Raw genomic sequence first — 144,179 nt, forward strand, 5'->3', positions numbered from 1 at the left:
CGGTAACGTTTGGAAAAATATCAATGTTTTGGTTCGCTAAAAAGTAATTTTCGAATTGAGCGACATGACAATTTTTTGACTATTATTTCAATGTCAACTCCTGGCTACAATACTCAAAGCGCGTGTTCAGTATTGACTTCTTTTGTGATATACAAAACGCTTCGAGAGGTCAAAACGCATCGAGAGTTTTTTTTTGGCATATTGCACTCATCTTTTATACGTCAATCAAACTAGCGTGATATGCTACAACATTCGCTTACATGCTGACCTACCAGTGAGTTCTATTTTTGATGCTCTGCCATTCGCGTGGTTAATGGTCTGCAAGTTTGCCCGACTTATGTGCAATTGCATCCACTACTTATTTTTTTGGTATACTACGTGCGATTTTAGATGCTGTTCAAGACAAGACTTTATTGATGGTAAACAGGTTCCTGTTATCCGAGTTGTGTAGATCACTTTAAGATCCGTTATCTGTAGCAAGTTTTAGTTTTCCTTAAGTCTAATGGTAAATTGTCCTCTATCCTGTAAGAAGAGTTGATATGTCCTTCTGCTTTAGATTATCGTTTGAATGGCATTCCGCTGCCGTTTTTTGGCGGTCTTCTTCTTAGAGACACATAAATTTATTCAAAATGTCTGATTAAAAAGCCTGATGACGAATTTTCCGCATTTTGTTTTTTTTTCGCCATATATTTTCATTGATCTTTCAGACTTTGTTTGTCAAAATATTGCCAGTTTCTTGTATATCGAAAAAGCTTCTGGATAGTGCCCTCTACAATATTTTTTACGCTTGAGGGGAGCGCAGTTATGGTAGTTTAAATATGTTCCAATGTCTGTTGGCTTCTGGTACCATTTACAAGAGACCTTTCTGTTTTTGTCAACGTAAACTGCCGTATCCAGGAAGTCTAGTTCATGTTTTTCATCCATTTTTCTTTGTGAATTTCAAACTTTTATGAAAATTGCTTCCCAATTGAAGCAAATGATTAGGGTTGTCTTTTACTGTGCAAGTTATGTCATCTACATATCTTTCAAAATTTTTTTTCAAAGATTTTCAAGTTTTTAAATTGGTTTACGAAGATACGTATTATGCTTGATATTCTGTTAAATTTTGAAACGACTAGCCCCATTCTTTTTTTTATTATTCTATAAATGCAGAATTCTTTGGTCCTAGTTCCCTATAATATTTGTATTAAGAAACCTCGTAGTCAGTTATTTTATCGTAATGAAGCACAATTTAATCACCAAAGTTGCACAGTTTTTCTTTGCGCTCAAACGAAGATTGTAGCAATTATATAATTCCTGTCGATTTTTTATGCGATTTTTCTTTTGACCAAATTGACATTCCTCTCAACCCATTTGACTTCTCGTCCTCAAAAACAAAATAAACAGCCGGTATTAGTGCCCAGCGTTAAATGCTGTTAGAGCTTTTACTCTCTGTTTAATCTCAAACTGTTTTGGAGACTTATACTTTTGGTGTGAAGGGCGGTTCTTAGTCCTTGAAGAACTACCCCTACTGTTGCCCCCGCTGTTTTTTTAACCAAACCCCGGTGCAACCCCCCATGGCTATCTTCTGGCTAGACGGTCGTTTGAGAGCAATTGGCCAATGTTAATCGGTTATTTTTACAGATTTTAACAGGTAGTAAACAATAATTTTACTATCACTATGACTTAAAGGATCTTTTACGTTTGTCCTCCACTCACCAATTACCCCTTTTTCCCGCAGTTAGAGAACTCGTGCCATTACATAGTAAATTATGTGAAATATCGCTTTGCGTCTGGGTGTTGCACGCAGTAAGCTGGGGGGGGGGGCATGTACAATACTACTGTCGCTATCTAATATACCATTCATAAGGAATTTTTGAAGCTGGTTTGTTGTGATTGCAGACCATGTACTCTGCAGTATCGTTGTACAGAGGGCTGCTTGGGCTGACTCTATGTACTTCTTTTTCATAAAATTTAGTGAGCTTACAATCTTTAACTATTTTCTTTTATAATAAAGATTTCTTGCTTCTAATAAAGCAACTCTCGGGTGAAACCAATTTCCGTTGTTCTCAATGGTTATATAATCAGAAACTAAAATATAACCACATCTTTTTCGCTTAATAATATTATTAAACAATATTACTGCGTTAATAATATGACGTAACTTTCAGTGACGTCACACTACCCTGCTTTTTGAGAAGCACTGATTTCCAGTTACACGAATAACAAAACATATTTAGCTTCAGTTACTAGTTTTTACTATTTGAGAATAGAAAATTTAGGCACAATAAGTTCAAGCTTTGTTGGTGCATAGTAATATTAACTAATTAAGACTAAAATTCCAGATATAAGCATCAATAATTACAGATAGAAATTGATTTGTCATTTTGTATTATTCAAAATGAAATACACACTTTATGTACCAAACAATCTTTGAGGTTGATTAAATATTTCAATATGAATTCTTGGCAAAATTATGATTTCCTGTTTTTTCCGATTGCTTCAAATTTAGTGTCAAAGATTGTAGCGTGTGCTGCAAATTTTGGGATCGGACCTTTTATTATCCCGAGTGGTCTTATGGTAGTCGGATCCAATTCTAAGTCTCCGCGGAAAATTCGGCGGCGGGAGTGTAAACTGGCAACAGAATCGCGTCTAACTAGGTCGGTTCGTTTCAGGGGTTCTTCTGTGTCATCTTCCCATTTTTGTATCGTTGTTTCTGGTTGCTTTTCTATCTGGTCCTTCCATTCGTTACATGATTCATCGATGATGTCAATTTTGTCCGGACTCCCACTTAATACCAGTTTTAATTGAAGATGCCGTGCTGGGTTTTTAGAAACTTTGTTGTAAGGTCTCAAATATCTTTGAATCTGTTATAAAGAAACGTAGACAAGATATGACGTAAATTATTTCAACAAAAGACTATTACTGTAAGCATGAGTGAGAGTTTCAACGGCACATAAGTTTCCAGTTTCGATGTTAGAGTTGGATTATGAAGACGCATATCGTGCCTTAAAGGCTTAGCAATTTTGGTTGTCCTTAAACAAAAACAAATTTAAGAGGAGGCTGAGGAATAAATCCACCAAATTTTGCCCGCTTATCAAGGGCACAGCCAATGGTCCATCTGGTGGACAGACCGAAGCCTAGAATATCAATTCTGAAACCGAGCACTCCTAAGTTTGGGCCCAAAAACGAGCGTCCAACTGTTTGTATAAGAATAGTCTGAAAAGCTCTATTATGATCTGATTGGGTTTGAATTCAATGATGGTTTTATTGTGCTGTAAATTTTCTGAGAACTGACGTTGCAGTTTTTGATTGCACCTTTCTGCTAATGGAGTGTACATACTCACACATAGGAGAAAAAAACTACATTGATTTCTCGCTTATTTGCTCAACCAGAAGTGAGCTGATGTCACGATTGAGCCGATAAATAAATGAAAAATCAAATAGTAAACAAAACAGTGAAATAAGAGCCTATCGGAATATTCTTGCTCAATAAAAACAAAAAATTTTGAAGATTTGTTCTGCAATTTGTTCTTCGTATTTTATTCAAGATCGTTGAATTTGGATTTTTGAAAATTCTTAGTGAATTTCTATCTTCCGGTAACGTTTTGAAACATATCAATGTTTGGATTGGCTAAAATGTATTTTTTGAATTGAGCTACATGACAAATTTTAACAAGTATTCCAATGTCAACTCTTGGCTACGGTACTCAACGCGCGTGTTCAGTAATGGCTTCTTTTGTGATATACAAAACGCTTCGAGAGGTCAAAACGCATCGAGAGTTTTTTCCATTGCACTCATCTTTTATACGTCAATCAAACTAGCGTTATTGGCTACAACATTCGCCTACTTGCTGACCTACCATTGAGTTCTATTTTTGTTGTTCTGCTATTTGCGTGGTTAAATGCCGCAAGTTTGCCCCACATGTGTGCACTTGGAACCACTACTTATTATATCGTATACCGCCTGCGATTTTAGATATTGTTCGAGACTAGATTTTAATGATGGCAAACAGGTTCTTAGTTTCCGAGTTGTGTAGATCACTTTAAGATGCGTTATCTCTTGCAAATTTTCCTTAAGTCTAATGTTTAATTGTCTTCTATCTTGTTAGAAGAGTGTTGATATGTCCTTCAGCTTTAGATTATCGTTTCAATTGCATTCCCCTGCTGTTTTTGCGGTAAACCTAGAGTCACATAATTTTATTCAAATTGTCTGATTAACAATGCCTGATGACGAAATTTTGGATTCTGCTTTTTTTCCATATATTTTTTTATTGATTTTGATGGCTTCGTCAAAATATTACCAGTTCCTTGTAGATCGAAAAAACCTCTGGGTAACGCCCTTTACAATATTTTTCTATGCTTGAGGGCAGCGCAGTTAAGGAAGTTTAGATATATTCCAATGTCTGTTGGGTTCTTGTTCCATTTACAAGAGACCTTTTTTCTCAACGTAGACTGCCGTATCCAGGAAGGCTTGTTCATGTTTTTTATCCATTTTTTCCTTTGTGAATTCCAAATTTTTATGCAAATTGCTTCCCAATTGAAGCAAATGATTAGGGTTGTCAGTTATTTCATAAAGTAGTAATCAGTTATTTCATAAAGACAGCAACCCGTAATCAGTTATTTCTTTTTAATGAAGCACAATTTAATAACCAAAGATGCACAGGTTTTTTTTTGCTCTCAAACGAAGATTGTAGCAATTATATTAGTCCTGTCGAACATTTTTATGCGATTTTTCTCTTGATCGATTTGACTTTTCTCTCAACCCATTTGATATTGCGTCCTCAAAAACCGGATAAACAACCGGAATTAGAGATCAGCATTAAGTGATTTTAGAGCTTCTACGCTCTGTTCAATCTCAAACTGTTTTGGAGATTTATAGTTTTGGTGTGAGGGGCGGATCTTAGTTGTTGAAGAACTAACCCTAATATTGCCCCCTCTCCCGCTGTTTTTTTTACCCAAAACCCGGTGCACTCCCCCATGACAAAACTCTGGCTAGACCAACCGCTCGCCGGTCGTTTGAGAGCAATTGGCCCAACGTTAATCGGTTGTGTTTACAGTTTTTAATCTGTAGTAAACAATTTTTTCACTATCACTATGACTTAAAGGATCTTTTACGTTTGTCCTCCAGCCACCAATTACCCTATTTTCCCGCAAGTAGAGAACTCGTGCCATTACATAGTAAATTATGTGAAATATGGCTTTGGGTCTGGGTGTTGCACGCAGTAAGCTTGGGGGGGGCATGTACAATACTACTGTCGCTATCTAATATACCATTCATATGGAATTTTTGAAGCTGGTTTGTTTAATGGCAGAGGATGTGCTCTGCAGTATTTTTGTACAGAGGGATGCTTGGGCTGACTCTATGTACTTCTTTTTCTTAAAATTTAGTGAGCTTACAATCTTTAACTATTTTCTTTTATAACAATAATTTCTTGTTTCTAATAAAGCAACTCTCGTGTGAAAGCAATTTCCGTTGTTCTCAATGGTTATATAATTAGAAACTAAAATGTAACAAGATTTTTGTTTAAAAATATTATAACAATATTACTGCGTTAATAATATGACGTCACTCTACCCTACTTTTTGAAATTCTTTCACACGGGAGAGAAACCAAAGGTAAGCACTGATTTCTAATTTCACGAATAATGAAACTTATATAGCTCCAGTTACTAGTTTTTTTACTATTTGAGAATAGAAAATTTAGGCACTCTGTTTTGGTACATAGGATTAATAACTCATTAAGAATAAAATTCCAGATATAAGCATCAATAATTATAGACAGATAAGGATTTGTCTTCTTGCATTAATCAAATTGAAATAGCCACTTTATGTATCAAACAATCAATGATGTTGATTAGTGATTTCAATATGAATTTTTGGCAAAATAATGATTTCCTGTTTTTTCCGAGTGCGTTAAACTTTAGTGTCACTGATGGTAGCGTGTGTCACTGATTGCATTTTTAGGCATGTTGTAAAGCTCAGCTGGCTTACGCCTCCAAAGAGTTCTAGGTTCTCTTTGCCCGAGAGATTCAGGTGTCTGTTGCGGAACACTGGGTTAGCAAACGTTTTTTTTGCTCAAGTTTTTACAATTTAGGCTTTGATTTTTTCAAGTGCATAATTTTGACAACAGCCGGCTTCAGTTTTCACTCTGAGAGTCACAAGTTAGCGTTTTCATGTTCAACAGTGCTCCATGTTTGACAATTTTTGCTTTCATTTCAGTATTTCGGCCTCGCTTGTCTACTCAGGTTGGAAATTCACGTGTTTTATAAACATTCTCTCATTTCGGGCTGGACTGTGTATCGATGTGGGGACACTCAGACCAATAATTCTTATTCCACACTCTTGCTGTGCAGTGTGGAGAGGTTTTGGAAATGTGAACCATGTTTCCACTGCCTGCCAATCACCGAGTATCTTGACTGGTATGTAAAACCTGGACAGCTTTTTTTAAACTTTTTCCGTTTTTGACACAGACTAAGCAATTGACTTGTTTCTAGCACACCAGTTTCAAATGATAATGAAACTGTGGGCGATCAGGTGTAAGAGCCTTTTTCAAAAACTCAAAAACTCTATCGTTTGTAATCGGATGAACTGCAGTTTTCATGGCTGTAGTCATTTTTCTTCCAATTATTTAAGCAATTTTGTAAATTTAAGTTGTTTCTCTAACGTTGTAAATTTTGGTGCCTGCAACAATTTTCCAAGGATTGTTGAGCAGGTGCATACGGCTACTAAGGTGCAGTTATTTCCAAGAAAACGTAACCGAAACATCAAATTTTGAGTGATTTTTGAAATTTTCGCCTACGCGTTCAGGGCAAATTTTTTTGTCGGAATTTGGCCGAACCAACGGTTCCATGGTATAATTCGTCCATTTAAGCGTCGAAACCCCCCATTCCTATGTTGGTATCTCCGACTTCACATTCAAGGTCAATTTCCATTTTGAAAATTCGGTTTTTCGATATTTTCAATATTTGCTTTTTTTCTTCATTTTCCGTGTCAATGGGAGCTGCCAATGTAACCTGATGCAAATCCGCAAACGTAAAACGCTGTTGAGTGCACGTTGTTTTAGGTTTCAATTTCCGCAAAATTTTAAAATAATAAAAACGTTTAAATTTTTGCGCGGTAAGTATTCCAATTTTTCCCAATTTTAAGTTTTGTCACAGATGGAAGTTTATAGCTGATGCACTGACCCCGTGAGGGTTGAGCATAGGCTTGAGTGTGATAATGATACTATGGGATTCTCATCAAACATTACAGCTGATTCATCATCATCATCATCATTGAAATTATCATTATCTGTAATAATAGATGTTTTCAAATCAAACAAATTGAGAAATATTGTTGACTTCATTTGCAAATTCCTTCAGTGATTGACTGTGTGGAGCGAGGCGACCCCATCTTTATTCATCAAATATAGATGATAACGTTGACACTTGAATTAGCAAATTTGCGCTCGATCAAGCGAAATCGATCAAACGAAAAACTGTATCGCGATTTAGTCCGTTGAATCCACAGCTAAGTTTTGTTAACGCTTTTTATTTTATCCCTTTCTCTGCAATTTGTTTTGCTAATGAACTGAGACTGCGCGATAGTGAGTAATATGACTTTTTGTTGTAGACTTTTTCTTTTCTGACTAAGACAAAAATATGTTTGTTTTTGTGTGGTACAGAGTAAGAAACTGAAAATCCAATTGGTTCAAAATTGTGTAATTTCCAGGCTTGTTTCATATGGTAATAGGCTCCGTTAAGGTTAAGCGCTAATCTTTTTCGCATTCTCATGTCGTTGAACACGCATTGAATGACATTTCCAGCATATTGCAAGATAATGTTATGAACCTAAAATATTTCTTGTCGGTCAATTACCTTAACTCCGTCGTCCGTTCTTTTTTTTTCGTTGTTTTGCTTCCACTCTGAAGGCTATCGTGCCGACTGTCATCGAACATTGCTGGCTCACTTCTGTTATTTTGTGAGGCTTGGTTCTTTATCGTATTTCTGTGGGTCATCAATCTGCTCTAAGTCATCGGGTTTTTCGTTTGGTTTGATTGAGCGGAGACGAATTCTGTGTATGTATTGGGTAAAGTTTGTTCCAATTTTGAGGATGATGTAATTCGAGTTTGTTAGAACTTTTTCAACTCGATACTATGGTAACATAGTTTTCACTGGCTTTCTGGCAATATCCGACTGTGTTGTGGGTTTAGGATTGAGAAGCAGGCAGTCTTCGTGAAGTTTAAATGCGGTAACTTTTTGATAGTAATATTTTCGGTAACGATGTGATTAACTTGCCTTTGATATGTTCGAAATTTTCAACATGGCATCTTGTAAAGCTGATACATAATCGGAGTTGGCTTTTGCTGTTTGCGATGACTTGGCCACAATTCGTAGATCCAACGGCTTTGTAGATGCAAAGCTCAAACTAGATGCAAAGCTCCTTCCAAGGTATGAAACAATTGTTTTCGGGGCCTAAATATGACTGAAGAAAATTTTCACCAACTCCTTTTTTGCTACTGTATCTGCTGGCACGTTCAGGAGGGGTACCGCAAAGAGGTATTTTGAAAATTGTTGATTCCAGATAATGCACACTTATGAATTGGCGATTTTACTGGTCCTATCAAATCAATTTGCCTTATTTTTCCTGGAAAAGATTGCTCCGATGATACAGTTTGTAAGTTTGGACGTTGATGTTCTTCATTTGCTTTTTTTAGTTGCATACAGATCAAACAATCTTTAATTGTTTCAATGAGATATTCACTGAAACCTGGAAAATAGATTCGTTTCCGGAATTCTTTTGCTGTTTGTGAAATTACAGAATGTCCGGCTGCTTTTGAGTTGTGAATGCAATACACTAACTCTTTCCAAAACTTTTGTGGTACACAAAGTTGTTTATGTTTAACTGTTCCATCATCGTCGAAGAATTTGCGGTGCCAAATTGCAGCCATTGTTTGACTTTTCACATATATTGATCTTGAACTTGTTCTTTTTTATGTGAAGTTGTTCAATTCGCCAGTTCAATTATTGTCCGCCAGGAAATCTGCTGGGTCTGGGAAAATTGTTGCTGAAATTCTGTTCTTTGTTTCTTCAAATTAATTTTGCACACCCCAAGTTTTTTTTCAGTTTTTCTACCATTGACAAGTCAATTTTGTCCTCCTCTTTGAATGCATCGAGAATTTTCTCAATTGTCTTTAAAGACACATCTGGTGTTTCTGCTTCCGGTTCTATTTCGATATCGCTGACTGGTACTTTTTCTGTAAGTAGAAGTGAAAATTGTGCTTCTGGCACTGTCTGGATTTGTAAAAAAAAACCCACCGCCTGATTTAACTTTCCTGGAATATGTGCGATTACATTTTTGAACCCCAAAACTCTGTCAAGAAAAATCCACAAAGATGATGGTATTGATTTTGCCTGGAGAAATTGCGTTAAGCCTCTGTTATCTGTGAGAATGATGACTGGTTTGTATTATCCCAGATACAGTTTGCAAAATGATCCAATGCAAAACACAATGCAAGAAATCCCTTGTAATAATCAGAGAATTTGAGTTGCGGGCTTTTGAACGAATTGAAACCGGCCCATAGGTCTTCTTTTATCCTGAATTATTTTCATTAATGAAGTCATCTATCATTAGTACGAAACCAGTTCGGTAGTAGCTAGCAACGCAGATTATGACATATTGTAGACCGGGTTTTGGTAGTCTAAGCGTTATTTCTGTTGCTCTTAACAAATCTTGTTTAATTGCCCTAAACTCTTTCGCTGTTCTTCATTGATTTCAAGTTCTCTGTCTTTTGAGGGAGATGATGAATTGGCATCAATTTTGTTCAAAGGTATGGCAAATATTTTTGAAAGAATTGTGCGAATCCAATCAATCGTTTAAACTATTTTTTATGTCTTTGGCATATGAATTTTTTTGAGAAACCCATTGATTGTTTATTTTTTTCCGTTGACATTCCCTTTGGTGTTACTACCATTGCCAGAATCTTTATCGTCTGCGTTCCAATCCCATATTTTTCCGGTGAAAGATTGAGACCAGATCTTTGAATACAGTGAAGATTTTTTCAAGCATAGGAACCAATTCATCAAAATGTTTGACTGCACTACCTATGCCATCCAAGAATTGAGTGCACAATTCAAATTCTCTTTGACTGCACTACCTATGCCATTCAAGAATTGAGTGCACAATTCTAATGATAGATGACTTCATTAATGAAAATAATTCAGGATAAAAGAAGACCTATGGGCCGGTTTCAATTCGTTCACAAGCCCGCAACTCAAATTCTCTGATTATTACAAGGGATTTCTTGCATTGTGTTTTGCATTGGATCATTTTGCAAACTGTATCTGGGATAATACAAACCAGTCATCATTCTCACAGATAACAGAGGCTAAACGCAATTTCTCCAGGCAAAATCAATACCATAATCGTTTCGTAAAAATTCCGCAGCTAGGCATGGATCCAAGTAATGTCGAAAAGGAACTGAATCCAGTTACTGATTTACTCAATTCCTGAGCTAAACATTTGTAGGCATGTGTACGTGAACTGCAATTAAAATGAGTAGATAAATTATATGCCATCTGCACACAATGATAAACTTGTGAACAGTCAAGTTTGATGAACTGAACTTTTCCAGCAAAATTGTTTGATGCGTCGGCCATGTTCGACATTGCTTTTTATATAATCGTTTCGTAGAAGTTGATTAATTTTTCATAGATCTAAGAGGATTCTGAGTTTCCCCGATTGTTTTCGATGAGCAACCAAAGGGCTAATGTACTTTGACTGTGGTTGTCGCGAAGGTATATTAGATTTCGTGCTATTTATGTATATGTGGGCAAATTGTGCTAGGGCCTTAGATTTATACTTAGCTCAGTGCTGTAAGCAACGTCGAATTGGTATTTTACAAACACGTCACTAAATTCTATCAGTAATGTTTGAACTTTTGATTTTTGGTTGTCAGTCAGGACGGATTTTTCCCAATCAAATTGCCTCAAAAATGTCTCTCTGTCTTTCACTGATCTGGGAGAGTCAATGTTTTTGAGTTGTTGGAGATTTAAGATTTGGTCATGGATTTCCCGCTGCCAAAGTGATAAAGCATTAACGTCAGTACAGGTTTGGGGCGTTGTAAACCTCATTTTTTGGTATTAGGGTGGAAGTTTTGTAGTTTGGCGTTCAAGATTTGCAACTGTTTTGGATCAACTAATTGATTTAAGCTTCAACGTCCTCTGAGCTCTGCATTCTTGCTATTGATATAATTTTAGGATCAATTGGAAACCAGTTTTTGGCTTAATCAGACGTTAGAATGTCAAAGCGTCCAATTTCTGTCTTGTTTGGTAATATGCAAGATTGTCAGCAAATTTCAAAACAGATTTATACAAATTATTTTCAGATGAGATTGTACATAATGATGATGTGAAACTTGTTTGCGTTGGTTCCTCGAGTGACTCATTTGGGACTACGACTTCTGTAACATTTTCCAAATTTTGTCTCTCTGAAGTTGACTTTCAAGTAACGTTAATTTTCCTGGTTTGAGATTTTAATTTTTGAAAATAGAACTGGATTTTTGTCGATTTCTTAGTTTTGGTTGTTGTGCATCTCAAAGAATGGGTTTTCAAGGATCAAAGAGTTTGCAGATTTGAGGACCAGAAACTTCTCATTAAAACATTGGTTTCCCAATTTAAACGGATATATGTTGACCGCTGGTCATCTTAACTGTAGAGAATGTTGTATTCTCAATCTGAAGTAATCTTTCGATATCTCTGGTTTGACGCTATTCGTAAAAGTCTTGTTTTGGAAATAAAATCTTAGTTTAAGGTGTAGAGTTAATCCATTCATTGGTATTACTGCGTACAGATTAAATTTTTTGTCAGATGATTGCGATGATTGTGATTTTTCGGGCTGAAGTGGCTACTTCCGTTTTTTTAATTGTTGTAGGGAAAAAACTGGATTCCTTCTGTTTTCCTATGATTTGCTGCGCATTGTGATGCTTTATCACTTAGATATCTACACACTTCGCAAAAAATTGTTGCCGCACGGAATGACTGGCATTTAGGGTCCAGTTGGTGTTTGTATGTCTGTATCATGCATCATTATTTGAGTTTTACGAGAATTTGGAATTTGGGAAAACCGGTTGTAGTAGCTTCGTTGAAATTTGTTGGATTGCTCATTGTAATTCCAATTGGGAAATCTATTGAGTCAATTGTAATTGTTCCCTGGTCACTGGCTTATGAATCTAGGCGTTTGATTCCGAAATCTGTGAGGTCTGTAGTTTGAATTGTAGATTGATTGGTAAATTAGTTTGTTGTATCCTCCTTTCTGACTGTTATCAGGGCAAAAATTTGCTCTGAAGTTTCTTCTTGAATTTCCTCGATAATTTCGATTACAATTTCTCGACGTTTGTGAAGTTTGCTGGTTTTGGAAGTTTTGATTCACATTTGACTTTGCTGATTTTTGCATCGCTGCGACTGTCAGATGGTCTTTTGTCGTAATTCTAGTCTTTGATTGAGATCCCGGAATCGCTTTTCAGGGGCCTGTTGTGCTGTTGTGATCTTTGACAAAGCATCGATGAGATTTTCAGGTACAGGTTCTTTTAATTCATTAAATCCATCCTCTGGATACTCATGTTTCCTGCATAACTCTCGAGTTGTTATCAGGCGTGTCGAGAAATTACACAAATCAACAATTGGTGTAGCTGTAGGTTACTCCATCCATTTTGATCGGAGTCGACCTGGCATGGCTTTTTTGAACAAACGTTTCAATTGTTCACTTCTATGGTCGGTAACAGCATCGATTCTTTCTTGTCTGTGGGCTGTCTCTTTTGCCACATGAGCTCCTTCTTTTGCTGCATCTAGAGCTTCTGGATCAAGTGGCTCAACCGCTGCTAAATTTGGCGTTGAGTACGCACGAAATGCTTTTTGCTTTAGGTTCACAAGGAAATTTTCTGGTGTGTCTTTCTTTGGATCAAATTTTTCTGGTTCGAATATAGGCACTAATACATTCTGAACCTGTAGATTGCAGAAATGGTTTCATAAAGCATCAAGACTGAGATCTACATTTTTCGAGTTGCTTCCTCTAAGTTTTGATGAAACCGTAGAGCGTTATTGCCAAAAGGCAATAGTAGAAAGTTTGCTTGTTGTGCATGGTTGACTGCTGTGACCGCTACGTAATTTCGAAATAGTTTCTCAAATTGATGAAAGTCTTATTTTTTACTTCCGCCAAATGTTTCGACTGTTTATCTGAGCGTGCGACATTCATGATTACGATTGATGAAAAAAGTTTTGTTTTATTTGGGCTATAGGAATTCATAACACTATCTAAATATTCACTTCTTGCACTCCAATGGGTTTGAATATCAGTTTAGAATTGTTTCAGAAGCCTGATTATCAGATGTCACTTAATGATTGATTGCCTATCAATTCATTGCTCTTATTAATTACTGCAATAGGTAAAAGAATGACTAACTGTGTTTGAAGAGTCAATGAAATTTCTCAAGACCTGCTATGATAGTTTTTATCATAAAAACCAAATAGCAGTAGGCGGTAGAAACACTGATGAGCCGACGAGGCGTCTTGCTAGAGAGGCTGACTTGTTACTTATGGCTTAATTGTCCGTAGTTCTTGTTAGAATCCTGAACAAGTCGCTGAGCAGTTGTCCAATTTGGCTCCTAGATCGGTTCAGTTACTTCTAGTGCTGATTTGGAAAAACATTGCGTGGTAGATATGTTTTGCTGTTATCGATTTTTGATGCTGCCCCAAATTCTTCTTTGTAGTGAAGCTGCTGGACTTCTGAGTATGTTCTTGTATCAATCATCAAGTTGTGCACTTCCTTCAAAGCTGATAAATCAGTGGTAAATAACTCATGAAGTAGTGGTGCAGAGTCTTCAATCTGTCACCATGTACTATACTCCTGTCGCTATGTAATATACCATTGGTAAGGTATATTTTTAAGCTGATTTGTTTAATGCCAGAGGACGTGCTCTGCAGTATCTTCGTACAGAGGGATGCTTGGGCTAACTCCATCTACTTCTGGTTCATAAAATTTTAGTGAGCTTGCAATCTTTAAATTTTTCTCTTATAAAAATGATTTCACGCTTCTAATAAATCAATTCTCGGGTACAAGCAATTTCCGTTGATCTCAAGGGACATATAATTACTAATTTCTTGTTTACATAATTAATGTAAATAAAAGAGCATTCCCTCATATTATATAAAAGGATAGAATTCCTTCACACTATATAAAGGGTAACAATTACCATGATTCGACTAAAGGAAATTTAGGGCGAATAAATTTTATATAACAAATATTTTATGGTTAACAAATGTTATATAACAATATTACTGCGTTAGTGATATGACGTAATTTTAAGGGACGTCACAGGGCTGAAAAGGAACAGATCCGAGTTTTAATAAATTTTCTGACAAGGCAATTTTTTCATTCAACCAAATAGAGCTAGTATTTTTTCAAAATAATTCTTTTATGATAAGTGAATTCAAATCGAGTGCTATTCTGATAATTACAGCTCATTTTGAATTTATCAAACTTGATTATTTGGATGTATTCTGTTTCACCCCTCCCCCCGTTTATTGTGCTTACATTTTTTACGCCCCCAGGCGCTTGTGCTATTTTGCTTTAAATAATGTTCTATTAACAGCATAAAATTTGGAACTGGGGCGTAAAAACACTGGGGGCCGAAACAGAATAGATTCGATTATTTTGTTAATGATAACTGGTGTTAAATTGCTCGCACAAGTTTAGCAATTATGTTCGTCCTGTGACATCTTTAAAACTCTATGAGCATTATTAGTATTACACAGGTCCTTTTTTGACTCTACGAAGAGTGATGGCATCCAACAGGTTATTAGCATATGCGAGTTTTTTCATGACTTAAAATTTGACTTTTGTTTTCGACCTTTAACATCTGTTTTAGCGGACTGAGTTTTGTTTGCGAAAATATGACTTCAACAGTAGCATATTTAAAGCTATATCGTAATTAGTCGCTGCTGGTAGAGTTCAAAGTCGACATGTTGTTTTGAGAAGTTTTTTGCCCATGATAGTCCATCCTCCCTATCCAAATTAATGCAACCGTCAACCCCACTTTCCCTCATCACCCACTTATGCCCTCTTTTACCTACCAACATCCCCCACCAAAACCAAAATGATAATCGAAACTGCTTCTTCACTTATTCAAAACACATTAAATCAAATTTTTTTTTCATTCGCTTCGATTTCCGCCTATGGCAAAATAACTGCTTTTTCTTTGATATTTTTGATATAGGGGTTATATTTCACAACACTGTCGTTCTGGTTTTCTACCATTTTTGGTTTTTTAGCCAGAAAAAAATGGTTCATGAAAAGATTTTTGACTTTCCTTTTCCCGGTCTTATACCTCTGTTTCTGAACTGTAAATTCTGTTCTCTAATATTGGACTTCAACAAGGGGCTTAGTTTTTTATAATAATTAGGAACTGCTGGTAAATTAACTCCTTTACCTATCCAACACATCTACGCTACCAAACCAGGAGAGCTGTTTATCATCAAGAAGCCAATAGATTACGAAACTGAGTACGCAGCTTCGCTGACCGCATGCGCTCGTTTTGAAGATGCAGATTGACCAAATGCTCATCTCACCCAAGAAAACACAGCACACTACCAACGAACCGCACGCCTGAACCTAATTCGGTCGCGTAAGAAGGATCTTATCGAAAGCCTTCAGAATGAGCAACGCCACGTAAGAGAGATGGCTTCAGAAAAAGGAGCCTCGAACTTGCTCACGGCTCTACCCTTTAAGCGTTTCGGTTTAACACTAACGAAGTCCGAATTTAGAGACAGGCTTTGCATTAGATATAACATTGTGGCGGAAAATGCATCCATTAATTGTCCATGTGGTGAAAAGTTTAACCTATCACATGCTCTCCACTGTCCGCAGGTGGTTATACATACATGAGAGACAACGAGGTCCAAGGCACCTTTTCAAAAAGCATTCATGCAAACAGCAATTGCTATGATGTCGAAGTTGAGCCGATTCTTCAGTTGCTTCAAGGCGAGTCATTTAAACACAAAACAACTAGCACCGATGAAAACGCGCGACAAGACATTAAAGCGAATGGCTTATGGGGTTCGAGGTTCAGCCGTTATTTCTTCGACGTGAAGATCTTTAACCCAATTGCAAAGTCTTGCCCGAAAAACTCAGTAGAAGCGTACAAGTATCATGACTCGTTGAAGTGCCTGAAGTATGAGCAACGAATACTCGACGTCGAGAAAAGTGACTTCGTTCTGCTCGTGTTTTCGTGCATGGGGGCAGGACCGTCCGCAACGCGCGCTATTACATAACTAGCTAGCAAAATTGCTGATAAGAAAGAGGAATCATACTCAAACGCAATAACGTACATACGCACGAAAATATGTTTTGCTTTTTGGGCAGCGCTTTCATAGGGTGCGGGGGTTCCAAATGGCCGACCGACATTGATGGTTCTTGCAGTGCGGGAGGGGAGACTAGATTCTTAACAAATTAGCTTATGTTGAAATTCAATTCTTTTGACGGAGCTCTAAAAGAGTTATAGAGCCTTGTCATTAAAATTATATACGATGCAGTGATGTTTATGTTTATATTTCTCATGACGCTGCTCTAAAACAGCTATAGTTCCGCCCAAATCAGCCCCCTTTACACCCCGAATCTGCACATCATTGCAACTGTAACCCAGCGCGATTAACCTCCCCTTACCCCTACGCCACGTTCCTTCAATTAAGCTCACTAACCCGTATCTAGATTCTGACGAAGCCAACCGCTCGCCAGTCGTTTGAAATCAATTCGCCCGACGTTAGTCGGTTATGTTTAATATTATAAGCCCCTTTATGACGTGTTTAAGGGCAATAGGGTATATACGTCATATGAAATTAATATTTATACTGATAATTTTTTGGGCTAAAGACTTCGCCTATGGGGAATTAATTATCTTGCAGTCATGAAAAACAGACAGAGGTGTCGAAAACCGAATAGAACCCAAAAGTTATTTTCTTTGCTTTGACAAAATTTAGTAGTCCTTCATATTTTTGTATGGGTTGAGGCATAGGGAAGAAATTACGCTGTTATCTGAGAGGCATTTATGCTGCGTCTGCACGCCTTTTTGTGCGGCTAAGCAATGTGTTGAAAATTTATCTTTGACATAAGAGGAGTGGAATGGAATGTGAGGAAAAGGAGTGGAATGTGAGTCATGCAAAAACTGGTTTCATGCAAGATGCCAAAAAATATCGAATGAGGAATACCCCAACATGCAGGATGTGGTTTGGATTTGTACTTATTGCAGCAACCAACAGACAGTGGGACACGATAAGGAGATGAAATTGTTTAAAAGGTATGTGGATGATATTATCTGCACGGTTCGTGGTGACCCGGATGAGTATTTAAAATTTGCAAATTCATTACACAACAACCTGCAATTTACCTTAGAAAAAGTGAACATGGATGGGGGTTTGGCTTTTCTTGACATTAACGTAAATGTGAGCAGCAAAAATAATATCACCTGTCATTGGTATCAAAAACCAACTGACACTGGAATAATACTGAATTTTCGCAGCTGTGCACCGCTTCAACATAAGAAAAATGTGATTCAAGGGACGGTTCACAGGGTTTTTAATGCAACCTCTAATTGGTTGGCCTTCAATCAGGCTCTTGAAAAGAACAAATCTTGCTGGACCAAAAATCAATATCCAGAGGAATGGTCTTCAAAAATTGTGAAAAAATAATAAGTGGCGGTAAAGACCAATTAAGAACAACACCAAAAGAGCATCAAAAAACAAGACTAAATCTAATGATAAGCCAAATATTTTTCTACAATACAGAGGCAACCTCACTCAAAACTTCGCAAGCAAATTGAAGAAACTATGCGAATTGCAAGTAGTTTTTACAACGCGAAAATTAAGATCGTGCCTCCCCACCCTGAAATCATCCTTTGATAGAGATCTGAAATCCCACGTGGTATATGAAATTAAATGTAATGGATGCGGATCCATCTATGTTGGGCAAACAAGCCGGCATGTTACCACAAGGATAACAGAACATCAAAAGACGGATTCACAGGTGGGTCAACATCTAGTTGAATGTCGTGGCGCCACGAATGACATTGAATGGAGAATTCTGGACGCCTGTCGGTCAGTAGAAAAACTAATGATCATCGAAGCTATATATATCAGCAAGCTGAAGCCGGCACTAAACACACGCGACGAATATAGGGGGAGGGAACTCACGCTAAAATATTAGTTCAAATCATAATTTTGACTAAATGTGAATGCATAGGGCAAAAAACATTTTGTGCATGACAAAACGAAATTTGCAAAACCTCCACAAGAGGGATACTTATGGTTAGGGCAAATTCGGAATAACCCTAAAAATACAAGAACATGGACAAAATCGAAAAATCCGGAATAGGAATGTTTTTAAGTAAATTGATAACAGATGTAAATATGTGTTGTAAATAGGCTAAATATTGTACATAAGGAAAAATTTTCGATTGAATTTTTTAGAATGTTTCCTAGAATTGTTTTAATTGTCATCTCAGACAAATGTAAATACATATTCATTTTATCTTTTAACAATTTGTAAAACAGTTTTAACCTGACGATGAACGTAAAGTTCGAAAACGTTTGTTTTAAGTATTGGAAGTAATTTTAATTTGACAAATCGGTTTCTTTTACATTTGACATAAGATTCATTGACGATGTTACGATGTCATCCGATCGTAACGTAGTCTTTAGTGGCTACTATGATGTACAAACTAACGATTAGAATCAAGGGACTTATGAAACCCCTGGGACTGAATCCCTAAAGCCTTTATTATTATTATTATTATAGATAAAATATATGTTTTAGTATAGTTAATTTTTCGAAGCTGTATATTCTGCACTTACTCTATGGTTTGAGTGAAAATGTAATATTATTTGATAACAATGCTGTTTTGATTAATGGCAGTTTTAATGTTTTCTGTATGCAAATGAAATTTGGAAGTCATCATTTTGTGGTATATTTCATCGAGGTATTTTTTTTTTACCTTTCGTGCGTTGTGAATTGCATTTAATGCTTGGTTTGTATCCTGTTTCTGCATTTTGTTCCTTATGAAGTTGAAATTAGAATAGCGTCAGCAGCATTTTACATTGGTTTTATATTTTACTTGTTAATTCAGTCTTATCCTTAGCTGTAATAGTCCGAATGTTGCTTTTGTGATTTGTTTCTCAAATTCTGACAGCTCTACGGCAACGAAAAATTGGGCTGATGAGCCTGTTTTTCTGATAGACTCCGGCAACAGGTAAACTTGTGCTGACGATTTTGGCAGTGATAGAAATAAATTATTTGCATTTGACATTTTCAAGATTTAAACTGGCAAATTTTGTTCTGTGGCCTAAGTTCCTTTCATTGTCGAGCTAATCAAAGGTCGCCAGTTAGTCAAAAATGTGATGAGTTGGTTTTTAGTCTTTATATTTGGACATTTTATTACGAATAGTTATTAAGCCCGATATCCAGTGAAGTAAATGATCAGTGAAATTGAACTAATACTCAAAAATCAACACAAGACGTGTCAAATTATGCCTACAATTGGACACGTCTTGTTTGTCTCGACCTTCAAAGATGATCAGCCTGCTTTAAACCCCTTTTAGAATTGCTTGAGAAGTTGATAACACCACCGCTGATTATATTGAAACAATCGCTCAACCACAACAAATCTATTTGAATATCTACTTGAAATTTATAGTTTTTTGAGTCCTCTGTGTGCTGCTGCCTCATCACGTTTTACAAACTTATAGAAAGCAATTGACAAAGTTTCACGTGAAGTTCTAGAAAAGCGGGCGGGCAACTGCTGGAATTGGGCGTAGGCTGCTTGGATCTGTTTGTAAAAAGAGGTCTCCAGAGGTAAACCTCAAATCTGTATTTTATGTTTCATCATAAGCGATTTACCCAAGTCATGTTAAAAACATTTGGTTATGCAGATGATTTAAATTTTGGAAAATAATAATGTCAGTGAACGTAACCATTAGGCACAGCTGCAATTGAACTGCACAACTAAAACTTACACAAATTTGAAGTCATCAAAGATCACGGACTCATTATTAGTGGATAACTTTTGGTTTCTACGTGCAAAAGGAAATGAAGGCTATTAATGCTTTTGCATGCATGTTCATTGAGCTTCTTAGGTCTACAACTCTAGAGACATAAAGAATCCAACTAAATTACGAACTGTAAACATTTAATAACTGCGAAATCGGGTTCTTTTGAAAATTTTAGCCCAAATTCATTGGTTTTTTCACAATTAGTATTTTAATGCTAGGAAAGACATCATAAATGCAAAAATACAGTTCTGTCGGAGATCAAGAAAAATTAAGTTTTGTTTACTGTAGAGAGACAACCTGTTCACAATGATACCCCTGAAGTATCGGTGATAAACATTTTTAATTGCTTTGAAACAAAAGTTTGTAGCAATTATATTAATTTAATCCTTTGCTGTGGTCTTTTTTATGCAATTTTTCGCTGGATGATTTTTCGTCTGAAGCATTTAAATTTTCATTTTCAAAAACGGTATAAACAAGTTGCGCTCGGAGGCCATTAAGTTCTCTTAGAGCCCTAAGCCTTGCTATACTTTAAGAATGCGATTCACGAAAACTGTTTTGACGAGAAAGTTTCATGGTGTGAAGGGCGGTTCTGTTTGACCCCCCTCAGTCACCCCCGCCATCAGCCCACCATTACCCCCACCCCTCAATACTTTCATTATCCACCCTCCTCCACCTGTCGATTTGAACCCTCCTCTCAACTAGCCTTTGCAGCCCTACGCCCCATGGCTTGAGCCCCCCCCCCCCCCAGCACACACTGGCCACCCCCCTAATACTAGCATCACTAGCTAAGCCCCAGCTGGCTACTTCGGAAGCCAACAGCTCGACGGTCGTTTGGGAGCAATTCGCCCGACGTTAGTTGGTTATGTTTTGTATGTTTCCCCGCGTGGGAGAAATTGGAATTTATTGTTCTCTTGTTAATTAGCACCGATTCCTCTACAGCGGATGTTTTCCAGGAAGATATATATACTGAAGATGTTCTTAGCGGTTTTGTATCCTTACATTTACTGCTTGAAGCAAAGCAATAAATGGCTGCAAAAATTGAGTTTCACCATAACGTTTTTTAACGGAAACACAATTTTTAATTGCTCTCAGACGAAGTCGATTTTTTTTCTTAGTTCTTTTTCCTGTCGTTCGTAATGTGATTTTTGAACTTCGCACCTTTTTTTCTTATTTTGTCGACTTGTTGCCTAGTGTCGTTAAGAACAGGTCACATTTGCTTTCTAGTGAAGGACAAGTGAGTTTATGGAGTTTAAAAATTTTACCTTGATGGTTTTCTTGTTTTGTTACTAAGTGTTTTTAAAAACAGATATCGAGTTTTCGGCATTACTATTGTTTTGTTTATTTTAATGTTTTGTGTCACGTGATCTTTTCAATGACAGGTCTCATCGGACCTCTAATACGGCATGGCGTTATTTAGTTCATCAAGTAGTTTGGGTTTGTTTCATTTTTTTTACTCAACAGTAATTTTCCAGTCTCATTTGGTAGACAACTAAATTAAATGTATGAGCGGGGCCGTAACATTCTGTCCAAACGCATATTACTGAGCCTCCTTGTTCGTGTTTACTTTGCAACATTACATCTTGAAGCAAAGTTTAAGAGACTCTGCTTGAATTCCCTGAGATTATATTGCGTTTACCGAGAACCACGCAGAGGTTCGGCAGGTTGATCTAAAACTTCAAAGCGACTTTTCCAGAGTTACCTAACTGTGATTAACGTACATTTTACAAATTTTAAAAGCCGAAATTCCTGGGCAAGTTAACTTCTGGCCAATGTTGGCTGGGACTTCTTGCTCATTAGACTTTCGACATTAGAATTTGCATGTGCGTGGTTTTAACGGACTGCTTGACTTTCAAAAATGTCGTTAAAGCGGAGGAGTTAAGTGTTGTTGCTGATGGTAGGAAAAAATTAATGGTTACTTTAATTTAACTGGTTACCGAGAGATAGAAACATGAACCTTGTAAGGAGTTGAGAACATCCTTTAAACTAACTCTATTTGAGCACTTGAAGTGCGCTGATTATTTCACATGCTTACAGCTTCGCCTGACTTTTGTCGAATCTTTTCCGTTTGTGAACCCCCCCCCCCCCCCGTTACCGAGCACGTGTCATAACACCGTAAATCATTTTGTAAAAATATGGCACGTGTGTATGGGGGTGCAAATAATATGCACCCACTAAGCTTGTGGGGGGGGGGGGCACAAACAGAAAAGATCCCTTTTGTCATTAACATAATTTTTCTACGTTTTGTACATTTAATTACAATCAAAGGGCATAGCCAAACGCGCTAAATGCGCAGTTCGTTAAAAGTCAAGTGGGGGTTTATTTCTTATCTAAAATTAAGTGGGTTTTTCGATTTTTTTCCGCAATCAAAGGGCTGAGAAATTCTTCTACAGTTCGCAAATGATTTTTACTCTAACTAGGTATACTTGTATGTTGCTGTGGATTAACAGACTTCTGCCGACTGGAGGTATTTTCGTCTTATAGCTATCAAGATCTCTAAAAGTGACTCTGATATTCTTGAAGGAACAATAAATGTCGCCCTTTTAATGATAAATTATGGATTTATGGCATCACTTATTGCGGTAAAGCAACGGCATAATAATAACATGCTACCAGTTACTTGTTTTCTATTGTACCTGTTTATCTGCTGAATATCGTGCTTTCTTTCCATCTTTGCTTAATTTTCTCTTGTGTGGAAAAGAAAGTTGAAAAGATGGCCAGCTTTTTGGTCGCGTCTGATTTGGTTGTTAAAATTGTGTCAGAATATCGTTACTTCGTATTGGCATGTTTTGAAAATAGACTACAACTAGTTAAATTGTGCGGTAAAAAGAGCAAAAATGAAATTAAAAGAGAAGTTATCTGGGAATAAAAGAAACAGTTTCAACACCCATTCTCTCTCCCTTTGTCTTTTTTCTTTCTTTTTTGGCTTTTTGTTTCTTCTTTTTAATTTTTTCTTATTTCCGATTTGCTCTCTTCTTTTCCTCTTTTGGTTGGTTAACTCCCAGCCGTTCATAGGATCGAAATTGTTCCCCTCGTCATAACAGCCGAAATTGAAATCTCGTAAATTTTTTTTACTTTTTGCTAAGATTGAAATGTTTCTTAATGTTTGATTTTATTCTTTGAAAATTTTGTCGAGATCATGTCTAGATTTTGGCCTTTGTTGTGGCCAGAAATTGACTTTTTAATTATTTTGCGAGTTAAGTAGATTCTAGTTTTAGCAATTTGAGAACCGTAGTTTTTCAGGACTATAGAAGCTTTTGTTTTGGGTCTTACTTTTTTTTTTTAATTTTGACTCCAGAAAATTTTCGGCTGGTTCGGGGCTTCGAATGTTGTTGGGAAGTCAGCGGACTTTTTCGGGCGGTCGTTTTGTGTTGTCTGATGCTTTTTTTCTGCTGCAATTGTGGTATTTGTGGTGGTTGCAGAATTGTGGGGAGGAAAAGTAGTATTTGGTGGTGGTTTTATCTTCACTTGAATGGCGTTGAAACGTGTAAAATGAATGAATACACATCGCGTTCCCTCTCTCTCTCTCTCTCTCTCTCTCTCTCTCTCTCTCTCTCTATTTCACTTGGATACATACTCCTTATATTGTTGTATGTCTTTCAGATGAAATGCAACAACTACTAATTCTGTTGCTATCTTCACCACCACAACTACAATTTCTACCAATTTTGCGCAGATAGCTACAAAAACATTCTCTGCTGCTGCAGAACAGTTAAGCAATTCACACCAATATATACCCACGAAGCAACCACCACTTTAAACCAACTACTTCCCTCTCTTATATACTATACTACATTACCTTGTACTACCTTGTACCGACCAATCTATCTATCTATCCATACCTACCTACCTACCAACGTACCTCTCTCTCTCTCTCGCCTTCCTTAACTCTATCTTTCCTTTATTCCGCCTTACTAGCAGTTTTACTACCAGAAGCTCCTCAAATTCTACAAAGTAACCTTTACAAACCAATGAACGGGTAAGAAAGCAGCACCCTCGCTTTGTAAGCTTCTCTCTCCCTCTCAGCAGCTAAAATTTCTCATTTTATCGCTCCTACTTCCAGCGCCCTTTCAAGCCACTAGCTACCTCTGTGCTGCTCATTTTACGGCAATTACGCTCTATTTTTACTTGTTGTTGTAACGCAATTCAATATCTTTTCGATTGAGCCATTTGATACGCACTTGGAAATTTGACACCGAACTTCGAAGCAAAAATTTTTCAGACCTTTTATGATTTATTGAAATTATAGCTCAACATGCTCCGCTGTGAGAAAGGACTGCTAAATGCCAACGGTCTCGATGTTAATAAATTTTAGTAATTTTGCCCAATTTCTTTGTTGTCTTGATCAATTTTACTATTACTGCCATTTAGATGTTTTTTTCTAGTAGCTGGTCTTGTATTGCTACGTACGCATGCTGGGAACATTTTGAAAACAAAGTGGCAATTTTGAACAAATTCCCTAATCAGTCTGCCACAAAGTAGCTGCAGTATTTACCACACGCTGTTTGAAAGTGGAGCTAGCTCAAAAAAAGCAATCGCAACTTTCAATTGCTTTCTGACGTCTTTGTTTTTTTGTTGATTTTATTTTCATCATTTCACCAAAATTATTACCCAAATTCCACCCTCTGATGTCATATTGGTTATGGATGGTTATGATTGGATTACACTGAAGATTTCGATACAATTACAACAACTTGAGCCATAACAATAGGGTCATCTTCAAAGCTACTCGGATTCTCAATTGGGCTGAATTGGTCGAATTCACATCAATCACGTTCTTTCTTCCGCTCTCTCACTTATAAGGTATGCTTGCTACTCTCCTTGTGTCTCCTAATGAAGTGTGAAAAAAGGGTGGGGCATATTGTACACAGTCTGTGGGCTGGAAATGGGCAGCTGGTAAAGTTTACCCAACTCATAATGAACCTGAAAAGCGAGCAGAAATTTAGTCAGAATAAAATGTCATGAACGATGCTGGGCTTCGCTACCGAACTGTTGAAGCATTTATTATGGTCGAGCGTGTCTATTTTTCTTTCTACTTACACTGACCTCATAAACGAATTAATATTCTCTATATTTACGTAGGAACAATTGAATTTTGACGTGATATTACACCAACTTAAAATCAAAATTGGAAAAAAAAATTACACCGCTGTTCTTCTAAACTCTGGTGTTGCCTTTTTCCTATGAAACAGAAAACACGCAATATGATACCACAATATAAAGTTGACAAATCCAACTTTCACAATGGAAAGAGTTGTCACCAAATCACAAATAATTCACATTTTTCGCTCTCAAATTGAGATAAAGATTCATTTTTGACCTGATATTACATCAACTTGTGATCAAGTTTTGTAACAATTTTTACATCATTGGTTTGTGCTGCTTTTCTATGAAATTGAGTTGATAAGTATTGGTAATTTACCCGACACCCCAATGTAAACTTCATGAAGTCCATTCAAATTTCTATTTAAAACAACAATAGTCACGAAACTAGAATTTATTCGCATCTCCAGTGTTTAGCGCAATTGCAAACGCTTATCCTTGTTGAACAAACGTAGAAACATAAATTTTTTTTGACTTTTTTGATTTTTTGTGAAACTTGGATGGATTTCATCGATTTTTGATTGGGGTATCTGGTAACTCCATATCTCAATTTCATAGGTCTTTGGGCTGTGGAGATTGATGGTGTAAAAATTGATGGTGTAGAAGGAGATTGATGGTGTAATCCACTGTAGGAGATTGATGGTGTAAAAATTGCTTTCGAAAATTTTTTTACAGGCTAGTGTAATATGTAAAATGAGAGACCATAGGGTGATAATTTCCTTATGGCGTTCACTATACACAGCAAGCTTATATCGGTGCCTAATTTTTAATTGCCCTTAAACAAAGTTTGTAGCAATTATATTAGTACTGTGGTCTTTTTTATGCGATTTTTCATCCTCAAAAACGGGATAAACTGGTAGCGCCCTACGTGCATTAAGTGCTCTTAGAGCCTTTCGGCTTACTAGTCTCCATGTATGAGGTTCACGGAAACTTTTTGGGAGACTTACTTACACTTATGGTGTGAATGGCGGTTCGTAGACAGAAACTGTTTGCGAGACTTACTTACACTTATGGTGTGAATGGCGGTTCGTAGAGGTTGAAACCCTACACCACACCCCCCCCCCCCCACAGACACACACGCATCAGCCCCCTCCCCCCCTCAAGTCACCCTCAACCCCAATCCTCACCCCTGCACATCGTTCAGGTCGGAATGGCCCCGTGCAGCCAAACCCCCCCCCCCCCCCACAGTTGCCCACACCCCCACTGTTGCCCCCATCAGCCTCTCCTCCCCTCACTGCACCCCCGCTGCGGTCAACTCACGCCACTTGAATTAAGCTAAAGTTAGCCTCACTAAACCGTGGCTAGCTACTGACGAAGCCAAACGCTCGCCGGTCGTTTGACAGCAAGTCGCCCGACGTTAGTCGGTTATTTGTTGATCAAATAATTAAAGTGGGCCATTGAAAGAAGTATCAAAATTCACATGTTGGAGAACAGTTCGTCCGATAGCAGAAGGTTATCTGCATGCTTAGACAATTTTTATTTGTGTTTTTGTTATCAAGAGTGGTGTAATAAGCTTAAAAATAATCAATTAGTTGTACAAAAGGAATAAAGCTGATAAACTACAGTTGATTTCGCTACTTGTTGCGACTCATTATAGTGGGGGAGGAACTATATACTCAAATTGCTTTTGCTGTTTATTCAGTTTTGGCCGATCGACATATTCATCTAAGAGGGTTATGAGTGGTATCATTAGAAATCCGTCCAGTTCAAAATGTAAAGATTTGAATTTCAGTATTTTTCCACGCAATCATCGAGCCTTAAAGTTTTCTTACTGATTTTCATTGTTTTTGTTTACATTTTATGTGTTTTGACGCAATTTTTTCGTCATTTTTCAGTTGCTAAAGTTGTTAACTATTGTGTTTTACCTCAAAGGACAAGTGTTGTTGAATTGTTTGATCCAATTTTTGGCTATAATTTTGGCTAAATTTTAAAATTCAGCTTTTTTCATCAAAAATGACACAAAATCAGAGTGTTTGGCCCTTTTTGTTTAAATTTGCCGGACTAACACACATAAAAACTGCTGACACAATCTTTGCTGTTTCGAAAGATGGCTAGTTTACTTGCGCTTCCTCTGAGTGTTCTTGAATTACAATTTTGCCGTTTTGTGCTAGTTTAACTCGCTAAATATCCAAGTTGCATCTCTTTTAATTTGTTGACTTTTTGTGCTTAATTATCCGGAACAATTACGAGTTCCTAATGGACGAACAGCCATAGCAATGCTAATTTGCCTTCCTTCAGTTTCCTAAGGAGTTTCAAGGATCGAAGCCTATCCAAAGCGTTTCCAGAATTGGCGTGCTTAGGAGTTTCATGTTAATCTATCTAGTTTTTTAGTCAAAGGCTTATGGTCGTTTGACTTTTGGAAATACAAAAAGACGTGTTTTCAAAATAAATAATGGATTTTTGAGCTGTGCCTCTTTTCTCTTTTTGGTCAAAATGTAGCTCAAGGTCAGCAAAGGCAGGTGGCATCATCTTTCTAGTAGAATAGAATTTAAGATTTGCGGTTATATTTTAAAGTAATGTTTTTTGGGCTTTGATACTTTTTTTCAATCGATTTCTTGACATTTCCCATCTTTGATGTTCATTTTCTGGTCTGGTCACAATATTGACATGTCAGATGTTACATTATTGGCTTTCAAATGGTGGCGCAATTCGACTCGTAAAAATTTTTGGGTAAATGCTGGTCTTAGCGTCTTATGGATAAACGAATGAACCTATTAACTGATTTCAGTATATTGCTAAAGTTTTCATGACTTTGAAATGAAAGAGTTTTAAAAATGTGGAGATGTTTTTTTAACTTTGCATTTTGCTGTTGCTTTTTTGACTAGTCTTATTAATTATAGGTCGCATATCAGTTTATTGGTGTTTAAAAGGCCGAACTGAACATATCTATTTTTTTAGTGCATTGGTTTTTGTTTCGACGGCTTTGACACAGGTTTTTTGCGATAAGTTATTAATTTTTGGTTTTTGTCTATCTGTTGTTGTTTTTGTTGGCGTATGACATTTTCTGAACAATGAGAGATCTCTGTGGTTTTCTTTAGAGAACTGAATGAACATATTATTTCAGTGGATAGCTGTTTTTATGACTTTGATATTAACAGTTTTTAAAAAATTCCGATTAACTTTTTACTTTTTTTCTTGTTTTTATCTTGCTTTTTTATCTTGTTTTAATCTTGTTTAACTCGTTACCTAATCTCATTATTCTGAAGTCACTTATCACATAGTTTGTGTTAAAGAAGGGGCAATTGGTTGTGTTATTTTTACCAAATAGATTACTGTTCTAACGGCTTCGGCACTGTTTTCTGGCAATTTTTTGTTTTTCGTATATTTGTCGTTTGTTTGTATAGACGTACGACCTACTCTTGATATTGATAGGTCTCAACGTCTTCATATAGAGGTATGAATGAACATAAACCCATTTAAAGCTTTTGGTTGATATCTGATGGTTTTTCATTATTTGAATTTTTAAAAATAAAATCAGCGAATTTTTTAATTGTGCCATTTTTGTTCCTTTTGTCTCCTTGTTACCGAGTCTCATTAAGGACTGGTCCCATGTTTTTTATTGTAAGGTACAATTTAGTGTGTTTAGTTATGATTTTTTTGTCTTAATTTGAGTCTTTATAATGGCTGGTCTCATCCTGCCTCTAAAATTTTCACTAAATGATTTGAGTTGGATGCATTTTTTAAAATTCATACAATTATTTTGAACAATATTTGAGTTTTTGGATTTTTTAAAATCTTTTCCTTATTTTATGGACCATTAGACCAAAAATGTGGATGAACGGGTTTGGAACATTATTTGCAAACGCACATTACCGAGCCTCCTTGATTATTCGAAACTTATTGATATTAAATTCGGTGATTTCGAAATTTGTCTCTGAGAAATTAACGGAAAAGTTTGAAGGTGTCATAGATATTAAGAAATAAGTTGAGCTGTTTGCTGCCGAAGCATGACGTGTGTTTTCGGATTTTTTTCCTTTTTCAAATTGTTTTCAAGTTGTTGTAAATCTATAGTTTGCAGACGTCTTCCATTTTTGTATGACCAATTTTATATTTCTTCTTTTTCGCACTTTACTCTTTCGTAACTTTCTCGCACTTGACTCTTTCGTAACTTTTTCGCACTTGACTCTTTCGTAACTTTTTGGCACTTGACTCCTTGCCTGATCTGGCTTGATCAAATTCAGAATTTGAGGATGTTAAACTCAGTGACGCGCATTTATTGTTGGCGCAGAAATCGAAAATAAAACACTGAATTACCTGTGATTACAATCTTGACTTCAGTTCCATGCAATGCTTTTAGTTTTTTGAATATAAATAGATAGATGCTTGGATGAGGAAAGTGTCCCAAAGTCGTTCCATTTAATTTAAATCTACTGCGATTGTTTTACATTAATAAAAGTTTTTGCTGATGTCAGCATCGTCATAGGTTTCAAAAACTATCGTCAATAATTAATGAAAATTTAAATATCTATAAACCTTCAAAACTTGTTTATTTTAGAAGTATGTTCTGATGAACATGGTCTCTGGATAAGTGAACCCATTCGTTGATCAACCAGTCAGACTCTTTCCACCGACGATTCTAGATATCATCCAGAGATTTGCTTTATTTTCGAGCATCCAAAGTACCTCCCAGAAGAGAACTGCTGAAGCATGCCTCTGCCGACGGTTGCAGAGGACAAGAACGGTGCCTCAAAGAAGGACTCATCAAATGTGGATGGAGGTGGACTAACGGGGTCCATTCTGGACGTGGCTCCTCCCCTCCAAGAGAACCTCCACCCTAATCACGTCCTCTTCAAAAAGGTCAGACCCATTTAATCTAATTAGCCGCCTCATGATCTGTGGACTACAAAGTTAGGTATTTTGGGGGCAGAAATGGTTATAAAATGTTGAATGGTTCTAAATAAAAGCAAACTTTAATATATTAGTAATTGATAGGAAGTGACAATGATGAGATTTGTTTTGATAATAAATTAGCTATATTGCTGTGTTCCTGGATTTTTGCATCTAAGAGAATTTGAATTGTATTGGGGCATTATCTTTTTACATCTCGAAGAGGAGTATTGGAGAATTGCTTTTTTAAATCAATTTTATTGGAGTTAATTTTGAAGCCAGAAATAAAAAAATGTTGTTTTTTGTTCATACCACTTTTTGGGAGCTGGGATTTGAGGTGTAAAAAAATTCTGTACGCGAGTGAAATTTTTTGTTCATGTGCGGCTTTTAAGAGCAGTTTTTTTGCAATTTTTTTTGGTTAGATTTGATATTTATTAATTTTAGGCGTGAGAAGGAATTTAATTTTAATATTAATATAGAACTTTTTCAACTATTTCGCTGAATTTTAAGCGAATTTTTGCTATGTTTGGGCTTTTGTTTTGTTTTACTGCTTTAAGTGAGTTTTAGATACGAATTTTTTTGTTGAGAAAAAGGACTATAAATTGAGAAATGTTTTGCTTTTTCCCCCGTTTTTATTATATTAGACAAGTTTCTTAGACTATTATAACTTAACTATTGTTTTTCCGAGCATTTCTTAGTATTTGATCCAATGAACTTCTTTTGGCCCTATGTGCTCTCTTGAGATCAAAAATCATAAGGTTTAGTTTTTTTAGTTCATGTTATTTTTAATTGAATTTTGTTTTCACAATGTTTGGGGAGGCCTGTAGTTTAAATTAGATGTTTTTCTTTCCTTTTGTTCGTATTGAGTTTTTTTTAGATAATTGAGTGATTTTAATCAATTTTTTGCGGATTTTCGTCTGTTTTTTGCTCATTTCTTTTGATTTTGGGCTTTTCGCTACTTTTTGTTGTTCATTTTTTATTCAGAGCTTTTCTTGAGTTGTTGCTAGAAGTTACTAGAAGCTATACAGGGCAAAATTCACTGAAAAATAATACAAATTTCTACTTTTTGTTCTTTCCTTTTTCGTTCCTTGCTTTTTTTGTATATATCGCCAAGGTGTGGGGTGGATGTATGCTTGACCAGAAGCAGTATTAGCAATGCTTTTAAAGAAAAATTATGTTTTGGAAGTAGCATTTTGGCATTTTATGCACAATTTGTAGCTAAAATTTTTCGAATAATTTTGCAGAGAATATTATTTTTCGATTTTTCCTTCGTTTCCTTTACCCTACTTCCGTTCTCTTGACTTGATTTTTTGTTGGATTTTTCAGTCAATTTGTAGTCCCTCAATGAATGCAAAAATAATGCTTTGTTCTTTTTCATTTTATTGTTTCAAAGTGATGAGAGTGATTAGTTAGGATGTTCATTATGTCAGTTAGGGTGGTGAGTTTTCTTCGAGTTGTTTACGGAATTCTTTTTTTTTCAAGATCTGTTGACAAATTTTCAGTGTTTTCAATGTGAAATTAAAGTAATGATTCTGATCACGCTGAACTATCAAGCGAAGCGACAAGGCAAGTTGATCTGTGGCTTGACATTTTTCGCTTTAACTTTAAAGAGTGGGAAAACTGTGTTTGAACAAAAATTCACCCTCGCCAGTAGTTTGTTGTTCACATGCTGCATTTCGTTTGATGTTATTTGTTTTGTTTTTCGTTTTTTTTGGGATCTATGTTTTTCCTGATTGGTGTTTGTAATCAATGCACGGTCCATTCTAGGTCTAGTTGTTTTGATAGTCAATGAAAAATATTTGAATTGTGTCTAGACTTATCCTTCTATGTTTTTACAATTCAAAGAATTTGAATTTTATTGGGGCGCTGTCTTTTTTTTAAGATCTGTTCACACATTTTCATGATTTTTGAAGTCAAATTGGAGTAGTGATTTTGGTCACGCCGAAACAGGAAGTGGAGCGAAAAAGCGAGTGGTTTTGCGGCGTGAAATTTTTTCGCTCTAAATTTAAAGCAGAGAGAAAACGGTGTTTGAACAGAAATTCGCTTTCTCGCTAGTGGTGTTTTGTTCACACGCGGCAATTGCTCTATGATTTTTGCTGTTTTTTCGATTTTTTGGATCGGATTTTCTTCTAAGGGGTTTTCCCAATCCATTCATAGTTCATTCTAGGTTAGTTTTTTGGTTAGTCAATGAAAATTCTTTGATTTGTACGTCAGGACTTGTCCTGCTATGTTTTTTGTTTCGTCGTCTAACGCTTTTGTTCGCTTGACATTTGTTCTAGGACACTCTTTCGCTTGACTTTTCATTGACTTTTTCACGCTTGATTCCTTGCTTTTGCATGACCTAAATTGCTTGCATTCAGGAATTGTCTGTTGCAAAAACAAAATTGATTGTAAGATAAATGGCGTTAAGGGCCTGGTAGTAGAGTGGTTAATGCTTCTTGATCTTAAGCCAGGGAGAGTTTCGAACCTCTTCGTTGTAAATATTTTTTGCACACAAAAAAATTTCCAATGATGGAATTAAAGTTTTTTAGGTGGCCGTGAAAACTTTTTTCCAAACTCGTTTCTATCTGTTTTATGCGGCACGCAAGTCTATTTCGCAGCTGTTCCAACAGTCTGCCGGCTATGTTTTTCAACTTCGCAAGATAGAAGCTTGAAGCAATCATTCTTATGCGGCAATCATTCTTATCATTCTTATAAGCAATCATTCTTATCAGGCGCGTGTTTTCATGCTTGACCTTTTTATTCTAGAATGTTTTTTCGCTTCGTGATTTGACTTTTCGAGTAAGTTTTTCTCGATTGACTTCTTGGCTGAAGCAGGCTATAAACAGAACCTTGTCCGGTCGCACGAAATCAATTCGTCTGAATTTAGCGGGTTATGTTTGAAATATGTTCTCAAAGAATTCGTGTTGGTTTTATTTTTATAGATGGAGAGTCTAGTTGAGCGAATGCAAGACGAGAAAGAAGGAGTGCCTATTAAGAACGCGAAGAGCTTCATGTCGAAACAGCCGAGTGTGTTCACGGGGGCAGACCTCACTCAGTGGCTCATCAAAAGCTACGACATTGACGAATCAGGTAGCACAACGTGTTGTCTTCTATTTCGTACTATTCGCAACCTAGCTGTTGCTAACAACTGGTTGACTATCAGATCTGCTATGGGCATCTAAAGCTAAGGCATATTCCGGCGTAAACATCGTGTCGAAGTCTGGTTTCAATGTTTGTTAATATATGTTATAAATATAAATGGTTTTTGCTAACTACCTTAAAATTCAAAAAAGTAGTTAAATTTTGATAGATTCTTCAAAAAGGACAGACGTGCATAGAAAAAGGGTTTAGTTCAAACCTTGCTATTTCACTAGAATGAAAATAAAACAAACAAAATGACAGATATCAAATCAACTCATATCAATTTTGTCAAGTAGAAAAAAAATATCAAGAAAACGATTAATTTTTACAAACAAAAATCGAGATTCAGAAAGCAACATCTATCCTATTTTCCAACTAAATCGCAAACAAGGATGTCTTTGTTGTAACGACCTCACTATTATCAAGCCTGTTTGACCTCTATTTAGTTTCTATTAGATTTAAAATTCTCAATTTATACTTTTAAGTGAGTGCAGAAGTCAATAAAATGACCTCTACACTCACTTTTAATGCACTCACTATTAAATCTAACTGAAGAATGCAAAGTCAGATTTGAATAGAGGTGACCCAATCTGGATAGTCATGAGTCATGTAAGTCATGTTTGCCTGTGGATCTTATCAAATGATTGATATAACAAATTCGTTATCCAATCATAAAAACTCAAAATGCGCAAAAAAGGGGGCAAAATGCTTGAAAAGGTAACTCTTTTTTGCATCCTTTTCAGCGGAAAATTGTGAAAACAAATTACAACTCTGGAAAGACTCAAATTAAGTGTCTTTGAAACAGAATTCAAAGAATATTTGACTAAACTCGGATTCTTTTTGAAAATTTTTGTCCTCAAATTTTTTAAAACAAAATTTTGTTGAAATCGTTAGCAACTTCTTACCAATTAATGCTAGAACAGCAAAAATCAAATTTTCCATTAAGCGTTTAAGTGGCAAAACTGACACCGAAGCCCGTGAATAAAATCAAATTGAGTGCAATATTCTGAAAAATCATCTGTTTTTTGATCAGTAAAATCAACTACAACTTGGATCACTGAATTTTGAGAACGATATTTCATCGGATAGATGGCCAGACTTGTTATTTTTGAGACTAAGAGACCTGCAATTACTTGCAAAGCAACAAAACGTTTTAACATGTAATCAAACTCACCAAATCAATATGAAAATATAATATCTAAACTTATGCACATAGGATTCAGTAGCAAGCAATTATGATTTCTGGTTAATGAGCTTAATTTACTGTCATCGAGCATACTGTGATTAAACGACATAAAAGTTGACAATTATAGTAAAACTCAAATTTACAATGTTTGTTTTTGGAAAACAAAGTTTCAAAGCAATCAATACCAGAAACTGATTACTGAAAAAATATAGGTTAACTTTAACCTTGTTAAAAGTTCAACGAGACTGTGGCAATACAACAATGAACAACAAAGAGGGCGAAAATTTTAGTTGCCCCCTGACCAGTTCAGTCACCGGTATTTATGCATCAAATTGACTGAACAAAATTGAGCCTTAGATTCTTGCCCCCACCCTCTAAAAGTGGGGTCGGAACAATTATGGGGGGAGATATTCTATGGGGGGCTTCGGCGAATATCATGAATGGGGTTGTTATGTTTTCAGAGGCTGTCAACTTGGCTTCATTGACTGCAGCTCATGGCTACTTTTTCCCTATTGATGCTCACAATCTCACTGTCACTAATGACGGCGCATTCTACCGATTCCAGGTAACATTTCGAACTCACCTCAAAATGATTAAAATTTCACTTATACTTGGTGAACGTTTGAATCGCTGTGTTTTACCTGAAATTTAGTTTTCGAGTGGTGGATTTTTTTCAACTTTATTGTTTTGACGAGGATAGTTAAGCTCGGTACAATTGCTGAAAATGCTGCATTTTTTGCTTGCAATTGCTCTCAAACAAAATTTCCAGCAGATTTTTAAAATTATTTTTGGCCTTTCTGTGAGGATTTTAGTCTGAATGGCTTGACTTCATACCCCGCGCGGTTTTCACTTGAATTTATACCCCGCGCGGTTTAATGTTCTTTAGAATTATCTGAATCGCGTGGGGGTCGGAGATGCATCTGCTATTTAATGGACAAATACTCCTGCAACCAATCGCGTACACAAGTCTCCTCGTAAAACATGAACATTTTCATGTTTATTAATAGCCGCCCTCATCTTCTCAGCCGGCTATTATAGCGCTCCTATTTTTTTTTTACTTCGTCGAACTTTTTTTCGCTTTACCCATTTTGCCGCTTTTTCGACATTTTGCGTGAAATCTTTTGACTTCTCTAGGCTAGTTTCTCTCTTCTCTCATTCTGCAAAAAGTGAATTTGAACAGCAGCTGCTCAGCAAAGCAATTCAAAATGAAGAGAGTCAGTATAAAAAATCAAAGTCAGAAATAGAAACTGGATAAACCAATAAGGCCTATTTTTAGATGCCCGGTACTTGAACTTTGTTCTCATAAGTTTTAGTTACTATCTATAATGCTTATTGGTTTTGATACTAGACCCTGTAGCCTCTCACTGAGAGACAGGAATATGTTCAATTACGAAATGACATCAAAATAAATCGCACTTGGGGCTATTTTCTGGCAATCTGCCAGCTATGTTTTATTTATGCAAACCTATCGCCTGACCGTTTTGACTTTTCCATGTAATTTTTGTATATATGGTATCGAATTGCTCCCGATGATTGGTGATCCTTACTTGTTCACGAGCGAAGTCATTAGTGTCCTTTTTATCCGATTATGTATTATTGCGAAATATTAGATTGATTTTCTGACTTATCGATTGTCTTTTAATCACGCTTGATTTTTCGAGCCATGCGTGATATAAATGGCTCTTTAACAATTTTAAGCAGCTTAATTGGATTGGTGACAGCAGCTTACTACTAAAAGTCAAATGAAAAGTTTGCTAAAATTGGTTTCGTTTACTGACATTATTTAAAGCCACAGTTCAAGTGGGCTGCAATAGTGTTGCAGTTCGTTCGACTTAAGTTAGTTTGGTAATTGTGGCTGATTCCTGTTTATTTTTATAAATTCAAAAGAAAAGTTGAGAAAAAATGAAATAGAAGAACTCATTGATCCAATTTTAGTTTTAAATCAAATTATTGTTTTCCTATCAGTTTAACTTTTACAGTTTTTTTGGCCTCTTCGACAACGTCGTTTTACTTTAGATTTTGTAATCAATCTCTACAATTTTTATGCTCGTTACAATCATTGCCTCAAAAACTTTGTTGAATCGTATTTTTATGCAAAATTGAAGACTTCTGCCCTCTAATAGCTACCTCTCAGTAACATCTTTTAGAGCTTTCATAACTAATAAAGCTATTCAAAAAACATTTGCTGATGAGTAACGAAGTCGTAAGAAACGGAATAATCTTCGAATAAAATGCTGCTGCGCTTTTTGAGTTACGTCAAAATATTTGATGACGTACAAATTTGACCTCCAGGTACGGCTTCCAGCTTAAGAGCTTCTCGAGGTCTTGACTTGTGACCGGTTGTGGGATCGGAAAATCTCAAAGCTAATCAGGAAGCTCTTCGTTTTTATGCGGGCGGGCGATTCTATTTTTACACCATTAGTAAACCTTTCTTCTGCTCCTGGCTTTGCTTTGTTCTATAAGCTTGTCTCTTAATACAGATAATCCCTTTGAAGAGCCCAATTTGTAAATTGGCTTCTCTTATAACTCGATTCCTTTTAAAGCGCTGCTGCATTTAAACCTGGTTGCTAATGAATATACAAAATATGCACAGTTAATTTTTATAGAATTATTCCCTGTTTTCGCAGTAATCTTCGGTAAAGCCATAAGTGGGGACTTTGATGACTATTTGAAGCGAAATTTTCAATTTATGTAGGCTAGTTCCTGCATTATCGTAAGTGAAAGTGTATTTCTAATGACCAACCTAATATAGGCAATGTGCAGCAATTTTTAGTACTAATTTCAGCAATTCTAGTTTCCAGTAGTGTTTCCAATTTTCAGTTGTATTTTCGATTAAGGGAGGTTAACTGCGTTTTAATATTAGTTCCCAAGTTGAAACTATTTGGAACGTTTCATTTGATTTTAGCCGTACATGGTATAGGTGTTTTTAATACTGGAATTATATACAATTTTCCTTTACGTTTAGGTGTTTTAGTGTTTATGTAATTTGAATAGCCCCAATTAGAACTCTAATTAGACTGACGGAAGCCACTTCGAATTCCTAGTGTGCGTACAAGTACTATAACACGGATTGTATCACTGCAATGTAGCGTTATATCCTAATTAAAATCTCAATGGTGCGTATGACATTGCTCAATGAAGTTCAGGTTAGACTGATGGGCGTTCAATCACAGCGTGGAAAAATAGCCCAAAAATAATTGATTTCAGTAGTAACATGTTTACCCCTAAAAAAATTTTGAGGCGTTTGTTTTATTTGTCGCTTTTCGCCATATTGTATCAATCAAAGATAGTATGTACTTTCTATTGTTGGAGTGGTTCATCATTCCGTACTGAATTTTCGAAAAAAGGCAAGGATTTTTTGCCTGTTAATAGCCGGGAATCGATAGCGGCTATTATTGGAGACATCGTGGTTTCTTTTTACAATCCAAAGGGTTTGGGTTGTATTGGTGTGTTGCCTTTTTCAAAGATCTGTTCACCCTTTTTCGGCTTTTTCACGTCAGAAGTCAAATTAAAGTGGCGATTGTAGTCACACTGAAGTACTAAAGGGAGCGAAAATTAGAATAGGTTTAACGCGTGGTTTTTTCAAATAACCTTTAGCGTCAGATATTTGAGTTTTTTTCACGTGCGTCAATTGTACTTCTGTTTTCAGAGGTTCTTTTCCTTGTGCGCTTTAGTATGATATATATGTGTTCCAATTGCGCCTAGTTGAGATTGCTAGTTGAGAATTTATCAAGGTGCACCTGAAACTTTTCATGACCTAAACAGTTTTTTTGTCAAAAAACTTTAAAGAATATTTGATTTTGCCCTCTTTCAAAAATTATTTCTGTTGTCTTATCACTTAGAATCATCAATGACAGGTCTCATTGGTTGATTAGGAGGCGTTAAAGGACTTAATTAATGGTCCGAGTTAATAACTTATTGGTTTTCATGACTTTGACACTACTTGTTCTCAAGAATTATGAGTTAATTTTTGAGTTTTTGTTGTGCTTTTTAATTTTTGTGTTCTTATCGTTCATTCTCATTAATAACAGTCCTCATACGTTGCTAATAGGGGGTTATTTTAGTCGATTAAATCGTTTCTGTTGAAAGCTGATAACTCTGACTGTTGGAGCTGAGCTTAAGGAATAACAAGCTTGCATAGGCGGGGAAAATAGAAACAAAACACTTTCTGATGTCTTAGTCATTTAATAGTTATAGTTATAGTTCTAGTTCTAGTTACAGTTTGTCACGTGAGAAAAAAGAGAAAATGGGGAAATAACAAAAAGCAACCCACAGAACGCAACGCAGTAGCCGCAGAAAACGGCTGAAAGTATAACTCAGCAAAATATTGCAAAACAAATTGTCTTGAGCAGTAAATAACGTGTTACTGTGTCTTGAACTAGAAATATTCCTGAGCAGTAAATTGTTACTGTGTCTTGTATTCAAAATATTATTCTTGAGCAGTAAATTCTGTTACTGTGTCTTGCATCAACGAATTATTGGAGCTGAAATTCAACTGTTACAACCCCAACTTCTGGTATTCTCAACTTGTGAGTACAAACAGCAAAAGCCAACTTAGGTTTAAATTTAAATATTTTTGCACAAACAGGTCTTAGACATATATCTTTTTCTTCGACTTGTTTTTTTCTATCGGATTGAACTGGTATACATAAAGAGATCCCGTATTGTGTGATCTGTAGAAACCCAGTTCAAATTGATAGTTGAAAAAACTAAGATTAGCCAATAGTTACGAACTGAATAGTTAATGCAACGGTAAGTACAGCAGAGCGGATATACAGTTACAAAAGCAAACTGCATCAACGAAGTATCCGGACAGATTTTGTAACCACTCAGAACGAACTGGGCGGTGTAAAACTTTCTTTGTGAAACACAAGGAGAGCAGCCGTTACATTTGGTCCGCCGACCCGGACAGTGGAATAAACTGCTGTCCAACCCAACAGTCGAAGTGACGAAGTCATCGACGAACGAGAACAAAACTCAGCAGGCATTTCAACAACGCAAAGCCAATTAGCCAAAGCAAATAGGAACGTTGAAAAGCAAAACTCAATTAAAGCAAAAAAATAAAGGAGCTGTAGAGATTCAAGCTGCAGTCCCGAAGTACACAAGAAGTGACTCCGTCACCGAGTCAAAGCGTTTTGGATCGACAGATCAACAACTTGCGAAACAAGTGGATTGAGAAACAGGAAGAAGGTTTTGAGCTCATTGATAATCGAGATCGACCAAGCAAGCTCAAGACTCTTTATCAGCAGATACTGCAACTGGACGACAGCATTCAAAAACTCGTGAATAAGAAAGCTGAGACTCTCCGAGACCCAGATATTTCTTTAAAACGCAAACTTGAGAGAGAAAAATACTTTCAATATTTGAACGCAGAGTGGTTACCGTATATCCACGGAGAGACAAAAATGTCAAGCCAGCAAAGCCAGTCAACTCTTCATGCTAATGAAGAGCAACCACCTGCGAATAATGTGCAGCAGTTAGCACAAAACGTTGGAATTCCAGAGTTTAACCAAAACCATGGTAACACAAGCAATGCAACGACGAATACGGTTACACGGACAATCAACCAGGATACAGAAAACGCTTCGGAAGCATCTTCAGTGAAACGTCGGGTTGAAGAACGAATGAAGGAATTTGAAATTGAATTTGAAGCAAAGTTGCAAATCGAACGAGCACAATTTGATCGAAAGAGGTTGGATCTAGAAATGCAAATGAAAGAACTAGAGATGCAACATCAGCTTCGGCAAAAGGAGCGAGACCTAGAGCGCCAATTGCAAAGAACAGCATTGGAGAAAGATGACTTACGTTCTCAATCGACTAAGGCGCGTGACAAGTCACCTTTCAATTGGACCCCAAAAGGGAGAGATGTCTCGGAGTGGGCGAATTCGATGAACGACACGCAAACACCAATTCGACCAAGAGCTCGCTTTGACGTCAGCCCTGACTGAACGGAATAAGCAGAGGCATTACCCATGGTACCCAAACTCTCGCGAACGCTCAGTAAGTGTTGAAGGGCGGGATATATCGCCGATAGCTGGAAGGCACTACAACACTGGACATTCAAGCAGTAGTTTACCAAAATTGAGGTTGAACAATTTTGACGGAAACCCACTGGAGTGGCCTGAGTGGTCTAGCATGTTCATAGCAACAGTAGATAAACGCACGATTCCTGACTCAGAAAAAATGAGCCATTTGAAGACACTGCTAACAGGCAAAGCAAAATCTGCAATCTCGGGAATGGGCTATTCTGGACAGTTTTATAGTGCTGCCTGGAACATTTTAGAAAGAAAATTTGGAAGAACGCATGTAATTATAGATGCGCAGCTCGAGAGCCTACGAAAAGCTAATCAAGTGAAACCTCATGATTCATCCAGCCTGATTAATTTTTCTGTTATTGTATCTAACTTCGTGAACGTGCTTAAAGAGTACAAACATATTGGTGATTTGCAATCAAGTTCGACATTGTACATGGCAGTTGATAAGCTACCACAGGTTCTCAAAGAAAAATGGTGGTTCTACGTCGATGACAAAGACGAGGACTGGCCTGATCTAATCATGTTTGAAAAATGGCTATCACGAATGGCATTCGTGCGTGAAGGGATTTCAGCGTTTAAAGGGGAACGCAAAGAAGACCGACGCAACGCAAATAGAGAAAAACAATTCTCGAAGACATCGAACTTCAGTGCAAGTTCGAACCTGCAAGAAACCAAGCAGACGCAAAGCGATCACTGTCCATTAGCCGATGGCACTCATAAAATTTGGAACTGTCCATCATTCAAAAACATGAGTGTGAATGATCGATACGTGGCAGTGAGGAGAGAACGCTTATGTTATGGATGTCTGGGAAAAGGACATGCAATCAAAGATTGCAAAGTCAAAGTGTGCGGTATAAACGGATGTACCAAAAAGCACAACAGACTGCTACACTCAGAAAACCGAATGGACGAGGGTAGTCACGCAGTTAACGTAAGCGCAGCAACAATCAACCAGAGTAACCAAGTTACTAGTTTTCTTCAAATAGTTCCGGTATCGGTTCAGAGTGGTGGTAACAGGTTGAATACCTACTCTTTCCTCGATAGTGGTTCAACAGTATCGTTCATTGATCAAAGCATTAAAGATCAACTACAAGCCAAAGGCACGGACGTTACCTTAAACATAGCTGGCATACATGGGACGCAAGATTTGAGGACAGAGAAGGTTCCTATCACAATAAAGGGACTACATTCAAAGGTGCATTCAATTGAAGCGTTTGCACACCCATCAATCTCGTTGGGAAACACAACATATGACTACAAGGAACTGAAGAACAAATTCAGACACCTGAACGTTCTCACTAACAGAACATTCAACCTGATGGAAGTAGGCATCATACTTGGACAAGATGCCTACGAAATTCAACGTCCATTGGACTATAAGATTGGAACACGAAGTGAGCCTTTCGCTGTCTTAACAGAATTAGGATGGGTAGTCAGTGGTCCCATGACAGGCAAGAAAAGTCAAAATGTTTGTCATTTTGCCTTCACAGAAGATGTGAAAGTGGCAGAAAATATCCAATCATGGTGGGACATAGAAACTTACGCTTCCAAAATAAATGTTGTAAGTCAATCAAAGAAAGAGCGACAAGCTCAGAAGTTTCTAGAGAGCACTACAAAGTTTACAGGCGAGCGGTACGAAGTGGGCATGCTCTGGAATGAATCAGAACCCAGTCTTCCAAACAACTACGGCTCAGCCCTTGGTCAGCTCTACTCACTGGAACGAAGTTTCCAACGAGACCCAAATTTAAAAGAATTGTATCAACAGTCAATTGATACAGATGTTGAAAAGGGATTTGTGAAGATCCTTGGTAAATCGGAAGTCAAAGGCACTTTCGGAAAGGAATGGTATTTGCCACACCATCCAGTACTAAACCCCAACAAACCGGGTAAAGTTCGCCGTGTTTGCAACGCTGCAGCAAAACACAAGGATGTATGCCTAAATGACAAGTTGTTAGCCGGACCCGATTTGCTACACGGGTTGATCGGAACAATATTCAGATTTCGAGAAGGACCAATTGCCTTAACCGCAGATATTGAATCAATGTTTCTTCAAGTGCAAGTTCCTGATCGGGATAAAAGCTGCTTGAGATTCCTGTGGCGACCAACAATGAACGAACCTGTGCAAATTTACGAGTATCAGCGTCATGTTTTCGGAGCAAAGAGTTCGCCAACATGTGCCAACTACGCTCTGAAGCGAGTAGCGATCGATAACGAAGACGAGTTCCCAATTGCAGCAAAAACAATCCAAAACAACTTCTACATGGACGATTTCATCAAGTCAGTCGAAACACCTGAAGAAGCAATCAAGGTTTTCAAACAACTGCAACCTCTTCTCTCAAAACATGGATTTGAACTGAAGAAGTGGATCACCAACAGCGACGTGGTAACCAACGCAATCCCAGAGGACTTAAGATCAATCAACAAAACAATGCAGGTTGAAGTAGAACCCAGCCAGGAAGGGTGATCGGTGCTTGGGCTTCAGTGGACGATTACCGATGATAGTCTACAGGTTTGTAGAGGTACAAGCAAAGAATTTGAGACCCCAATCACCCAAAGGAAGATCTTATCTCTAGTTTCTTCAGTGTTTGATCCTCTTGGACTGTTTGCATCATTCAGTGTCCATATGAGACGAGTCCTGAAGAGCATCTGGAGCAAAAATGGACAACATTGGGACAACTCAGTAGAACCTAACGAAGAAGAAGAGTTTCTGAAGTGGAAGGCGCAGCTTCCAGAAGTAGCAGAAACCAGCATTGATAGAAGATACTTCAGCACAGCCAAGGACAAATGGGAACTTCATGTGTTTGCCGACGCATCTGAAGACACAATGTGCGCAGTGGCTTACCTACGTTCAAAGCCCAAAGAATACTCAGCAGATTTAGCATTTGTAATCGGAAAGTGCCGAGTCGCACCGATGTGACACCTTTCCATACCACGCTTGGAACTACAAGCAGCAGTGATGGCAGTGAGACTTAAAGAACAGATAGTGAAGGAACACGAATCGAAGATTCAGAGAAGTGAATGGCTCACTGGGCCGGCCTGGTTGAAGCAACGAGAGAACGAATGGCCTGAACAGTTGAATTTAACATTTGCTTCAGACGAACAAAACGACGAAATGGTCTTCTCAGCTAAGGTTGAAGAGAAGAAGCCGCTGATTCAGTGGGAACGATTCAGCAATTACAATCGACTAGTAAATACAATGGCATACATACAGCGTGTATTCAAAAAACACAAACCGGCAACAAAAACACTGTTGCAAAAGTGTTGAAGAAAAAGAGGATGCACAAGCAAGCATCTTCAGACTACTGCAGCAAGAACAGTTTACTGAAGAGATGAAATCTCTCAAGGCTGAAAGGGAAATTCCAAAAAACAGCAAAATCCTCCAGTTTTCACCATTCATAGACCAGCAAGGACTTATTCGTGCTCAAGGCAGAATAGGTAAAAGTCAATTGAGCTTCGAAACGAAGCATCCAATACTGTCACATTGGAAGCACCATGTAGTTGAATTATTTTTGCGAAATGAACATAGGAATAGTCATCACGAAGGTACTGAACATGTCAGAAACATAGTTCAGCAGAAATTCTGGATCCTAGGCATACGAAATGCTTTGAGATCGATCATAAACAAATGCATTAGATGTCGAAAGGGAAGAGCCCAAACAAAGGCACCAGTAATGGCAGAACTACCTGAAGAACGATTAGTCGCATCAACAGTGTTCTCGAATGTGGGCGTAGAATATTTCGGGCCATTCACAGTAAAGATTGGTCGAAGAAACGAAAAGCGTTGGTGCTGTCTATTCACATGCCTTACTGTACGTGCGGTACATATAGATTGTACCAAAACTAGACACTGATTGTTGTCTGAACGCAATTATAAGATTCATTGCACGAAGAGGCAAACCGGTCAAAATGATTAGCGATAACGGGACAAACTTCGTTGGAGCTGAAAAAGAACTGGCAGAGTATATAGCAGCATGGAACAAGGTGCGAATTGAAGAACATCTGATTCAACAAGGTATCAGATGGAAGTTAACCCACCTGCATCACCACACTTTGGAGGAGTGTGGGAAAGACTGGTTAGGAGTTGCAAGAAGGCAATGTACGCAGTGCTGGGCAATCGATCAGTGACGGAGGACATTCTGTCAACCACGATGTGTCTTATTGAACAGACGCTGATTGCTAGACCGCTGACACAAGTCAGTTCTGATGCTACCGATTTAGAAGCTATTACTCCAAACCATTTCCTACTTGGCAACAAGAACCTTTGTTTACCGTATCTATCAGGTGCAGAGCAATTTGTTGATCATAGAAAGCTCTTCCGACAAACACAAGCTTACGCAGACCTCATCTGGGACAGATTCCGTAAAGAGTACTTGCCAACGTTGAATAGTCGAAAGAAATGGCAGACCACAACGGAAAGAAGTCTTCAGCAGGGTGATCTTGTGTGGTTAGTGGAAGACAGTGACAAACGTGGATATTACAATCTGGGTCGAATAACCGAAACATTTGAAGGTTCCGACGGAGTGATTCGATCAGCGAAAATCCGAACAAAAGATGGATACTACAAGAGGCCCGTAGTGAAGCTCGCTCCAGTACTTCCAACTGACGATGATGTTTTCACGAAGGAAAACAGGGCCGGCGATGTTGGAGCTGAGCTTAAGGAATAACAAGCTTGCATAGGCGGGGAAAATAGAAACAAAACACTTTCTGATGTCTTAGTCATTTAATTGTTATAGTTATAGTTCTAGTTCTAGGTACAGTTTGTCACGTGAGAAAAAAGAGAAAAGGGGGAAATAACAAAAAGCAACCCACAGAACGCAACGCAGTAGCCGCAGAAAACGGCTGAAAGTATAACTCAGCAAAATATTGCAAAACAAATTGTCTTGAGCAGTAAATAACGTGTTACTGTGTCTTGAACTAGAAATATTCCTGAGCAGTAAATTGTTACTGTGTCTTGTATTCAAAATATTATTCTTGAGCAGTAAATTCTGTTACTGTGTCTTGCATCAACGAATTATTGGAGCTGAAATTCAACTGTTACAACCCCAACTTCTGGTATTCTCAACTTGTGAGTACAAACAGCAAAAGCCAACTTAGGTTTAAATTTAAATATTTTTGCACAAACAGGTCTTAGACATATATCTTTTTCTTCGACTTGTTTTTTTCTATCGGATTGAACTGGTATACATAAAGAGATCCCGTATTGTGTGATCTGTAGAAACCCAGTTCAAATTGATAGTTGAAAAAACTAAGATTAGCCAATAGTTACGAACTGAATAGTTAATGCAACGGTAAGTACAGCAGAGCGGATATACAGTTACAAAAGCAAACTGCATCAACGAAGTATCCGGACAGATTTTGTAACCTCTCAGAACGAACTGGGCGGTGTAAAACTTTCTTTGTGAAACACAAGGAGAGCAGCCGTTACACTGACATCAATTGTTTTCAAGAAATTTTACAGAATTTTTAATAGCCGCCGTCAAGCCTCTCAACAGCTATTGTTTAGGTTCTCTCCTTTTTTTAATTGGCTTTGCCTTTTGATTACGTTTTGATTTGCATAAGTCTTGATTTTCACGCTTGGCTTCTGACTTTTTTCACTCACTGTTTCAACTGAAACTCATTCAATTACGTAACGTGGTGAAAACTGTCAAAGTCAAAAGATCCGAAGAAACGGGCTCAAACGATAAAGCCCGGTCATTAAGTCATTGAAAATTAGGTTATAAAAGCTCATAAGAGTGCTTAGTAGCTGACATTGGTATGAAGCTTATTAGCTTTGTTTAGAAGCTGAATTAAGTATAGTTTTAGAATCCAACTGAAACTGCTCCCCAAAATTGAACATTTTTGACACTGAAAAAAAAATTTCGGTGAATTTCTTTTTTATAGTTTTCCTGATTCAATCCAGATTTTCACCAAGCGTGTCAACGGCGGCTGTTTGCCGGCAATCTGCCGGCTATGTTTGAGTTGTGCGGGTTTGGTTGTTAACTTTATTATCTTATATCTTTGTCTCAGTATTGACCGTTTTCAATGGTTTCAAAAAGCTTTTCTTTTGTTTAAAATAGCTATTGCTTTCAAAATTCATAGCTATTGCTTTCATTGACTTGTACGCTGTGCGTTTTTAAAAAACTATGCGTGAATTTTTGAGTTTTGCAAGTATTTTTTGAACTTTTTGCTGTCGTACCACTTAACCTCATTAATGACCAGTTGGATCGGTTGATGAGAAACGAGGGAATTTAATTAGTGGCATGAGCTCTTAGAAGTCATTTTTTGATTTTGACCATGTTTTTGAAAAGTTAGATCTGATTTTTTAGTCTTGCTGGTTTTTTTTGTTCTCCTGGTAATATTGCTTGATCTCAATTGTGTCAAACTAATGGTTCTCATTGGACATCTAATACGGCTTATTTTTTGTCAGGCTAAAGCTAAATCAATTCTTTGGATTGTAATTCAGGACTTGTCCTGCTATGTTTTTTCAATTCGTCGTCTCCATCGATGATTCTTGTGATTATTGACATTTTAAATTTCAGTGACTTCTACTGCTTAGCAGTTAAAGTTTGTGTGCGTGACGTCATTTGTTCTGCTTTTAGGTCGACTGCGTGGCTTACCTCACTAAAATGACTTAATGAACCCTAATTCTTATGAACATTTACTAGTTAAAGATCAATAGTGTGCATCCAATTAGTGCCAAACGTATATGCTCTAATTCTTTAGTATGGTAGTCCTTATAGAGCGTATGTCTAGTGGTCTATTAAAGGACTGGTGGTCAATCTGTCTATCGTATTTATTAATAGCCGCACAGCGATAGCTGGAGCTATTATTGGCCTTCTCTTGTTTTTTTTATTTCGTCGTCGCGATTTTTGTTACGACCATATGACGTCACAACCACTTCAAATCTGCTTTTTCTTTCGTTCATGCAATTTCAACTGAAGTGCGTGTGTGACGTCATTTTTCGCTCTTAGTGGAGCGAGTTTTTTTTTGTTCATTCGCGTGATTAAATTTTTGGTCACACTTGACTTACCTCACTCAAAAATGACTTCCTCACTTTGAAATTGACTTTTGTTTACTTTAATTCAAAGAGATAAGGTCAAATGGGTGTGTGTCACTCTGAATGAAGCTTATTAGAGAGCAGCTAATAGAGGCAGCAATAACTTATACAGATTTTTATTCAAAATATAACGTATGAGCCTTCAATGAAAAGACGAATTTTTTCGTCTCTTTTTTACTGTTTTCTTTTTGAGGCTGCAGATCTACGAAGCTATTACGGCTATTTTCTGGCAATCTGCCAGTTATGTTTTAGTTGTTTCAATTCCATGGAAGGGCACAAGTGGTTATTTTCTTGCAATCTGCCTGCTATGTTTTTTTTTACCTTGACTACCAAAGGCTGTTTTGATGAAGTTCATAGACAAGTAGTTAGAATTTTAATTTCTTTTCGATTTTTTCCAAGACTTTTCCCGTTATTTTTTTCTACTGACGCTCTTATGAGCCTTTTTTAAATCATTACCTGCCCCCATTCTCTGCTCTGAGGTAATGTTTGTGTGTCATGCCATTTAATACTAGTTTGCTGTGAGTTTGAAGCTGAGTTGGGTGATAAGCTTTTTTGACCTTAAATTTCCCAGCTTTTTAAATGACTCTTTAACACTAATATTTTGTAGTTACTCTACCCCCTTGTATGTTCTGTAAAGGACTACTATGTATAAAGGCTGTTGATATATGAAGCTTGGCGACCAATATAATGCTTTTCATATTTTCTTGAAAAAAATTTTAAAATGGTTATTTTTAATTATTATATGTTGCACCAGTAGCTCCATTAACTCGATTCTGAGTCTGTTGCTATCTATATTATACAGCACATTAATATATTTTGGTAATATACCGGCCGGCCATGTTTATACGAAATAAGCTTCACTTTAAGTGATTGCTCTTTTGCGTTCAGATTGGTGTACAAGCTCAGTACACCATCTATAGTCTAATCATTGTCTAGAATAATAGAAAAACGAAAAGCTGAAAGCTAACCTCATTTGCCTCTTTAGTGATGCAAATAGTTATTTCCACGGCAGACATTGACATGTGATTTGAGAAGCGAGTAGTGATCTGTGATTTGCCGTGCTGACATGCCTGTCAGTTGTGCTTAATGGGGCGAACAATAATTTCACAAAACATCACGTGAATAAAATCTGGCTCTATTGAGGTGTTACTGAGCGTGTTATTAGTTTTGCTCGGTCTAATTAGTGTTGTATTGTATTGTGGGTTGTTGTTTATTTATGGACTGGACTGTTTAGACCCCCTACTTTTGGCCTTCTAACTGCTGGGAGCCGGAGAATACAGACTACGCCGTCTACCTGTGCAAACGAACCATGCTCAACAAAACCAGACTAGAGCTAGCTGATTATGAGGCTGTTAGTATTTATAACTACTCTTAAATTTAAAGATTGCTTACATATACCACAATATCAGAGTATTGCAGAATTGCTATGCTCAGTTAGGTTACTTCAAATTAGATTAAGCTTCTCCAAAAAAGTAGGTGATTTGAAAATTGAAACGCATGGCGTTTAAGCAGCATGTTGAAAGTAATAGGAAAGAGTTGTAAAGATGATAGAAAAAATTCTTATGTTCAAACTGGCCCAATAAAGTTGATAAATGGGGAATGGGCAACAGATCCATGTCCTCGAATTATATTTATTAAACTGAGTTGAGTTGTCTGCTAGTTGAAGAGGCATCGTTGAATTGTATATCAGTTTATGGCTTGTATGAAAGGCTTTAATAATGTTTACTTCTCTGTACCTGAGTATGTCTTTATGACTGATTGGGTTGTAGAAGGGTTGCCCAGACAAGAAGGGTTAGTAGCTTGATGGGTTTGTGTTGTTTTAGGAGAGCTTGTCCAAATTGCAGAAAATGTTCAGTCGTAACTGGGAGTTCATTTTCATGCAGGCAGAGGCTCAAGCAAAGTTAGTATTTTGTTTGTATCCGGCTATTCACGATTTAAGTCATTATAATGTACCAAAATTAAAATTTTACGGATTTAAAGCCCCCCCCCCCCCATACTTTACACCAATTCTTTAAATGGTGACGTGATATATTGCAGTACTACTTAAATTTTAATTGGGGGTCACAAACGACACGGTAAGATGGGGCTAGAATAAATCAAAATTTGCGCCCTTCCCCTCCATGTGTACAATACGGGCATCCATATTTCATGATTTTTATGGGATGTACTAATTGCGATACATAATAATTTAATATACTAATTGCAGTGGTTAGTCCCTCCCATTTTTATGCTATTCAAACAATTTTCACTGCAAAACGAGTATTAATTTGTTCACATAGGCTTGTAAAAACATCATTTTTGAGCGTTGAAACCAATACAAGCCCCGCAAAATCTCGACAATATGTCCATTCAAAGTTTTTTTCACATGGCTATTCGTTGGGCTTTTCGCTGTGAACCAAACAAAAAAGCCAAGTCATCTTGCTTATGGAACTGGAACTGTGAGGCTGAAATCTATTTTAAACGGTTTATTGAAGAGAAATTATGTTTAACATGTTTTATAGAGTACAAGGGATGTTCTATGTCATCATAAACAATAAATCATTTCACTAATAAATGGACATTTATGATATTGTAAATCAGATGGAGAAATTTTGAAGGAACGATGAAAGCGCGGCATAGATTCCATGCATATGTTTATGGTGATTTATAAATTAAATGATCACTGCGTTAGTTGAATCAAAGAAACATCGCACTTACCTGACTGCATCGTTTGTGCATCGTCATTTATGGTGCAAAGTTATCATTCTTGTGATAATGATTTCTATTAATGATTACCAGCTTTACATTCTTCAAAAAATTGCTTAGTTTGAAAACGAAGTTTGAAGCAATTATTGCAAACGAGTATCTTTTTATAGCTGCGAAGCTGTAAGCTGAGCGTAGCTATATTGCGGTGCTCTTGGTTTTTTACAATTCAAAGAATTTGAATTGTATTGGGGCGCTGTCTTTTTTTTTAAGATCTGTTCACACATTTTCATGATTTTTGAAGTCAAATCGGAGTAGTGATTTTGGTCACGCCGAAACAGGAAATGGAGCGAAAAAGCGAGTGGTTTTGCGGCGTGAATTTTTTTCGCTCTAATTTTAAAGTAGAGTGCGAAAATGGTGTTTGAACAAAATTTCGGTTTCTCGGTAGTGGTTTTTTGTTCTCATGCGGCAATTTCACTCTGATTTTTACTGTTATTTCGATTATTTGGATCGGATTTTTTTCTAAACGGTTTTCCCAATCCATTCACAGCTCATCCTAGGCCTAGTTTTATGTTTGAATTAAACTTTCATTTCTCGCTAGTGGTTTATTTTGTTCACATGCGGCATTTTGACATTGATTTTTTTTCTTATTTTTCGATCTGATTTTTTTAAAATGGTTTTCTCAATTCACTCATAGTCCATTCTAGGTCTAGTTTTTCTGTTTAGTTAATGAAAATTCTTTGAATTGTACGTCAGGACTTGTCCTGCTATGTTTTTTTGTTTCGTCGTCTGACGCTCTTTTTTCGTTCTACATTTGTTCACACAGCAAAGCTGAAAAAGTCAAATTTTCTGAATGACTTCTTCCTCTCACTAACTGCATTTGCGCGCGTGACGTCATTTCTCACTCGCTTTAGCGAAAGTTTTTAGGTTATTTGCGTGATTAGATTTTGATCATACGTGACTTACCTCACTCAATAAAATGACTTTTGCACTTTAAAACTTAGGTTTAATTTGAATTTGTTTAAGGTCAAAGGAACTCATATGTGCAGTGAAGGTCCCTAATAAGAGGCTTCTGTGGAATGAATTTTAACAAGCTTTATTTATCGCTGAATGTTTTTTTAACCTAGTTTTTTGAGCGGCGTCCATTTTTTTCAATTTGAGATCTGTTTCTATCTCTATTATATGGCACGCATGTCTATTCTTTTGCAGCTATTCCGGCAATCTGCCGGCTATGTTTTGAACTTTTACGTCTACTTACTATGTAGAACTTTGTTGAACGGGCATCTTGATGGTCCTGGGTTGAACCCCTGGGGGTCGGTGGTTTTTGCACCCATAAAACATTTCGAAGATACACCCGATCGCAATTAAATCGCCCCAGCTTGTCATTCGAGAGCAATTCATCCGACGTTAGTCGGTTTATGTTTACTGTGTAGAGCTTAGCCTGTCGGAAAACGGGATATAAAGTGCTAATTGAATTACTTTTGTAAGTGCTTAAAATTTTTTCAGGGATCTTTCCGCACTTACCCAACTAGGCCTCTTCATTTTCGAAACTGCCAATTGTGCTTTGACCAATTTTTTGGACCAAATGTTTTAAGGCATTTCTTGAGAGCAAAACAAAAATTTTGGCAAAGGGGATATTTTCGAAATTAAATATTAAACAGATTAAGTTGAAAGCTACCAAAAAATGGAAATTTGGCAAAATGTTTTTCAGCTAATGATTTCCTGTTTGAAATTTGGTGCAAAAATGCTGACCTAAGTGTATCTCAAATTTTGCTCTGAAAGAAAATTATTTTGATAGATTCATCCGAATGGATTGGATTACAGTAGCTGACTTTTTCGAAAATCCTTTCTTATATAAGAGAGTTTGGCACTACTGTTTCCAATTTATGTAGTGACTCAGATACGCTATAAATACAAAAAGCTGAAAAATCTGACTGTTCACCTTGAGAGCGAAAACGATGTTGGACGCCCGAACGAATAATTTTAGGCTAGCAATTAAAAAATTTAGATGGACTATGACGAAAACAGGAAGTTTTTCTTTGATCATAAACACTCTTGTGCTGTTATTTTTTCTGCTTAGCATAATCAAGTGGAATCACAATTAAGTGGATGCAAAATAGTAGCAAAAAAGTTTCCGTGTTTTGCTAGACATGGAAGCGTAGCTAATATTTCTTTCCAAAAGTAGAAATTTAAATAATTTCAAGCTTAGGAATAGTACACGGTAAAGCTTTGAACTGTTAGTGAGCTGTAATTGATTTTTTAAAAAAAAATACCCTGACGTCTAACCACAATGTTCATGAAATGGTAGGAATGAGATGTAGAATGTAGATTGTAATCATTGCTACAGGACACAGTCCAAAACTGCACAGCTTGTTATTCCAAAATCGTCGGCGAATGAGCTGACCACAATGTCACTTGAACATAGGGATCGAGTTTTATTGAACTTTCTACTGCACAAAAAGGTGTGCCGTTTAAATTCAGAAAGTCGTAGTTTGGTGCAATCGTGTATTAAAAATATCAAACAGTTCAAGGTGGAGTTTCCTCCCTCATTGTGATTAATCTGGTTTTTCTTTTTTTTTCAGAGTGGACAGAAAGAGGGACAAAATGGAGCGCAAAATTTTAGACAGCCAGGAGCGGGCCTTCTGGGACGTACACAGACCAATGGTAAACTATTTGTTTACTACCTCATCAAATTAACACACCCCCTCCCCTCCGACATTGGAGAATTAAAAACGCCCATTATGTATGCAGATTTGGCGTCAGTTCTTTTGTTGAGGTGTTACGTGGGTTCAAGCTGAACACAGTTCGAGGCAATTGCTTATTGAATCGTTTCCTGTGTGTAAATAGACGCTGATCTAATCAGATAATGTGATAAATGTAATTGATTGTTAACTGAAGTTTTAATGGAATTACCATAATGGAGGCGTGGTGGTGCTGTGTGGTTAAAGCTCCGTATCCCAATTTATTGATGGAACAAGATATTGTGTTAATGTTTAGATTCAATTTGCATTCGCTAACACGCCATTTCTTAATAAGGCTTCAATGAATCGCGACTCTCAAAGATACGCTATGAATCTGCAGTGGTTTGTGACGACCGCAAGTTCAATCCACGTTAATCGAATTTGTAAACCTGTTGTTCTTGATCGATTATTGTGCCATCTAAGTTAAGAAATGTGGCATTTGTTTATTAGACATGCCCATTTCTGTTTTATTTATTTTTTAAACAAGAAAATTTTATAACCAGCTGGTTGATGATTCCAAGTAGAAAGAAAATTCAGCATTCCTAATTTTGTCCAATATTTTAAATCAAGATTAGAGCTTCCGTGTTATGCTAGATAAAAACAAGGAGGGTCGGCAATGTGCGTTCGCACATAGTATTCCGACCCCGATCATTCATATGTTTGGCTTAATTGCCTATAAAATGAAGAAACAAAGATCGAAAACAGACGTTTTCTTACGAACACAAACTACTAAATAATTAAATAATGCCATGCAGCTTTAGAGCACCCATGAGACCTTCCATTAATAATACTATACAAACAACAAACAAAAAAAAACATTTAAGCAAAAACTCCGAATCTAATTTTGAAAGCACTTAGTAACAAAGTCAAAATCTTATCAGATAGAAATTTGACTCTCGTGCCATAAAAAACAGATGAGAGCGGTCTTAAATGAGAATTGGGAACAAGTCACCAGAATGAAAAAAAGAAGGCGAAGTTAAAAAATGCATTGATTTTTTTGAAACCAAATAATTTAAAAATGCACAAGTATAAGATTTTCACCTAAAAGTAGATAGATTCATAAATAATGCTTTAAGAAGCCAACGGATTTTTGCGTTTAATGATAATTCTTCATAAGACTATAATATTACAACAAATACAGTAGCGCTAAAAATTTGCAGTTTACGAAAAGACAAAGTATTGAAGCCGTTAAAATCATTGATGTGACAATATAATTTGGTTAATATAAAACTGAAACTTTCTTTATGTTCACTTCGGTTTTGTTTAAAAATTAAGGGGACTTGTTATTAATGGGAATATAATTAAAGAAAACAAAAAAATGCAAATTTTGACCACTCGAAATTTTCTTTGTGCATAGGCATAGTGTCACAGTCATGAAACATTGGTTATATCTCAAAAAGAAATAGCGAGGTTAATGTTGTTTTTACAGGAAAGTGGATGGGACCTCTCACTTATGACCTGAAGTTAAGTTGACAAAAAGAAGAACAGAAAGGGCAAAGCTCAAAGATATTCTGAATTTTTTCTGAAAACTGAACTCAATCGTTAAATCCATTAGCGATTAACTGACGGCATTGAAACAGCTCTTTTGTATCTTAGGAGGAAGCTAAAGAGACTTATCAATAATCTGTATGATTCTTACGGCTTCAAAGTGAACACCAAAATAGGCAAAACTCAGAAATTCTATAAAATATCGAAAGAAAAGTCGAAGCCATTAAAGCCTGCTTTGAAGGCCATTGAAATTTGTTAGTATTATGATAATTTGACTTCAAAAGAAAGGTTAACAAATTATAACAATTAAAATAATACTATAATCAAAAAGGACAACAAATACAGGCAAAAACGCAAATTTCAATAGAAAAGTGCAAGACGATATTGAAAGCTATTAGAACCGTAACCTTACCACTGAACTTCTTATATATTTTTAAAATAGCGTTTAAAATGCCGTAACCTTATCACTGAACTTCTTATATATTTTAAAAATAGCGTTTATAATAACTGTCAAGATAGTAATAATGACATTACTTCCAGAAAGAGCCAAAGTTATGAACAAATTCCCAAAAATTATATATATATATATATACTTAAAACTCCTATTATTAATGTATCAAAACCAGTAGTTTAAACATAAAAGCATCCACCAGACTAACTTTAGTTTCAGTGGAAATAATTTGGGACTTGACACTATAGGGCCTGATCTACAGAAGTAAGTTTATCAAAATTTCTCTATTTTGTTTCGATTTTCCCCCGAGTTATAACAGCTAATAGGTATCAATTCAAAGTTTTAGGCAGGTTGACTTAGTGGTCTGTCAGAAGACAATTACACGTTAAACTAATGAGACCAAGTCATAGGAGTGCAAAAAGTGCAACAAATTCAAGAAAAATCAGAAGTTCGTTTCAAGTTTACGAAAAAAATGTTGAAGCCATCAAAACCAGGAGCTATTCCCTGAAAACATGTTTATTGGGCCTCATTTGAACGTCGGGGAATTTCTCATTATTGTAACCTTGATATGAAAATGACTTGTCTATAGTTGACATGCAAAATAAACAATGAATTCTTAAGATGGTTAAAAACAGTGCTCCTACGGAATTCTATTTTTTTTGTAAGACTCTCCGATGGGAACAAAACTAGCTTTTTTGTCGATGCTCATCTATTTAGAACACAGAATTTTTCCATTATTTGATGTAAAATATAATTTCGAAACAAAAATCTGATTATAAAATTAATAAATATTATTGAAATTATTGATAAATATTTTTGAAATTACTGAAAATTATTGAAAAATTTAATACAACTAGGACTTGTTAATTTTCTATGGTTACTGCACCTTTTTGGTCATTTCTGTATTGCGATTTCGAGAAGTTGGCATAATTCAATACAATTTGTAATAGCCGCGAAGTGATAGCTGAGGCTATTATTGGCTTTCTCTTGTTTTGTTTCGTCATTAAGATTTTTGTTCACTTCAAATCTGCTTTTTGTTCAATCGCTCATGCAATTTCAACTGAATTGTGTGCGTGATTTCATTTTTCACTCTTAATGGAGCGAGTTTTTTGTTCATTCGCGTGATTAAGTTTTGGTCACGTGACTTACCTCACTCTCAGAAATGACTTCCTGACTCTGAAATTGTCTTTTTAAATTTAATTCAGAGAGATAAGGTCAAGTGAGTGTATGTCACTCTAATTGAAGGTTATTTAAGAGCAGCTAATAGGAGCAGCAGATTCTTAGTCAAAATTTCATATCTAAGCCCTTTATGAAAAGAATAAATTTTTTTTGGTCTGTCTTTTTCTCTTATTGAGACTGCAGATCTACGAAGCTATCGTGGCTATTTTCTGGCAATCTGCCAGCTATGTTTATTCAATTCAAACACAAACTGAAAATTGGACTTATAATTTGGCTCGCGCTCATTTCATTGTTAATGAGTCAGTAATTTCCAAAAAGCGTTTTTTTTTTCGATAAATTGAAGGTAATTTTTGAATGGCCTTCAGGATCGAAGTCTTTTTCTGGGACATCAGTAAACTTTTGTAAAAGTAGAATCACTGATTAAAATATATCTCATAGATATGGTTTGAAGTGAAAAAGCTTTTTAATTTATAATATCGTACCTATAAATATCGATTGAAAGTTGTTATTTGAAATTTTATTACTTGTTATGTTGCTCATTTACTAATTACTCAACTGATTATGAGGAAACATTTGAGTGGATGTGACGGAAAATCTAAATGCATTTGTTCTGCTTTTAGCCTGGATCTGTGAACACAACAGAGATTGACATCAGGAAATCGTGCAAATTACACAAACCTCTCAAGACTCGAAAAGTTAGTAATTAATTGTCTGACGGCATTAGACAAGTAGCCCCTGCCTTTTTAATTAGGCGCTAAATGAAGGAAAAGTTGTCATCCTTGTCTTTATAACGGATCTTTGCAGATGGTGGTAGCTGATGTCGAATCCTTCTACCCCCCCCCCCCCCCCTCCGTTTGCTTGCAAAAATAAAATATCAACACCAGCGTTGCTGCCCAATACATGAAATAGTGGATTTTCAAACATATAAAATGCATCTAAAAAGTCACTTATACCTAGTCAACAACTAGAGTTAATAGACTTTTTAACAACTTTAAAGTTCCCTTGAATTTAAAAAAAGTCGAGTTTTTGTCAAAATAAAATGTGTCAGTAACATGTAATTTAGAATGAAGAGATAAATATTATATGTAAAGAGAGTTGTTGCTGCTGGTTATTTTATGCGCTGATTAGTAACCGTTTCTGCGAAATTTTGAGAATTCAAGGACAATAGGCTCTTTATCTTGTTCTAGGCCAATTACAACGTTCCCGGGGGGCGACTGAGTCCCTCACTAGCCAGCAAAAAGAACAGTGTATCAAATGGTCCAGGGACTACAGCCACTGGAGATGATACGAACAACAACTCCGCTAGTGGTACAGATAACAACGCCGCCGGAACTCCCACCCCCTCAGACAAATCTCAGTCTGGGGGAGGAGGAGCGGAAAAGAAATTGTCTACTTCCTCAATTCCTCCTATGGGATTGCTGAATGCCCAGAGTACCTTAGAGGAGTTGCATCAGATGAGAGACACGCTTAAGCTGAGGCTCAACAAAAGTCACGTCAAGATGTCGAAAGTGGCCGACTTGTAAGTTAAAGGGGCCATCTTGAAGGTGAAGGGAATTACCCCCACCTCCATTTCGGTAATATGGAGCCACTTAAATTGATTTTTTATAATCCGAAGAGCAATATCTTTTATTGTAATTGCTGGTGTGATCTCCAAATAGGTTACGCAAGCCATTATCCAGATGAAAACAAGTTTTTGTTTTTCACATAAGGCTGCGAAATCAAATATATTAAGTGAAATAAAAAAAAATATCCTTGAATATTGCTGTTATCTTCCCTGTAAGATAACTTAAAACACTCGCGTGAACATTTTAAAATGCCGAAAGTCTGCAGTGCCAGAAGTTGACATTCGTCATTTTAAAACTTGCGCGTTTCGTGTTTTAAGCATGGTTAAGTGGCTCTGCAGAAGTGACTTCGAAAGCTTTTCTTGATACAAGTTCTCAGTGACTTCAAGCAGAGTCACGTAACCATCGTCCGCCAGCATTTGGTCAAACTTGATTTATTTGATTCTAGTGTGTTTAATTGCTCTCGAACGAAGTTTGAAGCCAATTATGATAAATGTCTTTTTATGCCAAATTTTGGTTTTATCGTTTTCTTCCACAACATTCGCTCAATTTTACTTCTCGAGTAACTTTTTCTCGCTTGGCTTCTTGATTTTTGCGTGATCTAAATTGCTCTAATCAGAAATTAAGTCTGTTGCTGTAACAAAAGCGATTGTAGAATAGGATATTTAAAGGCCCTGATAGTTGAGTGTTGGATGCTTCAGCCTATCACCCCGGAAGTCGGGGGTTGGAACCACTCCCTGGATTAACTGAAATTATTCCGAATGAAAAGCCCTCTGAATTAAATTGCCCGCCTGTAAAAGTCCACAACGAAAGTGCGAATCTATAGTTTTGCCTGTGGGCCTCTGCAGTGACCTCTGGTATCATGGATTAAGTGTGCTTAATTGCTAACAAAATTTGTGGCAATTAGTTAGGTCCCGCTTGTCTGCGGGTTTTTGCTTGGTTGTGTTCCCATTGTAACTACTGTCTGCTTAGTGACCATATAATGTATACCACTTTACCGTAAATAAACACTAATAGAGGTTATAATTTCGTGGGGGTGAGGCAATAATCATAGCAAAGATTGTTCTATAGTTTAAAAATATAAAGTCGTTCCCATAATTTTGCAGGCCCCTGGTTAAATTGGTTTAACAGCCTAGTCGCTGTCATGGTTTTGACATTTAAGTTTTTGGGAAATTTTGTATTTTTGAAGTTCACCTGTTTTTGTTTTTTACTGTCAAGCGAAGTCTGTAGTAATTTTATTTAGTCCTGCGGTCTTCTGTTATGGAATTTTGTTTGGCCTATTTGTTGTCTGAAGTGGTTTATTTTTCGTCCTCAAAAAAGGGATAAACGGACGGCACTACGCCACTGAGCAGCTGTCGTAGAGCTCTACTAGTCTCCAAAAGGACATTTCATCAACCGGAGCTGTTTAGAAGTCAGAAACGAATTGCAAAAGCATTTTTGTGGAGGTTTCGACGTGTATATTGTTTTTAGTCAAGCTTATTGTTGAAACGATTTTGACGCTGTTTTCATGAACTTTTTAGTGAATTGTTGGTTTGTGATTGTATTTGTTGTGGTTTTGTTTTTGTCATTCAGTCTCAGTAATGAGCGGTCCCATTTCGTTTTGTAAAAAGGCATAACACAATGAAATGTTTTCTGTCTACGGCTTATGTTTTTTTGGATTTTTTCAAATTTTTCTGTTATTAATTGCTCTCGAACGAAATTTGAAGCAATTATTATAAGCGTGTTGGTCGTTTTATGCCACATTTTTGTATGATCATTTTTGCACTTTTGTTCTGGAAGATGATGTGACTTCTCAAGTGACTTTTTCACGTTCCACTTCTTCATTTTTAGTAATTTCATTTACGCGTATTCCGAAATGAACTTTGTTGCTAATACAAAATCGATTGTTGGCGGTTGCTCCTCAAATCTGTTATGGCTTAGTGGCTAAGAAGTTAGTTTGCTATCCTGGAGATCGCTGGTTCGAACCCCTATGGGGACCGTGTTTTTGGGCCCGCCAAAAGATGCGCCATTCTAGGCCACACCCCCTATATCAAATTACCCCGCCCGTCGTTCGAGAGCAATTGCTACGACGGTAGTCCATTTATGTTTTTCTTTTCGTCTTGTTTAATATTGCTATTCAAAAAACAGCGCATATCTGCTTTCTTGTGAATTTAAGTGAATCTGTTAAGTGGTTTTATTTTCCATCTGAAGATTTTGACGTCGATTTACTCGTTTTTTTAAAAAAAGTAGTGCAAATTTGAGTTGTGTACTAATTAATTGCTCTTGAACGAAGTGCATAGCAGTTATTGTAAACGTGTGTGTTTTTTTATGCAAATTTTTTGCTTGACAATTTTGCGCTTTTCTTCTAGAACATTCTTTGACTTGTCAAGTGACTTTTTCTCGCTTTCGTTCTTCATTTTTGAGTGATCTCTATTGCGACGAATAAAGATAATATAAACTCGGCTGCAGAATAACAGAGGTAAGTGATTTGTAGCGCAGTGGTTAGTGCTTCGGGCTGTGGATCGGGAGGGCAGTGGTTCGAATCCCGTTTTACAGTTTTCTATTATTGAATGCTTTAAATTGGTATGCCATTTTAATGTTGTTACGTGTTAACTTTGACGCCGGTAATTTTCAAAAACGTGTTGAGTTGAGCGAAATATCCATTTTTTTCCCTTTGGTCTTCCTTAGTTCAATTTCCCTTAAATGTTTTTTTTGCTAGAGGTAAGCAATACGAGTTTGAATGTTATGTTTTTTTGTTTCGCTGAATTTTTAACAAAATTTGAGTTATTCTTTGCCCAAAATTTTACGTTTCTTTTGTTTTTCTTCGCTTGATGTTTTCTTGACTATCAGATACGTTATCGTTAATATAATGAATGTAAAGACTTTAGCCTCTTCATTTGTTTGGATTTTAGTTCGAGAACCGTGTTGTTATCTTTTCTAATTCGCTGGCTTGCTCGTTTTTTGTTACGACAATCGGATCACTCGTCAAGAAGTCAAACGAGCGACTTTTTCGATGATTTCGACCAATTGTCGACGTCAGATTTATCGTGTCTTTGGGTTTTTAGGCAATCGTATGAAAATTTTTTAAAGCGTATAGGACTATTTCACTCAATAAATTGGCGTTTTCACTCACTTGATAAATCTATATTGAGAGTGCAAAATATTGAATTGAAATAGGATTTTACCAATCTGGATAATGATAAAGTTGTTGAAAGGCCTTCTAAGTGTATGAAATTTAATTTGAAAATGGGATAAAATTTGAATTCAGATTTTTGTTATTTGGCAATATTGTGTTTGTTTGACCAAATCTTTGTTTACGCTCAGGAACTTGTATCACAGTGGAGACTCGGTAATGTGCGTTGGCACATAATATTCCGACCCCGTTGATCTGCATTTTTTTCTTAATGGTCTACTAAATGAGGAAGAGATAGAAAACTTTCAAAGATTCCCATATTGTTCAATAAACCACTAAGTGAAAGTAATTCCGCATTAGAGGGTTAATGCAAACTGCGAATGATGATATTACGAGACAAGCAGATGTAAAATAGAAAAAAAACAATAATCACCTAACAAAACAAATTGACCTCTACATTACTAAGAAGATATGAAACCTCTCCTTAATGAGACTTCGTAACAAATAGCAAAATAACTGCAGAAAGGGCAAAGTTCAAAAATAATTCTCCTTTTTTGAAAACTTATTATTTTCTAAGGGATTAAAACCATTAGGTATCAACTGCAATAATTAAGAACATTCGTTTTATACTTATTGGTGTATGATTGAGAAAGCAATTCAAAACCTGTTAATTTATATCTTTTAAGGAAGCAATTCAGACCGGTCATAATCCAGATAGTGATATGCAACTACAAAAAGGACAACAAAACAGGCAAAATTTCTTTAAAAAAATCAAAAAATTTTGCAATAAAACGGTGTCACAGCCTCAATCTTTTGACCGAAGACATTATAAGCGCAATTATGAAATCCCTCAATGCCAAAACGACCTCCCCATTAGTTTGTTGTTGCGGCAAGGATACAAAGAACAACCTCAAAAACTCATCTCAGACATCCAAAATCGCTTTTTTTAAATGAAATTGCGTAGTATCAAAGCCAATAAACCATTAGTTTAAAACAAAACAGATATAAAAGTTGGACGTTGGCTTGCTAGAAAAAGGATACGACATGTCTTTACAGAGACTAAGCTAACTTTGAAGGAGAGAAGATAAAAGCGACAAAGCTGAAAAATCAGTGGATTTTTAAACTATTTTTTACATGCATGAAAACCATAAGCTTTCAACTAATAAGAATGAGATTGACTTTCACCTCTCTTTGGAATACAATTGAGTTTGTTGAGACTAACTCATAAGATCACAAATAATGAACACGGACATAACTCATCATTTAACAGTTTTTTTTATGAACCACAAATTGAATCCATTAAAACTATAAAACTATGAGATACTAAAATTAATTCAAAAAAACTATGATCAAATGAATGTATTTTATTTTTTTTATTTAGATCGCATTTGATCATTAATTGGTCCTCTTTGTGACTGGTCTACGTGAGAACGACAAACATGAAATATTGATCATTAAAGAAATTCCATAAAAGGTCAGATGAAAACAAGTTGTCTACGCCCTATAAACATCAGTTTATTATAATCGAATTTAAAAAATTGTGTTTGCTTCAGCAAAAAGTTCGTATTACCCATCAATACTGAAACTAATTAGATGTTGTCGAAATAGGAAAAAAAATCAAAAGGTTCATATCCTTTTATCTTTTATTTTTTGAAAATGCTTTGTAGTAAGTCATTAAAATCATTCGCTATATTAATTTATTCATTTGGTTCAGTTATACAGCCAAAGAAGCCATTGAAATCTTTCATGATCTGGAATTTTTTGCTGCAAAGAACAATCACTGGTAGAAATCAAAAATTTAATAAATTTTGCGAGAACTGTATCGCAACCGTCAAAATCATAAATATTCACCACGAACATTAAAAATATTGCATTGCGCATTATTTAGACGTCATTTTTACGTCGAATTAATGCGATAATTTGACAACCAAAAAAAATTGAGCCTTAAAAATGGGCGAACATGGAAAATTCACAACGTTCTATTTTTGGAACCTCTTACTACCAAAGCAGAGAACCGTTAGTTAAAATTATAACCTATATAGAAATTCAGTTCTATTTGACTTGGAACAAGAATTGAGCTGTATTTACTATGACTTAGCTACTTGTCGACAGTAATTTGATTTAAAAGACGCATAGTTCAAAATTTCACTGATATTTTCTCAAAACAAATAATTGCTAAGTAATAAGAGCCATTTGATATCAATTGACAACACGGTTTAGTTTAATTTGTACCCAATAAAGATGCCAATTGAATTTTGTGAATAGTGAGACTAAGTCGTGGGTCTGTAAAAAGAACAAAAGGTGCTAGCGAATCACAAGAATTCAATTCAGGTTTCTGATAACGCTTTGTCGAGGCTTATTGCTCATGAGCTCATACTCAAAAGCTGATGTTATGTTCATTTGAGCTCATGATTTAAAGGGGACTTGCTTCAATTCAATCTTAGTTTGAATTCATTTCAGTCATTAATTAACATTAAAAAATGCAAAAATATTCCGAAACCAAGATCGCGCTTCAATACAATCAGAACAATTTCTGATTATAAGAGTCCAGGGAGACAAATGAAACTGGCACTGGTATCGCTGCGCATTCCAATGCACAACTACTTGATCCCTATATTTGCGAAATAAATTTTTAGTCAAAAGAAATATTTCAATATTTCAAAAAAATGATGCATTTTGGATATATTACATCGAGTTAAATTGGTGAAATCGGGCTGAATTTAATTCAAGTAGAATTTATTTCATTATAGAAAGTTGAAATAGAATTTGCTCTTTTGAAGTTGAAAAAATTGTGTGTTCAGGTCTCTACTTCTGGCAAACTTAAACAAAGTGGGCTATAAAAGCTTATTTGGCAAATTTTTTTGATGAGAAAGTCTGGAATTCGAAAAATTTAGCGAACATTTAACCAAAAATTTGGGCTAAAATTACCGAAAGTGTGAACAAAAACATCGGAAATCGGTCTATCATTCACTAAACATTTGAACCTCGATCTCTCCCCGGAAAAATGAATTTCGAAAAAATCTTTTTAATTCTATATTCTACGCTGGACGGGATTTTTAATACCACGCACAACTACGATGAATATATAGATCGGCGAAAATTGACTGAACAAAAAACCCCATTTGAGTGTATAGTTCCTCCCACTAAAGGGGTCGGAACATTATGTGCGAACGCTCATTACCGATCCCCTTGTTCTTGGTGAATTTTAAGTATGGGCTTAAACTAACACAACGAAAACATGCTTGTTGCAAATAAAACCTTCCGGATTATACGGTGAACTTGTCTAACTAATTAGTGTATTTTAATTTTCATGAAAATAGTGTCAATTTTTCGTATTCTCTCAGTGAGCTGTTGTGATGAAAAAACCTTTCTATTGTGTTAAGAGTGCTTGTTGTGTGAATGGCAGCTTCATCTAATGTAAGAAGGGCTTTTAAAATTGTTTGTTCCTGTTTTAAAAGTGAGGAGGAGGAAATGTGTCAATGTAAATACTTTTTAGTAACTATTCAATTCAAACGCATTTGTTTAAGGCACGAAACAGCTAAGCATTCCTTTCATGTTGTTCCCTCGTTACGCTGCTAAGTGATTCTAAAATAGTGTCTTAATTTATTATTGTTTTGCTGCCATTTTTTGAACGGGAGCAGTTTAATCTCATAATGCATTTCCTCTCTACGTCTCTCGCTAGCATTCAACTAGAATAAGCGTGCGATTAGCCAAAAATTTGCATAGCATAATGAAGTTTATAAATAGCAGTGTGAGAATGGCTGAAGAGTGGAATAACGATGCGGATGAAACAAAAATACAGCAGTAAAAAAATTTGTTTGGATCTAGAAACTCGTAAAACTCGCTTTTTTCATATGACGAAATTAATAATTGACTAAATTTTGGGACCAAACGATGAGCTAGTATAATAATTTTTCAGTCAGTTTGTAAAAATATAGCCGGATCTGCCCTCCCCCTTCAGACTACATCCAAATATCCGTGACGGCGGTTCAGTTATTCAGATTATTTGTTGTCATTTTTGCTGCCAAAATTTACTGCCCCTTAGTGAGCGAAAGACTTTATTGCACGGTGGCTTCTTCTACTATTCTGTATTCACTTGCGCTATTTGTATTTGTACAGCGCTCCTCACTTCCTCTCGGCAGAACCCCCCCCCCCCCCCACCTTCCCAACCCTCCTCCCCCTCCCACCTTCCCAACCCTCCTCCTCCCCCTGAAGCGATTGCTGTTAACCGCTTCAAGTATTTAAATTGCGGAGCAGGGTGAAAGCTCTTTAAGGTCATACAGGCTTCACTGAGCGCAGAAATTATGTCACTCTGGAGGATTGAGATTTGCTCTAATGTTCTGCGTTAAATGTGAAATACAATGTTTTTTCAGCGAGGGAAAAGGGATGAAATACAGCTAGTTAAGCACATTGTTGTTCTTATGGAATCTTCATGTGCGGTTAATGGTTAAGAACTTAAGCCACGGATAAGCTTTGAATAAAGTTGAATGCTAAAGACGTGTTTTGTGACTAAATGTTGCGTAAATCATACAGCCTCAACCTCTGAAGCCATCATCTACTTTTTACAGTCGAATCCATGTTTCTAAGTATTGTTTTTTTTTCAAACTAGTATGTTGCCATTTTAGGAGATTGATCAGATTTGTTTATCCGATTAGTCATAGCTGCGGCTATTTTGTTTCGTTTTTTTTTCTGACTGGAGGTGTAGGATTTGTTTTATTTCTGGGCGAAAGTTTCACTTCCGAGCAAGGGCAATGCTAAAAATTTGCTGAAAATTTTGCGAGCCCAGTGATGTTTTTAATGCAATTTTTTGCTTGACCGATTTTGCGTCAGACCATTTTGACTTTTCGTCCTAGAAAATGGGATAAACTGGTTGCGCCCGAAGGGCATTAAGTTCTCTTAGAGCCTTTCCGCTCACCAGACTCTAATTTAATTCTTGGCAGTTCGCTACTAAAAGGCAAGTCAAAATTGCGTTGAAATTGCTTTCAGTTTAAATCTTGCTGATCTATAATCAGCTCTAATGTGGTCGTTTTAGGCTTCATAGTGACTTTGAACCCCTCCTTGACTGTCGCCTGAGAGCAATTGAACCAACCATTGTCTGTAATGTTTTTATTTTATGGTTTGCGTGTTAAAAATAATCTCGAAGAGTTTTGATACTTAAGATACCTTTTTGCTGGTTTTATTAATAGCCGCGAAGCGATAGCGGCTATTATTAGGGACATCGTGGTTTTTTTTTAATTCGTCGTCTCCATCGATGATTCTTACGACCTGACTTCTTGGAATTGACTTTTTCAATGACTTCAGCGACTTCTACTGCTTTGCCGTTAAAATTTGTGTACGTGGCGTCATTTCTGCTTTTAGGTCAATTGTGTGACTTACCTCACTCAAAAAAGTGACTTCTGAACTCACTTATGGAACTTTATATTTTAAGAACATTCACTAGTTAAAGATCAATAATAGTGTGCATCTAAGTAGTGCCAAACTTATATGCCCTAATTCTTGAGTATTAGTCTTGAGTTTTTGACGATCTATTATGTCTCGGCCTCCCTCAGTGTTTTACGCCCCCAGTTACAAATTATATGTTGTTATATAGCACGTTACTATGTAAGAAAATAGCACGTGCGCCTTGGGGGGAGGACAGAATAGATCTGTCTTTGATTTCGAATATCAATTTTGAAATGCTCTTTTATGGCTTTTTCCTATAGACCGTTTGTGTCAAAAAAAGGCAGCCAGAATCTAACCAAAAAAGTCTAGTTGTCTATTAAAGGACTGGTGGTCGATATGTCTATCTTATTACTTTAGTTGTTTCAATTCATGGAAGGCCACAAGCGTCTATCGCGGCTATTTTCCGGCAATCTGCCGGCTATAATATAGTTCTTTAAAATTAAATACACTTTTGGTCTGGTCATGTGTTATAACAAATGCGTGTATTTAATTGTTCTCAAGCTAAGTTTGAAGCAGTTAGTGTAATTCTCTCGAGCTGTTTAACTTCTCAGGCGTCGTTTTTACGCTCCTTGCTTTTTGTGTCATCTAAATTGATTTCTTTTGCGCTTTTAGGGAGCTGGACTGAAGTGTTCAAGCTTACGGCTTAGATTCCAAGTAAAAAATGTTCTAAATCTTTTTCTTATTGTTTTAACCAACATAAACCAACATTAACGATTACCTGCTGATAACCTGGCTATGAGCCACCTTCTAAAACAAGCTGTAATTAAATTTAGTTTCCTACTACGGCTCGAGAGCAATGCGTCAGACTATAGTCGCTTTGTTTAGTAGCCGAGGTCATTTTCTTGACCGTCTTTTGCGCTCAACCGTCTATATTGTACAATTCAAAGTGTCTGAATTCTGTTGGGGCGCTGTCTTTTAGGATCTGTTTATACATTTTTAAATTCAAGTTGGAGTGATCAAACAAATTGGATTTGTAGTTTTATCTCGAGCCGAAATAGAAAAGTGAAAAACGAATCGTTTAAGATGTGGAAATTTTCGAATCGGTTACGGACATCAATGGACGAGAAGCAAACCACTTTTGTGAATTTTGTTCTGTTTTCATAAAAAAGGTTTGGATTTTTCTTGTATTTTCTGTTCTCTTTGTTCTATCACTTATTCTCATTATTGACTTTGCTCTCGGATGAGACATAATTGAATTTATTTAGTTCTCCATTTCATTTGTGACCGTTTTAGCGACCTGAAAACTATATTATTCATGAGGTATAAGTAAATTTCGAAGTTTTCTCGCTTTTTTACCCCCTTTTGTGATGCCACTTGCTCCCCGAACTGTGGAATCCAAACAAAACAGTACTCTCTGGAAATGATTTTCTCGACTTTCCGTCCTCGAAAATGGGTCAAACTGGTAGCGCCCGAAGGGCATTAAGTTCTCTTAGAGCCTTTCCGCTCACTTCTAAAAGGCAAGTCAAAATTGCGTTGAAATTGCTTTCAGTTAAATCTTAGAAGTGATCAATAATCAGCTCTAATGTGGTCGTTTTAAGCTTCTTAGTGACTTTGAACCCCTCCTTGCCTGTCGCCTGAGAGCAATTGCACCAACCATTGTCTGTAATGTTTTTATTTTATGGTTTGCGTATTAAAAATAATCTCGATGAGTTTTGATACTTAAGATACTTTTTTTGCTGGTTTTATGTAGTTCTTTAAAATTAAATACACTTTTGGTCTGGCCATGTGTTTTAACAAATGCGTGTTATTAATTGTTCTCGAGCTAAGTTTGAAGCAATTAGTGTAGTTTGCTCGAGCGGTTTAACTTTTCGACCGTCTTTTTTACGCTCCTTGCTTTTTGTCATCTAAATTCATTTTTTTTGCAATTTCAGGGAGTTGGACTGAATTGTTCAAGTTTACGGCTAAGAGTCCCTTTAAAAAATTTTCTAAATCGTTTTTTTTAATGGTTTTGACCAACATAACGATTACCTGCTGATAACCTGGCTATAATCCACCTACTTAAACAAGCTGTAATTAAATCGAGTTCCCTACTATGGCTCGAAAGCAACGCGTCCGTCTATAGTCGCTTTGTTTAAATAGCCGCTGTCATTTTCTTAACCGTCTGTGCTCTCAACCGGCTATTTTTTTACAATTCAAACTGTCTGAATTCTGTTGGGGCGCTGTGTTTTAGGATCTGTTCATACATTTTAGAATTCAAATTGGAGTGATCAAACTCAAATTGGATTTGCAGTTAACTCGAGCCGAAATAGAAAAGAGTGAAAAACGAATCGTTTAAAATGTAGAACTTTTCGAATCGATTACGAACATCAATGGGCCAGCAGCAAATCACTTTTGTGAATTTTGTTCTGTTTCCATAAAAAAGGGTTGGATTTTTCTTGTATTTTCTGTTATTTTTGTTCTATCACTTATTCTCATTTTTGACTTGGCTCTCGGATGAGACAGAATTTATTTTATTTAGTTTTCCTTTTCATATGTGACCGTTTTAGCGACCTGAAAACTATATTATTCCTGAGGTATAAGTAAATAAGTTATAAGAAAGTTTTCTCGCTTTTTTACCCCTTTTTGTGATGCCACTTGCTCGCCGAACTGTGGAATCCAAACAAAACAGCACTCTCTGGATATGATTTTCTTTTCTTGTTTAATTCCCAAAAGTGATCATTGGATTTATTTTTAGGCAATATTTTCAGGCAATCTATTGGTCAAACATTTTCAGGCAATCTATTGGTCTTCTTTATTTTGTTATTTGGCCCTTAGTTGTAATTACAAAGAATGGAATATGCTTACTAATAGTAGGTTGCTTTACGTTGGTGAACGTCTATAATTTTATATTCAATGACTTTCAATGACTTTAAAGCCATTTATTTTAAATATTAATTATATTCCAATTGCTCTTTTCTTTTTGTTGATATTTTAATTTGCTGTCAAAATTCTATTCTTGTGAAAATTTGTTTAAAATATGGTTATTAGATTTTACGGCTTCGACAAGGGTTTTATTGAAAAAAGGAGAAAATGAGTTGTAAAAATTTTTCATGTTTCCATCTTTGTTGACTATCGAAGGCTGTTCTTATGATAGGTTGACAATCGGGTTTTCGGTTTGCTCTTTTCTGTAAATTTAGATGTAGAAAAAGGTTTAGATTATATTAGTGCGCTGTCTTTAAAGATCTGTTCACAATTTTTCGACTTCGTGTCAATAAGAGGTCAAATTAGACTAGTGAACTTATTCACGCTGGAGTAGTAAAGGGAGCGAAAAAGTGAGTTGGTTTGATTTTCGAAATTACCTTTGAAGTGAAGTGACATTTACGTTGGTGAACGTCTATAATTTTATATTCAATGACTTTCAATGACTTTAAAGCCATTTATTTTAAATATTAATTATATTCCAATTGCTCTTTTCTTTTTGTTGATATTTTAATTTGCTGTCAAAATTCTATTCTTGTGAAAATTTGTTTAAAATATGGTTATTAGATTTTACGGCTTCGACAAGGGTTTTATTGAAAAAAGGAGAAAATGAGTTGTAAAAATTTTTCATGTTTCCATCTTTGTTGACTATCGAAGGCTGTTCTTATGATAGGTTGACAATCGGGTTTTCGGTTTGCTCTTTTCTGTAAATTTAGATGTAGAAAAAGGTTTAGATTATATTAGTGCGCTGTCTTTAAAGATCTGTTCACAATTTTTCGACTTCGTGTCAATAAGAGGTCAAATTAGACTAGTGAACTTATTCACGCTGGAGTAGTAAAGGGAGCGAAAAAGTGAGTTGGTTTGATTTTCCAAATTACCTTTGAAGTGAAGTGACATTTGAACAAATTTTTGTTTTCGAAAAGATTTGACTTTCACGTTCAGCAGTTTCGCTTCTATTTGTGCGGTTTTCATCATTTTTGAGACTAATGGTTTTAAACGACATACCTGTGTTGTAATATTGCATAATTGTATTTTTAGAGTTCATCAAAGTTCTTTTTAATTGCTCTCAAACGAAGTTTGTAGCAATTCTATTCGTCCTGTCAGTCTTTTTTAATGCGATTTTTCGCTTGACCAATTTTCCGTCTGACCTCATTTGACTATTCGTCCTGAAAAACGGTATAAACCAGTGGGCATTAGGTGCTCTTAGAGCCTTTCAGCTCTTCAGCTCACTAGTCTCTAATTATGCGATTCACTGAAACTGTTTTAGAGACTTATACTTATGGTGTGCGCAGGTTGGTTCTTAGAGGTTGACCCCCCACCCATTCCCCACCCCTGTACATCGTTCAGGCTGTAAGGTCAGAAAACCCGCTCCCACTGTTGCCCCCCCTCACCCCCGGTGCACTCCCCGCTACATTCATTTCACGCCCCTTCAATTAAGCTAAAGCTAGTCTCACTAAACCGTGGCTAGCTACTGAAGAAGAAAACCGCTTGCCTTTCGCTTGAGAGCAATTTGTCCGGCGTTAGTCGGTTATGTTTTAAAATATCCGTTGTTGTAGTTTTTTGTTGTCCTCTTGCTTAGTCTTAATAATGACGGTCTCAGTGGCACACTAATGAGGCGTAATAGAAGCTATGTGAAAGTTTCAATGGATGATTGTTACGGTTTCACGAGTTGTTTTCTGAAAATATAGTAATTTTTTCCTCCCGCTTATGTAGTTCTTTTTTCGCTGTTTCATCGCTAAGTCTCGTTAATAACAGTTCTTATTATTTGTAAAATTAGTTTATTGAATGTTCTGAGTTCATATTCAGAGTTTTTGTGTGTACTTGTTGTACTTTTTGTTGTTGTATTTTTTGTCATTCATCGAATTCATTAATGATCCAATGATTAGTCAATCTGATTCTTCAATCATCGGTTGCTAAATAAGCTTACTAGGTAATGTCTTCTTAGGTAATGCTTTCTATTAAGCTGCAAATTTTTAGCGTTAAGTGTTGTTTCTAGTTTTTGTTCATTTTTTTAATGAGTTTATTTTTCTAAATAGTTCTAGATTTTTTTCTAAATAGTTTATTAATAGCCACCGTTAGACTCTTAACGGCTATTGTGTAGGTGCTTTAAAAATTTGGCTTTACTTTGTTGTAACCTTTTTCGTTTCAAAGCACGATTTTCATGTTTGACTCGTGATTTACTTCACTCACTGTTTCAACTGAATGGATTTTAAATTATTTCACTCATCAGGTGCATTAGGTTATCAAAGCTAATATGAGCCATTGTTTGCTGGCAAAGGTATTAAGCTTATCAGTTTTAGTCTAAAATCTAAATTAAATATAGTTTTAAGGTTCTAACTGCACATCAAATTAGAACGCTTTTTGAGACTTTTCTGTTACTTTGTCTTTTTTCTGTTTCAGTCTCAATCTGCGTCAAACACGTAAACGGCTTCTATTTCTCAGCAATTTGCTGGCTATGCTTTTGCTTATAATTTAATTTTATGCTGTGATTAAGGATTTAGTATGTTGTTTTGTGTTTCTTACTGTGACGCCACTTCTTATTTTTGCTAAATTTCTGTTTTTTTTGCCGATTCTGCATTGTCTGTTTTTGATTTCCGCAAGTTTGTTGTATTGTATACTCTTTATAAGGAAGCACAGTGTCAATGTTCATATAGTGCGTTGTTTTTCTGTTTTTTTATGAAACTAGTTTTTGGAAATATAAGTTTTCTGACGCTTCTTTAATATTTGGCTTCTTATTGAGGATAATGGATCATGTGCATCGTTGGCTGTCCATGTTTAATAGCCGCACAGCGATAGCTGGGGCTATTATTGGCCTTCTCTTGGTTTTTTTATTTCGTCGTCACGATTTTTGTTACGACCATATGACATCACAACCACTTCAAATCTGCTTTTTGTTCATTCGTTCATGCAATTTCAACTGAAGTGCGTGTGTGACGTCATTTTTCGCTCTTAGTGGAGCGAGTTTTTTATCATTCGCTTGATTAAATTTTTGGTCACACGTGACTTACCTCACTCTCAAAAATGACTTTCTCACTTTGAAATTGACTTTTATTTACTCTAATTCAAAGAGATAAGGTCAAATGGGTGTGTGTCACTCTAACTGAAGGTTATCTGAGAGCAGCTAATAGAGGCAGCAAAAACTTATACAGATTTTTAATCAAAATATAACATATCAGCCTTCAATGAAAAGACCATTTTTTGGTCTGTCTTTTTTACAGTTTTTTTAGACTGCAGATCTACGAAGCTTTTGCGGCTGTTTTCTGGCAATCTGCCAGCTATGTTTAACGATTCTAGAAAACTAATTATGGTCGGTTGCTTAGTTAACTCAAGGCTTTTGATTGTAATTAAAAATTCATTACTGCTATGTTTTGCTGAAACCAAAAATTCGTTTTATCTAATTTCCTCGCTATTTCTGCATTTTGCGCGAAGTCTTGACTTCTGTTGGCTACTTTTGTTTTTTGCTCATTCTACTCAAAGTGCCTTTAAACAACAGTTGCTCACCAAAGCAATCTTAAGTGAATAGAGACAGTAGCGTTTTCATTTTTTCTAGCGGTTATTTGGTCATGTGCATATATAATTACACTTCAATGATTTTTTAGAGAAAATCTGATCTACTTGTTGAATGCTCATTTAATACCTTGAGTTGTTTAGATAGCTATTAATTGTTTTCGAACGAAGTTTGAAGCAGTTAATACTAACGTTTGTATTTTGTGTGCAAATTTTTGCTGGACGGTTTTCTAGAACATTTTTCTATTTTGTTTCTTGAGTGTTTATTTCACGCTTGACTTCCAGATTTTGTTTGGTTACTCAAGAAATGAAATCAAAAGAATGTTCTAGAAGAAAACGGCCAAACAATTTTGCATAAAAATATGCACTTTTGAACCATGCAATTTTTTTGAACCAACGTAACAAATCCAATCAACATTGAGCGCATTTTTTTTCAATACTATTTTCTATCTAAGGAAAAAACTTTCAGATACTTTTTTTTCTGGTCTGTAATCTCAATTGAGGTGATGGAAATCGATTGAGACTTTTTCCGCCAACTTTGGTTATTTCACGCCTTAGACGATTTTAGTGGAGTGAGTTTAATTACAGACGCTATTATTGGCGGAAATGTGGAGAAATCAGTTAAAAAGTGAGACACGTGTAGTTAATTTGCTAAGTTAACATCATTTTAGTGAGCGTTCATGAACTCTCAATGTCAATTCGGTGCTTTACTATTGATGAATTGTCTCCCCCACGGCAGATGTATATTTGCCTACCTCTTCGACACCCACCATTAGCTAAATGAGATTTTAAAGTCCCCGTGTAGTTTGAGAGCGTATTGTGCAAAATTCGGTGTTTTTAATTGCTCTCAAACAGTTTGTAGCAATTATATTAGTGCTGTGGTCTTTTTTATTCGATTTTTTGCTTGGCCGATATTTCGTCTAACCCTTTTGACTTTTCGTCATCATATGCGGGATAAACAAGTAACGCCCGGAGAAGGCATTAAATTCTCTTTCGGCTTACTACACTCTAATTATGCAATTCACCGAAATTCGTAAATTCACCGTAATTTTGATGACATAAATTCATGGTGTGTAGGGCACTTCTCCCCACTCCCCCCCCCCCCTAGCCCCAATCCGCACCCTGCGCATTGTCCACCCGTAACTCATTGCGCGAGTGGAAAATATTCGATTTCTTGGAGTTTGAGATTAAAAATGTATGTACATCGTTTCGTCTTAGAAAACTCGGCATGGTTTTTTTTCGACAGCTGCTCGACCTTTTAATTCTAAGAAACTAAATTTCATAAAGAAACGTACATATACACCTTAACGTTTTGTCGCTTGGAATACTTTTTGTCTGCATGAAAGGAAATTGGGGAAATCCTGTTTTTAGAATCAAACTAATTGATGCTGTAGTTGTGGGAGTAAATTGTGTTTTAATTGCTACAAGTCTGTTGATACCGTCATACGGACAATTGAAGTTATAAAGAAAATACGTCATGAAAAAAATGTAAAATGAACAGTAGAGAAAAGTTAGCTTCCGTAAAAATAATACCTAATGAGGACCTTTGTCTTACGCAATCGAAAGCGAGAAAACAGGCATCGCTTTGTTTTAAGCTCTACCAAATAAAGGAACCGTTATTGTCTATCCTTAAACATAAGCCGATTAACGCTAATGATGCATCTAAAGTCAGCATTATATCTAGAAAAAGTCCAAGTGGTAGATGTGAAAATAAAATTGCGTGTAATCCTCTGTCTTAATCACGTTCAAAACCGTCAGAAATGGCAAACTTGACCAATTATCCTCAGCTAATTTTTGTTCCGACTCCACGTAGTGAGGGAGGAACTATATGCGCACTGGTTTTTTTTCGGTCAGTTTTCACTATTTTTGCTCACTTTTTGAAATTTTTTAATGAAAACGAATTTTTCATATTTTTTCGATGAGACGTGGTTTTTGAATTTTTTGTTGCGATATTTTTGCTGATTTCTCTGATCATTTCATCAATTTTTTTTCATAAAACCTACACCAAATCAGTTGTTTTAGCTAAAACTACCAGATATTCTCCCGAGCACTACCCCAAAACTGGCACAGAACCTTTATGAACTAATAGGAAGGCTGATGACTTTAACTGTCTAGCAAAACTATTGGCAACAGCAGTTTTGACAGTTTTGCTCATTTAAGTCGGTTTGACGTAATTTTTGATCTATTTCAGATTTCTTTGTTATTTTTTTAAAGAAAAATTAGGTTTTATGATAGCTGCGATGGCGAGGCTATTATTGATCTCATATTGGCTGTCTTCAATCCAAATAGTTTGGATTAAATTGGATGCTTTAAGATCACTTTTTGTCGGCTTTTTGATGCCAATGAGAAATTAATTTTCAGCAGGCATTTGAATCACTCTGGAAAATGCAGCGACCAAGTTTGCAGCTCAAATGCCTTATTTTGCAAACTCGGTATCAACGGAATCGAGTTTCAGTGTTTGAACAAAGTTGCGATTTTCAGAGGTTTTTTTTAACAGCCGTCATCAGCTCTCAACAGCTATTATTTAGGCACTTTTTTTAAAATTCGTCTTACCTTTTGATCACGTTTTTCGTTTTACATAAGTCACGATTTTCACGTTTGACTTCTGACTTACTTCACTCACTGTTTCAACTGAACGGATTTTAAACTCTTTCACTCATTGAGCGGTATTAAGCTTATTAGCTTTCAGTTGGGAAGCTGAATTAAGTCTAGTTTTGAAATCTAACTGAAACTGCACTCCAAATTAAAACACGTTTTGACACTGATTAAAATACAAAAAAAATCGGTCAATTTGTCTTTTTTTCTGTTTCAATCCCAATGTACGTCAAGCGCGTCAACGTCGGCTATTTTCTGGCAATCCGCCGGCTATGTTTATGTGCTTCAATTTAACTTCTTTTCTGTTTTTGATAGCCATCGTGAGCCTCTCAAAGGCTATCATTAATAGCCGCCCTCATCTTCTCAGCCGGCTATTATAGCGCTCCTATTTTTTTTTACTTCGTCGAATAAAAAAATGTTTCGCTTTACCTCATTTTGCCGCTTTTTCAACATTTTGCGTGATATCTTTTTGACTTATCTAGGCTAGTTTCTCTCTTCTCTCATTCTGCTAAAAGTGATTGTGAACATCAGTTGCTCAGCAAAGCAATTCAAATTGAACAGAGTCAGTATAAAAAATTGAAGTCAGAAGTAGAAACGGGATAAACCCATAAAGCCCAATTTTAGATGCCCGCTATTTGAACGTCGTTCCTATAAGTCTTAGTTACCATCTCTAATGCTTATTGGTATTGATAGTAGCCCCTGTAGCCTCTCTCTAAGAAACAGAAGTACGTTATGTTCAACTACGAAATGCCATCAAAATAAATCGGACTTAAAATGTTTTTGTACAAAAATCTTTTTTTTTTTCAATATCTTCTATTCTTTCAATCCCAATCATGCTTATTGGAATCAACGGCGGCTATTTTCCGGCAATCTGCCGGGTATGTTTTCTGTCGCGACCTTCATGTTTGACTGCTGACTCACTGTTTTAAATGAATAGATTTTCAATTCTTTCACTCTTCGTAGTACGCAATGTACAGATTACGGCCAAGATCAAATGAGCAAAGTTCAAAGAGGAGATAAAGCGATAAAGCCCGGTCATAAGTCATAGAGCTCTGGGTTATAAAATTCATCAGAGCGATTGCTAACTGGCATTAGTAATAAGCTGGCATTAGTAATAATAACAAAGCGTTTTGAAACTCGGTAACAAATTCTGTCAATTTTCATCTGTTTTTTTTTTCGAACCAGGTGTGCATCAAGAGGGTCAACGGCGGCTAATTTTCGTCAATATAACGGCTATTTTTTCTCTTCATTTGCTAGCGACTTGTGCTTATTTTGTCATGCGTATTCTAATGGTGCATATGAGCTATTATTGGAATCCATCAAGAGGTCGCTATTTATTTTTATGACTTTGACACTTTTCATTAAAAAAATTGCGAACAATTTGATTTTCCTCATTTTTTGTTTACTAATGTCTTCTACATAATCTCATAGTTGGCAGGTCCCCTTGATGTTTCATCTGACAAATTTTACAATTTTTTTTATTAATGAGGACTTTTCAACTTTTTTTAATGAAAAATGCTTAATTTTGAGTTTTGCTGTAATTGTTTTTTGTCTCCATTAAACAGATTGGAGACTCATTAATTTCAAATCTCGTGTGCTTATGTGGCGGAATCTTAAATACAATTAATGTGTGGAGTTTATACCTAATATTATTTGGTGAGAGATCATTTTTGGGAACATCTTTAGTGACTTCATGATTGTTGCCTTTATTTTTTGGTATTCAATTTTCTTTTTTTTTTCGTTTATTTTTGTGCGGAAACAGTGTTTGCTGTTACCTGAAATTAAATTGCATGCGGTTTTGTTATATGCCAATGTTCTCTATGAGTTTAATGCCACAAATCTCTAAAAGATTTTGATTTATGCCAAATATCCACTTTGGTAATTTGTATGTTTTTAGCACGCATGAATTACCTCACCTAGTAAAGTAATTTCTTCGCCCAGAATGAGAATATAACTAGGCAGTTAAGAGTTCTGAATTCTGTTTCGTTAAAAATAATTAGAGCGACAGAAAAACGTTCCAAAAATTTAAACAAGCTGTTGCTAATTTTTTTTGGATTACTTTCAGTTAGATGGTAAAGATAAGTCAATAGCAATTTGGTTCTTTTAACCATTTAGATTTTCATTCTATGCAATGATTGTTCGAAGTGGAATCAATGCAAATTTTGTTGAACCCAAATCGAAGAAGCGCATGAATGATGGGTCGTTTTTTGTGTAAGAACACTAAACTCAACCAAATATACTCTTTAATGACCGCCATCATCTCAGCAGGCATCTTCTCCGGAACAAAATTTTGTTTCGCTTCACCTCATTTCGCTTTTCGACCTTTTACATGAAATCTTTTTGCCTTCTTTTGGCTGGTTTTATTCTTCGCTCATTCTGCTCAAAGTTAACATCAGTTGTTCATCAAAGCAATCTAAAATGAACGGACTCAGTATCAAAAATTGAAGTCAAAGTTCGAAACCGGATAAACCCTTAAAGCCCAAGTTTTGATGCCCGCTACTTGAACTTTTTTCTTGTAATTCTTTGTTACCATCTCTAATGCTTATTGGTTATGATACTAGCCCTTGCATCATCTCAACAAGAAGCAGGGCTCTATCTAACAGTGGTATGAAATCAAAATATTACGCACTTTAAATATGTTTTTGTGCACCAATCAAATTTTTCCAGTTCTGTTCTTTTAATCTTAATCCGGGTTATGGGAATCAGTGGCTGTGATTTTCTGGCGTTTTTTTCTCGTTGTTTTTGTTAACGATATTTATTTATATACCAATACTGTCTGGGCGATATTAGACCCATGTTAATTTTTAGTTCTTTAAGTTCAATTGACAGCCTTAATGTGTTGAAAGCTGGTTGTGAATAAAATATTGCACATAATTTTGCGAGAAAATAGAAAGTTTGGCCGTGTCATCCTTTTGCGCAATGAATGTTTAAGTTTATAGGAAAGAAAGTTGTTTTCGGATTTTTTCCCAGTTTTAAACTTTTGTGCACGACAGATTATTTGAAACATTTGAGTACTTGGTTTTCTCGGCTTGACGGTTTTGTGATGAGATTCAAAGTGTTTTTTTTTAATTGAGGGCTAAATTGGTACGAAATTATCAGGCCAACGACTTCCTTTTCGATGTTAGTGTTCCTTTTTCTTGATTTGAGTATTTTTCTTAAAGCCTGACGCAGTCATGCTCATGCAAGTTGTTTAAAATTTATACTGTAAAAGGAAGGAGGTAGGGGTAAGTGAATAGACTCATTTTGAGCTGTACATGAAAAAAAAAGGAATGATTGAGCAAATGGTCAATTTTTTTGCCGGATGCTTTTTTTGCTGAAATTATTGTTCTGATCCCTCTTGAGGGGGGGGGGGGGAGGGGAGGGGAGGGGAGAGGAGGAACTATATACTTTATATACTCCAATATTTTGACCGATCGATATATTCATCGTAGAGAATTGTGAGTGGTATCATTACAAATCCCGTCCAGCGTAGAATATAGAATTCAAATGATTTTTTTTGCTTTCTAGAGCGAGTTATTGTGGTTTAAGTTTGTGATTATTAGACCGATTTGCGTTGTTTTTGTTCACATTTTCCGGAGTTTTTGCCTAACATTTTAACAATTTTGCTAAAAATATGTTAAAATTGTTAACAATTGTACTGATGAGTTAACTTTTAAAGACAAAAAAGTTTTGTTGACCTATTTGATATAATGTTTTGGCTCAAATTTTGGCTAAATTTTTCAAGATTGAGCCTCTTTCATAAAAATTGCCCGAGATAAGCTTCTTTAGTCCACTTTGATTAAATATGCCCAAAGTACGCATCCAAAAACAACTAAGACAATCTTTGTAAACTACAAAGGGAGCTAGTCCTGCTTCCACTTCCATTGAGAGTAGTCGAATTAAAATTTTGCCGTTTTTCGGTAACTTTGTGATTATCATTATTTATTACGCATTATTTATTTTTGATCTTTTAACTAACAAATTATCTAGATCTATGACGTTCGAAGCAATTTCTTAAATTTTCTTAGTGGACGAACAGCAATAGCAAGGCTGGTTTTGGTTCATTCTTGGACTGTTACAACCAAAAATAATTCGGATTGTAGTCAGTCGGTCTTTTAAAAAAAATTCGATCTTATGTTAGAGAACAGAAACATTCAAATCAAAGCTCACTGTTGACAGGTCCGAATATCTCCCTAACAGTTCCAATTTTATGCATCGAGTTTTGTTACTCGAAAGATTATGGTCGCTTTGACTTTTGAAATTGTTTGATTTTTAAATAGACAATGGCTTATTGAACTTTGCCACTATTTTTCTTTTAGTTTGGCCAACCTCTATCTTATTGTCAGCAAAGAAGGAATGCTTTTTCTTCTTCTCCATTCTACTAGTTTAAACTTTAATCTTTTTTGCAGTTTTTTGCGTTAAGTTATGGTTTTCTGTCTTCGATACTACTAGATTTCACATTTTTGTTTTTAGGCATTGGCCCATATTTCGTGTTTTTTTTTGGTTTGTCAGATTATCACAATATTGACAGTTCACATATTACATTATTGGCGTTCAGATTAAGGCACAATTGAACATATAAAAGTCTGCAAAGGCATAGATGATGGTTTCGACCCCCCTTTTCTCGAAGAATTTAATTGAATTTTTTACATTTGTGTTCAACTGTCGTTCTTACTTTGTCTTTTTTGTCATTTAAATTTTCCTGGATAATGAAAGGTCTCATTCACTTTTTATGGAGGAGTAAGTGAGCTTATGTTCTTATTTGAGTTGATAGCTGATGGTTTTCATGACTTTGAAAACAATTGTTTTCAGTAATGAAAAAAGAACAGTTTTAACTTCGCAGATTTGTTCTTTTGTGTCTAATTGTTGCCTAGTCTTGTTAATTACAAATCACATATGACTTTATTGGCGTCCAGGGAAGGTGCAAGTGTACAAAAATAACGTTTTCAAAGAGTTCGTTATGAATTTACTGGCTTCGGACACTGGGTTTTTTGCAATAAAAGTAAACTAATTTTTATGGATGATTTGTCTATATTTGACGTTTTTTGTAGACGTAAGACATATTCTGAATAATGACAGGTCTGAAGCGCTTCCTATGGACGAATAGACGAACCTATTTAATTGTTTCATTTTGTAGCTAATGGCTTTCATAATTTTGAAAATAATTGTTTTAGAGAAATACAAACGAATTACTTAATTTTGTCCCTTCCTTTTTTTGTCTACTTATTACCTATTTTCATTAATGAGAGGTCCTATACCACATTATTGGCGATCGAGGAAGGCTCAATTGAACATATTTTTAGGGAAAAGTATGGCATTACGGCTTCGACAGCGTTTTCTCTCAATTTTTAATTGAATTTTTGTTTGTCTCTAGTTGTTGTTCTTTGTTACCGCAAAAGAATCGGGTAATGAAAAGTTGTAATACACTCCTATAGAAGCGTATGTGATCATAAACATGTTGGATGTTTTCAATTGCTATCTAATGGTTTTCATTACTTTGAAATTAATTGAATTTAAAAATATAAGCCATTTTTTTTTTAAATTTTTTGTTTTTATGTTCTTTGTCTAATTGCTACCAAGCCTTTTTATGGAGCGGTCCAATACCCTTGCTACAAGTTACTTCGTTCAGTACAAGTTATTTTGTTCAGTTTCAGTTTTTTCCGACGCTATTTTGACCTTGTTAATAAGTTTTTTTTCACTGGACATAAAGATTTGGATGTAATTTACGTTTGTTGTTATTAATTGATTTTTAATTGCTCTCAAACGAAGTTTGTAGCAATTATATTAGTCCTGTTGGTCTTTCTTTTTTTTATGCGATTTTTCGCTTGACCGATTTTTCGTCTGACGCTTTTGACTTTTCGTCCTCAAAAACGGGATAAACAGGTAGCGCCCAGCGGGCATTAAGTGCTCTTAGAGCCTTTCAGCTCAAACTGTTTTGGAGACTTATACTTATGGTGTGAAGGGCGGTTCTTAGAGGTTGAGACATCCCCCCACCCTGTTGACTTCCCACCCCCACTATTGCCTCCACACCCCACCGCGCTGTTGCACCCCCCAACCCAGTGTTGCCCCCCCCCCCCCCCCCAACCCAGTGTTGCCCCCCATCAGCCCCAGGTGCACCCCCCCCCCGTGGCTGGCTACTGACGAAGCCAACCGCTCGCCCGTCGTTTGAGAGCAATTCGCCCGACGTTAGTCGGTTATGTTTTTGTTGTTCTGTTCCTGTTCGAGTATTGATGAGTCGCGATGCTCTCTCAACCGATAAGTAACTTATTTCAGTTTGATTCAATCCTGTGAGCAGTATCGCGAGTACGATCCCATGCTAACACCTGCAGAGCCCTCAAATCCCTGGATAAGCGAGGAGACTACCTTCTGGGACCTGGAGAAGAATACTAAGGATTATTCAACGCGGAGGGTGAAGAGATGGGCCTTCTCTATTGACGAGGTGCTGCGAGACCCGGCTGGCAAGGAGCAGTTTGCCAAGTTCCTTGCTAAAGAGTACTCTATCGAGAATCTCAAGTTAGTCCACTACTTTGTAATGAAATTATGTGAACATCTCTTCATGAGAAACGATGTCCATTTTTAATGTGACTCCGTGTACCTAATATGTAATACTGTACCATTCCCACTGGTCGATTAATATCTTATTGCATTGGATTTTTGGATTGGTGTTTTCTTCGGTGAAATAACATTAATGATCCTTAGATGGGAATCCTTGTCCCCTCGTTCTTATATATTTAAGGTATTTCTTCTAGCTACGTAGTTGTTTTTCCTTTATGCAGTTTGGTGTCGGTGTGTTTCAGTTTCTACAACAACGTATATGAGCTGAAGAAAGTGAGCGAGAAGGAGGTTGTAGAGAAGGTGAAGGCCATTTGGGCAGAATTCCTCGACCCAAACAGTGCTCTTTCCCCTGTCAACATAGACAGCAAGTGCATGGATAAAACAAGGAAAGAGGTCTTCGCCACCCCCGGCAGACATACGTTCGATGACGCCAGAGTAAGACTGCATTTTAGCGAATAAACTCAAGGTCAAATCGAAATCTAAAGTCCGGTTTGTAAACCGAGGTGCTCGCAAAATCAAAATTGCCCGCACTAAGTTTTTTTTGTACCATCAATTTGTATTCAGTTCTCTCAATTCCAAAGGGTTTATGGGAATAAATGGCGGGTATTTTCCGACAATCTGCTGGGTATGATTAAGAGTTCTAGTTCGGAACTTTATAGTTATCCATTTTTAGGTAATCATCTGCTTCAAATTTTCTTCACCACGCTTCAAAAGCTCAAATTAACAATTTTGTTCACCTGTTTAATGAGTTTTATTGAATTGGTGTGCTCTATCCGCTGAATTGGCGTGCGTGAGTTTATTATCTTAATTCAGCTGGTAAAATTATCAGACCGAGGATGCGAAAACGTTTTGATGATTTACCTCACTGAAATAACTTCTTTCTTGAAATGGCTCTCTTCATTAATTGCTCTCGAACGAAGTTTGTAGCAACTATGTTAGTCCTGTTGGTCTTTTTTACGACTCGAAGAGGAGTATCGGTTTTTTATCGGAGTACTTTCGTTCAGACCGCGTTTTCACCTAAAAGCGAAAGAGAGTAAAACTGCCATGTGAACTAATTTTTTTCTGAGCGAGAGAATTTTTTTATCATGCGCTTCGATTAGTGAATGACTTTTTGACTTTGTGTTTTTTTTTGTCAGAATGCCGCATATAGTTAACGACTTTTAGCCGTTTTTCCGTCCAATTGGCCCAGTTGCTTATAAATTAATTTTTTGTAGAAATAGTTTTTAGAAGCTGTGCTAATGTAATAGCCTCTGAAATTGGTACCACAGTGTTTTTGAGAGTGTTATAATGCCTTTTAAATTCTAAATGAGCACATATTTCTCAATTTTATAGTTCATTTTTGGCTTTTTTAAAATTAATTTCGGCATTTTTGGATCTTAAAGCGGATCTTTTTTCAAAATTCAGTGCATATGGCAATTCAGTGCATGAGTTGCTTCCAGCCAATTTATAGCGCTGCCAGTTCTTCGAGCGAGCCTATCAGTAGTTTGACCATTCTACAGATATTGGACATTTTTTAACGTTACTAAACTTTTTAATATAATGAAACTTTGCTGCATTTCTTTCTCGTGGTGACTTCGGTATAAAGTTCAGCAATCTTTTTAAATCAAACCAGTAAAGAGTTGATTGTTAAATAGAAAAGTTATGGTATCAGATGCAATTAATGTTTTTTGTGAAGCTTTGACGCTTCGAGTCGCTTCCGGAATTCTTCCGGCTATGTTTTATGCAATTTTTCGCTGGACCGATTTGTTGTCTGACCCATTTGACTTTTCGTCCTCAGAAACGGGATAAAGAGGTAGCGCCTAGTGGAAATTAGGTTCTCTTAGAGTCCTTCAGCTCACTAGTCTCCAAAGATGTGATTCGCAGAAACTGTTTTGGAGACTTGTACTTATGATGTGAAGGTTGTTTGAGAGCAATTCGCCCGACGTTAGTTATGTTTAATGATTTGTGATTCAACCTCTGATTGAAGGTCAATTCAGTCCTTATCGATAAGGCTGCAAAATATTGTACGGATGCAATCCCTCCTCCTTTGCCGTTTTTCTTTTGGCCGCAGGTCAGCGTATTCTATTATGGCTACTATTCTGCAGTTTTCCGCCATTTTTGTTTTTGATCTGTTTTTGATCTGTTTTGTTTTTGATCTGTTTTGATGCGTTAGAATCTAAAAATATAATGCGACTATTACCCCAAGCCTCCATTTTTAATGAAAACAATTCGTCCTACTGTAGTTGGTTATGTTTTGTTTCAGGACCATATCTATAAGCTGATGCGTAGTGATAGCTACCCGAGATTCATCAAGTCAGAACAGTACAAAGAATTAATAGCTGCCAAGCGAAAGGTGAGTTATTAGTTTGCCATTTACGGACTATTCAATAAATTGCTGAGCAAATGCTTCATGTTCCTGTGTTTGAAACACCGCCCGAATTAACAAAACTTAGCAGGATTCTACATGTTATATGGCTGTTTGTTGAATGTGGTATTGACATGCTAAGATGGTATTTTTGATACCCTTTTCGTGCAAAGTGAAGATAGAATCAATGTCTTACTGTGATTTACCTGTGTTAGCTTGGTCATTAATTATGATTGTTTTTGTCATTACAGAAATGATCAGAAAGAGGTAGATTTCAAGATGTCCTTAATTTTGTTCGGATTACTTTATTTAAGTTTTGCATACTAACTTCTGTCCTTTGACTGGTTGGTATGCCCATTAATTTTTGATATAACGCTTAATGCTTCTTAAAGCGAGACATGTTAAAAGCTATATCCTGTATCAAATTTGCACCTCTAATCGAGACAATTTGCTCGTAAAATGATTAAGTCTATTTTAACAATTGAAGAGTTTTGAATTGCCATTGTGACCTTAATTGCAACGATAAGACGGTTGATAAGGTCAATTTCTAAAGATCAAAAGAACAATTCAAGTTCGATATCGGATGTAGCTATTTATGGCATTGTTTGTGTTTTTCTTTTGTTCGTTCACATGTGCATTTTATTTAGTTTGCGAGTTTAAGATTAAAAAATTGCCCCAACTCAAATGTAACTATTCGAGCTGATTTTTTATACCGGCATGTAAAGTGTTATTTTTTTGTAATGCTTTAATAATGACATCCCAAGTTTAGAAGAATTATTTTAGTCCGGTTTGTCTTTGTGTTCATTTTTTCTGCCAACCCATTAGGCATTAAGTTGGTGTGCAGTTCCCTTAAAGCTTTGCTAATCTTCTTAGGAGGCATGCATTTATTATTTAAGGAGCATTTTTGTAGTTAGGAGCTCCCTATCAGCTTTTTGCCCCCCAAATTATACCCCGCCAGTCGTTTGCGAGCAAATTATTGGACGTTTGTTCGTTATTTTTCAGAAATTCATTTGAGACTTTGTTTAAATTAGGGATAGTTATCTTATTGCAAAGGAGTTACGTGAATGGATGAACAATTCTTGTTTCCGCCATTAAATGCTCTCAACCAATGTTTGTAGCAATTATTTGGGCCCTGTTTGTCCTGCGTTAATGATTTCTCGCTGGATCAATTTTTTGTCTAACCATTTAGACTTTTTCATCTTTAGATTTTTCCGTGCTCTAAAATGTTCACCCTCCTTTTGACCCCATTTACAAACAAGGAGGCTCGGTAATGTGCGATCGCACATAAAGTTCCGACCCCGCTCATCCACAATATTGGCATAATTGTCTACCAAAATGAGTAACAGATTGAGAACAAAACCCCAAATGAGAACAAAACCCCAATGTAATTTTCAGAAAAAAATTTGGTGTATGAAAGAAAAGATAGCCTCCAAAGCAAATAACTCAAAGGAGTAAAAAATGATGCATTAGATTGATGAGATATGCCAATATTAAGAAAGCGAGTCAAGACGAACAGCAAAATCAAACAACAACAAACATTAATTACATAAAAAATATTTATGTCCGTTTTAAAAAACAAAACTTAATAACAAAGTCAAAATAGCGTCAGATAAAACTGAAACTAAACAAATAACTTGTAATTCACCAGAAAAGATATGGGACCAGTTCATGAAAAGGCTTGGTAACAATTAGACAATAAAGAACAAAAACAGTAAATTTGAAAAATTCGCTTATTTTTTTAAAAACAATTACAAAGTAATGAAAACCATTAGAAATCAACAAAAATATCCCATAGGTTTACGATTACCTGTGTTTCTAAAGATGGGAATTAAGAACTCTCGGTATTCAATTTTCAAGCGGTTACAAAAAGAACAACAAATAGACAACAAAAATTCAGTTAAATTTTGCCGGAAAACGCTTTTGAAGCCGTAAAGCCATACTTTGGCCCACAAAATATGTTCGATTGCACCTTCTTTGAACACCAATAATGTATTATCTGACATCTCATTAACAAAACCAGGTAACAAGCAGACAAAAAAGAAAAAAAGGCTAAATTAAGTAATAGTTGTTTTTTTTTAAAAAAAAAGTATTTCCAAAGACATGAAAGCCGTTAATTACAAAATGAAATAATCAAAATCGTTTCGCTTATTCTTCCAAAGGAAGCCCGTGAGACCTGCAATTATCCAGAATATATCCAGAATATAATTAATCTAGTTTTTTTGTGAAAAACCCGTGTCGAAGCCAATAAAGTCATAACGAATTCTATAAAAACATTAGATTTTGTGACACCAATCCCTTGACACCTTCCCCTGACAACCATATTTTTATATTTGGCCTGCAATTAATGAGAATAGGTAACAAACAGACAATAAAAGGAACAAAATTGCTAAAAAGTAGCAAAAAGTTAAAAAGTGTTTTTTTATTTTGGAAAACAACTGTTTTCCAAGTCATGAAAGCCATCAGCTATCTACTAATATCAGAATATCGGCCCATCTATTTTTCCATCAAAAGCCAATGAAACCGGGTCAATTTAAAGGAAATTTCATACGACTAATAAGAAAAAGAAAAAACGACAGTTGAAGACAAAAATTAAAAAATTCAATTCTTCGAGAAAGTATTGTCGAAGCCCTTTAAAACCAGAGTCTATATCCTTAAGGATTTTAATATTATCGATTTCGCCTTACTTAAAACGCCAATAATGTGATATATGAACTGTGAATGACGTGGTAATTTGACAAAACTAGAAAAGGTGAAAAATGGGCAAATTCCTGAAAATAAAAAAAAAATGTAATAAAAAAAATCTGGTAGTATCAAAGCCAGAAAACCATAACTTAAGGTATAAAACCGCTATAAAGATTGAATTTGAGTTCAGTAGAAAGAAGAAGCATTCTCTCATTGCTGACACTAAGCTATAAGTTGACCAAATTAAGAGAAAATTGGAGGAAAAGTTCAATAAGCCATTATTTAATTAAAAATCGAAGTCAAACTACCATAAGCTTTCAAGTAATAAACTAGATACAATAATTTTGAGCTAATTAGTGAGCGAATTGGACCTACCACTAGTTTGGATTGTAACAGTCCAAGATTGGTCAGAACTAGCTCAGCTAATGCTGTTGGTCCATTAAGAACACTTAATTTTTCGAATGTTATAGATAGAGATAGTTTGTTAGTTAAAAAATCAAAAATAAATGCTGCGTTTTTGATAATCAACGAGTAAAGTTAGCAAAAAACGGCAAAATTTTAATTACGGAGCACTCGCAACGGAAGTTGAAGTAGAAATAGCTCCCTTTTGAGTCTACAAAAATTTTGTTAGTGGTGTTTGGGTGTGTACTTCCTGCAAATTTAATCAAAGTAGACTAAAGAAACTTATTTTGCGCTTTTTTGATGAAAGTCTGAATTTTGAAATATTTAGCCAGAATTTTTGACAAAAAGTAAAATAAAAATAGCCGACAGTATATTTTGTCTTCAAAAATATTATCAACAACACTTTTAAAAAAAAATTAACAAATTTTAGCAAAGTTAGTGAAATTTAGTCAAAATTCCGGAAAAATTGAAAAAAATCAATGGAATTCACTCTATTTTCTCAAAAGTTTAAACCTCGATAATTCCCTGTAAAAAGCGAAAATCAAAAAAATCTTTTTAATTCCATATTCTACGCTGGATAAGCTTTCTAATGATACCAGTCTCAACTCTCTACGATGAATATATCGATCGGCCAAAATTTTCTGAACAAAAAACCCATTGGAGTATATAGTTCCTCCCCCCTCAAGAGGAGTCGGAACAATTATATGTTATTATATAACACGTTGCTATGTAAAAAATAGCACGTGCGTCGGGGGCATAAAAGTTATATAACACTAAGCGGGAGGGGGGCATCATAGATATAATTTAAGCCGTTAACGTATTTCGTGGCAATTGCTAACAAACATTGAATGACAAATTCTCTACAATTGGTTCCATTTTAAAAGTTATCTTAGTAATTTAGCTGATGATAGACCACTATTAAGATAAATTTAAAAATGAAACCAATCGGTTTTTGCATAATACTTTAATATCACCTCGCCTGATAAAATGAATGAAGCCTGCGTCCGGATGACCCCTAAGTGAGGAGCAATTTAGACTATTGAGAACTCACATAATTCTCAGAATTGGCAGTGTTTCTGCTCGAAGTTCTAACCCACCAAAGCCAAAAATTCAGTCCTTAATGTTAAAATAGCAAAAACGACCGAACTGTAATTTTTTTCAGAGGAAATAAAGACTTCATTTATTTTTTTTTCAATCTGCAACTCTGTTTAGAGCTTTGTTATTTCAAATCTTGAAAATTAATGAAAAATTATCGAGAACAAGTCCAAATTGGAGACTGTAACTTCCACTTAAAAAGAGAAAATGTTTCGCTTAAAAATCCAAGCTAATGGTTAAGTTGTCCTGAGAATATTTCATCAGAAAATAGTTCATTACAAAAAGCAGAAACGGGAATGTTGGTAGCTTTTTTGCTATCTGATATTGAATTTCAAATTAGATGATGACCTTTTCAATCACTATTTTTATGTACAAGCGTTAAACGGTTCTTGTTTTGTGCAGGATTTTTTTTCCTCGTGAACGCTTTATTAAAATCCGCTTTTTGTTCTTCAGAGCTTTCATTAATAACACTTTTTTAACTACAAGATGCGCATCGATCAAATTTTGGTTACAAAAAAGTAATACATTAAAATTAATACAGTTCCAAACTCTGAGTTTGGAGAATTGATCAAAAGGAAGTAAGTTCTTTTGCAGTGTATTGTGAAAATATTTCTGAAGTCTAACCATTCGTTTTTGCAATGATACTTTGTTTGTGCACTTTGTTAATGTTGTGCATTTGTTAGCAAATTATTTTGTCTCATTATAGAGGAATGATTATTATACAATCTTTACGACAATAACCATTAGCTGTTTGGTTGCTCTCAAACGAAGTTTGTATCTATTTGATTAGTCCTGCGGTCTCTTCCGTTCAATTTTTTCCTTTACCAATTTGTCATCCGAATTAAAATTTTCGGCCCCAAAACGGGTTATAAGGGTGAAGACCAGGGGGCATTAAGTCGCTGAGCTGCGCTCTTAGAGCCTTACGCCTAACTACTAACTAGCTAGTCTCTAAGTATGTGATTAACTGAAACTGTTTTGAGGAGACAAGTTCATGGTGTAAAGTGCGGCTGATTTGGACCGCTCCCAATCACCCTCACCCCCGCCTCCATCACACCCCGTCCACCCTACTCCACCTGGGATTTGGACCTCTCCCCGCCCCTCGTGCAGCCATCCACAATTGGCTTCTACCAAAGCCAAACGCTCGCCGGTCGTTTGAGAGCAATTCTCCCGACGTTAGTCGGTTGTGTTTGTCCTCTAGGTTTTTTGTGCAGTTTTTTGTTTGACCGACTTTTCGTCTGACCGTTTGAATTTTGATCCTGAAAAAGCAGACAATCAGTTAAAGCCTGTAATTCTCGTATACCTTTACTTTAGTCTCTGAAGCTCTCAGTTGTAAAATTTGTGTTCATTATCTGTTTGAAGTCACTTGAAGGTATGCTAATTAGAAGTGTTTTTTTAATAAAAAGTCTTTATGCTTTGAGAGCCATCTGACGAAGATAGGAAATTTTACGTAGTTACGACAGTTTAAAAATTTCGTACCTCTGAGCAAATTGTGTCATTTTAAAATCGCCCCATATGTAGGTGAATTTTGCAGCTCTCTGAATATAGCCAAATAGAGCCTAAAGCTAAAGATCTGTATAAATTAAACATTTGAGAATGGTGGGATCAATCCCATTGCCACCAATTTGTACTTGATGTTTTACTCCCCCTAAGAAAGACAATGTATTTTCTTGTAATGTTCCCATCGGAAGGCACCTGCTGAATGCGCCTAATAGTTTTGTGATATGATTTTATTTGATTAAGAAGTGTATAAGTTATATGGGAGGAACTGAGAAGGGAGGTGCAAAATGTGTGCTTTTGTTAACAACATTTTAACATTTATGTAATTGTGTAAATGTAAGTTTTCATGTCCTTTGCTAACTTGCAACAGTGATGTGCAATGATGAAAAATGGACAGAGTAAGTTGCGTGTATATTAGCAGATAGATCAACAGCAGGAAACACAGCCATTAGTCAGCAGTTGTAGTGAAGGAAGTTGACTAGAAGTGCAACGGGGGAGAGGGGGGGGGGCAAAATTGTCCCAACAGTTTCATGACTTACAAAACTTTATATGAGAAACCGCATCGCCGTAACTGTACCATATCACTGCCCCCAACCCACCGCACTCCTCCCCATTCGTACCTATAGTCAGTTTCTTTTCCTACTAGCATTTGATATTTGATCCCATTTCATGTCAACAGAAGTGAACATATTGTATGCTTCATATAGTGTCAATTTTTACAGACTTCTTAGCGCTTATGAACCCCCCACATATGGATTCTTGTTCGATTTTAATTATATAACCAGCATTCAACTTTAGTGAACCTCAAAACCCAGATCACGTTTGAGAAGCGTAATTCAGTCACTTTGACCATTTTTAATGGATCAAAATTTTCGCGTCGCAGTTATACAGAGAAGTATGATTTGGCATAACAGATGCCAGAAATATTGGTATATTTTTTCATTCAAATATCGACCTCTGATTGAATCGAGATCTATAAGCTGTTCAGTTCTTTTCGTTTCCGAATGGGGCTTTATAACAATGTTATGATTGAAATTAATGTCTAAATTTACCGATAGGAGCGACAAATTCGCTCAGATGAAGTATGTACCTTGATTGAAATTTCTTTCATAGGGAAAAATCGGACTCTCGCATTACAGACCCCCCTCCCCCACAACTCCCACGCCTCCTCCTACCCCACGAAAATAGTGTCTAGTAGTGGTATTTATATCGTTCTAAAATGGAGGTGGAAGGGGAGAGGGGCTAAAATGGGAAAGGTCATATAAAAGTGTGCGAAAATTAGCTTCATTTAGGAATATGAACGAGCTGCGTCAGCTGATAAGTCGGGTGGGCTGAAGCGAAAGCCAATGAAACCGCAGTTCTCCGTGGTTTCTACCTCCTCCAAAAATTAGATTCTCAATAACGTCATAAAAAGAAGGTCAAGTCTAGAGTAATTGGACAGAATGGTAGTTAAATCTCACCGCAGACTTCCAATTTCACTACTAAAATTGATTTCCGAGTAGCACAGTTTAAACTATTGAACACGTTTAACTTCAAATTAGAATAATCGTTTTTGGGCCCTGAGAAGATTTTCGCAATAATCTTTTTGTATTCTGATTTTGCAGTATAGCGTGAGCACAGTGGAATGTTGAATCTTTATTCACGGGGAGCTGTAAGTTTTATCAGGTGACACAATAACGATGTTTAAAAAAACAGTAATATCTAAAAGAATGTTTTCCTCACACTCTATATGAGTTTCCTTTGCTTGGTAGATTTAGAAATATGTGCTTTATGCCAATGTATTTGATAATTCAAGAAAATTTTGGGTGACTGATGTGCAGTTTAGTTCATAAATGAACTATTTTCGAAACTATTTTTTGAGCCGCCATCGAAAAGTTCAATTATAGGTTGGTATAATCCGCATAGGCCGGAGCCATGATTGAGAAATTGATCAAGAGAAAACCTCTCGATTTTAGAATTTAAAATGATTCAAATTCAATGTAAACTTCAGTTTTTAATTGCTCTCGAGCGAAGTTTTTATCACTCGAAGAGATGTATTGATTTTCTTGAGGCCTTTTAAACCGCAAGTTCTATATGTTCAGGCAGCGTTTTGACCTAAGAAAGGTGGATAAAATTGTGGATCCGGGAAGGCGGATAAAATTGTCATGTGAATCAATTTCTTCTGAGCGTTAGAAGTTTTTTGTTCATTCCTGCGTTGAGTGTATGGCTTTCGGCTTTGAAAAGTGCTTTTAAGATAATGGCGCATACAGATAACAGTTTTAATCCATCTGCTTTTAGTTAGCTTTTTTAAAAATAATTTTGATCGACGCTGCATCAATTTGTAACCCTATAGAATTGAATATACAGTGTTTTTCTGAGAGCCAAATAATACGGTTCAAGTGCAAAATCGGCTCATCTATCATTTTTTAGCCAATTGTTTGGCTTTTTTTCGTTAACTTTATTTTTTGATCGTTGATCAGGCTTTTCTGTAATCATTTGATGCGGTTAGGTCCCTGCTGACGAATGCATTGAATGCCTCTATTTTCCACCCTTGAAGTTTTTGTTTAAAATTGTAAACATAATCAATCAATTCTGGTTCTTGTCCATTTTTTGTATTTTGGTCAGATTTATTAGAATAAAGTTTTCTGTTTGCCGTCAGGGAAGTTATATGTGTTATTGCTATTTCAAATAATCTTGGCGTTCAGTTTTTGAAATTCATTTAAAATATTAAATAATTTTGATTTTAACAATATTGTGGCTATAAACCCAATGTATAATGGTTTTTCAGGAAAGCAGCCCCAAGGAGACGAAGTGCACGCGAAACATCCCAGATTCCGTTTTTTTAATAGCCGCCGCCAGCAGATCAATGCCATTATTTAGTCATTCTTCTTTTTACAACTTGAAGAGGCGTTATGGTTTTCCGTTTTTACGACTACAAGAGGAATATTGGAGAAGAGTCTTTTTTTTATCAATTTGTATTTGAGTGAATTTGAAGTAGGAAATGAGATGCGTAACAAATTCTAATTGTGGAACCAAATTGGAGCGGAGAGAAAAGAGAGGTTTTTGTTCATACCGCTGTTATCGACAAAGCGAGAATTTGAGGTTTGAGAAATATTATCTGTATACGAGCAAAATTTCTTCGCGTGCGGTTTTTTAATTAGTTTTCTTTGGTTTTAGCTACTTTTTTCGACTGAGAGGTTTGACTAGGCTATATTTACTATTTTAAGATTGTATTGTAAGTTTTTTAATACTCAATATAAGTCTTATGCTGACTTGTAGATTTTCTGGCTAATTTGGGGAGTGAAAAGGCGCCTATTGCTTGAACGAAGATCCAATCATTTCAGTTTTGATTGTCTAAAAGAGCGTTTTCGTTCAAAAGTATGACTAAAAATTTGATACTGGATTTTTTTAAGTCAATTTCCTGTAATTTTTTGTCCGCGAAATTAGACCAGATTGTCAGCCTAAGATGTCGTACCTATTATGGATTTGCCACTGTGATGCTCTCAATAGAATTCGCTTTACCTTTTGATCACGTTTTTTGTTTCGCATAAGTCACGATTTTCAAGTTTGACTTCTGACTTAACTCACTCACTGTTTCAACTGAATGGATTTTAAGTTCTCTAACGCATTGAGTTACGCAATGCGTTGAATACGGTCAAAGCCAACAGAGCAAAATCAAAAACGGGATAAACCGATAGAGCCCGGTCATTAAGTCATTGTGCATTAGGTTATAGAGTACACTAGAGCGATTACTGCTAGCTGACATTAGTATAAAGCTTATTAGCTTTCAGTTTAGAAGCTGAATTTAGTATAGTGTTAGATTCTAACTGAAACTGCTCACCGAATTAGAAAACTTTTCGAAACTTCGGAAAATATCTGCCAATTTCTATCTCTTTTTCTATTTCAATCCCGATGTGCGTCAACGGAGGCTATTTTCCGGCAATCTGCGGGCTATGTTTTAAATTGTTTTATGCCACATCTGACGACATTATAGACTTAGGCAGTGTCCAAAGATAATCAATTTCATTGAGTTTTGCCAGAAGTTACTGTTTTCTTGTTATTATGTGACTTTTTCTCAGCATTGAGAATTATTATCAACACTCGAATATAGCAAAAGTGAAAAGATAACTGTTTATCAGTTTCAGATTGTAGTCAATCGTTTTGGTTAAATAATGGCCATCGTCTGTTTTTGAAGATAATTGATTTTCGAGTTTTGCCCAGTTTTTTATTTAGTTCAGTTGATCTTTGGGGCGCAGGTTTTTGTTATTAGTGTTATTAGTTGGTAAAAGTTATTCAAAAGAGGTGAATTGCTTGGCAGAGGCGAGTTTAGTCGTTTCCGGTGTTCTTTTGGCTATGTTTTTCAATACACAATTTTTGCTTGATCCTTTTCATCTAGAACATTTGTCTGGGGTTTGAATCAGTCATTGTTTGTTTTGCATGTTTGTGTTTGTTGGTTTTCTGCTGTTTGTCCGTTTATGTGTGATTTTGTCTGTTTGTCTCGGTAGCTCGTTTATTATTTAACTTAAGCAATTGCGACATTGATTTGTCCTAGGCTAGTCAGTTGACTTTTTTTGAAATCGTTTTTGATTGATCGTTGATGTTTGACAGGGCACAGGTCAATGCAAAGTGGTGCTTTTAAACTATCGAGTGCGTCCTCCGAGATCAGCTGTTGAAAGATGATTAATCGAACTGAGTTTTTTTTTATTAGCCGCACAGCGATAGCTGGGGCTATTATTGGCCTTGGTTTTTTTTTTTATTTCGTCATGATTTTTGTTACGACCATATGACGTCACAGCCACTTTTTGTTCATTCGTTCATGCAATTTCAACTGAATTGCCTTCTCTTGGTTTTTAATAGCCGCACAGCGATAGCTGGGGCTATTATTGGCCTTCTCTTGGTTTTTTACAATTCAAAGAATTTGAATTGTATTGGGGTGCGTCTTTAAGATCTGTTCACACATTTTCATGATTTTTGAAGTCAAATTGCAGTAGTGATTTTGTTCACGCGGAAACAGGAAGTAGAGCGAAACAGCGAGTGGTTTTGCGGCGTGAAATTTTTGCGCTCTAATTTTAAAGTAGAGTGAGAAAACAGTGTTTGAACAAAAATTCGCTTTCTCGCTAGTGGTTTTTTGTTCACATGCAGCAATTTCACTTTGATTTTTTACTGTTTTTTCGATTTTTTGGATCGGATTTTTTTTCTAAATGGTTTTTACAATCCATTCATAGTCCGTTCTAAGTCTAGTTTTCTGTTTAGTCAATGAAAATTCTTTGAATTGTACGTCAGGACTTGTCCTGCTATGTTTTTTTTATTTCGTCGTCATGAGTTTTGTTACGACCATATGACGTCACAGCCACTTTTTGTTCATTCGTTCATGCATTTTAAACTGAATTGCATGTGTGACGTCATTTTTCGCTCTTAGTGGAGCGAGTTTTTTTATTCATGCGCGTGATTAAATTTTTGGTCACACTTGACTTACCTCACTCTCAAAAATGACTTCCTCACTTTGAAATTGACTTTTATTTACTTTAATTCAAAGAGATAAGGTCAAATGGGTGTGTGTCACTCTAAATGAAGGTTATTTGAGATCAGCTATTATAGGCAGCAATAACTTATACAGATTTTTAATCAAAATATAACAGATCAGCCTTCAATCAATAGACGAATTTTTTTGGTCTGTCTTTTTTACTGTTTTTTTAGACGGCCGATCTACGAATCTATTGCGGCTATTTTCTGGCAATCTGCCAGTTATGTTTTTAATTTTTGTTGCCATTATGACCATTTATATATTTTAAAACTAATTTAAAACAACTATTTTAAATGTTTTGACAAAATTTATTCTGAATTTTTTTATTCCAACAGCTGAAAAGAGTTAATGTCTAACTAATTTGTCTTCACAGCTGACAGTATCACATAAGTCTTCTGGTGTGAGTTCTCCCGCATGCGAACTATTATAATTTTGTGTAAAAGGTTCCTATATTGAATCAAATATATTTTTGCATCGTTATCGTGTCCAAAAGTATCAAATAATTGTGTATCTTACCCTCTGCTTTGAATATTTTAAAAATTGGTATTTGACTAGTACAACTATAAGCATCATTATTAAAGTTGTCGTGCCATATTTAGACTGTCACTTGGTAACTCGGATGCACTCTCGTATCATTAAAAAAGTTTATTACTGTCGCTGATGTTAATGTTAAAAAATTTGTATGAGATTGTTAAAAAGGGATCCTGTGATCTTTCGGGTGCTTTTCTTTAAAATTGCATAGCTATTAAAAAGTTGATAATAAATTGATTATCTTGCAATACAATTTGTTATAATGTGTTAGTAAGAGTTGGTTGTCTCATTCTAACCAGGTTTTCAGAATTATGGCAGAAACCGAAAATGATAGACTTAGGTTGCTAATAAGTTGGCTATCTCGAAGTAAACAGGTTTTATCACCAACACAAAAAATGTTACGATTAAGTTGTTAATAATAAGCTGGTTATCTTATACTAAACAGGTTAACTCGGCCACCGGCGCCTCCTCTTCCTCGGGGGGCTCTAGTGGCGGGGGACCGGGTGGCCTCCTAATGAGGTCCAGCAAATGGCAAGTTGCCAGGAAACACATGGAGGTAAGTATTGCCCCGGCTGAACAAAGCCCGTCTCAATCTCAAATGGATAAAGCCGGCGATTAGACAGAACAGGACCACTTAGCATATCGACTCAATAAGACTAATTTGGTGTCACTTAATTAATGTACCGATATTCATGCTATATATACATAGGAGTTGTGTACTGCTGCGGCTTCCGAAAAAAAAACACGAAAAAAAAACACCTAAATTTAGGTAGGAAAATTACCCCCACGGAAATAAACCGCCACGGAAATCGCCACTTGACTATTAAAGAGCGCTGCATTTAGCGCATTTAGGCTGTGTCTCGAGGGTTTATTTCCGTGGGGGTTTATTTCCTATTAGAATCAGACTGGAGTGTATTTTGGGGGTGCATTAAGTTGAAGGTTGTTTTACCGTACGTTTTAAGGCTTCCATGATGGTCTGGAGATCGTGGATCCTCTAAAATCCTCAACGGTAAATTTAAGAGGAGCTTGTATACTAATTATAGTCTCCGCCAATCACAATTGGCTCAGTTTTTGTTTCTCCTGATGCTAGTGAGTGGTTTGAGATGGTTTGTTGAAAAGGTTCCACAAATCATCTTGTTTTGCATGAGGATATTGAATGGTTCGAGATGTCCTCAATTCTACGTCTAAATCTCCAAGGTCATTAAAATTGTCTGTCATGAATAAATAAATAAATGTCGGGTGGTTAGTGTTCTGTTAGTTTAATGAGTCGATATGCTATATGGTGAGATTGAGCAGCAATTTCGAGGATGACAGCATTGAAACTGTTCACTTTGAATCGTCACATTACACAGTTGGTCGTAGTGTTCTCATTACAAGAGATTCATGCAAATTGCGAAGCGTGTACATGATCATTAGTCGTTCCTTTTTATACTTCTGATAATTCTCATGAGTTTCATGGTTAATACAGCTGCAATTAATCAGTGCAGCTATTCCTGTCTGATTCTAGAAGAGATTATGATTTAGTTGCAAAAATTGTACTATTAACTTACGAAAATTGATCTGAAACTTCTTTAGATTGCATTAAATTCTGGATTCTTGAAAAAAATTGAAAAATTGTTAATTTCTCTACTGCGTGGCTGAAATCTTCGATCTGTAAGAGTGTATATAGGGGTATCATGACGACTTTGGTTTTGATAGAATCATGATTTTTCATACCATTATCTTTGTATTATTTGTGCTGTTCGAACTCAATCAACTTCGATATATAATAAGTTCATTTTTGCAAACCTGTGTACGCTAAGGTAGTAATTATGTTACAGCAAAATTCTATTCGAATGATTTGTTAATGAGAAATCGGAGGTAGAATTAGACTTGATTAACTGAGTCTTGGCGCGCAGCCCAGTGTGATAGCTGATAACAACAGCACCTTAATTGAATTGACTCCAATCACCCGCTGTCTATTTTATCCCCCTTTCTCCATAAAAGCCCGACGGCTAGAATTGGTGCACGTGAACAAATGAAGTCAGTCAACTGCGACAACTTTTCAAAGCTCATTTACATGCAAAAGATGTCAATGTTATTGTAGAAAATTCATGGAATATAAACAGCAATGAGCTAAATGGTGTTCCACCCAAGGAGGAGAGTTCAATTACTGCTTTTAATTGTATGGGCCATGAATCGTTGAGAAGGAAAAATAAATAACGAGAACCGTAGTTAGACGTCAAGGTAGTCGACGGGCAGCGGCGAGAATCCTATTGGGACATTGATAATCAACAATTTAAAAATCATCCGAAGACGTAAGGACCAATTGTCTACATATTGTCTGATATTGAATGTAACCAACCCGATTGCAGGAAAATTAACTCTGGATTTTTTAGCTGATTAATTGCTCTTGAACGCAGTTCATAGCAATTATTGTAAACGTGTGCTTCTTTTTTTATGCAAATCTTTGCTTGACAATTTTGCGCTTTTCTTCTAGAACATTCTTTGACTTCTCAAGTGACTTTTTCACGCTTTCGTTCATTTTTGAGAGATCTCTAGTGCTCCGAAGTTGCTAATATAAAATCGGTTGCGGCGTAGCAGAACTTGTACCGCAGAGGTTAGTGAGGGTGGCCATGGATCGAGAGGTCTGTGGTTCGAATGCCGGTGGGGTCGAAGTTTTTTGCACCCATAAAGAAAAATTGATCTAGGCTAGAGGCCTTGATGAATTAAATTGCCCCGCCTGTCGTTCAAGAGCAATTATTCCGACATTTGTCGGTTTATGTTTTGTTGTTCTGACTGGAGCTCAAGATTAAGATAGCTATTTTATGGTATATATCAGGAGTGTTTCCTATTGTTGAAAAATAAATTCGATTTAAAAGGCTCTGAAACGAAGTCCTGTTGGCCTTTTTTTACTACGATTTTTGTCTGACAAGTAGACTTTTTGAGAAACTTTTTCACGCTTATTATTGTGATATTTGCGTGATCTAAATTGCGCAAATTCAGTTTTGAAGCTGATAACTTAATTTGTGGAAGTTCACGGCTGAAAGTCAATTAAAAGTTCTTCTTAATTGGTTTCATTTTAAATCTTGAGAGCAATTCGACTGACCGTTGTTGGTTGTTTTGTTTAATAGCCGCACAGCGGTAGCTGGAGCTATTATTGGCCTTCTGTTGGTTTTTCCGTCAAGATTTTTGTTACGACCATATGACGTCACAGCCACTTCAGATCTGCTTTTTGTTCATTCGTTCATGCAATTTCAACTGAAGTGCGTGTGTGACGTCATTTTTCGCTCTCAGTGGATCGAATTTTTTTTGTTCATTCGCGTGATTAATTTTTTGGTCACACCTGACTTACCTCACTCTCAAAAATGGATTCCTCACTCTGAAGTCGCTTTTTTAAATTTAATTCAAAGAGATAAGGTCAAGTTAATGGGTCTCACTAATTGAAGGTTTCTTAAGAGCAGCTGATAGAAGCAGCAATAAGTCATACATATTCATAATCAAAATATAACGTCTCAGCATTTAATGAAAACTTTCTTTTTCGTCTCTTTCTTATACTATGTTTTTGAGATTGCAGATCTACGAAGCTATTGGCTATTTTCTGGCAATCTGTCAGCTATGTTTGAATTTTTTTGTACTACCAATTTTTTCTGACAACAGAATTCTCCTGAGCTTTGGGCTTTAGAGGTTTGATGCATTAAGTTGCTAAGTTCGCTTAGAGCTCTACTAGTTTCTTTAGAGTTTTAGTCTCTTTAGGGCAACTTTAGAGTTTGTCTTATATAAATTGTTTTTCTCAGTTGGGCTCATGGGAGCCATTAACAGCTCTTTTCCGGCAATCAGCCAGGTATGTTATTGCTTTTTCAAATCGGTTCTGCTGAGTTGGATTTTAATAGACAAATTGAGCCATTAAAAACAGTCACGAGTGAACAGTTTTTTTGGTTCAGTGTAATAAGCTCACGGTGCTTTGTGGTTATTTGGCTTGAAAGGCTTCGTGGAGATCTGAACCCTGAGATGTTGGAGTTGACTCCAATTTATCTGCAATTTAAATTTTTGCTCTTGAGTTTTCAATGTAAAGGAAGTCCGAGGAAGATTAAGTTCCATTTATAATTTTTCAACAAATTGAATTCCTATGACAGTTTACGCTTTAGATATCAAGTTGAAAAATGTTTAGAAGAGCTCAAAGTGCCATAAACTGCGAAGACAGCAGCAAGATGGCATTAGTATCCAAAAGTGGCTATGAGTGGAAATAGGTGAAATGTTTAAGATTTTTGAACAATGGATTTTAGTTTGGCGTCATTTGAAATGAAAGAGAAAACTGAAACAAAAGGCCTGCCAGGAGAGAAAAAATGCCAAACAATACGCGAAAAATATTGAAAATCGGTTTTGAACAGCCAAACGTGAAAAAGTACACATTACTCTGAAGGACATTGGACGCGCAATGAATCCCTGCTTTTTGTTAGTAAGGATTTGTTAGCAAGCAACTTGTTCTGGGTTAGGACTTCTGACATAAAGAATAAAATATTGCAAAATTATTGTTGGTTGAAGAAATCGTCTAGCCAGGCCCTCGCGAAACCAACTAGGATCTGCAAAATTAGTACCAATAATGTACAGGAGGAAAAAATGAGAATTTTAAATCGAAAGCAGCAAATTTTTAGTATTCTAAGTGCCAGCAAAACTAATCAGAAGTGAAACTTGGTTGAAATTTTACTGAATTTGAACCTCGAAATATCCCCGAAAAAAATTGAAAACTCTTTCAATTATTATGTTTGACGCTCGGAGGGCTTTCTAGTGGTACCTCTCGTATTTTTCCATGAGAAATATATCAATCAACCAAAAGGGGCTAAGGAAATTGCTAACCAGTGGGCATGGACTTCCTGCTTTCCCGCTATGCGCTGTCGTAGCAATATATTTGAAAGCCAATATGTGCTTTTAAACCCATTGTAGCAAGGTTTGAGCCTGAGCCCCTTAAATCATTTTTAATTGCTCTCGAATGAAGTTTGAACCAATTATTTTATATGCGTGTTTTGTTTATGCAAATTTTTGTTTGAGAAAGACCCGACTTTTTCATGCTCTAGTTCTTCTTTTTTGAGGGATCTAAATTGCACTCTTTTCGAAATAATGTTTATTGCTAACAAAAAAGTGATTGTGAGCGGAAAAGAATAATCGCCATTGTAGCTTAGTGGTTAAGATGTTGAACTGGCATCACGGAGATCCCGGGTTGGAGTCCCTGTGGGGTGGGTGGTTTTTGCACGCAAAAGATTTCTGAGCTATACCCTCTTTAAATTAAATTGCCCCGCCTGTCGTTCAAGAGCAATTCATCTGACGTTAGTCTGTTCGTGTTTCTTAATGCCGGGCAGCTGTTTTCTGTCAATCTAGCCATTCCATTTACATGATATTTGTCAATAATCTCGTCAGATTTTAAGCAGGATTTTTCAGTTGCTTCATCAATATCTTATGTTTCTGCTCAATTATAGTATTTGATCACCTGAGACAACAAATGACGGTATGGTTTCTTCGTGGATAAATGCAATTTAAAAATGGTTAGAAACAGAGGTAGGCTAACTAAAGTTGGTTACAATTTAGTCAAACTGAAAGGAGCAAATTAAATGTAAAAGCCGGTCTATGTGGCGTAGCAGTATTTATTTAGCCTCTGAGAAGTTCCCTTGTAACTTATCTTGCGGTGTACGAATATATTGTATAAATATTGTATCGAGATTCAAAAACTATGTTGTGCTGTTGGGAACGCTTTGTTTGTCTTTGATATCAGCCAAAATAATGAAAGGTTATAATAGTCCAAGAAAGTTCTATTAAAGAAAAAACAAAGATATTGGTAGTTTTTGTGATATATGCACAGATAAAAACTCGAATTTTTGAATAGCGCATAAAGATATCTGTTCTGACCAGAAAGCTTTTCTAGCCATGCGTGTCCGTCAAGTTCTCGCTCAGATTGGGATATTGAATGATTTAAACTTGATAGGTTCGTCGCACAGTGAAAAACACCATCCGTGAACACAGTCCTCAAATTCATTTGATCATTTGCACAAGATGAAATAACAATGATGATTCATTGAGATTCTGTACTGTAGCTGTTTATTTAGCGCTGAAATTATCAAATGGACATTAAGTCAGCAATAATAATAATTTGTTTGGTTTAGCCTCCTTTTAATTATTGTATATTATGTCTTGTTAATTTGAAAAATCTTGTTCTAATGATTATAGATCCTGTTTTTACTGCAAATTCTGAAGGTGCTGCGTAGAACGTAGAAACAGCCTGCTAGCAGCTAGCGCGGCTGCGAGCTGTGAAGTTAGAAAATAAACTTGTGAATTTATATGGGGTATTCACTAACACAAAAGGGAAGGGGGGAGTACACCACGTGATTTTATTGGCGTTATGAAATTAATCTATATACCAAACTAAGCTAAATAAAACTATGACCGAAAACGAATTATGAATTCCATTCAATTTCAATGAAAATAAAAATATGGTGTTAATTTTGTCGAAAAAAATTGAAAAATTTTATCGAAGAAAGAGGCGTGTGAAGCTTTGAATCGTGTTGTTGTTCTACTTCACGCTGCATCATTGTTCTTTCGCAAACAGACAGTGAACATCTTTCTCTCTTTTTATTGATCATCTTACTCGGTTACACGACTATTTACACCTTGACAAAATCCACAATGTGCCCAAATACCCAATGCCATAGTTCCCAATTTATTCCTTTTGTCTATTCGTTCAATAATCCGATTGCAAAGTAGCAGTAGGTTTTACTATTATGTTTTAATCATGCTTATGCGGATAATTTCATGCCATGTATGGTTGTGATTATTTCATATCAAGTCCACAGGCCGCTGAGGTATGGCCGTTTGGGTATTTTGGCACAATGGGTATTTTGCCCTGACACATCTTAATCGCATCAGAGTTTTGTCGGTGAATTATTGGTTCAAATTTGTCTTTACATTAGAATCTCATCAAGTTTTCCCTTTCCACGCACTCGCAATTTGATCACGATATTCCTATCATTTCACACCCTTTCTCCTCCCTGGAAACAAGTTGCAGATTTGTTGAAAAACATTGAGTTAGATATGGATTCTATTTGGGATCTGTAGAGTACTGGGAAATGGTTACTGTGAGGGCTAATCGAGCATCTCTCTAGTAGGATTAAGTAGTATCAGACTGTTTTGATTCCTCCTTTGATTCAGAGCTGTAGAGGTAATAATGCGGGTGGAAATAAGCGCATATATTTCCCCGGTGAACAGGCAAAAATAAAGCCAGAATTAAATTTATTGAAATAGACCTAGTTATCAACAATATATTCATGAATTGGTAACTCTATGCGTGTAGTCTAGTGACCAAACATAAGATCAGGTTAGAAAAAATGATAAAAGGTTCCACCTGCATTCCAAGCGCTGCGAACAAAATTTCAAAACTTGGAAAATTAAAAGAATATTTTGTGATTAAGAAAAAAGGCGTATGCTTCCGTGCTTTCTTCTTTTCAAAGAAGAAATGACTGTTTGAGAGGTGTGATGTTTATTGATGTTATTTGTATGTGTTTCAGACACGGTCCCTTATGCCTATCAGATTAAGCACTTCTACCAGTCCAACCAACACATCCTAGAAGACATCTCAAGGTGACCTTACATGACCTTTCAAAGGTCATTGACCTCTGAACTTTTTTAGCATCCTTCTTCTCTCTCATGCCCAAGTGGAATTTAGTTATTAATGCAACTTATTATTTATCTACTTTAACATTCAGTAAATTAATTCAACAGTCTTGATATAAACTAAAAATTGTATATTTGTTGATGATAATAGACTGAAACTATCGTGCTGTGAGCAAGCACGTGTTTTCTCTCAAAGCACACTAAGTATCCGGCTGAAAACTAATTAAATGAAATATTCCTCGATGCAAATTTTTGGAACCGAGAGAAAATATTCGAAGCTCCGTCTTTATAAAATATACTGGGTATATTTATTAAAGTAGTAAATCATTGGTCTTTTGCTAATTATCACATATGAGAGCCATGTGGGCAAATGAGAAGAAATGAGAATGTATGTGTTTATAGCGAATAGTAATATGCTATTCCGTTTTTTTTTTGCAATTTGTAGTTCGTGTTTAAGCTAGGTCTTGGGAAAGTTTTAAGTTTGTTCGGGGTGATCGAAGAACATCTGCAATTTCAGCGAGCTGCTATCGTAATGATACATTACTAGCATAGATACAGTATACTCTCTCGATTGCATTTATTGGTTTTCGATGGAGTAAATTAGATTCGAAAAATTAAAGCTGATCAGTTGTTGAAAGACAGGTTTTGGGTTCTTAGGGCAGAACATTTGTGGTTCCTAATGGCTCTTAAAGAAGATGTAATTAAAAAGATCTGACCCCTACTCCACCCCCCTCACCCCACCCCCCCCCCCTTTGACGTAAACAAACGTGTGAGTGTGTTAGCAGTGATGGTTTGTATTGCCTAACAATAGTTGGGCCTAGAAATTACAATTAATATTAACAATTAGAATTATCTAAAATACGAACAATGGGCCATCAGACTGCACCCCTAGAGGAGTGGGGGGGGGGTTCCAATTAATGAATTAATTGTATTCGTGACAGACATATTTTGTAGAGTATTTCGACCGATTGGTCCAATACCCAAATCAACCAATCATTTCCAATTCTGGGGAAATCGTCGTTACCGTTTCTATAAATTGTAAATTAAATGATCATAGTAGATTAGATGTACCTGTCATCCCGTTTTTTTTCCTTATATTGTGTAGAATTTTCAGTCTCAAGAATTAATTAACTATACTGTAATCATTTTTCGACCTTTTTAAACTTTGCTTTCGTGCTATGGTGCGCTGTGCAGTAACCTTAATGATCTTAACTATCAGAATCACTCTTTTTCTTTATATCAGCTCCCGAGTAAAGAAAAGCACCTTTTTTAGTGCAATTTATTTTAGGAGCGTTGAATATATCATTTTAAAACAAAATTTTGGGGAATTATTCATTTGCACCTTGCTGAATTTATTGCAGTTCTAGTTGGCAATGTTGAACAATTATAAAGACGTTGAGACGGCCAACGTCAATGAATTATAAATGTAATTTAATAGGTTTTGAAGTTTTGGCTTTTTTATTCCAAGCTTTTGCCAGTACCGAAATTTTGAGTACATATTGGGTTTTAAAACTAGGTTTCCAGTTTGAACCTTAAACAATTTTGAATTGCTGACTTTGAATTGGAACTTATTTTCACTTGTTTTGTAAATTGGCGCTTGATTTGCTTTGTCATAATTTGTGTAATTTAAATGCTTTCCACTTTAAGAGAATGGTAACTAAGCAGCTGCAATTTTTCAGTTTTCAATATTTAACAACAACGGTGCCGGCAAACGCTTGTAATATACACAGCTAGGGTCCAATTTTCTAGTTGTCTTTTCTGTACTTGGAGCAGTCAGTCTTTCGTAGTTCTCAAATGGCATTAAATCCTGCGTCCGACGCAACATTGAAGCTTAACCAAAAATTTATCAATTCTAAATCGTGCAGTGTGCTTACAGAAAGTGTAGTGCAATAAAATTACTAAACTAACGAACAATCTGTGGGGTTAATTTGCCCCACAGTATCCAAAGTTGCAAATCTCAATCAGGTAAAGTTTTAAGAGGCCCTAATTTGTAGCCCATTTATTATTTCAAATTTTTAACAAAGCATGATCCTATTTTCAATTACAAATATTTGCTCCTCAATTTATTTTTGTCTGCGATGATGGAGACTTCTGTATCACTATGTATCGTGCGAATATTAAATGGGGAACTTTTTTCCGAAACTGCTGCAGAAGTTGATACAGTTTATTGACCGAACTAGCAATAACAGCAGGTCTTACCGAGATAATTGTTTTGGTTACGATCGAGGATTTTTTCAGGGTACGCTTTGTTTTTCCTCTACTTTACTGTTCTCGGAGATTGGCATTGTAATTTATATCGCAATTGACACTAATTGATGCCTGTCCTACAAAGTTTTTATTTGCTCTCGTGTCAGGACAATTTGCCCAATTCCAATTTACCCAATGCTATTATACCAAACCTACCTTTTACACAACGTCATTTCACCCAATATCTTGTTCTTTGTCCGTTTAAATTATCAGATTGACTGTTTAGCATAAAATGGCCCGTGGGACTTGATATGAACCTGTAGATTATTTTGTCCTCTTATGTATGTTAAAAAGTTCTAATACGAGAAGATCAAAGAGCATTGGGTAAAATGGCAGTGGTGAAATGTCAGTTTGGATGCGAAGGTATTTGGCATAATAGAATTGGGTAAATTGTAATGTAACCTTTTTTGCAATTATAGTAGTCTTGCAGTCTTTTTCGTGCGATTTTTTCGTCCGACGCTTTTAACTTTTCGTCCGCAAAGATGAGATAAACAGGTGAAGACCGCAGGGCATTAATTGGCTGAGAAGATCTCTTAGAGCCTAACGCCTTGCTAGTCTCTAAGAAACCAAAACTGTTTTGAGGAGACAATTTCATGGTGTGAAGGGCAGTTCTTAATCTTGACAATTAAACACCCCCCACTTGGTCACCCCCAACCCTCCCCACCTAGCAATTTGAGCGCCCCTCTGGCAGCCCTACCCCATCGCGCGATGCCCCATCCCACCGCTTGATCCTCCCGGCTCTTGGCCCCCTTCCCTCCCTCCCTCTAATGCTAGCATCTTTGAGCCCCAGCTGGCTGCTACCAAAGCCACCCGCTCGCCGTCGATTTGAGAGCAATTTGACCGAGGTAAGTCGGTTATGTTTGAAGCAAGCTGTAATTAAAGCAAGTCACCTACAATCGTTTCAGAGCATTGCGTCCGACTGTACTCGCTTTGTTCATTAGTGTTCCTTAGTCTGTAAATACTTTTGTTCATTAGTCTGTAAATACTTTTGAGATATATATAAATTCATGCTGTGAAGGGTGTTTCTTGTTCAGAAGAATCCCCCCCCCCCCAGCTAACCCCGCCCCACTCATCCCCACATTCAACCCCACCAGTCCACCCTCCACTGTCGATTTGGACCTCCCAACACTTGACCAACGCATGCCCTAGTCCTAGCATCCCTACTTGGAGAGGGTTATTTTTCTTGCCTCTTTTGACAATAGTCATTTCATTTATTAGAGCGCCATTATTTTCTAACCGTTCAGTGGCTGTGAATGAGTTGCAATGTCTGAATTAGCTCGTGCCCTAAGTCATATTGGGTAGAAATATTGGACAAAGTAAGGCAAAGTTTACCAATTGTGCCAAGTAATCGGAGTATTGAACCAGTTTATTGCTATTCTTCCGTTTTCTGAAGTTTTATAATGATTTTTTTAAATCTCAGCCCCTCGAATCCCCACTTTGATCGTACCCCTTCATAAATTGAATCTTTGATTGACAAAGGCAGGTGAGAGTAAGTGTTTTTGTGCGTGCTATAGCTTTAAATACGCCGGCTATGGTTTGTTATGTGCATATAGTTTTAGTGGCACACGACGACTCATGAAATGATTTTTCCACTCATTCAAATTGACTTCGCTTATTTCAATGGGAGGTCGAAAAATTAAATATGGATCTCTCCGCCTCAACCTCTCTCTCTCAAATTGAAGGTTTCCTACTGACAATCTGCCATCAATTTTTGACGTATTCAGATCATTTTGCTTTTCGTTACTGTTGGCTCGTAGATAAGACAACGAGTGGTTTTTGGATTCAAATGATGATTTTTGGTTTGTTTCCCAGGACATCTGTCATTCAATTTCTCTAATATTCGCTTTTGCTTGATGTGAATATCATTTGGGTTATTTTGCTCAAACATTGCAGAAGTTGTAATCTTTCAGAAAAATGATTCAAACTTTACCAGATACCATTGTTATGCAGATTTTATCCTACCTGAGCTACTTTGACGACATATTTGCGGTGTCGTTAACTTGCATACGACTGCATGAGTTATCGCGTGAGTTGTGCACAAAAACTTTGGTGGTGTTTCAAAATTTGAACCCTGATGACGAATCGGTCTTTATGAATTGTATTTTGGGTCTGCTTAATTATCTACATGGGCTGAGATCGTTACACTTGTATAACGCGCATGACACAACCTCCCTTGTCAAACCGAACTTCGCTGCTAATACTGGGTTGCAGTTTCCAGAGGTCAGAAACTTAAAACTAAGTGGGTGGTTTGGTATAGGAACCTCCGAGTTATTCGTTTTAGAAAAACTGTTTCCGTCGTTGATATCTTTGGATGTGGAAAAATCGGCTCAATTTGTGACTGGCGATGGGTCTTTGTTCCCGAATTTTTCTCAGTTGAGAAGCCTCAAATTGCCATCTGACATATCGTTTCGGAACTCAGAGGATCTGATGAGTGGGTTAGAAAATTAGGATTCTTCCCGGTTGTGCCCCCCCTAGCTTAGTGGGTGCATATTATTTGCACCCCCAGACGTACGTGCTATATTTTTGCACAATGGTTTACTATGTAATGGCATGTGCTCTGTATCTGGGGGAGAGATAATGTACGGGGGGGGGGCACAAACGGAAAAGATCCGAAAATTAACTAAACCAACCCTCAAAATAAGTTACAAGCTTAGAACTACCCTTATTTTTATAGTAATGGTAATCTTTTCTGATCAACTCTCGTTGCGATAAAAAACAGTTTCATAACTTACGGGTCAAAGAACAAGTTAACACCCGGTAAACACTGCGGAATGTGCTTTGTCATTAGACTACGAATTTACGGAGAGTTGATTAAAAAAACATTGCCTTGAAGGTGGAACAGTCGCACAACAGCCTTGGAGTATGATTAACTTCTCGATGGCAAGATTCATTGGATCCGCTTACATTTGCCACGAGAGACGGAAAAGGATCCTTTGAAAGGATTATGCGCTCTGATAGGGTTTACATTTCCATTGAATTTTTGTTATTCCACAAAATACTGTGATCATTTAAACCAGATTTATTCACCACACATTTCAAATCGATTATTTTAAGTCCTTATACAAATGATACAATTAACATTCATAATTAGGATCCGTAGGGCTTTGGGGCGAATAGTTTGGTGGGTTAAAGGTGTAGAGGTGTAAAAAGATACAATGCTAAAATATTGAGGTCAAATGAATCGTTGTGAAAAAATGTACAATCCAAAATTATTGACTGACCGTACAGTTTTTGCTTATGGCCGACGTTCATTGTGAGCTCAATTTGTGTTTAGAAACTTGTGCCTAAATGAATTTATGACCTCGTGTTTAATTGACCTGCCTTGGCTCCAACGTTTGCTGGACAGCCAAGCAGGGTCTCTTCGCAGCCTTCATCTAAAATTGCAGAAAGGGATGCCATCCGACACCTGTGTTCAGTTGTTACCCCGAATCCTGATTGACAATTACTTACCACTGTTGAAAAATCTTACAATTGTGTTCGATAAGTTCCACTGGAATTTTTCAACTCGAGCTTTACTGAGGAAAAAAGTGGGAAATCTGTTTCCTTTCCTTGTCCAAGCAAAATTTTTTTGTGGAAGCTAAACGGCAATGAGATTGTTTACTCTCAAACGAAGTATGAAGTAGTTCTATTACTTTCGTCACTACTCATGCGATTTTTCATGTGACGACCAGTAAATTTTTGACTTCTCGATTAATTGCTCTCGAACAATGTATCAAGCTATTATCGGAACGCGTTGGTCTTTTTTATGCAAAATTTTGCTTGACCGTTTTGACTTTTCGAGTGAATTTTGCGCCTTAGACTTTTTCGTTTTGCGTTATCTAAATTTCTCTTCTATCCTTCTGACATATTGAAACACCAACTGTGTTTTGCAGATCATAGAATATTTCTGCTAGTTTATCTGTACCATAAAGTTTAAATAATTGAAAGCTCGAAAACTTTAAAAACATGCAATTGACCATCAAGGTGGTCATTTTAATGTCGACTTTTCTTCCCTTAAGCTCCATTTTATCAGTTTCTTTCTACAAATTTGAAACCTAAACTTTTGAAGCTGTATAGTGTTTTTTGAAACGTTCGCTCATTTTTACTTTATGGGACATGCTATGGGTTGACCATAATCAAGTCAATGCTGACTATTGTGCAAATTCTGTTTTACAAAGACGGTCTTGTTTACAAAGAGGGCCGAAGTTTTGTTTTTCTCTCAGGGAAAGGAAACTTCGGTTCTAACAGGTGCCAACTCGTATGTTGGAATCGGTCAAATTGGAGTTTAAAAATACCTCTTCCGTTCTGAGCTCTCAAAAATTTGTGGAATCTATTGAAGCAGCTACTCGAACTCTAGAAGTGCAGTTTTACATGGTGACTATCAGAAACTTGTCTGACTTCCCAAGTGTGTTCACAAGGAGTCTGACGTCCCTCAAGTGTGATAAAAACTCGAGCTTCAATGTTTGTTCTTTGGTGCAGCTCTGTCCGGTCTTGAAGTTCCTAGGGACCTGTTTTCTTTTCCCGTGAATGCTGTTATCACAAGTCTGCTCGGGCAAAATAATTATGACAGAACAGTAAGTGGTCAGAGGCTGTGTTTCTGCACTGATAACAGTTTGTATAGCCTTTTAAGAGGTGGTACTATCCAAATTATACGTGCCCTGAAATAATGTTTTGGATCTTAGTCCGAGGGACCTAAATTTTTGTTCTCATTGCTGCGAATGAAAACACTAATGCGTGCTCTGCAACAATAATGATTCGTTTAATCTTTTAAAAGGCGGGTTAGTCATTACAGTCTACATCTACAATTATAAAGGTGTCACGTATTATTTACAGTTGGTTAAATACCTCGGTAAAAAGAAAACAGATCTATTTCTAGACCTAGCTGAGAGCCCAGATATTTTATGCGAACCATTTACAACTGATTTTGAAGTCTTCAAATCAAACAACTTGCGATACGTTGCAATGAATATCCTAAATATCGGAGTCAACATAGTGCGAGATTTCTTTGAAAGTTTGTTCTATCTTTCTAGCGAACGAGCGGAAAATCTATTCACAAGAGAAAAAGTTATTGCCTCGAGAAGTAAAAAATTGTCACCGTCACTTACGAAAAGGAAACTGAAAGATAGACTTACAAGATCGAAGAAGCCGGTACTAGTACCAGAGCTTCCGGAGTTGTATTATGTTAGAGTAAACTTGGATTGGTATGAACACGAAAAACACAAGATACATTTATATAGAATGAGTGAAGTCTTGTAATTAACATTTTTTTTGATTGAATTCGAATTGAACTAGTCCTGAATTTGAATGTAGTTCAGATAGATAGTTTTTAATTTAATAATAACACGACGCCTCGTGTGAGTTTGCTTGTCACAGAAAGCTCAAACATAGTCCACAAAAGAAGAAAACGGACTGAAGTAAGCCATTGCTATGAAAATTGCTATCAGGAAAGAAGGCGAAACAGAGAAACTCATTAACAGGAACATAATAAACAAAGAGCCATTCCCAACCCTTTTGAGGTTTTTAAGCGTTTATTGCCATTTGTGAAATTTAGAGCTGTTGTCCGCTAAATACTGGCTCAACTACTTGAAAAGTCCCCGGCGTGGTTGTCAAAAGAACATTTGTAATGTATTAAATGTGAATAAGCAGTAGATTGAACTAAATGAGAGGTACAATTGATGAGAATGAAAAATTTCCTCGTTTTAACAATATACTGACTAATCAAAAGTTATTGGAAGTTGAAAAAAATTGATGAAAAACAACTCAAAAATATATCGTCGAGAAGCTGCAAGCTATCGGAGCAGTTTTTGATTATTTGAAGCCAGAAAGAATGAACGAAAAGCAAATTCTTAGATGTTCGTAAATACGAGAGAAAATGTTAAAGCTTCACAAAATCGTTTAATTTCGTGCTCCAGAATCAAAATTTTATCAACTCAGATGCGTATCCGGAGCAAACAATAGGGAAACCAGAGTTGCAAAATTTTCATTTTCAATTGCTCACAAACGGTTTTTGTAGCAATTATATTGTCCTGTCGGTCTTTTTTATGCGATTTTTCGCTTGACCGATTTTTCGTCTGTCGCTTTGGACTTTTCGTCCTCAAAAGCAGGATAAACAGGTACCGCCAAGCGGGCATTAAGTGCTCTGAGAGCTTTTCAGCTCAAACTGTTTTGTAGACTTATACTTAGACTTATGATGTGAAGGTCGGTTCTTAGAGGTTGAAGACCCTCCGCCCCCCCCCCCCCCCCTGTTGACCCCCCCCCCAATATTGCCCCCAACGTCCTGTTGCCCCCACCACAATGTTGCCCCCCATCAGCACCATCCCGGTGCTACTGACGAACAACCGCTCGCTAAAAACACGCAAATTTATACCAATTTTCACAATTTTTTTCAAGTTTTTTTTGAAATTTTGTGTGGTTTTTTGAGTCTTATCAGCCCTAGGTTTCAAGGAACCTCCTCTACGGTTTGATAATAGGTTACTGCACTGTTCTAGTGGTAATAGAATGGTTTCAACATTTTAACATCGCGAATTGTAACATTTTTTTTGACAAAACTTGCAGTCATTTTTTGTCATTATTCAATTTTTCAATTTTTTCCCTACCCAGGAGCCAGAAACTTTTCAAGTTTTCAACTTTAAATAGTTTTTAACGTTCTAATATCACAAACTTTATCAATTTTTTAAAATAACAATTGCAATTTTTTTCAAATTTTTTAACATCTTTTGTCATTATATAAAGTTTTCCAGCTCCAGGAGCCAGAAAACTTCCTATAGGGTTTGTTGATAGGTTATTTAAAAATGTTTATTGGCCATGGAATAGTTTTCAACTATTTAATATCACAAAATTTGACGATTTTTTGGTAAACTTGCAATTTTTTTAAATTTTTTTGACAATTCTTTGTCGTTTTTTGGGTTTATCCAGCCTCAAGAGCCAATGAGCCTCCTCAGGGTTTAAAATTAGGTTATTGTATAGTTTCTAGGTGAAATGGAAAGTTTTTTCAAGAGATTTTTTTTTACAAAATTTGCAACTTTTTTCAACTATTTTGATATTTTCATTATTCAGGGGTTTTGAGCCTCAGGGTTAAGAAAAATGTATTTTTGGTGGTAATAGAAAGGTTTTCAAAATTTTAACATCACGAATTTTAGGAATTTTTTGAAAAAAAATTGCAATTTTTTTCAATTTTAAACTTTATTGTCATTATCTAAGGTTTTTCAGCCCCAGGAGCCAGGAAACCTCCTAAAGGGTTTGATGACAGGTTATTGAAAATTTTTATTGGCCATGGAATAGTTTTCAACTGTTTATTATCACAAATTTTATCGATTTGTTGATAAAGCTTGCAATTTTCAATTTCTTTGAAAGTTTGTCATTTTTTAGGTTTATCCTGCCTCAAGAGCCAAGGAATATCCTCTAGGGCTTGATAATAGGTTACTGTATAGTTTCTAGAACTAATAGAATGTTTTCCAAGATTTTAACACCACGAGTTTTTGCATTTTCTGACAAAAGTTGCAACTTCAATTTTTTTTGACATTTATTGTCATTATTTAGGGGTTTTCAGCCTCTGGGTTAAGAAAACCTCCTTAGGGGATTGATAATAGGTTGCTGCATAGTTTCTGGTGGTAATGGAATGGTTTTCAACATTTTAACATCACGATTTTTGTCAATTTTTTGATAAAAATTGCATTTTTTAAAATTTTTAACATTGTCATCCATTCAAGCAGTATTTTAAAAAGCTTTTGCAATTTTTTCAAGCTTTTGAAATATTTTTTTTTACTTTTCGATTTTTAGTGCCCCAGTGGGCCAGGGACCTCCTTCGAGGTTTGATGGTAAGCAGTTGCGCAGCTTCTAGAGTTAATTGAATGGTTATCAGTATCTTGATGACTCGAGTTTTAGCAATTCTTTGATAAAATTTAATTTTGAAAATTTTCGAAAAGTTATCATGTTCCAAGTGTCTTTCCTTCTCTTTCTCGTTAACGTTATATCTCTCGCACACACTCTCTCTCCTTAACCTTTCTGTTGATGCTTCACTTCAGCGGCTGTTATGTGGCGTGATGTCATCGGATTTTACCTTAACATCACGCCCCGTCAATCAAACTAAAGCCAGGCTCACTAAACAGTGGCTAGGTACCGACGAAGCCTACCGCTCGCTGGTCGTTTGAAAGCAATTCGCCCGACATTAGTCGGTTATGTTTTGAATATCTGCAAAACCAAAATCTGTGTTCGAAAGCTACAAAAAATCAAACATAAGACCAACACAAAAGCTGCGATAAAAAAAGAAACAGGAGGAAACCAAAATTTTACTCCAGAGCTCTGAAACGTTTTATCTGCAAATCGGCCAATTTTGTGCCTAACGTGTACCCTTAAATCCATCTGTGAGAATTGGATATTTTTGGCTGTTTGATTGAGGTCAAAAAACATGCAAATTAAAAAAAATAAAATTTTTAGAAAATTAAGGCTCCATTTTTGTGTTAAGTACCAATAAGCAATTATAAAAACATACATTAAGTTCGCACATTATGTTCCGACCCCGCTTATCTACATTTTTCACTTTATTGTCTACCAAATGAAGAGATTAAAAAAAGTCAACATATCGTTCAACAAACTAGTAAAAGAATAAAACAATCTATTCTAGTGGGTCTATGAGACCTGTGGCTACCATAATATGTCTACGAGAAAAGACGGCAATAAAAATCAAATGGTTACAAATTTTAATTACGACCAAAACTCCTTGTCCATTTTTTTGAAAACCACTAATAACCAAATCAAAAGGGCATCAGAAAAAATTTATACTGAGAGGATTACCCGGTACGTTCTGGAACAAAATATGGAACTTTTCCTCACTGCGACTTGGCAACAAGTCGACTAGAAATGAGCAAAAGCGGCAAAAGTTTCTTATGCAGTATGAAATTCGAACTGATTAGAAACATTACGCATCAATTGAAATCATTAAGGGAGTCTTTTATACCTCTATAGAGAGCGACTGAGGCCTTTCATTATCCAGGATATGTCATACGACTACAAAAAGAACGACAAATACAGGCAAAATTTGAACGAAAAATTATGCATGAAAACGATGTCATCCCAATCAAGGTGATCACTAAAAACAATTAAAATCTTTGTTTGCATTTTTTGCAGGTGACAACATTTGTTAATCAAATGACACCCATTATTGTGATACTGTGAAAAGAAAACAAAAACCTACGAGAGAAGGGGCAAATTTGCAAAAATCACGAAAATTGGGTATAATATGAAAACTGGTTGTTCCAAGAAGAAAGACCATTTGAGGAAAATAGATAGTTATGAAGAGCAAATTGTATTTCAAAAGACAAAGGATGTGAATTGTATATAGAGATGCTTAGCTACAATTTAACAGAAATAAAATTGGCAGATCTCAAAAATCTATCTTTTTCATTAAAAACAAGTATCTTCAAAATTCATAGCCAACAAAAGCTTTCTACTAAAAGAGTAGACATTTTGTCTTGCAACTACTCGGAAAACTAATTGCGACTGTTATGAGACTAAATCATAAGACCATAAAATAACATTAAATACAAGCTGAACTAATAAGTTTCAAAAACAACTTTACGAAACCACAGTTTTGAAGCCATTACTTTTATAAGATAATAACCGCGAGAGTATAACGTCTTCATTTGCGTCTCTTTTGATCATCGTTACATCTTTTTGTAAAACGATTATCACAGAATGACAACAAAAAGAACCACAAAAACTGAAAATTATCTAAACTTCACAAAATTCTTCTAAAACAAATTGTCTAAGCCCTAACAACATCCTTGAAGGAGCCAGGAAACCTCCTATAGGGTTTGATGACAGGTTATTGAAAATTTTTATTGGCCATGGAATAGTTTTCAACTTTTTGTTATCACAAATTTTATCGATTTGTTGATAAAGCGTGCAATTTTCAATTTCTTTGAAAGTTTGTCATTTTTTAGGTTTATCCTGCCTCAAGAGCCAAGGAATATCCTCTAGGGCTTGATAATAGGTTGCTGTATAGTTTCTAGATCTAATAGAATGTTTTCCAAGATTTTAACACCACGAGTTTTTGCATTTTCTGACAAAAGTTGCAACTTCAATTTTTTTTGACATTTATTGTCATTATTTAGGGGTTTTCAGCCTCTGGGTTAAGGAAACCTCCTTAGGGGATTGATAATAGGTTGCTGCATAGTTTCTGGTGGTAATGGAATGGTTTTCAACAATTTAACGTAACAAATTTTGTCAATTTTTTGATAAAAATTGCAATTTTTAAAATTTTCAACGTTGTCATCCATTCAAGCAGTATTTTAAAAAGCTTTAGCAATTTTTTCAAGCTTTTGGAATATTTTTTTTACTTTTCGATTTTTCGTGCCCCAGTGGGCTAGGGACCTCCTTCGAGGTTTGATGGTAAGCAGTTGCGCAGCTTCTAGAGTTAATTGAATGGTTATCAGTATCTTGATGACTCGAGTTTTAGCAATTCTTTGATAAAATTTAATTTTGAAAATTTTCGAAAAGTTATCATGTTCCAAGTTTTTGGATCTTAACGAGAAATTGAAACTGTTTTAAGGCTTGAAATAGGGATACTGGACAGTCTCCTGAGACAATGAAATGGTTCTGAAGATATTAATATCACGAATTTTTGCAAGATTTGTTTAAAATTTGTAATTGTTTTCAACATCTTTGAATATTTTTGTTCTTTTCTGTGTTTAACGATCAATACTGGCCAACGAAGATTTTTAAGCCCCTCAGATGGGTCACATGCCAGAAATACAGAGACAAAAAATGTTTTTGAACCTTTTCTTTACTGCGAAGTGTGAACATTTTTTTTTGAATTTTGCGCTCTCCGTTTTCTTCTATATGATTTGGTTACTAACAACGCTAGAAAACTAGCAGTTACAGAGTCGAATCTCATGATGGAAAATATTCCTAGCTCTCTCTGTGTGTGTTGGTTGGGGTGTCTTTCCTTCTCTTTCTCGTTAACGTTATATCTCTCGCACACTCTCTCTCTCCTTAACCTTTCTGTTGATGCTTCACTTCAGCGGCTGTTATGTGGCGTGATGTCATCGGATTTTACCTTAACATCACGCCCCTTCAATCAAACTAAAGCCAGGCTCACTAAACAGTGGCTAGGTACTGACGAAGCCTACCGCTCGCTGGTCGTTTGAAAGCAATTCGCCCGACATTAGTCGGTTATGTTTTGAATATCTGCAAAACCAAAATCTGTGTTCGAAAGCTACAAAAAATCAAACATAAGACCAACACAAAGGCTGCGATAAAAAAAGAAACAGGAGGAAACCAAAATTTTACTCCAGAGCTCTGAAACGTTTTATCTGCAAATCGCCCAATTTTGTACCTAACGTATACCCTTAAATCCATATGTGAGAATTGAAAGTTTTTGGCTGTTTGATTGAGGTCAAAAAACATGCAAATTAAAAAAATGAATTTTTCAGAAAATTAAGGCTCCATTTTTGTGTTAAGTACCAATAAGCAATTATAAAAACATACATTAAGTTCGCACATTATGTTCCGACCCCGCTTATCTACATTTTAAACGTAATTGTCTACCAAATGAAGAGATAAAAAAAATCAACATATCGTTCAACAAACTAGTAAAAGAATAAAACAATCTATTCTAGTGGGTCTATGAGACCTGTGGCTACCATATTATGTCTACGAGAAAAGACGGCAATAAAAATCATATGGTTACAAATTTTAATTACGACCAAAACTCCTTGTCCATTTTTTTGAAAACCACTAATAACCAAATCAAAAGGGCATCAGAAAAAATTTATACTGAGAGGATTACCTGGTACGTTCTGGAACAAAATATGGAACTTTTCCTCACTGCGACTTGGCAACAAGTCGACTAGAAATGAGCAAAAGCGGCAAAAGTTTCCTAAAACTTTGCATTTTTAAAAAAAGTATTAAATTCCAACTGTAAAAAATCTTTGTTTGCATTTTTTGCAGGTGACAACATTTGTTAATCAAATGACGCCCATTATTGTGATACTGTGAAACGAAAACAAAAACCTACGAGAGAAGGGGCAAATTTGCAAAAATCACGAAAATTGGGTTTATGAAAACTGGTTGTTCCAAGAAGAAAGACCATTTGAGGAAAATAAAATTGTTATGAAGAGCAAATTGTATTTCAAAAGACAATGGATGTGAATTGTATATAGAGATGCATAGCTACAATTTAACAGAAATAAAATTGGCAGATCTCAAAAATCTATCTTTTTTCATTAAAAACAAGTATCTTCAAAATTCATAGCCAACAAAAGCTTTCTACTAAAAGAGTAGACATTTTGTCTTGCAACTACTCGGAAAACTAATTGCGACTGTTATGAGACTAAATCATAAGACTATAAAATAACATTAAATAAAAGCTGAACTAATAAGTTTCAAAAACAACTTTACGAAACCACAGTTTTGAAGCCATTAAATTTATAAGATAACCGAGAGAGTATAACATCTTCATTTGCGTCTATTTTGATCATCATTACATCTTTTTGTAAAACGACTATCACAGAATGACAACAAAATGAACCAACTGAAAATTATCTAAACTTCACAAAATTCTTCTGAAACAAATTGTCTAAGCCCTGAAAACATCATTAAAAAAGTTATTTAACGATATCAGATATTTAAGTTCAATCGTTTATCTCTAGTTGGCCACTGAGACCTTTAATTACACAATATTTGGCATATAACAAAAATTAACAACAAAGGGCAAAAATAAAAAACTACCAATATCTGCAAGAGAACGGTGCTGCAGCCCTTCAAACCATATGTTATAAAAACAAAATTTATGTTCAGGTTTCAAATGTTGTAAAAGTTTTTTCAGTTAGATTGTTGAATGTGACAATTTACAAAAGAAACAAAAGCAACAGCAAAAATGGGCAATTATGGGCAACAGCAAAAATGGGCAAAATCAGAAAATTTTGTACAAAAACTCGTAGGACCAAAAGCAAGAAAACCATCTGTTAAAACAATCGGCCACAAAATTAGTTTTTATTCTATAAGGAGGAAAGGTTGACCTTTACTTACTGAGATTAAGCAAAATGTTGACTAAAATAATATAAAAAATTGACAAGTTCAAAAAATCAGAAATTTCCTTAAAACAAATACATTCAATAACATAAGAGACACTAGGTAACAAACGAATGAAAAGAAAAGGTTCATTTGCACCTCTTGAGGAAGAAATTTAGATCTTTGAGAGGTCAAGATTGAAACTCAGACTGCCAAAAGAAAAGCAATTGAAGTCAAAAGACAAGAATTCAGGTAAATTTTATTAAAACTCTTCCTCCAAGCCATAAAAACGCTTTGGTTCTCTGAAAACAAACTGTATTTAAATTTGGCCTCAAATTTTCGCAAATTGGAGCTGTCATTAACGGAGCCGTGAATACAAAATATAGTCAGTAATTAACATTAAAAGAACAAATGCAAAATATTTTGAAAAAAGGCAGCATCAAATTAAAAACCAAAAAGTCTGATTCTAAAAGTCCATGATATTATCGAACCTCTCCCTGATTTTATTGCGCGCCCAGCAAACCGACGAAATATTCCAAGTGTTTGCGATTTAGACCAATTGTCGAGAGGAATTGTTCAAATATTGAAAAAAATGCATTTTGTATAATTATTGAGTTAAATCTGCAAAAAACGGCATAGTTTTAATTCAAGAAGACTTTCATACGGCGCCGAAATGCAACTAGCGCTCTTTTGAAGATTAGGGAGTCTATGTTAAGGTTTCTAGGTCACTAAGTCCTGCAAAATTTAACAAAGGTGACCAAAAAAGCGTATTTTGTGCCATTTTTGATGAAAAAAGTTTTGAAAATTTTATCAAAAGTTTTAGCCAAAAAACCCACATTTTTTCCACATTTTTGGCATAATTGTCTACCAAATGAGGAACAGATAAAAAAACCCCAAAAAGTTTTTTTTGGGAATCCCAAAAAAGCCGAAGTATTTTTCAAAAAAATTGTATGAACGATAAGACAGCCTCCAAAGCAAGTAACTCTGTGGAGTAAAAATTGAAGCTTTAGATTGCTGTGATATGCCGATATTAAGAAAGCAAGTCAACACGAATGGCAAAATCAAACAACAACAAACATTAATTACATCAAAAACTTTATGTACGTTTTAAAAAACAGAATTTAATAACAAAGACAACAGACCGTCGGATAGACCAAAAACTAAATAAAATAACTTATAAATCACCAGAAAAAATATGGACCAGTAAATAAAAAGGTTTGGTAACAATTAGACGAAAAAGAACAAAAACAGTAAAATTAAAATATTCGCATTTTTTTGTAAAACAATTAAATTTAAAGTAATGGAAACCATTAGAAATCAAGTAAAATATCCCCGAGGTTTTAGACTACCACTGCTTCTATAGAAGGGCATTAGGACCTGTCCCTAATCATGTTGAGCGGCATCATTTGAGCGGCTGAAAAGCTGAAAAGAACAACAAAAAACAAATAAAAATTCAATTGAAACTTGCCAGTAAACGCTGTCAATACCGTCAAGCCATATTTTGGCCCTCAAAATATAATCGATTGCGCCTTCTTCAAACACCGATAATGTAGTTTGTGGCCATTTATTAGTGATACTAGGTAACAAGTAGAGAAAAAAGACAAAAGGACAAAAGTATAGAATAATTTTGATTTTTCTTTCGAAAAAAAATTATATTCAATGTCGTGAAAGAGATTAATTACAAAACGAAATCTTTAAATGGGGTCGTTTATTCATCCAATGGAAGAATTTGAGCCCTTCAATTATCCAGAATATATCTTGCGTCTACATAAAGAACGTCAATTATGACAAAAATCAAATTAATTTACTTTTGTGAAAAATCGGTGTCGAAGTGAGTAGGGTCATAACGCATTCTTTGAAAAAGTAGATTTTGGGACATCAATCCCGTTTGAAACCTTCCATTGACACTCAGAATGACATCATTTGACCTATAATTAACGAGATTAGGAGATTAGATTTAACAAAAAGAAAAATAAAAAGAACAAATTTGCGGAGTTAAAAAGTTTTTTTTTAGTTTTGGAAAACGATTATTCTCAAAGTCAAGAAAGCCATCAGCTATCTACTAAAATCAGAATATCGGCTCGTCTATTCTTCCTTGAAAAGCCAGTGAAACCCATCACTATACAGGAAATTTCATGCGACCGAAACGACCAAGTAAAAAATAACAGTTAAAGACAAAATTAAAAAGTTCAATTAATTTCTTCAAGAAAGAAGTGTCGAGGCCGTTAAAACGATAATCTGTATCTTTCAGGATTTTAATATGTTCAATTGTTATTTTTTTTAACGCTAATAATGTGATATGAGAACTGTCAACAATGTGATAATATGACTAGAAAACGTGAAAAACTAGCAAAAATCTATAAACAAAAAAAATCTAAAATCTAGTATTATCAAAGCCAGAAAACAATAACTTCAGGCTTAAAACCGCAATTGAGACTAAATCTCAAATCAGTGGAATGAAGAAGCCTTCTTTCGTTGCTGATACTCAGCTACAAGTTGACCAAATTAGGAAAAAAAATAGAGGAAAAGTTCATTAAGCCATTATTTATTTAAAAATCAACTATTTTTAAAAGTCGAAACGATTATAAACTTTCAAGTAAAAAACTAAATGCATTAGCTTGGAGCTGCTTAGGAGGCCAATTGGACTATCACTCCTGTGCTTTGATTTGATACGTTCTGTTCTTTATTACTAAAAAAGGTCTTTTTCCAAAAAAAAGACCGACTGATTACAATCCGAATTATTTGGATTGTAACAGTCCGAGATTGGCCCGAAACTAGCCCTGCTAATTTTTATTGTCCGTTTAGGAACAATTGATTTTTCGAATGTTGTAGATATAGATAATTTGTTAGTTGAAAATTCAAAAATAAATTCTACGTTTTTGATAATCAACGAGTAAGTTTAGCAAAAAACGGCAAGGTTTTAGTTACACAGAACTCTCGGCGGAAGTTGAAGCAGGAATAGCCCCCTTCTCAGTCTAAAAAGATTGTATTAGTGTTGTTTGGGGTTGTACTGCAGGTATATTTAATCAAAGTGGACTAAAGTAGCTTATTTCGTGCTGTTTTTGATGAAAAAGGCTGAACTTTGAAATATTTATCCAGAGTTTTTGACCAAAGAATTAAATCAAAACAATCAACAATGCTTGTTCGTCTTCAAAAATAAAATCAACGACACTATTCTTAAAGATTTTAACAAATTTTAGCAAAATTGATGAAAAATTAGGCAAAAATTTCGGAAAACGTGAATAATAACAACGTGAATTCACTCTACTTTTCTCAGAAGTTTAAACCTCTATTACTCCCTGTAGAAAACGAAAATTAAAAGAATCTTTTTAATTCCATATTCTACGCTGAACGAGTTTTCTAACGATACCAGTCTCAACTCTCTACGATGAATATATCGATCGGCGAAAATTGACTGAACAAAAAAAAACCATTTGAGTGTATAGTTCCTCCCCCCTCAAGAGGGGTCGGAACGAAAAGGTCTGAAATGTTTTTGTCCTTGCTCAAAATTGACTCAAAAATGGACTAGAGCTGCGATATTAGTGTTACTTGGCAAATAACAACGAAATTTAACACTGAGTTGTAGCAAAACAAAATTATAGACGTAAAACTGCTAAAATAGTTGCCACATACAAATAGTTTCAAACAGCAAGTGAAAATCATTGACAACACAAAATGGAGTCTCCTTTATAGCCTCCCAGCAAATTTTTAACTCCATGGTAATTGGGGGATCTATTCTTCACCTGCCCACTAAAGCTACGGGAGAGGGCTATAATGGGACATATATTGTTACATATAAGCTGGGGAGGGGGAGCTACAATGGGACACATATTGTTATATATAAGCTGGGGAGGGGGAGCTATAATGGGACGCATATTGTTATATTTAAGCTGGGGAGGGGGAGCTACAATGGGACACAAATTTTTCTAAATCAGCTGAAGGAGTCTGTTGAAAGCAACAAATGATCCGTGACAGGGAACATCTGTTATCAGCCAAAACCACAACTTGTTTTAGTGTTCTCTAAAACGTTAATGAAAATGCACTCAGAACTTCAAAGGCAAAGTGCAGATATGATATCCTATCTTGTAACAATTGGTCTTGTAAAGAACAAAATTACGCTCTTAAGCTGCGTCAAGAGCGTAAAAATGAAATTGAGTTTGATTGCAAGCTTGGAAAAGACAGTCACTTCAACAAGTGCTGATTCACCAGATTTTGAAGTGAAAAAAAACGCAGACTCTCATCGGATGCAAAACTTATCTTCAAAGTTACTGGCGATAAGCTTGCTAATGTACAAGCAGAGAAAATCTGGTCGCCAATTTTGTGAATTTTAGTTGCGTCTCTTTTACCATAGCAAAAAAATTGCACGGACACTAAGAATATCTCTTCCGTTGCGCAAAGGATGTTTCCTCTCTGCTCGTTAAACAAAGGCACCTCGTCTGTAATAAGCTCGCTCTGAATTAACTGCGTGTGAGATGTATTGCGACCCAGGTTGAGGTCCAGAGCGAAATTGGTTTATGATCAGACACAGTCGAGCGCACACCCGTGTGTTCCCAGACCGAAATTACAGGGTCTGGACGGAAGTTCGAGCGCACTATAGTCTGGACGATGGTCTGGAGATAGTCTGATCAGAGGTCATTTTGGTCTGAAAAGTGGACCATGGTCTGGAGATGGTCTGATCAGAGGTAAATTTGGTCTGAAAAGTCTAATCATAGGCGGATTCGGGCGCACTTGGGTCTGATCAGAGGTGACTTTGAGCGCAATTGGGTCTGATCATAACCTCTTCGAGAGCACTTTGGTCTGATCAGAGGTGACTTCGAGCGCACTTGGGTCTGATCAGAAGAAAAAGGAATACAGTTGATAGCATTGATCAACTGGAGACCACGATGTTTCTTATGTAAAGCTGTCTAAACTCATCATTCGTGTCAGAAACATAAACTAAACGTTATACTAAAAAAGTTTGCTCTCAACAGTTGGGTTTCGTTTTCCTTAGCAATGCTTTTATAATTGATTTTCCCTTTACCTTTAATGAACTGAATATATCATAGCAAATTAAGTGATTTGTTCATAAGTAAAACCATTATCTGATCAGACCATTTCAAGTGCACTTGAGTCTGATCATAAACGGCTTCAAGCGCAAATGGGTCTGATCATAATTGCTGCGAGCGCAACTGGGTCTGATCATAACCTCTTCGAGCGCAATTGAGTCTGATCATAGTCTGGCTAAGGTCTGGGCAATGGTCTGAATTTGAGTCTGGACTATTGTCTGAAGATGGTCTGATCAGAACACCTTCGGTCTGAAAAGTTTGATTAGAGACCCTGTCTGGAAAGTCTGATCAGAGGTAACTTGGGTCTGGAAACCCTGATCAGGGTTAATTTCCGTCTCGAAAGTCTGATCAGAGATAATTTTGGTTTGGAAAGTTTGATCAGACAAAAACTTGGGTCTGGACGTCAATCTGAGGAGTGAATGAATTGGAGGAGCAATTAAACAAGCGCGCACAGTGGTTTAACAATACCGGAAGATGTTTTTTTCGCGTAAAAAAGAGTGCATTTCGCCGAAATCGAAAAGTTGTTTACTGTCTATAGCTTCTCGGTTTTTATTTGCAAGTAGCTCTTTGTCGTGGTCATTAACACGGGTCAAAAGATTTCAATACGCTGATTTTCAAGTTAAATTTTGAACTGAAGATATACAATAACTAGCTCGTATTTATAGTAGTTATCTATGCGAAAATATTCAGAGAAGATTTGGATTAGCTAAAAAGTATTTTACTTGATTGACATGTGAATAGATCTTAGTTCCGAATCCCGGAGGTGATTTTCAATTTTCATCAACATTTCATGAGAATTATATATAGCCTAGATACAATCGATATCGTTGGTTGGAGGTCGGTGGGTTTTAAGAATCAGGTTTCTGTTGGTGGTAGAATTTACTTCTGACAAATGATTGATACCTCAATAAGATAATGATAGCGCCAAAACAAAATTAGAAATGATTTTAGTTTTGTGGCCATTACGTATCGACATGGCAACGAAGTTCGTCAGGTAAGTTCTTCTTTTGTTCATTGAAACTTTTATACAGAAAACTGCTTAATGTTTCTTTGAAACCATCACATCCTCCCTCCTTTTTTAAGTAATTTTGTGGGTATAGTTTCTCCAAATCTGTGGGATTGTTTTCTGTTTCTTGTTGATGTTCGTGAAGGCTCTTGTGGTTCGGGTTGTTGGTGCTCTGCTGCTAATATAGCTGCAGAAGCTTCATACTGATGTGAAGGTCCCACATCTATGTTCTGAAGTTGTGGCTCTGAATGAGATGTGGTCTCCTCCACTGCTGTTTAGGTTTTCACATTGTCCTCTTTTAGTCTCGCAATTTGGTTGTCGCTCATTAGAATAGTCCGTGTCGAGTTTTCGGGCTGTATAAGAGATGTGTTCAAGCCTTTCCTTATGATGAAGGTAGCAGGAACTGTCTTTGTCTTTTCATTGGCCTTTAATAGAATGGGTTCGCACAAGTCGAAATCTGCTATTGCTGGTAGTCTCACTCTGCGTCCCAGCAGGAGTTCAACTGGAGTTTTGCTCCTCGTCTTTAAGGGTTGCGATGTGACATCAGTGCCTTTTGCAGGAATGCTCCAAATGACACATTAAGATTGGGGTTCCATGCTTGAAGTGCCCGCTTCACTGTCTTAAGTGCCCTTTCAGCTAGTCCATTAGCTCTTGGATGATAGAAGGGTGATTCGATTTTCTTAAGTCCCAGTGATTCAGACCACTGTTTAAGGTCACCACCTACAATTTTAGGACCATTATCAGATACTTCAGTTTTTGGTCTTCCGAGTCTTGCAAAGATTTGACTAAGATATACTTTAACTGTTTCTGATGTTCTATTTCCCGCGGGGAAAGCTTCTATCCAGCCAGAACCCGCGTCAACAGTTAGTAAGATATTGCCTTGGTCCTTAAAATAACCCCAGTCCATGTGAAGACGTTCCCAAACGTCGGCTTCTGGCCACGCACAGACTGTTTTTTCCAGGCTAGGCTTGTTCATTTGACAATTCTTACGTTTACTAACAAAATGTTTAATGTTGGGTAATGCCAGGCCACCATGCTATCATTCTGACTGGTGCATCAGTTGTATTTTTCCCAGGATGAGTCTCATGCGCTTTTGCCAAAACCAATTGTCGTAGTTTGGTTTGAATGAAAAGAACAACACCTCTGAAGATGATTCCATTTTGTATGGTCAGTGCATCTTTGTGTTGCTCGAATCCTTTTTCCGCTTCAGAACATTGTTTCCAATTGCCTCTTTTGATTCGATTCTTTATGTCCTGGGAATGTCTGTTTGTTCCAAGTACAGTTTTGATTTCTGCTTGGGTCACCAAATCACTCTGAGCGAAGTAGGTGTTATTGATTGCGAAGCAGACTCGATCGTTGTCGGTACTCGTCTTCAGCAAAATCCATTTTGCTGAAAGCATTTGCATGGGTCTTATGCTCTCCTGGTGTGTATTTCATCTCATAGTCGAAACCTATTAGAGCTTTTGCCACCTTGTGATTCTAACTAATGCTGTCTTCGGGATCTCCTCGTCTGGATCAAAGAGATATTCCAAGAAGGAATTGCTTCAATTGTGTGACCACAAACACAATTGTCAGTGCTTCCTGCCCTATGTTCGAGTAGTTTTGCTCCGCTGGAGTCAACTTTCTTGATACATATATGACTGGATGACTTTTTGCGAAAGAGCTCCGCCAATTTTTCAGAGGCGTAAGAGGTAGCTGTTGCTTCTTTTTATAAACTATATGGCTGTACGAGCGGGTTAGCACATAATTCATTTTTTATGTCTTTCAAAGGCTTTTTGTTGCATATTGCCCCATGACAAATTGCTATTTCTCACGTTATTTAAGGGTAGAATTTTTGTTGCACAAGTAGAAATTATTCTTCCTTAAAAATCTGCTCGCCCAACAAACGATTTGAATTGTTTGTTGTTAGTTGGTACTTTGCATTTTTTCAACGTGTTTGGGATCTGGTGCTATTCCTCCTTTGAAACGGAGTATTCCTAAAAACTAACGCTATCGACTGGTTTTGAGTTGTTTGTGCATATATATTTTGCCTTTTCGTCAATTTCAATTTATAGTAGGCAACTGAGAGGTCAATTTGCCAAAGTATGAGGCCCCATTTAGTTTGTGGAAGATCGTCTCCATGTCTGGCATTGGGTAGTCCTCATCCATCACCTTGTCATTGATATGCATTTTCAAGTCCATCCAAAGTCTCAGTTCTCCACTCTTCTTTATCTGCCACACCATTAGTGACTCGTCCTGGCTGTACCAGTTCAAGGATGCCCTGTCTGATCATCTGTTCCAGCTTCTCTGTGACCTTGTCTTGAAGAGGTAGAGGTATTTTTCTGGGTTTGCAGAAGATTGGCTGTGATCCTGGTATCAGCTTCACATGAGCTTTGTAACCGTTTACAGCAGCTGAGCGCTCGGTTGTGATGTTGTTCACACCGTGCTTGGGTAGAAGGTCTCTAACAAGTTGTCCAAATTCTTTATCAGACTGCTCAACTGCTAGTTGTTTTTGTGTGAGCCTGCTTCCGTTCCACTCAATGTCACAAGTAAGTGATCCCAGAAGCGTTAATTGATGACCGTAATAAGCTTTGAGATGTCTTATCTTACCATCCAACTGAGTTTTACCAAGCTCAGTCCATGATATCAATGTGCTATCTGCACCTTTGTCTACCTGCATTTTTACTTTGCAATTTTTTATTGAGATATATTCCCACCTCGCAGACATGCTAAAGATTCTTTTTTTTAGTATAAAATCTTACCATCTCCGATGCTGGAGATTATTGCTCTGAAGAATTGTTTCCTTTTTCGCAAAACTTAATCTGTTTTTTTTTTACTTTCCTGGATTTGGTTGGGGTTTGCTTCTGTACATTTTTAAAAAGTGTCTCACCTTTTCAAAGGTGTTGCATTTTTTACTTAGCATTGGACAGGGTCTACTAAAATGTGGCCCACCTCCACACCTAGTGCACATTTTGTTGTTTTTTATTAGCCGTAAATTTGTCATTTGGCTTTCGAAAGGTCTTTTCGAAGTTGAACCTAACTTCTTTTTTCACAGTAAAAGGCTTATTAACTGGCGAAGAACTTGCAAAACTCATTGCTTGACTTCCGAATTGTAAGCTCTCGGTCAATTCAGTAATCGACATTGATGGTTTCGCTTTAAAACCGTCTAGTAGTCTAAGTTTTGTTTCAGGGTCTCTCAAACCTGAGATAAACTTTATTTTTACCAACTCCTCTTCGGATTTGGCCATTGTTTTGAATTTTTCGAAGTCACAATAGCGTGCTTCTTCTCTATGATGTGCTAGTAAATTGTCGTCTGACTTTTACTAGCACTAAACCTTGTATTACGGACAGTAATTTAGCCCTTTCTGCCGTTACTACTCTCTTTTGGAGAAATATAATTTTGAATAGCCAATCTGATGTCTTTATACGGAGTGTCTAGTAATGTGTATATGGGAACCTCCGCAATATAGAGCCACTCCATATACCCATATATATGAAAATTACTATATTTTCTTTATTTTTTAACTATTTTTCCATTTTCTACTTTAATAAAAAATATATCATTTTTTTTACTAAATTTACTATTTTGCTAATACTTCAAAAAATAAATTATCTGCGAAGCAGCTCAACGAAGTTGTTTTGCAAATTCACTGGTAAAACCTAAATTCACCATTACTATCTCTAATGCCCTTATCATCAAATGGATCTATAGCTATTTTATATTGTTCCTTAGTTTCTAAGTGATGTCTATTACTATCAATAGTATAATTAGTTACATATTTAGTTTTACCTTCATATATAGCATTAGTATAATCTTCCAAATTAATCTGTTTTTTAATAGTAGCTTTAGTTATAACTTTTAACTTCAAATTTTGCTATTGGTTGAATCCCTTGTTTTATCCACTACTATATATTAGCTCTAAATTCAATAAAAAATCAATTAAGTAAAAAAAAAATAAAACAAAAAAATCAAAAAATCAAAGCAAAATTTATATTTCACTCTTTAAGAGTGATTCACTCTTATTCGGAGTGATCCCCAGTAGAAAAGATCGCTCTTTTTCGCTCTTAAAGAGTGAATCCCTCTTTTTTGATATTTTTTAAATTTTTTTATACTTTTTATTTCAAATTATCTATACTTTTCAATAAATTTATATTTTCTTTTATTTTTTCTATATTTATTCCATTATTAATAAGAAATGATGCAAAATTATAGTATTTACATGAACAACTATCAGTGAAACTGCTCAACGGAGTTGTTTTGCAAATTCGAAGGTCCTCTGTTTGGTTAATAACTAACGGACTTACAGCACTAGGACTTTGCCAACTAGGATTAATTGTTTTATCCGCGAAGTCGTTACACCGATCAGTTATATCAGGGAATCTGCTTGGCTTGCCACGGACTTCATCCGTTTGCAGATTTCTACTAAATCCTCTAGTCAATTCTATATCTGGATGTTGTTTCTTTACATGAGCCCGTATCCCATCTTATCTCACAACAGAAGCACAATATGGACAACTAACTTTAGCTGAAGTACAATTTCTACATGTATACTTACCCTCATCAAAATGATTTAGTGTTTTTATAAAATTACACTTATTACAACATTTAGTTAATACTTCTGAGCTAGGGTTAGGGTTAGGGATAAGGTTAGGATCTGAGTTAGAGTTATAGTCATAGAGAGAACTAGAACTAGGGTTAGAATTAGAAATAGAATTAGAATTAAGGTTAGAACTAGAATTAGAACTAGGGTTAGAATTAGAATTAGAATTAGAATTAGAAGTAGAATTAGAACTAGAAGTAGAATTAGAATTAGAACAAGGGTTAGAACTATAATTAGAACTAGAACTAGATTCATTTTTTAAAGAACAACCCCATGGGGAAAAATCATTAGCACAAATACCACTTAATATTATATTACCACACATACATTTATCAGTTTTATCTTCATGAAATGATTCATAATGATATTTTAAAACAGCAATGTTTCCACATTTATAGTTACACTCTAAACATTGTAAAAGCATCTATAATAGGTAAACTTTAATGTCTCTGATAATATTTAGCCATATTTTCAATTAAATCTTTAGTATTATCTTTAGATGTGATACACTCTGTTAAATATTTATTTCCTAAAGTATTGAGTGTATTAGTTTTACATCTCTTATCTAAGATCAAATTAAGGTCTAATTTTTTTTTATCTTTAACTAAATTTATAATCTCTTCTCTAAATTCTTCATTATTTATATATAGTTTGTTTAAAAACCTTCCCCCCTTTCTATTCAAAATTCCCATCTCTTCATTAACAAAGTTACAGTTACATTGACTTATATATTCCTCTTGGATCATGGAACCTGCTTCACAGATCAAGGAATTGGTGTAACCACTTCGTGGATCAGAATTTGTCCGTGCTTCTCCATTGGTGTAACCACTTCGTGGATCCAACTTTTCTCCATATCCAACATTAACTAATGTATTTACTTTACTCAACATTGTGGTTGCTCCCATTGCTACACTCCCAGCATTTCTTGATATTGAATCAGGATAAATATAACTAAATATAATTAAACCTGTGCCTATAATCCCACCAATAATTGATAAAATTTTCATACCCTTTCCCATAATCATTTATTAGTTAGAACATCATTCTGAATTTTAATATTATTTAAAGTAAGAAGTTTATTAAAATAAAACTGATAATTATCATGATTAATAACATTTCTATCTTTTGCATTAATCATTAGTGGTTTCATATATGCTATAAGGTTATTTATATCTTTTCTTTCTAAATCATCTTTTAAACTAAAAGCTTTTAAATCAAGAAAACCAACTCTTGAATCATATGTCATTGTTCTATTACTACTAATAATAATAAAAGTATTTTCCTTTTTATTATATTTAATTATACCATAACGAAGTTCATCTGACATTCCATCTGTATAACTATAATAGTTACTATTTAATTCACTAATTATTTTATTGAAGTCATGTTCACATTTATATATCTCATTAAAGTTTTTAATTAGGTCAGGTCCATTATAAGTTGTTAAATAAATAGTATCACAACTCATTCTTGCTGTATTAATTATTTGAGCTGGTTTATGACACATTACAATCATTTGAATATTATAATGTCTACCTTCAGTAAAATAATAACCTATATCCTTATTTAACCTATCACCCATATCATCAAGTACTATTACACAATTTTGAAATTTATGCATATTATTTTTTGTGATCATATTTATATCACATTTATTAAACCCAGTACAAAACTTATTAGACTCAGGATCTATCCAGTCTCTATCATCTTTACACACTATAACTATGGACCTTTGATCTTGATCAGTGAACGAACTTTGTTCGTGGTTTACCAAACTGCTTCGCAGATCTTGAACTTGAACTTGATCTTGATCTTGAACTTGATCTCGATCTTGATCTTGATCTTGATTTTGGACTGAGTATAATTTTAACTATTGTCTAATAAAATATGTTTTGCCTGTACCAGTTCCACCATAAACAATAGTATGTAATGGTGACTTTTCATATTCAAATCTAACTAGACTCCTATTCATAAATCCACCAAAGCTTTCTTCTAGTTTTTTGTATATTTACTTTGTCTTGAATCATATATTATATAACAAATTCCAATTATAATAATAAAAATAAAAATCGCCGTACTTGTTTCCATTTTTAGATAATAAATATAGATTTGATTTAGGTTTAGACTTAGACTTATCTGCGAAGCAGGTTCCCTGATAATTAGACTTAGACTTATTAAATTTATTATATAAAAATGCTTATCCTAATTTTTGAGGAATTCAATAATAAATTTAATTTTGATAATAGTGCTATGAGCGATATCTGAATAAAAGATATAGGTAAAGATATAAGTCTATCACCAAATGAGATTGTAATGAGAGATGATAAACCAGAAATGGTAAGTGAACGTAACTCTAACATTATTGTAAATCTACATCCAACTGAAGGTACACATTGGGTTTTAGTTATAAGAAGAGGAGGTGGTCCAACATATTACTTTGATAGTTTTGGTGTAGAAACCCCACCATTATTTTTAGAAGAATATGTTGATCTAGGCTCTAATGAGAGAATAAAACAATATGATGAATCTTATTGTGGGGCTTACTCTTTATAAATGATCTATCTTATTGATAGAGGATTTAGAATTAAAGGTGCTTTGAATATTCTAGTTAATCAATGTAAATATCCAGGAATATATAATGAGTGTTCTTGTTTAAGTTGTAATGTTAATCAGAGAACCTGCTTCGCAGATGATAATGATAGAGATAATGATAATGATAGAGATAATGATAATGATAGAGATAAGGATAATGATAGAGATAATGATAATGATAATGATAATGATAATGTCAATCTCAATGATAATGATAATGTGAATGATAATGATAATGTTAATTATAATGATAATGTTAATGATAATGATAGTGTTAATGATAATGATAATGTTAAGGATAATGATATTGTTAATGATCTACGAAGTAGCTTTGCTTATAATGACGATGATGAGATTGTATATCGGAGAAGTAGTTATAATCTGCCAAACAGGTTCCCCGATCTACGAAGTAGTTATAATGCGAGAAGTGGTTTCACCGATCTGCCAAGCAGGTTCCCTGATCAGGGGAATATATCACCCCCAAGAAATAATATAATCCAAACAAATCCTATTGCTATTAATATAAATGATGATCTATATTCATGGTTAAATGATGATGATATATTTACTGAAGCCGCATTCCCAGATAACTTTAGATGTATAATATCTGGTCCTAGTGAATGTGGTAAGACTTTCTTATTAAAAAAACTAATTCTAGCTAGTATATATTTTGATAAGCTATACATTATTGGACCTACTGGTGATCAGTACCATGGTATAGAAAGAATAAACCCAAAAGCAGATGTTGAATTTATTAAAGATATAAAAGATTTACCATCTCCTGATAAACTACCCAAAGACTTAAAGAAACTAATGATATTTGATGATGTTAGAGCCAAAGAACCAGTTATTAATGAATAATTTTGTAGAGGTAGACATAATAACTGTAATATGATATATCTTAATCAAAACCTGTTCTCTCTGGATCGGCAGAGTGTTAGAGAGAACTGTAATCTATTTATTTTATTTGAACAGAGAGGTAAAGTCCTCATATCTATATATCAAGATTTCTTTAATAATGTTGAACTTAGTTATAATGATTTTGCTAATACATGTAATAAGGTATGGAAAGAACCTTATAATTATATTTTCATTGATATAACTAAAAATAAAAATATTATTGGTAAACTAAGAATTAATTAAGATAGGAAAATTTTTTAGTTTATGTTTATTATTATATTTATATCTATAACTATATCTAGACCAGATTAACGAAGTTGTTGCTGTGTTAACACAGATGTAAAGTAAAACTTAATACATCGCCATTCAAGTCTATAGGTCTTCCATGCTCATCTTTAATATGAAATTCAATATATTCTATTTTGTCTTTAGTTACATTTTGATATAAGATATTAGTTGGTATAATATTTATCAAGTAACCTGGTGGTTCAGTTAGATTAAAAGTATACAGTATGTCTGTATCTTTACCATTATCTTTAGCTCCAGATATCACATTACAATGAATGTTAATAGTACTAAAACCCATAATATCAACAATCTTTTGAGATGTATATTTACCTTGTTTATAAACTGCTTTTCTAAATCCTAGTAATGATGCTATTGAGTTTTCTACATCGAAACTAACTGTACCTTGTTTTATTTCCATTAAACATTTCATCGTATTCTTATCGGGTTCTATTATAACAATACCATCAGTTTCATCTTTTATTAATTCTGCTATTTCAGTTAATTCATATGCACCTGGTGTAATTGCTTTGTTAATATTGGAATTAGAATACAAAAATTGATTATTCCTTCTATTCACATTGAACACCGAATTATAAACAGATAATCTAATTAAACCTAATTTTGTTGTATTAAGTATAGGTTCACTAAAGTTAAACTTTTCTGTTGGTTTTATCATTCTAAAGTTAAGTGTATGCTCTTCTTTAGTTTTAGTTAAAGCTTCATGTATATTTTGTAGTTCTCTTAACACTAAACTATCGGTGAAACCGCTTCGTGAATCAGTCATTTTTTATCTTATAAAAATGGATTTTAATTTGGATACAACTTATGGTTATAATGATGATACACACAAAAGCAAGATTATGAAATATAAACCTAATAATCTAGCAACAATGAATACGGTTAAAACCAATATTAATATCATACTCAATAGAGAAGAGAATCACTTAAATTTGCGTGATTCATATCTAGAGATAGAGTTTGTTGTATCAAATGATGCTGGTGGTGTATTTGCTAATGATGCTAATATCAGATTAGTTAATTATGGTATGATGGCAGTGTTTAGTTCAGTTAAGCTTGAAACTAGTGTTGGAAGGACTATTGAATATATAGATCATTGTCATCCTAATATATTGATGTATAAGTTATTAACTAGTACTGATGATGAATATGAGAGTGGTTTTATTAGAAATATAAATAATAGAGATAGTCAACTTAAAAATGATCATATTGCTGCAGAACGAGGTCATATGTATATGATGATTAAGATGAGTGATCTACTTGGTTTTATAAATGATTTGGAAAAGATTATATTTGGTTTAGGATTTAAACTATCATTAAAAAGAAACAATAATGATAGAGCTCTATATAATCCTGGTGCAGTTTCTAATGATGGTAATATAGAAATTAGAGTTATATCATGGCGTGTACCTAGTATTGATCCTAGTAATGATAATAGAATTATTGTGCAGAAAGAATTAAGTAAAAAGAATAATGTAGACTTTGGTTATTATGTAAGGAAAACATTTTATAAGAATGTACCCAATGCTACTAACTTCTTGTTTGATCTAGGTATGGAAAGTGGTATGGAAAGACCACAATATATAATAGTTGGTTTTGAAAATAATAATGTTAATGAACAAACTCATGATGCAAGTACATTTGATGTAATGAATGTTACTGAATGTTATTGTAAGATTGGTAGTGAGTTTTATCCTGAAGAGAGAATGAATATTAATTATGGAACCAAAAATTATAATGAGGCCTTTAAAGAGATTGTTAAATTTAATAAAGATTATAATGGGCTACCACACAATATAAAACCATATATAAATCATAGAACATTCAAAAGTAATTATAGAATATATGAATTCGATACTAGATATCAAAGGGATCATATAGGTCCACAACCAATACAACTTAATTTTAAATTTAGTGCTGCAGTTGCAGATGTTATATGTCATGCATTAGTATTAACTAGAAAGGTTATTAGTGTGAATAGTGATGGTAATAAGATAGTAGACATAATATCATAGATATAATTCAAGTCATAGATATAATTTAAGTCATAGATATAATTGAAGTCATAGATATAACTCTAGCGATAATTATAATTTTAGATATAACTCTAGCGATAATTATAATTTTAGATATAACTCTAGCGATAATTTATAATTATAGTATATTATAGTTATTGTTATAATAATATACATAACCATATACTTATACTTATATTAATAGCTAGTCAGCCCTAATTGTTACTCTTGTTACTCTTGTTACTCTTGTTAATACCTAACTATTTCTTATTAGTATTAACAAAACCTTTAGCATAAATAATGTCTAATTTCTTTTTATTATCTAGAGATAGGACTCCGTCCATCCCGGATAAACCTCCAGCTTCAAGCTTAATCTTAGGCTTAGGTCTAACCTTGAGCTTAGGCCTAGGCTTGGATTTAGGCCTAGGCTTGGGTTTAGGCTTAATAATAACAAAGGGATTATACTTTTTGACTTCCATTATTTTTATATATAGAAATGAGTCTTCTAAATAAGTTCAAAAATAATTCATATTGAGTTGGAGGTAGACATTATAGTGGTACTGTTAATATAAGAGGAGCTATTACTTCAAAAAGAACTAAGATGTTAAAGGGTAATTGTGTTAAGTGTAAGAGAAATAAGTCAATGACTGTTAGTGATGCAACAATAGAAGCAGAAGGACTTAAAGATTTCTTTAAAAGTGTTGGTAGGGCTACGGTTATTTTTGGAAAAAAAGTTGCTATTAATCCTGTAAGAGCATTAGAAATACCAAGTAAAATAGGAAGTGCAGCTGCAAGTAAAAACCATAGAGCAGCTCTAGCTGCTACACCTGATTTAATTAAATTTGCAACTACTGGTGAAGGAATAAAGGTAGTACAAAAAGGAAGAGGGTTATACTTAGGTACAAAGAAAAGATAATTGTTTGATTATGATTATGATTATATTATGTTTATGATAATGTCTATGATTATGATTATATTATATTTATTATTATGATTATGATTATGATTATGATTATGATTATGATTATGATTATGATTATATTATGTTTATGATTATGATTATATTATATTTATTATTATGATTATGTTTATGATTATGATTATGATTATGATTATGATTATGATTATATTATGTTTATGATTATGATTATAACTAAGTTTATGATTATCGATAAATATTAATACTAATATTATTATTACTAAAAACATTGTTATTACTAAGCACTAATATCTTTAATCTAAAAAAATACTCAGCTTGATTTTCTTGTTCTTCTTATAATCCTCATATAACTTAACAAATTCATTATACTCATCATTATCTATTTTATTATCATTCGTTGATTTAGTATATAGTTTATTAAACTTATCACTAAACTGTTTACTTAAAATATACATTTGTGAATACTTTATAATTTTATTTCTAATTTTAGTATTTTTTGTTTTTGATAATGAACCACAAACAGTTGATGTAGCAAAAGCTGTTGGTATAGAATAAGCTAATCCCATACCTGTTAATGAAACTGATGTTGTTGTTGCAGTTGTTGCTATTGATGATAATACTATTTCTGTTACCTCAGCCATGTTAAAATAATTATTATATCTACTTAACTTCTTATTATAGTTATTAGTTTCAGTTTCATAATAATTTCTAATATCTTTTATAATGTTAATATTGTTGTTAAATTTATTATTAGCTTGAATCTTTTCATTTATGTATTGTTCATTGACGGATGACAAGTTGGGATATAATAATCTCTCACTCGGTGCTGTTGGTTGACTCATTTTCAGCAGTAAAATAACTCGAGTCTTTCTAACTTCTCTAGTCTTTCTTGTTCTCTGTTGTCTACTAGCCCACTTTCTAATAACATAGCTATTATACATTTTATAACTTCATCATTAATATATGTTTTTCTCTTAAACCTCTCCATCTATCAACACATGCATCACCCAATTGAATATTAGTAATTGATTGATTAAACTTATTGTTATTAAACTCTACTTTTAGTTCATTATATTTAGAAATGGTATCAGCTGAAATTTTATTGGCAAAATGAACAATATTAGTTTCAATTTCAGACAACTTACTGGCTATTGTAGATATATTAGATGAGTTAAGAGAAACTAATTCAACTGTATCACCATCAATCCATACAGTTTTTCCATTGATTGTAGATGATGGCAAACCAATACTGTTTGCATTTAGTCGGTCAATTGTAATTTCTTCAAACTTATCTTTTCTTAGTTCAGTTATGTTTTTACTTAAGATGTCAATCCTATTATTAGACGATAATAAATTATTATCACAATACTCTTTTTTAACAACATCTTTTTCATCTGTAGGAGGATGAACATTTGTAATTTTATAGGTATCCTTCATATCAATATCATCATTATCTTCTAGGAATAACCCAGGAGCCTTACTTAATGTTAAGTTGTTTGTTGATGCTGATGTTGATTCGGGAAGCGGGTTCCCCGATTGGTGTTTAGCCTAATTGAATCTGTTTCTTGTCATTATTTAATTTAAGAAATATATTTAATGATTCTAAAACTTTATTATTAGATTCAAAATCAAACTCAGATTTTAATAATCCCTGTTCGTAATATTTACCTCCTATTATCTCACCATTAATATCTCCTATTTTATGAGTTGGTGGTTGTGTTTTTAGAACTTCATTCACTTTAAACAATTCTCTATTCCAATTAGAAGTGTAACCTTTAGAGAAGATATTACGTTTATCTACATTTCTAACATAATCACCAACTTTAAGTTTAGGTTGGGCGTAGCCAGGTTTACCCTTGGTATTCTGAAAACTAAAAGTGTATTCAACTTTATCAGGATTATTAGAAGCATCAATTGGTGTCATTTTAATTGTTGAGTGAATGTTATTGTTATATGTTACAACAGCATCATTTAATATATTTACCCAATTACCATCGCCCTTGATGAACATAGGTTTATTTATTATGTGTAATAATGTTCTATTAAATCTCTCTATAAACACAGCCTTTGAATCACTATAAGTAGAATATAGCTCTATCTGCGAAGCGGCTTTGCCGGTTCCATATTCTTTAACTAAAGATTTAAATGTTTTATTGTAAAACTCACTACCTCTATGTACTCATAACTTTTCTGGTTTTCGTCCTTCTGATAGGATTGTTTTAAAACCATTAGTTTTAGATAAACCAGATTTGTTCTTTAATGGAATAGCCCATGCATATTTTGTGAATATATCTATAACTGTTAATATAAACTTATAATTATTATTGTATTTACTTAGAGATGACTTTTCAATTAAATCAGCTGACCATGTTTCATCTTTATATAATGGTATTATTCTTTGTCTTTTAAACTTTGTTATTTGAGGATTGAATACTTCTTTAGCTAGTTGTTGTTGTTGTTTTTCCATCATTATTCATTTACCATAGTTAAAAACAAAATTATCTAATTGTTCTTGATTAATAATATTCATAGATAATAGTTGCTTAGATATATCTAGCATTTCATCATATAATTCATCATGACCAGCTTTTGTTTCTAGTATTAATAATTCTAGTCTTTCTGTCAAACCATTTAAATGGCAACTTCGTTAATTATTTGAGTTGCCATTTAATCCCCTGCCAAATATATCATCTCTTACCTCCATTATACGTTTTATTGTTCTATATCTAGCGCTTTTCTTATTCCCTTTTCCTAAATCGTATCTAATATCCTTTAAAAACCTTTCAATTTTGTTTTCATCTTCCTCAATATTATCATCATATGTTACATTTGATTTAGTAAGAAAATCAGTAAATCCTTCTGAAAACTCATGTACATTATCCCTAACTAAAAATGCACCCTGCTCTAGAGTTATATCAACACCATTCATTTTATATCTCCTAGTAGGTAAATCTATGAGTTCTAATTTTAATTGAGGATTAGTTTGAGCCTCCATGTTATGAAGAAGTTTGGCTGTTTTTGTATCAACATAAACTGGTGCCATATCTTGAGTTTCCTCCACGGCTTCATGGGATAAATTTGGCTTCATTAATGCCTCATTTCTAGTTTGCTCTATCTGTGAAGCAGTTTAACCAATCTGGAAACCAGCTTGCTGGATCATCTTAGTTTGTTTATCTAACTCTTGATTTTGCCAATCTATTGCTCTTAATGTTTGTTCACTTAATGCTAGATTGCGTTCATTGTTTGCGTTTATCTGCGAAGCAGTTTCACTGATAGTTTTGGTTAGAGGATCAAATAACTCTTCTATTTCACCATAATATTCTTGTTGTTTTAATTTATCTTCTAATCTATTTCTTCTGTTTTGTTTTTCTAGATTGTTTAATTTTATAAGCGTTTCTAGTTTAGTCATTTTTATAAAAATAATTATCACAAACATTATATAATCTAATAGTGGCTTCAATAAACTTATTATAATTAGTTATAGCTTTACTTTAATCTGGGAACCGGCTTCATGGATCTGGAAACCAGCTTCATGGATTTTGAAACCAGCTTCGCTGATTGTTGAAACCACTTCGCTGATTGGTGAAACCACTTCGCTGATATTATATTTCTTTGCATGTTCTAAGAATCTTTCTTTTGTATGATGAAACCTATATCTATGGAGATATATGCATAACCTACAATAGAAACGTTTAAATCTATACTGAGATATGTGTTTATTTACTTTACACATTCTGCATACTAAATATTGATTGGGATTATTAAAATGAACAACCATATGATTATGTTTTTCTCTATATGTTATGATTTCATTACATATGAAACATTGGAATGGTTTACTTTGACATTTATCACAACTCCAACACCAAGCCTTATTTTTAAATTAATCACATTTGGTACTAATCATTTTTATAGTATTGAAAAGTATATAAATAATATTATTTCAAAATTTGGCATATAAAAATGAATCAACAAGATTATACCGGTTACATTCATTCCACGAGTGAGCGAGCTCAATCTCATGGACAAGTCCAATCGGGAAGTGAGCGAGCTCAATCTCATGGACAAGTCCAATTTGGAAGTGGACAAGCTCAATCTCATGGACAAGCTCAATTTCATGGACAAGCTCAATCTAGTTCTACTAGCATGGCGGTCCAAATGTTAAAAAATAAAAATAAACCAGTAGATCTGCGAGGCAGTTTCACTGATCTGCGAAGCAGTTTCACTGATAAGGAAAGACGAATGATAGAAATAGAAAAATCTTTAGAATCAATCAGAAGGTTTAATCAAATAAATGAAGAAATAAAAGAAACATATGATAAACATGATGCAAAATTAAAACAAAGAGAAGAAGATATGCGTGAGTCATTGCGAAAGGTAGAAGCAAAATATTATCCAGATTTAGATCCACGAAGTGGTTATGATAAGGATAAGGATAAAGATGTAGAATCTGATAAAGATGTAGATAAGGATAAAGATGTAGATTCTGATAAAGATGTAGACTCTGATAAAGATAAGGACTCAGATTTAGACTCAGATTTAGACTCAGATTCATCTGATGATTTTTTCTATGCTCAAAAGCCTAAAACAAATAAGATTAGATGTGAAGAATAATGTGATGAAGAGATAACTCGAAAGAATTATAACAGACACATTCAATCACTTAAACATAAAAAGAATGAGCAAATGTTTAATAGAAACAAAATTATTGAGAGTGCTAATGAGGATGGAATAAAAGTTACTAATGAGGATATAGAACAAAAATTGGATGAGCAGTATACACAAAGTGGTTACACCAATATAGAAGAAGGAATAAAGTTTTGTGATAGTTGTGATATGTATCTTGATAATAATACTGCTTATAATAAACATGTAACAACATTAAAACATAGGAATAATGTAAGATTGGTTAATGGGGAAATAGTAAGGAATGGAAGTAAGTTTGATTGTGTGATATGTAAGACAAGTCTGAGTCCATATAGTGTTGACCAACATTTAAAAACAAAGATGCATCTAGATAATGTTACAGGTAAGAATCTGCGAAGTGGTTTCACTGATAAGGATAATATATCTAAAGATCAACCAAGCATCTTTACTGATATAACTGGAGGATATTGCAATATATGTAATAACAGATATAACAATAAAATTGAACACAATGAATCAGAAGAACATAAAGAAAATGTTAAACAGAAAAAACTTGTTGATAAGAAGTGGAGAGATAAAGTTAATGAGTTAGGATTAGATCATAACATGAAGCATAATCAAATAATAATAACTAGTAGTAGTTGTGAAGATCCTAAATTCTTGAATATACTGGAGTCATTGCATAACATACATCCCCATATTAAGTTTAACACCTTTGATGTAGTTAAGTATACAAAATCTACAGATGATAAGATAGAAGAAAACGAATTCACCTTTAGGTTAATGACTAGGCAATATAATGGCCCATATGACTTAGATTTATTGAATGGGGAACTAGAGACAAGAATGCAGGAACAAGAAATGAATCAATCTGGATGGAGCATGCAAACATTTGTTCAAAGGACAATGTATATACATAGGTTTTATCCTAGTGGTGGATGTGATACTGAGTTACCATTCACATCTAGATATATACTTAATATACATAATACTGATAATAAGTGTTTGCTATGGTGTCTAAGTGAATAATGGCATCGTTAGAGATCATGATCATCTAAATGGTAAATTTAGAGGATATGCTCACAATAAATGTAACCTCCAAGCTAAGAATAATTTTGTACCAATGTATGCATTTAATTCTTCTAATTATGATAATCATCTATTTATAACTAAACTAGCAAAGAAGATGGGTGAGTAACACCATGGACAGAATCCCATTAGACTAAAAGTATTAACTAAAACTGATGAGAATTATATTAGTATTGATATGGGTTATGCTAAAGCATTAGATATGTTTAGGTTCTTCCATCCACTTAGCTTAGATGCTATAAGTAAAACATTGAGTAATGAAGAATGTATAACATTAAATAAATGTGGCTTAGAAAGACGTAAAGGCTTATTCCCATATGAATGGTTTGATAGTATAGATAAACTACATGAAACAACTTTACCACCCAAGGAAGCATTCTATTCTAAGTTGAAACAAAGTGGTATTACAGATAAAGAATATAAGCAAGCAATTGATTGTTGGAAAGATACTAAATGTGAGACAATAAAGGATTATATGATGTTGTATCTTAAAACAGATGTATTGTTATCAGTTGATGTATTTGAGAAATTTAGAGCTATGTGTTTACAATATTATGAAATAGATCCTTGATACACATATTCTACTCCTGGGTTAACCTGGTTGTGTGGGTTGAAAAATACTAATGTTAGACTTAAGTATTATAAAGAAAATACAGTTAATATTTATGATACAATACAACATGGTATCAGAGGTGGGTTAGCTTCAGTATTAGGTGATTGTCATGTAAAATGTATGAATAAACAGATACATCCTGAGTATGCTGGTAAAGAGAATTATTTAAAGTATTTAGACTTCAACTCATTATTTGCTTCTGCTATGGTTCAAGCTTTACCTACTGGTGAGATCAAAGTATGTGAAGATCCAGAAACTGGCTTAGCAAATACAGTATATACTAGATCTAGCTCTAATACTGGATATTTCTATACCATTGATATAAAGTATAATGATGAGTTGAAACAGAAAACAAAGAAATATCCATTCTTTCCTGAAAAGACAAAAGCTAACATTAATCAGTTTACAGACTATCAAAAAGAAAATAAAAAGAAAGGATATAAACCCAATGAAAAGTTAATGTTGAAGTTAACGGATAAAAACGATTATGTAATTGATGGAGAGATGTTAGATTGGTATTTAGATCATGGTTTGAAGTTGGAAGATATTACAATTAAGCAAAAGTTAGAGTATAGTAAGAGTGAGTGGTTAATGCCTTATATTGAGTTTAATATTAAGAAAAGAAAGGAGGCTAAAGCTAAGGGTGATAAATTTGGGGATGTATTCTTTAAGTTAATGAATAATGCCTTCTATGGAAAAACAATAGAGAATGTATATAATAGACAAGATGTAGAGTTAGTTAATGGTGTAGATAGATATATTAAATTAGTAGAAAATATTGGTTTCAAATATCCTGTAGAGTTTGATGATGATTTAGTAGCCGTACATAAAACGAGAGGTAATGTTCAATTAGATAAGTTTAATTATATTGGATTTGTTATATTAGAAAAAGCTAAACTATTCATGTATAAAGGTATATATGATTACTTTGAGAAAGAGTTAGATTGTAGTTATCATTACACAGATACAGATAGTATATTTATAAACATAAATATTCCATTAGATAGTGCTATAGAAAAGGAAACGGATAAGATAAAAGATATTTTACATAATAATGAGTTAAGTAAGATGAAGGATGAATTACCTAATGATACTATTATAGAAGCATGTTTCCTTAAAGCTAAAGCATATTGTTACAATACTGTTAAAAGAGAAGAAGAGAAAAAGTTAAAAGGTATAACTAAAGCTACTATTAAAAAACAGATTGCAATTGAAGATTATACTAATGCTATATATGAAGGTAAAACTAAATATGTAACTAATTATACGATTGATAGTAATAGACATCATTTAAAAACTAAGGAACAATATAAAATAGCTATAGATCCATTTGATGATAAGGGCATTAGAGATAGTAATGGTAAATTTAGGTTTTACCAGTGAATTTGCAAAACAACTTCGTTGAGCTGCTTCGCAGATAATTAATTTTCATGAAGTATTAGCAAAATAGTAAGTAGAAAATGGAAAAATAGTTAAAAATAAAGAAAATATAGTAATTTTCATATATATGGGTATATGGAGTGGCTCTATGTTGCGGAGGTACCCATATATACATTACTGTGTCTTTTAAATTCCTAGGACTAATTAGGCACATAATAAGAAAGAGATTGTTTACCTGTAGGTCCTGTACAGTACCATTGGTATTGATTTTGTCCTCTTTCTCTGATTTTGTCTCTGCTCGACATTTCTCCGCAAACGACAAAATCCACAACGTAGCTGATTCTGCTTTCTGTAGATCCAAATTTGTCTTTCTGTAGTTGGTCTGGCACAAGTGTCGTGGTCGATAACACGAGTCAAAAGAATTCAATAAACTGATTTCTAAATTAAATTTGGAACTGTAAAAATAGAAAAATTAGCTCCTATTTATAGTAGTTATCTATGCAAAAATATACAGAGAAAATTTAGATTAGCTAAAAGTATTTTGCTTGATTGACATGTGAATAGATCTTTGTTTCGAATCCCGGA

General features: G+C 35.3%; 2 protein-coding genes across 9 annotated transcripts; both read left to right on the forward strand.

Annotated features, from left to right (window-relative positions):
* The first annotated feature begins 19,081 nt into the window (after positions 1-19,081).
* LOC142334589 (regulator of G-protein signaling 7-like) lies at positions 19,082-103,472 on the forward strand. Of its 7 annotated transcripts, none has more exons than XM_075382752.1 (15): positions 19,082-19,255; positions 23,655-24,854; positions 29,653-29,951; positions 32,906-33,053; positions 34,752-34,855; positions 48,596-48,712; positions 49,185-49,261; positions 52,626-52,707; positions 56,523-56,597; positions 57,090-57,421; positions 81,271-81,510; positions 81,795-81,987; positions 83,795-83,884; positions 96,052-96,162; positions 103,139-103,472. In XM_075382752.1, the coding sequence occupies exons 3-15, from the start codon at positions 29,802-29,804 to the stop codon at positions 103,196-103,198; spliced, it is 1,779 nt and encodes a 592-aa protein (XP_075238867.1). In that variant the 5' UTR covers positions 19,082-19,255; positions 23,655-24,854; positions 29,653-29,801; the 3' UTR covers positions 103,199-103,472. The 7 variants fall into 7 exon arrangements, with proteins under 7 accessions (XP_075238867.1, XP_075238876.1, XP_075238857.1 ...); XM_075382761.1 differs by having other exon boundaries at positions 29,766-29,951; XM_075382742.1 differs by having other exon boundaries at positions 19,083-19,255; positions 29,650-29,951.
* Positions 103,473-106,990: 3,518 nt separating this feature from the next.
* On the forward strand, positions 106,991-110,337 carry LOC142345110 (uncharacterized). 2 transcript variants are annotated; one of them, XM_075397206.1, is made up of 4 exons: positions 106,991-107,517; positions 107,773-107,926; positions 108,766-109,018; positions 109,719-110,337. In XM_075397206.1, the coding sequence occupies exons 1-4, from the start codon at positions 107,406-107,408 to the stop codon at positions 109,995-109,997; spliced, it is 798 nt and encodes a 265-aa protein (XP_075253321.1). In that variant the 5' UTR covers positions 106,991-107,405; the 3' UTR covers positions 109,998-110,337. The 2 variants fall into 2 exon arrangements, with proteins under 2 accessions (XP_075253321.1, XP_075253314.1); XM_075397199.1 differs by having other exon boundaries at positions 106,996-107,926.
* The last annotated feature ends 33,842 nt before the right edge of the window (positions 110,338-144,179 follow it).

Source organism: Convolutriloba macropyga, chromosome 1 (assembly GCF_964194025.1).
Source record: "Convolutriloba macropyga chromosome 1, txConMacr16.3, whole genome shotgun sequence".
NCBI lineage: Eukaryota > Metazoa > Xenacoelomorpha > Acoela > Convolutidae > Convolutriloba > Convolutriloba macropyga.

Coding starts and splice junctions, on each gene's coding strand:
- LOC142334589 (XM_075382752.1), top strand. CDS start 29,802: ATGCCTCTGCCGACGGTTGCAGAGGACAAGAACGGTGCCTCAAAGAAG. Junction 52,708..56,522: donor GGGACGTACACAGACCAATG/GTAAACTATTTG, acceptor TTCTGCTTTTAG/CCTGGATCTGTGAACACAAC. Junction 81,988..83,794: donor ATACGTTCGATGACGCCAGA/GTAAGACTGCAT, acceptor GTTTTGTTTCAG/GACCATATCTATAAGCTGAT.
- LOC142345110 (XM_075397199.1), top strand. CDS start 107,406: ATGATTCAAACTTTACCAGATACCATTGTTATGCAGATTTTATCCTAC. Junction 107,927..108,765: donor TCAGAGGATCTGATGAGTGG/GTTAGAAAATTA, acceptor ATTTGTGTTTAG/AAACTTGTGCCTAAATGAAT. Junction 109,019..109,718: donor GAGCTTTACTGAGGAAAAAA/GTGGGAAATCTG, acceptor CGGTTCTAACAG/GTGCCAACTCGTATGTTGGA.